The sequence below is a fragment of the Felis catus genome, chromosome D4 (genome assembly GCF_018350175.1).
Source record: "Felis catus isolate Fca126 chromosome D4, F.catus_Fca126_mat1.0, whole genome shotgun sequence".
NCBI classification, from domain to species: domain Eukaryota; kingdom Metazoa; phylum Chordata; class Mammalia; order Carnivora; family Felidae; genus Felis; species Felis catus.
This window is the reverse complement of record NC_058380.1, coordinates 64,769,124-64,881,753: the sequence shown is the minus strand read 5'-3', so window position 1 is coordinate 64,881,753 and position 112,630 is coordinate 64,769,124. Positions and strand designations below refer to the sequence as shown.

At 35.3% G+C, this 112,630-nt stretch overlaps 1 long non-coding RNA gene and 1 pseudogene across 1 annotated transcript; both read right to left on the bottom strand.

The window, feature by feature from the left end:
* Positions 1 to 2,292: 2,292 nt before the first annotated feature.
* LOC101098997 lies at positions 2,293 to 3,676 on the bottom strand (annotated as a pseudogene).
* Positions 3,677 to 18,357: 14,681 nt separating this feature from the next.
* Positions 18,358 to 107,880, bottom strand: LOC123381784. The gene is made up of 3 exons (XR_006589219.1): positions 107,643 to 107,880; positions 88,229 to 88,271; positions 18,358 to 19,889 (listed from the first exon to the last, which is right to left on the bottom strand). It is a non-coding gene; the product is annotated as an uncharacterized LOC123381784 (long non-coding RNA).
* Positions 107,881 to 112,630: the final 4,750 nt, after the last annotated feature.

Genomic DNA, 112,630 nt, shown 5'->3' with positions numbered 1-112,630 from the left:
AAATAGAGTCATGGTTGAATAGTAAAGAAGTATTATCTATCCTTTAATGAACTTTGTAACCAGAAATAGCCCTAGCTAAAAAGCAGAAAAAACCCAGAGAGTATAAGACTGCCCTGAGATAAGTCAGAGTGTATTCTTGTCTTATAGCAAACAAGGCCCAGTAAAGGGGTTAACATTTCTCCACATAAAACTTAAGACAGTAATTATGGTCTTTATTGATGTTTCAGTATAATGAGATGCACAGAAATATTATTTATAATTTTACATTTCAGTCTATAACTTAGATATAAAAAGCAGTTTCCTGGTACATTTTCCCATGAAGCTTGACTATTGTCCTTCTATGAAGGGGCAAATAATGCCTGTTATATTTTAACAGTGAACATCCTGAGGTTTTTTTTTTTTTTTTTTAGTCTCAAAATGAGAAATATTTGAAAAAAGAGAAAATTAGATTTTATCTCAAATTTATAGAAGATGAGATATTAGAATGAAACCAGAATAACAGAAAAAAACCCTGACATATTAAGAAATATTAGAGTTTAATATCATATTTCACCTTAGCAATATATAACTAGTATTTACAAAAAAATCAACTATTGGTTTATTTAAAAAGTGGCACTATTTACTTTTCTACATACAAGATTGTGGTATCATATAGTTCATTTCCTATTTGAGATAAGACTGACTAAGCTGAGAAAAAGAGAAACATCCTGCAATTTAAACAGAATATATTTCTGTTCTACTTAAGGATATTATAGATGTAACATAATAGCATAAAGAGAATCTCCTTTGAGAGAACAGCAGTTATAAATAGTGAAAATAGTTAATGGTTACAGTTATATATTACAGAGGGTGCAGATTAAGTAGACAAGGCTCTGGGCTGGGCTTTGAAGGATGGAATCCTATTTGTATGTCAGAAATTATTTTATTTTGTGACCTTGAACAAGCTGCTTAAATTCACTGCCTCATAATTTTCCATAAGCATAATGAGTTTAGTAGTTCTTGTTCTTCCATTCTAAAGATTGATTGGAATGCTCTTTCAGAAGAGTGATTGTATATTAATCTCATTAGTGTTATTTTTAGTATTTCATGTCTTCTCCATAGTATACTTGTATGAAAATACTTCAACAAGACTTTCTAGGAAAGATCTAACACTAATAGTCTGTGGTATCATAAATGATAAGAGTTGATGTTCACCTTAATACTTGTAGAACTAATAATAGAATCAGCCATGAATGATTTAAACAGTAATTCTGCTCATTAAATTAAACAGTTCATTTCCCAAATTTTATGCTTCATAGAAATTGTTTTTCTGCCTAATCAATCCTGTCATCAACTGAGCAATTAACTTGCCCATGGATATTCTGGGTGTTGATCTGTCATGAGCATTAGGTTTCCTTCCAAAAGATTAAATATTATAGTTAAAAAAATCTATATCTCTGCAATTATGTTTCCTCACAAGGAATCAATAACAGCAATGACTTGACCACTTATTTGGAGAGATTTCCATAAAGTATCTCATTTAATGTTATTTTCTTGTATAAAAGAATAAAACATTGCCTCATTAATAATAGGTATAGGTCTTAGAATATTCTTTTTTTAATAATGTTATAGCCCATATTCTTTTTAAACATTTTTTAAAATATTTATTTATTCTTGAGACAGAGACAGAGCACGAGTGGGGGAGGGCAGAGAGAGAGGGATACACAGAATCTGAAACAGGCTCCACACTCTGAGCTGTCAGCACAGAACCTGATGCGGGGCTCAAACCCACGAACCGTGAGATCATGACCTGAGCTGAAGTTGGATGCCCAGCCGACTCAGCCACCCAGGCGCCCCTAGGTCTTAGAATATTCTTAACACAAACTTAAATATTTTGAAAGATGTATGTATCACCGAAAAATAGTGTGAGGCTGAAAGATAGCAACCCTGAAGCTCAGTTGGCTATGGGTTCAGTTCCAATCATATTCCTATTGCTTAAATTTGAGACATCAATAGAAACATTTTAGACTAATAATGCTTATTTCTCAGGACTCTACAATATTTATATGTAAACTGTCCAATATGTTCTAAGTAGAGGAAAATGTTTTCTTTACAATTCTAATTTCAAAATTTGAAGATTTGATAGAGTCTAAAATGAAATTCAGGTCCATGTTTTAAAATTTTTTAATGTTTATTATTTTTGAGAGAGGCAGAGATAGAATGCTAGTGGGTTAGGGGCAGAGAGAGAGACACACACAGAATCAGAAACAGGCTCCAGGCTCTGACTTGTCAGCACACAGCCCGATGCGGGGCTCGAACTCATGAGCTGTGAGATCATGACCTGAGCCGAAGTCGGACTCTCAACCCACTGAGCCACCCAGTCACCCCCATTTTTTTTTTAACAAACAGTTTATTTTCCATCAACCTTCTTTCCATTTTGTATGCCTTTGTGGAAGAGCAGCTTAAGACCACTCAGTGGTTGTTCCTGCCCATTCAGTGGCTAGTGGCTAGTGGCTAGAGGAGTGGGAGTTGCAGACCACCCATCAGTGGCAGGCTGAGCACTCCCGTCTTCAGTAGGGAACTGCTGAATAGGCACAGAGGGCACCTGGATGCCTTCAGACCAGTCTGGGACTTAAGGTTGAGTGGCCGTGAACTCAGGAGCTGGAGCAGTACATTCATCCTGAAATTCCTCTTTGATCACAGCCTTTCCAGCAGTGGCCTGCTCTTCCTTTTCAATCTCTTCAGGATGTCTGTAGAAGTAGAGATCAGGCATGGCCTCCCTTGGGTGTTCACGGGCAATAGTGCCACGCATGCACTGAACTTCCCAGGCTAGCATCCACATCAGACAGACCCACTAAGTGAGCTCTCTTGCTGTTGCAAGTGATGGCAATGTCCACACAGTACAGATGAGAGTCTGTGTTACACAGAGCGATGGTAGGCAGGTTAACATAAGACACCTCTGTGAGAGGCTGGTGGTCAGCCTTGGGATCAGTAACCACCAGAAGTCTCAGCTTCCAGAAAGCTGCCTGGATATGGTTAGTGTAGGTTCCAGAAATGAAGCAGCCAGCAATCGGAGTGGCTCCAGTAGTAGCAGCAAACTTCAGCACAGCTTGCTGGCCAGTATTCCTGGATAATATGACACTGACATCAGGCAGGTTTTCATTAGTAATAGTGGCATGAGCTACCAACAGAAGCCTTTCCCAGGTTCTCTTCAGATTTATGACTCAGGCACCATCACTTTTCCTTTTGTAGATGCGCTGTTCCATTTGGAAGTCAAGGTTGTTGCCACCTAAGTGGGTTCCTGCTACAAGTAATTTACGGACATCCTCCTCCTTCATTGTGAAAGTTTCCCCTTGAGTTAACCAGGGGATGAAGAACAATGCCGTATGGACACCTCCTTGGGTAGCACAGAAAGGTTAGGTATATTCTCAACTTCTGTACATTGTTAATGGTATTTAATCACATTCGTTTTACTTTTTTTGAAGGGGACTATTAGTTTATTTCTCTAATGTGTAGCACACAATGTGAGAATAGATAACTAAGAACTCTGAGTGGAGAATGAATAGATAGATGTGTTTCCAGGTTTGCTTACAACAGATATGTTCTAGAGTCACAAAGAACCATCTTTCTTTCTTTACAATTTATTTCATATTACTTTCATATTTTAAAATCCCTGGGGTGCCTGGGTGGCTCAGTCGGTTAAGCATCTGACTTTGGCTCAGGTCATGATCTCATGGTTTGTGAGTTTGATCCCCACATGGGGCTCTCTGCTGTCGGTGCAGAGTCCACTTCAGATCCTCTCTCTCCCTCTCTCTCTGCCCTTCCCCCATCTCAAAATTAAATTAACATTAAAAAGTAAAATAAAATAAAATTCCTAACATGGCTGGCTCCCAATGGCATGTTATCATAAAGAAGATGAGTCACAATCTTTAAAAAATTTTTTAGATAAGAGAATTCTCAATTTCCATCCCTCTCCCAATTCCAGGTACTCCTCCTATTTCATGAGCACTAACTATATCCCAGATATTTTATAAAAGTCATTTCATTTAATCCTCAAAGCAACTGAATATACTGTACAAAAGCATTTTGTGTGTGTATGTGAGAAGAGAGAGGGAATTTGGCCAAACCATAAATCACATGACAGGCAAGTGGCATAGACCAAATTAAACTTCACATTTTATTATGAACTATGTAAAGCTATCTTCATTTTCCTTAACTGTCTTTCTTTTTCTTCCCTCTATTTTTAGGATTGTGAAATAACCTCCAACTTTGGGTTGGTAATCCCTGCTAATTTGCTAAATTATCTGTCTTTTAAAATCAGTAGAAAGACAAAAAAGAGAAATTAAGACTTCAAATAAATATGGATAGACCTAAATTGGATTATAGTAAGTTTGCACATCAATCTTAGCACATTGACAAAGGACATGGCTCCTTGTCATTATTCAGGTCTCTGGTTAAATGTCACCTTCCCTAGAGTCTTTTCTGGATTATTCTAATCTATTCTGGATTATTCTAGGTCTTGGTATTTGTTCCTTTTGTTCACCACTGTCTCTCCAGTGCCTTGGACAATATTTGATAGAATTACGTTGAACCAGTAATATCTGTTGACTTAATCATTAAATGAATGATTACTTACTTTCAGAAACAATCTATGTGTTTTAGGGAAGCTGCATAATGTTTGTAAGGTGGTTTTTCCATTTATTAAAAAAATAGCAACTACTTCACAGTGAGTTATAGGCATCACATAAAATTAAATGAAGTAATGTGAATTACAATATTTATCCCTTACAAGACCCTCAAAAAGTGTTGCTATGGGGCGCCTGGGTGGCTCAGTTGGTTAAGTGTCCGACTTCGGCACGGGTCGGATCTCACAGTCCGTGGGTTCGAGCCCCACGTCAGGCTCTGTGCTGACAGCCCAGAGCCTGGAGCCTGCTTCGGGTTCTGTGTCTCCCTCTCTCTCTGCCCTTCCCCTGCTCATGCTCTGTCTCTCTCTATCTCAAAAAGAAATAAAAACATTAAAAAAATTTTTTAAAGTGTTGCTATGGTCACATAAAGTATTTATTTGATAAAACAATTCAGTGAAGTAGATGATTTATTTGTGAAATACACCCACATTTAGACACAAATGTAAAAAATGGAGAAATTAAGGCTAAAAGAAGGCAAGCTAATTGTTGACAATTATATGGTCAAAAAAGTGATTGCATCTCAATTTTGACCCATATTTCTAACTTGAATCTCTCAACTTGCTGTTGAGGCACAGGGGTGACTAGAGACTCTATATACAAACTTTTTGTAAAAGGTAGTAGATAATACAAATGACTATGGGACTCTGCTAAACTCACCAGTTCATTTCACTTTAAACAGCCAATAGTCATTAAGCAGAATGGATTTAAAGCAATGACCTAGAAATCAAAGGCAGTGTATAACCTATTACAAATCTCTTGAGCCATCCAGCCTGCCAACAATTTTTAAACACTCTTTTGGTTTTGAAGTTATGTCATAAAATAACATTTTGAAAATTGCAGAGGAAAATAATGTAGAGTATATATATATATATATATATATATGCTCTGAAACTTTAAATTTCACTATGTCACTGTAATTACCAAGGAGGCAGTGGTAACTTAGTAAAATCCAATTACATTTTTTTTTTTTCAGCCAGGGGATCAGAAAGTTGTAGAGAGAAAAATGGCTTATGTTTTCCCTGAAACTAAAATTTTGCTCTTTCCATGTCCTATTCAGATCCTTCTCTTTCCCTATTTTTCAGTGCTATGTATATCATCACAGTTGATTACCAATTAACAGGTGAGTAATTGTATGATGGTGATAATGATACTGTGGCTTTCCCTTTCTTTTCTCAGTCAGCCCTGCAGATAAATTATAAGCTATCGATTCCTGCTGAAGTGAATAGATGGCCTAGTTTTGCTGCAATATTCAAGTTTTTCCCCCACAGTCAATTCCCAGTGTCCTAGTGATTTATCTACCTTTGCTAAATTTCGTGTTCATGTTCTTTTTACCAGTGGCATGGAATTTTAATTGGCTTTTGATAAAATGTATAAGAATACTTTCTAAACTAGAAATGGAGAAAAATTGCATTTTTTCTACCTCTACATGTCAAGATTTCTGCAAGCTAGTAGAAGCTAAAAGGCATTAATAGTTTGTGCATTTTTAACTAACGATGTATAGGGCTCAATGTGTGACAGTCTCTTGGTTGTATCCTGAGAAATCCTAAGTTCTGTTAGGTTTCTCAGTGTAATACAATGTATTCGGGAACAATTGAATGTCTGTTTATCATTTCTACCATTTTATTGTAAGATAATTTTAAACTGAGAGAACATTACAAAAATTATACAAAATAACAATTTTTGCAGGGTTATTAATTTTAACACTTTCCCACATTTGCTTTATCTTCTCTATATGAAATCATATAATAGTTTTATAAACCCATGATACTTCAGCATGCATTTCCTAAGACCAAAATTATTTAATCACATATCTATAATCCATAATACAAAAATCAAATTCAAGAAATGTAACATCAATATAACTTTTATATACTTTACATTGAATATTCCAGTTTCATCACTTGTCACAGTGATATGCTTTATTGTTTTTTATTTTCTAGTATAAGATTTGGTCTTCAGTCAGAAATTGTATTTAGCTGTCATGTCTATTTAGTTTCCTTCAACCTAGACCAGTTTCTTGTATTTTCTTTCTTTCATGCCATTAAAGAATATAACCAGTAATTTTATAGAATATTCCTCAATTTAGGATTTGCTGATGTCTCCACAGGAATAGCTTCAAGTATGCGTTATAGACTAGGACACTACATAAGCAATGTACCTTTTTCAGAGTACCACATCCAGTAGCATATATTCCAGTAGGATTATAATTCCTATTTATCTCATTTTAATAATGTTAATTTTGACAGCTTGGTGTCTTAATTATCTACTGTTGCCTAGCTGTGGGGCCACAAAATTAGCAGCTTAAAGAATACACAACTTTATTGTATGGCAGTTTCACTAGGTCAGAAAAGTGGTGTGGCTCAACTGGCTTCAGAATCATATGTTGCTATAATCAGTGTCAGTTGAGCTGTGGTCTTTCAAGGCTCAACTGCAAAAGGATCTACTTTAAATCACACATGGTTATAGGCAGAATTCAAACCCTTGCATGCCATAGGACTGAAGCCCTTAGTTTCTTGCTGGCTATTGGTCTGAAGCTTCCCTGAATTCCATGAGCCTCTCAACAGGACAGCTCAGAATATAGCAGCTTGCTTCATCAAAAGCATCAAGGGAGAGAGTCTACTTGCAACATGGGTTACAAACTTATGTAGTGTTGTCTTGTAAGTGGCATCTCATTATCTTTGCTGTATTATTGATTTAAGTAGCAGGTCCTGCCCATATTCAATGAAATGAGTTTATAATAGTCATGGCTACCAGGAAGAGAGTATAATTGGGAGCCATCTAAAAGTCTGCCCACCACACTGTAAGACCTGCTATGGTATTTTCTTATTCCTTCACCACTTAGCTACCATTTTTCATTTTGTCATTACTACATTTATAAGGGGGCTATTTGAGATTATGTAGTATACCATTCCACAATACTCCCTCCACTCCACGGTTTTATTCCCCATCAATAGTTCTTACCAGAATGTAATTTACTACATTAATTTTAAAATAGTAACTTTCTAAGTCATAATCCATTCTAAAGTAATTAGAATTCTATTATCAGGAAAGGATTTATTCTATAACACATTTATCTGTTTGTCTATTTATCTGTAATCAATGTGTCATTTTTCTTTGACTGCCTTTAATATTTTCCCTTTATGTGATTTTCATTTATTTAATTATGATGTCTCTTTAAATGATTTTCTTTATTCTAAATTTTTTGTGGTCTCTTAAACTGCTTGAATTTTCCCATGTATAATTTTCTTCAAATTTGGAACACTCTGGCTATCATTTTTCTTCAATGCTTTTTCAGTCCCTCACCTCCAGCTTCAGTGGCTCTAATTAAATTTATGTTAGGCTATTTGAATACAAGGATATAAAATATAACAGTATATGCCCAAAACATGGGAAGGAGAGGAGTAATAAATGGGTTCAAACTTAAATGACCATCAACTTAATGTAGACTGCTATATGCAGAAGAGAGGTATATACAAACCTAATGGTAACCATATATCAAAAACCAGTAATAAATATGCAAAGAATAAAGACACATATATCACTAAAGAAAATCAGCAAACCAAAAAAAAAAAAAAGAAAGAGAAGAAAGGGTCAGAAAAAAATCTTCAGAAACAACCCACAAATAATAAAATTACAATAAATACATATATATCAATAATTACTTTGAATGTAAATGGAACAAATGTTCCAATAAAAAGACATAGATTGATAGAAAAACAAGACCCTTCTACATGCTGGCTTAAGAGACTCACTTTAGACCCAAAGACACCTGCAGATTGAAAGTGAGAGGATGGAGAAACATCTATCATGCAAATGAACATCAAAGATAAGCCGGAGTAGCAATACTTCTATCAGACAAAGTAGATTTTAAAATAAAAACTTTAAGAAAATAATAAAAAAAATAAAGAAGTAAAGACTGTAACAGGAGACAAAGAATCATACAATATAATCATAAAGGGAACAATCCAATAAGAAGATATAGCAATTGTAAATATATATATGTACTCAACATGAAAGCGCCAAAATGCATTAAACAGTTAATAACAAACATACAAGATCTAATTAATAATAATACAATAATAATAGGGTACTTCTATACCCTACTTACATCAATGGACAGAAACAGAAAATCAACGGGGAAACAAAACCTTTGAATGACACACTGTAACAGACAGACTTAACAGATTTGTTCAGAATGTTCCATCTTAAAACACCAGAATATACATTCTTTTCAAGTGCACACAGAACATTCTCCAGAGTAGATCACATATTAGTCTATAAAACAAGCCTCAACAAATTCAAGAAGATCATAATCATTCTATGCATATTTTCTGACCACAGCACTATGAAATTACAAGTCAACTAGAAGAAAAAAACCTGGAAAGACCACAAATACATGGAGTTTAAATAACATGCTACTAAATAATGAATGGGTCAACCAGAAAATAAAAGAAGAAAATAAAAAGTACATGGAAACAAATGAAAATGAAAACAAAACGGTCCAAAACCGCTGGGATGCAGCAAAAGTGGTACTAAGAGGGAAGTTTTCAGTAATACCTTAAGAAGCAGGAAAAAAAAACAAGAAACAATCTAACCTTATATCTGAAGTAGTTACAAAAAGAACAACAAACAAAACCTAAAACCAGCAGAAGGAAGGAAATTATAATAAAGATTAGATCATAAATAAGTTATACAGAAACTAAAACAACAACAACAACAACAACAACAACAACAACAAACAAACAACAGAACAGATCGATGAAACTAGAAGCTGATTCTTTGAAAAAAATTAATAAAATTGATACGCCTCTAGCCAGGCTTATAAAAAAAATAGAGGACTCAAATAAATAAAATCACAAGTGAGAGAGGAGAAATAACCAACACCACAGAAATACAATTATAAGAGATTATGAAAAACTATATGCCAACAACTTGAACACCCTAGAAAAAATGGATAAAATACTACAAACATATAAACTACCAAAAGTGAAACAAAAAGAAACAAAAAAGTTGAACAAATAACCAGCAAATAAACTGAATTAGTAATCAAAAAACTCCCAACAAACAAAAGTCCAGGACTAGATGGCTTCACAGGTGAACTCTACCAAACATTTAGAGGGGTTAATACTTACTCTTCTCAAGCTATTCCAAATAATATAAAAGGAGGGAAAACTTCCAACTCATTCTATGAGGCCAACATTACCCTGTACCAAAACCAGATAGAGCCTCTATTAAAAAAGGAACTATAGGCCAATATCCCTGAACATGGACTCAAAAATTCCCAATTAAATATTAGCAAACCGAATCCAACAATACATTAAAAAATAATTTACTACAATCAAGTGTGATTTATTTTTTTTTTAATTTTTTTTCAACTTTTTTTTTTAATTTATTTTGGGACAGAGAGAGACAGAGCATGAACGGGGGAGGGGCAGAGAGAGAGGGAGACACAGAATCGGAAACAGGCTCCAGGCTCGGAGCCATCAGCCCAGAGCCTGACTCGGGGCTTGAACTCACGGACCGCGAGATCGTGACCTGGCTGAAGTCGGATGCTTAACCAACTGCGCCACCCAGTCGCCCCAAGTGTGATTTATTTTTGAGATGCTAACTATCAAACAGTGATGAAAGAAACTGAAGAAAGCACAAAGAAATGGAAAGATATTCCATGCTCATGGTTTGGAAAAACAAATATTGTTAAAATATTTTTACTATCCAAAGCAATCTACACATTTCATACAATCCTTATCAAAATACCAACAATATTTTTCACAAAACTAGAACAAACATTACTAAAATCTGTAAGCAACCACAAAAGACACTGAATAGCCGAAGTAATCTTGAAAAAGAAAAACAAAGCTGAAGGCATCACATTTCTGGACTTCAAGTTAAATTACAAAGCTGTAGTCATCAAAACAGTATTGTACTGGCACAAAAATGGACACATAGATCAATAGAACAGAATAGAGAGCCCAGAAATAAAGTTACATTTATGTGGTTAACTAATCAACAAAGCAGGAAAGAATATCTACTTGGTGCCTGGGCGGTTCAGTTGGTTAAGCATCCAACTCTTGATTTCAGCTCAGGTCATGATCTCATGGTGAGATTGAGCCCTGTGTTGGGCTCTGTACTGACAGTGGTGAGTCTGCTTTGGATTCTCTCTCTCTCCTACTCTCTCCACCCCTACCCAACTTGTGGGTGCTCTCTCTCTCAAAATAAATAAATAAACACTTTTTTAAAATATATAGTTTCTTCAACAAATGGTGTTGGGAAAACTGGGCAGCAACATGCAAAAAACAAATGAAACTGGGCAACTTTCTTACATCATACACAAATATAAATTCAAAATGGATTTAAAACCTAAATGTGGGACCATACAAACTCGAGAAGAGAACACAGATAGTAACTTCTGTGACATCAGCCATAACAACTTTTTTCTAGATATGTCTCACAGGTGAGGAAAACAAAAGCAAAATTAAACTATTGAGAGTACACCAAAGTAAAATCTTCCGCACAGTGAAGGAAACCATCAACAAAACTAAAAGGCAATCTATGGAATGGGAGAAGATATTTGCAAATGACATATCTGATAAAGGGCTAGTATCCAAAATATATAAAACATGTCTAAAACTCAACATCCCAAAATGAATAATACAATTAAAAATGGGCATATTGGGGCGCCTGGGTTGCGCAGTCAGTTGAGCGTCCGACTTCAGCCAGGTCACGATCTCGCGGTCCGTGAGTTCGAGCCCTGCATCAGGCTCTGGGCTGATGGCTCGGAGCCTGGAGCCTGTTTCCGATTCTGTGTCTCCCTCTCTCTCTGCCCCTCCCCCGTTCATGCTCTGTCTCTCTCTGTCCCAAAAATAAATAAAAACGTTGAAAAAAAATGGGCATATTGACATGAGTAAACATTTTTCCAAAGAAGACATACAGATAGCCAATAGACACATAAAAAGATGCTGAACATCATTTATCATCAGGGAAATACAAATCAAAACTACAATGAGCTGTCACTTCGCCTGTTAGAATGGCCAAAATCAACAACACAAGAAACTAAAATCATTGGCGAGGATGTGGAGAAAAAGGAACACTTGTGAACTATTGGTAGAAATGCAAATTGGTACAGCCACTGTGGAAAACAGTATGGAGTTTTCTCAAAAGATAAAAATAGAACTACCTTGTGATCCAGCAATCACACTACTGGGTGTTTACCCAAAATATACAAAAACACTAATTCAAAGGGATACATACACTCCTGTTTATAATAGCACTATTTACAATAGCCAAACTATGGAAACAGCCCAAATACCCATCAACTGATGAATGGATAAAGAAGAAGTGGTATATGTATACAATGGAATATTACTCAGCCATAGAAAAGAATGAAATCTTGCTATTTGCAATGACATGGATGGAGAGAGAGAATATAATGCTAAGTGAAATAAGACAGAGAAAGACAAATACCATATTATTTCATTCAAACATGGAATTTAAGAAACAAAACAAATGATCATAGGAGGAAAAAAGAGAGGCAAACCAAGAAACAGATTCTTAACTATAAAAAACAAACTAATGGTTACCAGAGGGGAGGTGAGCAGGGGGATGGGTTAAATTGGTGATGGAGATTAAGGAGGGCATTTGGGATGAGCACAGTGTGATGTGTGGAAGTTTTAAGTCACTGTATTGTACACTGAAACTATCACACTGTATGTTAACTAATTGGAATTAAAATGAAAAAAAAAATGTTAGGCTGTTTGGTATTGATCTACAGCTTACTGAATCTTTGTCTATTATTTTTAATTCTTTTTTTGTCTTATTGCATTTTGTATATTTTTGAAGTATACTGATATTTTCTTCTGCTGTTTCAAATATACTGCTTATCCTATCCAGTATGTTTGTGTTTTCTTTTTCATTTTTGATCTCCAGGATTCCATTTGAGGTTTTGATATATTTTTTCTTGTTATATTTAATGTGTTACTGTTTTTCTCAAACAAGGAAAATATATTTAGAGTAGATCTGAAGACTCTACTCCATTACTCATGCACTATGAAGTTTTTTCATTCTGACAGGTGGAAACACAAACTAATCTCTGTGAATAATGTATGTCAATATATTGCCCTCAAGTGATTATTTCCTTTTTCTCACATAATTTCCTCTCCCACATATGCAGATTAGTTTTCAGTCAAAAAGTTAAGGCGAATCTTTTTAGATCTCCCAAATTCTCCATGAAAATATCTCTCATAAGAGAGACTCCTTCTCAAATTCTAGCTACCATGGCTTTTCCAACAATAATCTTTATCATGTATATCAGTAAGATTCTTGGTTCTCTTTGGATTACCACTCCCTGCCCTGAACCTGAAAACTCTTCAAGTAGTATGCTAGGACATTCATGATACTCAGATAATTTTTCTTCTCTTGGTTATCACAGTGCTATTGTCTAAGACCAGAAGAAAGTGAGTACATATCTTCTGACAAAATCATACCCATATGTATAAATCCTGGTATAATCTCTGTGTATATGTGTGTGTTATACTCACCTAATGTTTTAATTTATTCAATAATAATGATCAATATTTTTTGAGCCAAGCACTTTTCTGACACTTCATACATAGAAACACTTTTGGTCCTTCCAATATCCCCAAGAAATAAACACTATTTTTCTTTCTTTCTCTTCCTTCCTTCTTTTTTTCTTTCTATTGAGACACAATTGACATATAACATTATTTTATTATTTTTTTGAATTTTTTTATTTTTATTTTTATTTTTGAGAGAGAGACACAGAGCATGAGTGGGGGAGGGGCAGAGAGAGAGAGGGAGACACAGAATCCAAAGCAGGCTCCAGGCTCCGAGCTGTAAGCATAGAGCCCTATTTGGGGCTCAAACTCACGGACTGTGAGATCATGACCTGAGCCAAAGTTGGACACTTAACCGACTGAGCCACCCATATAGCATTATTATAGCACCCATTATAGCGCCCCGACATATAGCATTATTTTAGTATCATCTCATGGTAACATCTCTTAATGTGATTCATCTGCAATATTTTTATTTTGGGAATATTACATCAACACTCATAATACCAATCTGTTGTTCTTGTACTATTTGTCAGGTATTCATCAATTTAATACTTGATTCATTAAATGAATTAGGAGATTTTTGTTCAGTTTTTTAATGCTCTGAAGTTATGTAGAATTAATGCCCTCTATTTTCCAAATATTTGTTGAATTTCCTTGTACAGCTGTTAACCAGTGCATTTTAAATGGGATGTTCTCTTGATAACTTCCTGTATATCCATATATGTAAATTGGTCTCTTTAATCCTTTAATCTTCACTGGGATTCATTTTGGTAAACTGTATTTGGCTAAGAAATGATCTGGTTCATTTGTTTTTCATATTTATGTGTATAGAGATGTACCAAGTAATAACTTCAGATTTTTAAAAAAATTTCTTATGTGTAGATATTTATTTCCCATTTGTCATTTCTTGTTTTCTACGCTGGTGCTGCCTCCCTTTTTAATTAATCAAATTTGTCAACTGATTTTTCAACTCTGTTCAAAAATCAAGATTTCATTTATTAATATGATCTATTTTTTCTGTTATCTACTATGTATTATTTTTTCATTGTGCTTTTTCTGGATCACACTGTTGAGCTTTTTCTTGTATTTTTAGTCAGGGACTAATGATCACTGCTTAAAATAACATGCCATGGATTTGATATGTTTTGTTTTCATCATCATTTTTTTAAAGTTTATTTTTATTTATTTTGAGAGACAGAGAAAGAGAGAGAGAGCAAGTGGGGGAGGGGCAGAGAGAGAGGAGAGACAGAATCCCAAGTAGGCTTGGTGCTGTCATTGCAGAGCCTGATATGGGGCTCAAACTCACTAACTGTGAGATCATGACCTGAGCCAAAATCAAGAGTCAGTGCTTAACCAACTGAGCCACCCAGGTGCCCCTTATCATCATTATTTTTCAGAAATTCTTCATTTATTGTTGTATCTCCACTCAGTGCTGTTTAATAAAAGGTTTTGTTTATATATTTTATAATTAACTTAGATATTGGTAACTTACATAATTTAGATAAAAATAATTTTATTTTTAAATTTAAGTTTATCCCATTATGATCAGAGTATGTTGTTTGCAATTGTTATATTTTATGGAATTTGTTCTTTTTTTTTTTTTGGCAACCTAATATATGATCAGTATTTTATAACTGTGACAGGTCCTTGAGAAGAACACATATATTTGCTATTATCACGATATACTATGTAATATGTAGCCATAAGATCTTCCTTAGATCTTATTCTTACTGACTTTTTATTTTTATTTTTTATATTTATTCATTTAATGTTTATTTACTATTTTGAGAAAGAAAGACATACAGAGAGAGAGAGAGAGAGAGAGAGAGAGAGAGAGAGAGAGAGAGAGCGAGAGCAAGAGAGAGAGAGGCAGAGAGAGAATCCCAAGCAGGCTTTTTGCTGTCAGTGCAGAGCCTGATGTGGGGCTCAATCCCATGAACTGTGATCATGACCTGAGCCAAAATCAAGAGCTGGACACTCAACCAACTGAGCACCCAGGCACCCCGTTACTGACTTTTTAATCTCTTGACATATCTTGCACTAAAAATGTTACATCACAGTATTCAATCATCAGAGTATTTCTTTTTCTTCTTTCACCCTCTGTAGTTTCTGCTTCAATATGTGGTTGCTGGGCACAGCAAAATTTAAAATGTTATATCTATATTGTGAATTTTGGCTCGACAATTTTACTAAATTATGTGTCATAGTGGATTTTTCTGTGTCAATTTTCCCAAGTTCATTGTGAGTTTTTTTTTGAAAAAAGAACATTTTTCTTGTATGATAATTTTAAACATTTCTGGTTTTTTATTTTATTTTTCTTCTTCATATTTTCAAATTATATATACAGTGTGTTTAATAGGTTACTTGTTTGTTTTTTGGTTGGTTGGTTAGTTTTTTGCCTGTCTTCCATTTCAGTCACTTCTAATCTGATCCTTTTTAGAATGTAATTTTTATTCTCTTGACTATTTTTCCTATCATTATTCAAAGGCCCTTACTAGATTATTTCAATCTATATTCTCTTGGGTATTTTGTAATTATTTTTCATTTTAATAGTGAGATTGACTGTATTAAAATCAATTTTTTTAAGTTAAATCAACTCTCATTATATTTCATGCCACAATTTTTAAAATAAAATTCATTCTAAATTCATTCTTAATTTTTGAATTTCATATTACACTCTAGTTTAATATTTATTCATTCTTGACTGAGGATTTTCAGTGTTTTAGCACAATTGCCTTTCATTTTGAAGTTCTTTTGTTGTGAGAAATTTTAATCAGCTGATTTAAATTCTCTGTTTAATATAGTAGCTTCATAGACAGTTGGTCTCACTTTCTCCTATTTCTGGATATCCCATCATGTCTTCTATCCCATTCTTGACATTTCTCTAAGAAGGACCGTTTGTCTCTATATATCTGCTTTCTTCCTAGGAAAAAAAAATGCTTCTTTGAGGTTGCCACTTCTGGTCCATTTCTCCCTGAACCCCTTTTATGGTAGGTTTTATGGTAGGTTTTAACTTGTGACCCGTTAAGTCCTAGATGTGTGATGAGTATTTCAAATTTAGTGTTAGCCTTTCTCTTCCTGTAGGTGATTTTATTTGTGCTTTGTATAAGACCTCCCACTCCCTTCTCTTTTTCAGAGTCTTTTACTTCTCCTCTCCCTCATTCCTTTCATGTACAGTATGCACTAGTGAAATTTGGTGTATGTTTCTCTATAAATAGTTTCACCTGTGAAAATCTCTGCCTCCTAGTATTGCTAAGTTGTGAAGCATGTGCTTTTATTTCATATTTCTTTGTTGTATTTTGTTTGTTCATTTTATGCTTATCTGGGACGATGTGTTGAGAAATTTAGATGTAGGCAGCTGCTATTATCCTAGAGCAACCCTATTTATTCTTCAAGTAATTCAGCAGTGCTAAATGGTGGGATAATAGTGCAATCATAAAATAACATAACCTAACATGATTGATGATATACTTTGTTCAAAATAATGTTATAAGACTTTCCATGTTTTTTTACGCTTAATTCCTGCGATACTCTAAGATAAACATCATTTATCTTTTCATTTTAAAGATAAGAAAACTAAGGTTTCATTGGTAATTGGCAGAGCTAATATTTCAACTAAGCTCTATTTTCCTACAACAGCTATGCTCTTTTCACAACATATCCAATGTATAGATTTTGCTCTCAGTTCTGCTATGCATATATCTTAAGCAAACTTCTTAAATTATCTCAATCTCTCAGCTTTCTGAAAGTAATAGTTAAATCATAAATAATAAATTCTACTTCATTGGGTTGTTGAGAAGATTAAATTTATATAAATCACCTAGTTTGTTGCCTGGTAAACCATAAGCACTTAAAGAATAGCAGCTTCCTATTAACTCAGCCATTGCATGTAACTTAGAATGCAGTGACTTGTGCCATACACTGAGCACTGAGATGAAGTGCCCACTGAGTATGGTGGTTCAGCTAAAGGCTTTGGAAAAAGCTTAGAGTCAAAGACAAAGAAAGGCAGATTGTTAAAACAAATAACTTAACTGAAAACCAAACAAGAATAAGGATCACAAGCAGAAGACAGAAACTGGGGCTAGTTGCTTCTGCCTTTATGGGACATGTGAGCACATGACAAAGGCTAGGAGGTCAATTTTCATGAGACATACCTGGTTCCAATATTGAAGAATGGCTAAAAATTATTCCTCCTTTATTGTATTTTTTGACTGAACCTGATGGAATTGTTTCAGTTAAGGGACCTCATACATTTCTGAAATTCCATTTAATACATTCACAATTATAATAACTCAATGGCTAGTGCACATAACATATTAAAAATCTGTGGGTAACTTTTGGGCCAATGTAATTTGTATTCTCTTTAGATTACTTGGTCTAAATCGTAGCTTATAATTTTTAAAGATAGAAGGTTATTTTTGACAATTCAATTTTAAAACTACATTATGTCCATCTTTCACAATAAACACTACATTAGAATAGGGTACACAGTTTACATTTGTAGAAATTGTTTTATAATCAAGTCTCTAATAAAAAAAACTTCTAAGAAATTTGTAAGAAATTAAGATTTTAAAAAACAATTTAATGGACTGTCTATTCAATCTCACATTAATAAACCTAGTGTGTTTTCAAATACACATTATCTATGTTCCTGCACATACCCATTTTGATCATTCTAATTAAATATAATTAAACTGAATTATGTGTATAGCTAGGCACCATCTGCCAATTCCTGATGTTGAGTCACAAATTATTAACAATTCTTGAATAAAATCCAGAGGCAGCTTTATTAGAAAGAGTACTGAAGTCAGCAAAACTAGAATCAGATCCTGACATTGCACTTTCTTCCTAAATGAAAAAGCACAACTGATTAAATCTTTCTGAGTTTTACCTTCTTATTTGAAAATAGTAATAATAATATGAACCCATGCTATTGATGTGAGAAATAAAGTATCTATCATGAAATCTGGATAAGGCATAGTTTAGATCATTTTTATATGAATATATTATTTCATCAAGATATTTGCAAAAAAAAAAAAAACCTAACTACATGTGTTAGACTTTTATTTATGTCTTTAAAAATTTTTAAATATCGGTTATGGGCTGAATTGTATCCCTCCTAAATTCTATGTTGAAGTCCCAGCTCTCAGTATCCTAGAATGTAACCACATTTAGATATAGGACCTTTAAAGAGGTGACTGAATTAAAATGAGACCATTAGAGTGGGGCACTAATCCAATATGGCTGGTGTCCTTAGAAGCAGAGGAAGAGACACTGAGGACAAAAGTGCAAAGCAGGAGGACGATGCGAAAATGTTGCAAGAGGAAGGCCATGTACAAGCTATAGAGAGAAGCCTCAGGAGAAACCAAACTTGTTGGCAATTTGATCTCGGATTTCTAGCTTCCACAATTGTGAAAAACAAACACACTACAGCACAGTTTGTAGTGTTTTGTCATGGCAGCCCTGGAAAACTAAATACAATATCCCTTTTTCCCCCATTTATTTCCATACACTGAAACAAAACAGCAGAGAACAGACATTATGGAACAGAGACATAGTTTTAAGACTATAATACTTGTTAATGTATTTTTAGTTACATAAAAGTGTTATTCCACTGATAAAGCTTCACTTACCAATATTCCCCAAGTCCCTTTGCTCTGTCTTTCCCAGAAAAATCCCTGTGAGTAATTGCTCATTAAGAATGGTGCAAAGGGCAAATCAAGGCATCATTATTACAAGAAGCTCTTGCTTTAGCTGAGCAATGACCTGATGTAAAGTTCAGATGTGCATCTTAGAAAGAATTAATGGGGAGAAAAAAGCTGACAAAAGCAAGCAAACGACTGTATTTTTCTGTTACTCCCACTTGTTTAGAATTACGTGGATGCTTGCAACATACAACAAAGAGTAAAGGGCAGTGCCCTCTTTTGAAATATGTTTGTTCACTGCAATGCTTTTGCAGCATCTGCCTCCACTGTGGCTTTCCTGGGTTTGTTACTTCTTATATCAACTTCTGCTATCTTAGAGTTGCTAGACCTCAAGTTCTAACAGGTTAAAATCATGACTAGGCAAAATCAACCATTGTCTTTCTTACTCCATTCTGCTCTTCCATCAAGTGTAGTGTTTTTCATATGGCCCCATACCACTCATTTTATAATCACTTCAAGGTACCTATTTTGATACATGAGAATAATTTCATTCCATTTTTATTTTAAATTATTCATAGGATCATAAATTTCAGATAATAACACAAAACTATTTCTCTAAAATTCAAAGCTCAAGATCTAAGTTGTTGGCATGAAGTAAATTCTATATTAAGCTTATATACACTCTCAGTTTCTCTTTAACAAATTACAAAGGCTCAAATTCAAGAATGAATCAAGCAATAAGTTTCTTATTCCATATTCCATATCACAAACACACACACGCACACACACATTGCCATTACCACATGAACCTGTTTATTATCATCTTTTAGGGCTTCATTCTCAAATTCTAACACCTCCTTATCTTCCCATGTTACTTTGCTTTAGGTCCCATACAATATGCTTACCGGATGCATCATCATTTATTGTATCTCTGATTCTATATGTTCCAAGCCTGTCAGCTGAATGGTGAACAACTTTTTCCTTCAAATTTGATAATTCTTTAATGCCTAGAACATAACAACAATAGATGGCTTATTTTTCCTAAAAGAAATTTTGCTTATGTGAAAAAAGGGCAATTATTATTAACAAAAATTGATAACTTGAGCTTGTATAAGTATTGCATTCTTCTCTGTGTTAACCTGGCTAAGCTACTGTGAACCTGGCTGAAATGATACTACTTATTATGGTTCCATTGTGATTGTTTAAACTTGGCTCAGCTGAAACTAAATTTTCTGAGAATACCTCCTCTGTTTGATTCTAGGTTAACATTAGTCAAAAAAAAAAAGAAAGAAAAGAAAAGAAAACCAAGAAAGTCATGAGCTTTGGGATGTGTTAAGTGAAACAGCAGGCATTCTACACAGAATGTGTCATTGCTGGAGGCAGAGTGAGATATTCCAGCAGTTTCCAGCTTATCCTTGTTTGTATGTACTACTATGTATTTTTCCCAGTTTTTGGTCACGATGGATGATAGCAACCCAAAGTCCAAATATGTGGCGATGAAATTACAGAAGCTTTCACTATGGCAAGGCAACAATCACCAATAAAAACCAAGTATTGGGTGAACACAAAATTGCTGCAAGAGTGAAAATAATGTCATAATTGAACATAAATAATATAATGAGTTTAATCTGTTACTTTTAATTGCGTTGAATAACTTGGAGAAATAAAATAATAAGCTTAGGCTTTTAATTCTCTACTCAGGTTTTGGCAATGATCCACACTTTGATAACTGCCCTAAAAGAAGCCATTTTCTCCTATAACTACAGGACTTTCTCAAAAATAAACACAAACTCTAATCCTACAGGTCACTGCATTACTCCACAAAATATAGTTACAATTTTGCAGAATCTAATGTTAAACTTAAGGCTTTATTACAAAGAAACCCCTTAAACTTGATATGCATTCATACGGGCAATTTCCAGGAGAGCCAAGGATTTTGAAGACCTGCATCAACTGATCCTCCTTTGACAGTACAAGCAACCCTCTTTCCACATTGGAGGGGGTGAATCTCTCCCTGAATAAAGAACCTGTGATGACATCCACTCTGCATGGGTTGCTGATCCCCCTCATATGTACTACCCCTATCACTTTTCATCGCTTCTAAGCTGGGGAAAAAAGTGACTAGTCTTATGTGGTGATGAAAAGTTAAGCCACCAATGATACTTAAGCAAATTGGAAAATGAATAATATACCTAATGGAATTCAGTATTTGGGTAAGAAGATTTCTGGGCAGAAGCTTGAAAGTGCCAACTGGTTTTAGTAAGGCTATCTATTTATCTGTCTGCCATCTGATATAGAGAAATGAACAAATAAGAAATATAAATTTCTAATAGAATCTAGAGAATACATTTCCATTTAAGGAACTGCTGGGTTTGAAACTTCGTTTTCACATAGGTTTCAAAATAAGAAATAACCTGAAAGAAAAGATCAAATACAGGGCTCTGTCAGTAAAAGATGGTCTGGGGGTTAATATCCCAAGGGTGTGGCTGTAATACTTTATTGTACAACCTCCGGAAGGTCTCACCACTTATGATGGTGCCTCATAAATGCTCTCAGCTAGACACAAAGATTTCTATGAGCATTCTTCTTAGAGCCTCTCTTCTAGAGGGTCTGTAAAAGCCTGTTAAAGTTTTCTCACTTAGCATCTTTACTCTCAGCCCAAGGGAGAGAGAAGCTTGTCTCAAGATTTGTAGGTATGGCTTCTATGTAATGGAGTGGACTGTAACTTGATACACAGAAAGTCTGCAAAGATTTCAAAGACGTTATACAGTTTGAAAAGAAAAGTACAAACATAGTTCAAAATGCAAAGTGATCTTTGAGTCTCCAGTTTCTTGCATGAGGAACCAGGGTAGGAAAGCTAAGGCAATATAAAAAATGGACCATTTTTCATGGTAAATGGAAAAGTTAAGACCCCAGTAGGCAGAACTCAGTTGAGTAAAATGAGGGAATAGAAATAGAGCCTAATCAGTGGAGCAAGAGAAACTGTCAACCCACACCTGGCTGGATTTTAGCACTGCTATGGCCAGGGGCTGTTATGTGCCTCCCATCTTGACATTCGCCTTCTTTTGTTGTTGTTGTTGTTATTTGTGCAGTTCTCCTGAACCTGTTTCACAATTTTATGCTGTGTAAGTGGAGTACAGATAATTTGTCATTTTAATTCATAAGTTTTCAGAATAAGAGAAACTCAAGAAACCACATCTATTTGGTTAAATGATCTCATTTAAAGGAAGATTTATTAAGCCTTAAGATTGAGCCTGGTGCCACAGTAGGGTAAGGCTTTTAGGAGTCTTGGATTTCAGTGTAGTTTTATGTAATAAGAGTATTACTCTTTAGGGGCCACAAGGTCAACCGTGGTTGCCACTTTTCAAAGAAAGTTGGTAGCTTGCAATAACCAATAGAATATGTTAGAACTGGAATTGTGTAATTTCCAATCCTTGTCTTTAAGAGGACTGAGAGCTTCTGTTTCTTCTCCCTTGGAACTCTTGCTTTTGGAAACCCCAATCTTTCATGTAGAAAGTATAACTACTCTGCTGGATAGAAAATTTGTAGAGACCTATGTAAAAAGCTATGTGGAAAGGAGAGGCACTGTGATTACATGATAATGAAAAGAAACTCAACCATTCCAGCATTTCAGTTGAGACTCAAGAAAACTCCAGCACCAGCTGGGGCCTTCATTCAACCTCACAAAAGATGTCAAGTAAAAGAACTGCCAAGGTGAACCCATCAACCAACAGAGCAGATAATAAAATGAATGATGTCTTAATTCACTCAGTTTAAGACCAGTTTATTAATACAACAATATATAACATGTCTTTTTATTTGCTGAGATAATAAACAGAAGCTTCTGTGTTTATATTTTATTTCTGAGGATGCATGAACACTCTTCCCTGACCCTAACTTATCCTACATAAGAGATAACATTTCCCTCATGGTGGTCAAAATTTTCACTATTAAAGTGAAATTCATACATGAATAGTGCCTCTTATCCCCACTTGGTATTCTGAGCCTTTGAGATTCATGAGCCTGGATAAGCTAGTTCATTAGGCTAGAGATTTGCTCGGAGAGCATCACCCTTGGATATTAACGTGTAAAAGGGTAATGCTAGGGTTGTGTGGCTTCTTGAAAATAAAGAGCTTTTATATATTTTTTTCTCCATAAAATCCTATTTTTTTAGCATAAGTTTTATAAGTGTGAAATATTTGGAACATTTCAAAGCTTTTAATTATTCTAGCTTCAAAATTTCCTCCAAATTGTTTGTCACTGCTGCTAAACACTAAAACAGGGATGGCAAATATGTATCATTTTTGTTTCTTTTTTACCTCTATATATAACAGACATTGTTACCTAACCAGGGTATTACTTTCCATTGAGCTCAGACATGACTTTGGAAACTTTCACAATGTAGTTCTCAAAGCAACTACTATTAGTAGATTGGATTCAGCATTATAATATAAAACAAATTTGCCATACTTACAATAAAGGTATTTCCAATGATATCAGAAAAATGAAAATTATGTATATTTCAACAGTATTATATCATACTGCTCTTGAAATTACAGCATATGCAACAGAGTAAAAATTATTAAGAAATAAGAAAAAGAGAATGCTATAGAATCAATACTTAGAGATAATATGATTGTATACTTTGTGCTCCAATATGTTAATTGAGAAAGAATGAAAATAGAAGGCACTATGCAAATAAATCTTTAGATATATAATCATTGAATATCAATAGTTTCCTACATTCCTTTTTTTTTTTTCAACGTTTATTTATTTTTGGGACAGAGAGAGACAGAGCATGAACGGGGGAAGGGCAGAGAGAGAGGGAGACACAGAATCGGAACAGGCTCCAGGCTCTGAGCCATCAGCCCAGAGCCTGACGCGGGGCTCGAACTCACGGACCGCGAGATCGTGACCTGGCTGAAGTCGGATGCTTAACCGACTGCGCCACCCAGGTGCCCCTCCTACATCCCTTTAATAAAAAGAACTATACTAAAATTATTTCAATATCTAAAAACATTAGCAGGAAATGGATAAGAATGAAAGACAAAAAATTTTAAATTTCTTTCTGATACACAGAAGAATAGAAAGAAGTAAAAGCATACAAAATAGCTAGATGGAAAGATATCACAAAAAATAATACTTTCAAATCAATTTGTTAGATGAATGTGATTATAATAAAATAATAATGATAATTATTTTAGGTACCTAAAACATAACCCAAATTATATTCCGGGATAATCAAGAATTCAGAGTATTTTAACAAGGTACATAAATTAAGATAGAGTAATGCAGTCATAATAATGGTCAGGCAGAGAAAAGAGCAGAATAGAAAACCTAAAAAGAAACCCAAGGAAAATGAATATGTCAATTCATATTTGTAGGGAAAGTTTGGATTATTTAATAGATGGTACGGGGATAACCAGTTAAGTTTAAAAAAATAAAGTTATGTTCATACTTGCATTACATATGAAAACAGTGTCACTTGAAATATATGTAAAACAAACAAAGCCCTGTGAAAAGTAGAAAAAAAAAAACATCTTAAAGTGATATCAACATTTTATAAGTAAAAGCAGGGAAAAAAGATTTAGATCTTTTACTTCTGGAGTAAGCACATTTTGTTAAGTCTACTCAGCTCTCAACAACTCTCTTTTCTCTTGGAAGTACCTTTCTGTGCTGGGCTCACAGAGATGGGAACCTAAACACCATATTTAATCATGATATCTTTTATTGTTGTTTTTGTCAGTTTCTAGAATAGTACTTGGCAAATAGGTACGTGATAAATATTTGTTAATTAATGCCTGACTAAGCAGGACCGTGCTTATTATCCCTGTCAGGAATCTGGAAATCCAACTTCGAATATGTAAAGAAAATGATGAAAACACAAGAGGCACTTCAACCTCAGAGGTAAAGACAATGCAGAGAGAAAACTTAGAGCCTAGAGGTTTAATATCCAAAAGTGAAGAAATTACAAAAAATGTAGTGAGTTCATAAAATATTTAACTGTGCATTCAATAAATAACACATTCTCGAACATACTTAAGAAAACAGTGGAAAAACGCATTATATAAAAGCTAAGGACAAAAGAATACAGTAACACTTATTTTTTTAATGCAAATAAAACTTTTTATTTTTTCATTATTTTACTTCATTTTATTTTTTTGAGGTGGGGAGAGGGGCAGAGGAAGAGAGAGAAAGAGAAAAATCCCAAAAATCCCATGCCCGGCCTGGAGCCTGATGCAGGCCCCAATCCCACAACCCTAGGATCATGACCTGGGCCAAAATCAAGAGTCAGATGCTTAACCAAATGAACCACCCCAGGTGCCCCTAAAATCTTTTCTTTTTACATCATTATTAATCTACTAGATAACAGTTCAAAATAGCAATAGTAACTATGTACTTCTGATTATAGAATAAGTGAAATGGGTGACAGCAATTTTATAAATGAGAGGAGGCAGTAATGGGAATAACTGCACTATCAGTGAAATAATAGTGTGAATTGAAAATGGATTTTTAATGGGTCAATTAGTAACTCCAAATTTTAGGTTTATCATCCTGAAACAATACATGGCTCTACCTCACAGTTTTCATAAAACTTCATGTAAGAATGTAATATTTTAAACTGTAAAGTGTGTTGTCAATTTAAATTCTTCTTATTAATTGACATAGTAATACACATAGTTGACTTCCAGATTCATTTTTTAAAAAATTTAATACCTCCTTCACCCATTCTCTGCACGCACCCCCCAACACACACACCCTAATCCTTAATTCTGGAAGTATCAGTCTTTTCTCTGTTCTCTATGAGCTTGTATTTTTTTAAGAGTCCAATATAAGAGAGATCATATGGTATTTATCTTTCTCTGATCTATTTCACTTCTCATAATGACCTTGAGGTCTATCCATGGTATTTCAAATGGCAAGATTTCATTCTTTTTCAGAACTAAATAATATTCCATTTTATACACATGCCAGTTTTCTTTATCCATTTATCTATCAATGGACACTTAGGTTGCTTCCATATCTTGGCTATTATAAATAGCACTGTAATGAACATATGGGTACATATATCTTTTCAAGTTAGTGTTTTCATTTTCTTTAGATAAATACCCAGAAGTGGAATTGATGGAACATATGGTAGTTCTATTTTTAATTTTTTGAGGAATCTCCATACAGTTTTCCATGGTGGCTGAACAAATTTACACTCCCACTAACAGTGCATGAGGATTCCCTTTTCTCCACACCATCACTGACACTTATTGTGTGTCTTTTTGATAATAGCCATCCAAACAGGAGTGAAGTGATATCTCATTGGGGTTTTGATTTTTGATGATTAATGATGTTAAGGATCTTTTCGTGTACCCGCTGGCTATGTATTTTATTTTGAAAAATGTCTATTCGGGTTTTCTTCCCATTTTAAAATCAGATTGGTTTGTTTGCTATTGAGTATTATGAGTTCTTTATATATTTTTGATATTAACCCCTTATGAGATATATGATTTGCAAATATTTTCTCTTATTCAGTATTTGCCTTTTCATTTTGTTGATGGTTTCCAACTGTTTATTTTTATGATTGATAATATATGGGAGGACAGTAAAAATCACTGGGATATTATTCATTCAGAAACAGTCTTTGGTTGATAACTGAAAAAATCACTTATAAATATAAACTTTAATTTTATACACACATAGACACAGATAGACATATATAAGCATATAACTTTAAATTAATTCATTGATTAGGATATATCATTTTTAACATACCAAACCTTTGCATAGAAAAAAAAAATAATGGTCATCATTTAATGTAGGGCTAAGTTCTTTTCTTTAAGACTGATGATTAGAGGTCCATAACTGAAATTATAATACATCACCAATGGCACAGAATTTGGTATCCCTTTATAATATTCTTGTTTTAAGAAGTGTGATAAAAAATAACAGCCACTCTGTAATGCAACTTAACTAATTTTTGTATTCTTTTGTAACTCAGCTGGTCTAAAGGAAGCATTTTGGTTAGTGAAGAGTGGCCCACTAGCCATGAGCGCTCAGTGTTTAGCATAGCAGAAAAGAAGCCCTCCTGTAGTAACTGATAGAATTAGTTAACCTTTTTCCCAGTTAAGTGTGGATCTTTGAGGAGAACTACACACTGTGAAGCTATTTTCTGTTTATGGCCTATCCAATGTACAGGAATGCAGAGTTTTAAATATGTGTAACACTAAATTACTGAATGAATAAACTCAGTAGAGTACAAACAAGAAGCTGCTTTATTACCATTTATTTTAAAATTTTATATTGCAAAAATAATGCGTGCACAAAAAAGGCACAAAACATAATTGCACAATTTCACAAATATTATAAAGTGAAACCCATATAACCGTCACCTGGGTCAAGAAACTGTTAGCACATCTTACCAATCATAATGTCTTCCTTCCCACAAAGGTAACCACTGCCTTGAGTTTCATGATAATCATCTGTTTTCTTTACTTTTACTTTTTTCCAACGTTTTATGACTAGTTTTCTTTTATAAGTTTACTTTTGCTTGTTTTAAACATTTATAAACATGGAATCTGTCCTCCATTTTTTCTTTAACTACATATATGTAAGATATATCCAGATGGTTGCAGATAGTGATACAGTCCTATCTTTTCTTGGTGTTCTCTCTAGAACATACATATACTTAGTATTATCATCCTCATATTGGGGACTATTGTCAAAAAATGAAATCCCCTCCAATATTTGGTTTCATTTGTCTCTTTAAGTGTATTCAAATACATGTAATGAGGCATATTGGTTAAATAAAATAAACTTTAAGATTCTGTGAGTGTGCCAGACATCAAAATCCAGGAACCACAGAGGATTCCCATTAGATTCAACAAAAACTGACTATCAACAAAGCATATCATAGTCAAATTCACAAAATGCTCAGGCAAGGAAAGAATCATGAAAGCAGAAAGGGAAAAAGTCCTTAACCTACAAGGGAAGACAGATCAGGTTTGCAGCAGACCTATCCATAGAAACGTGGCAGGCCAGAAAGGAGTGGCAGGATATATTCAATGTGCTAAATTGGAAAAATATACAGCCAAGAATTCTTTATCCAGCAAGGCTGTCATTCAAAATAGAAGGAGAGATTAAAAGTTTACCAGACAAACAAAAATTAAAGGAGTTTGTGGTCACTGCAACAGCTCTGCAAGAAATTTGAAGGGGGACTCTCTGAGGAGAGAAAAGACAAAAACAAAAAACAAAAAACAAAAAACAAAAAACAAAAGCAACAAAGACTAGAAAGGACCAGAGAATACCGGAACACTAGAAACTCCAACTCTACAAGCAACATAATGGCAATAAATTAATATCTTTCAGTACTCACTCTAAATATCAATGGACTAAATGCTCCAATCAAAAGACATAGGGTAACAGAATTGATAAGAAAACAAGATTCATCTAATATGCTGATTACAAGAGATCAACTTTAGACCTAAAGACAGCTTCAGATTGAAAGTAAGGGGATGGAGAACCATCTATCATGCTAATGGTTGATAAAAGAAAGCCGGAGTAGCCATACTTATATCAGCCAATCTAGACTTTAAAATAATTTAGACTGTGATTTTTGCAGTCCAGAAGTATCCTGGGAAGAAGGCGGCGCTGGAGGACTCTGGGCTCACCGCGCATCCTGCTGATCACTTAGATTCCACCTACACCTGCCTAAATAACCCAGAAAACTGCCAGAAGACTAGCAGAATGGAGTCTCTGATGCCAAGCGCAGACGAGAGGCCCACAGAAGAGGGTAGGAAGGGCGGAGAGGTGGTGAGCGCTACACGGACTGGTGGGAGGGAGCGGGGGCTGAGGGGCAGCCTGCTGGCCAAGCAGAGCCCCCGAGTCTGGCTTGCAAAAGCGGAGGGGCCAGACGGAGTGTGTTCCGACAGCAAGCGGGACTTAACAGCTGGAAGGTTATAAGCTAACAGCTCTGCTCAGAGAACTGGAGGGCTAGAGGACAATGGGAGGGAGAGTTGTTGAGCCCCAGATGACAGAGCTCAGCTTGGCGGGGAACAAAGGCACTCCCCAGCACCATCTCCTTGACCATTCCCCAGCCAAAATCCCAAAGGGAACCAGTTCCTGCCAGGGAACTTGCTTGCACCATACAAACACCCAACGCTGTGCTTCTGCGGATCCATCCCTCCTGCGGGTCTGACTCCCTCCTGGTGCCGCAAGGCCCCTCCTGAAGCGGATCTCCGAAAGAAAAGTAAACTGAGCCTACCCCTCCCGCCCCTGTGCACCTTGCCGATCCACCCCAGTTAATACGCCAGATCCTCAGCACCACAAGCCTGGCGGTGTGCAAGTGGCCCAGACGGGCCACACCACCCCGGAGTGAATCCTGCTCCTAGGAGAGGGGAAGAGAAGGCACACACCAGTCTGACCGTGGCCCCGGCGGTGGGCTGGGGGCAGACATCAAGTCTGACTGCGGCCCTGCCCACCAACTCCAGTTATTAAAGACAGCACAGGGGAAGTGCCCCGCAGTCCCACACCATGTCAGGGACTATCTAAAATGACGAAATGGAAGAATTCCCCTCAGAAAAACGACCAGGAAATAACAACAACTAACAAACTGATAAAAAATGACTTAAACAATATAACAGAAAGTAAATTTAGAATAATAGTCATAAAATTAACTGCTGGGCTTGAAAACAGTATAAAGGACAGCAGAGAATCTCTTGCTACAGAGATCAAGGGACTAAGGAACAGCCAGGAGGAGGTAAAAAATGCTATCAATAATCTGCAAAATAAAATGGAGACAACTACGGCTCGGACTGAAGAGGCAGAAGAGAGAATAGGTGAACTAGAAGATAAAATTATGGAAAAAGAAGAAGCTGAGAAAAACAGAGATAAAAAAAATCCAGGATTATGAGGGGAAAATTAGAGAACTAAGTGATGCACTAAAGAGAAATAATCTACGCACAATTGGTATTCCAGAGGAGGAAGAGAGAGGGAAAGGTGCTGAAGGTGTACTTGAAGAAATCATAGCTGAGAACTTCCCTGAACTGGGGAAGGAAAAAGGCATTGAAATCCAAGAGGCACAGAGAACTCCCTTCAGACGTAACTTGAATTGATCTTCTGCACGACATATCATAGTGAAACTGGCAAAATACAAGGATAAAGAGAAAATTCTGAAAGCAGCTAGGGATAAACGTGCTCTAACATATAAGGGGAGACCTATAAGACTCATGGTTGATCTCTCTACTGAAACGTGGCAGGCCAGAAAGGAATGGCAGGAGATCTTCAATGTGATCAACAGAAAAAATATGCAGCCGAGAATCCTTTATCCAGCAAGTCTGTCATTTAGAATAGAAGGAGAGATAAAGGTCTTCCCAAACAAACAAAAACTGAAGGAATTCGTCATCACTAAACCAGCCCTACAAGAGATCCTAAGGGGGATCCTGTAAAGCAAAGTACCAGAGACATCGCTACAAGCATGAAACCTACAGACATCACAATGACTCTAAACCTGTATCTTTCTATCATAACACTGAATGTAAATGGACTAAATGCACCAACCAAAAGATATAGGGTATCAGAATGGATAAAAAAACAAGACCCATCTATTTGCTGTCTACAAGAGACTCATTTTAGATCTGAGGACACCTTCAGATTGACAGTGAGGAGATGCAGAACTATTTTTCATGGCACTGGAAGTCAAAAGAAAGCTGGAGTAGCCATACTTATATCAGACAAACTAGACTTTAAATTAAAGGCTGTAACAAGAGATGAAGAAGGGCATTATATAATAATCACAGGGTCTATCCATCAGGAAGAGCTAACAATTATAAATGTCTATGCGCCGAATACCAGAGCCCCCAAATATATAAAACAAGTACTCACAAACATAAGCAACCTTACTGATAACAATGTGGTAATTGCAGGGGACTTTAATACCCCACTTACAGAAATGGATAGATCATCTAGACACACAGTCAATAAAGAAACAAGGGCCCTGAATGAGACACTGGATCAGATGGACTTGACAGATATATTTAGAACTCTGCATCCCAAAGCAACAGAATATACTTTCTTCTCGCGTGCACATGGAACATTCTCCAAGATAGATCATATACTGGGTCACAAAACAGCCCTTCATAAGTATACAAGAACTGAAATCATACCATGCATACTTTCAGACCACAATGCTATGAAGCTTGGAATCAGCCACAGAAAAAAGTCTGGAAAACCTCCAAAAGCATGGAGGTTAAAGAACACCCTACTAACGAATGAGTGGGTCAACCGGGCAATTAGAGAAGAAATTAAAAAAATATATGGAAACAAACGAAAATGAAAATACAACAATCCAAACGCTTTGGGACTCAGCGAAGGCAGTCCTGAGAGGAAAATACTTTGCAATCCAGGCCTATCTCAAGAAACAAGAAAAATCCCAAATACAAAATCTAACAGCACACCTAAAGGAACTAGAAGCAGAACAACAATGGCAGCCTAAACCCAGCAGAAGAAGAGAAATACTAAAGATCAGAGCCGAAATAAACAATATAGAATCTAAAAAAACTGTAGAGCAGATCAACAAAACCAAGAGTTGTTTTTTTGAAAAAATAAACAAAATTGACAAACCTCTAGCCAGGCTTCTCAAAAAGAAAAGGGAGATGACCCAAATAGATAAAATCATGAATGAAAATGGAATTATGACAACCAATCCCTCAGAGATACAAGCAATTATCAGGGAATACTATGAAAAATTATATGCCAACAAACTGGGCAACCTGGAAGAAATGGACAAATTCCTAAACACCTACACGCTTCCAAAACTCAATCAGGAGGAAATAGAAAGCTTGAACAGACCCATAACCAGCGAAGAAATTGAATCGGTTATCAAAACTCTCCCAACAAATAAGAGTCCAGGACCAGATGGCTTCCCAGGTGAGTTCTACCAGACGTTTAAAGCAGAGATAATACCTATCCTTCTCAAGCTATTCCAAGAAATAGAAAGGGAAGGAAAACTTCCAGACTCATTCTAGGAAGCCAGTATTACTTTGATTTCTAAACCAGACAGAGACCCAGTAAAAAAAGAGAACTACAGGCCAATATCCCTGATGAATATGGATGCAAAAATTCTCAATAAGATACTAGCAAATCGAATTCAACGGCATATAAAAAGAATTATTCACCATGATCAAGTGGGATTCATTCCTGGGATGCAGGGCTGGTTCAACATTCAATCAATCAATGTGATACATCACATTAATAAAAGAAAAGATAAGAACCATATGATCCTGTCAATCGATGCAGAAAAGGCCTTTGACAAAATCCAGCAACTTTCTTAATAAAAACCCTCGAGAAAGTTGGGATAGAAGGACCATACTTAAACATCATAAAAGCCATTTATGAAAAGCTCACAGCTAACATCATCCTCAATGGTGAAAAACTGAGAGCTTTTTCCCTGAAATCAGGAACACGACAGGGATGTCTACTCTCACTGCTGTTATTTAACATAGTGTTGGAAGTTCTAGCATCAGCAATCAGACAACAAAAGGAAATCAAAGGCATCAAAATTGGCAAAGATGAAGTCAAGCTTTCGCTTTTTGCAGATGACATCATAGTATACATGGAAAATCCGATAGACTACACCAGAAGTCTACCAGAACTGATACAGGAATTTAGCAAAGTTGCAGGATACAAAATCAATGTACAGAAATCAGTTGCATTCTTATACACTAATAATGAAGCAACAGAAAGACAAATAAAGAAACTGATCCCATTCACAATTGCACCAAGAAGCATAAAGTACCTAGTAATAAATCTAACCAAAGTGTACAAGATCTCTATGCTGAAAACTATAGAAAGCTTATGAAGGAAATTGAAGAAGATATAAAGATATGGAAAAACATTCCATGCTCATGGGTTGGAAGAATAATAATTGTCAAAATGTCAATACTACCCAAAGCTATCTACACATTCAATGCAATCCCAATCAAAATTGCACCAGCATTCTTCTGGAAGCTAGAACAAGCAATCCTAAAATTCATATGGAACCACAAAAGGCCCCGAATAGCCAAAGGAATTTTGAAGAAGAAGACCAAAGCAGGAGGCATCACAATCCCAGACTTTAGCCTCTACTACAAAGCTGTCATCATCAAGACAGAATGGTATTGGCACAAAAACAGACACATAGACCAATGGAATAGAATAGAAACCCCAGAACTAGACCCACAAACGTATGGCCAACTCATCTTTGACAAAGCAGGAAAGAACATCCAATGGAAAAAAGACAGCCTCTTTAACAAATGGTGCTGGGAGAACTGGACAGCAACATGCAGAAGGTTGAAACTAGACCACTTTCTCACACCATTCACAAAAATAAACTCAAAATGGATAAAGGACCTGAATGTGAGACAGGAAACCATCAAAACCCTAGAGGAGAAAGCAGGAAAAGACCTCTCTGACCTCAGCTGTAGCAATTTCTTACTCGACACATCCCCAAAGGCAAGGGAATTAAAAGCAAAAGTGAATTACTGGCACCTTATGAAGATAAAAAGCTTCTGCACAGCAAAGGAAACAACCAACAAAACTAAAAGGCAACCAACGGAATGGGAAAAGATATTTGCAAATGACATATCGGACAAAGGGCTCGTATCCAAAATCTATAAAGAGCTCACCAAACTCCACACCCGAAAAACAAATAACCCAGTGAAGAAATGGGCAGAAAACATGAATAGACACTTCTCTAAAGAAGACATCCGGATGGCCAACAGGCACATGAAAAGATGTTCAGCGTCGCTCCTTATCAGGGAAATACAAATCAAAACCACACTCAGGTATCACCTCACACCAGTCAGAGTGGCCAAAATGAACAAATCAGGAGACTATAGATGCTGGTGAGGATGTGGAGAAACGGGAACCCTCTTGCATCGTTGGTGGGAATGCAAATTGGTGCAGCCGCTCTGGAAAGTAGTGTGGAGGTTCCTCAGAAAATTAAAAATAGACCTACCCTATGACCCAGCAATAGCACTGCTAGGAATTTATCCAAGGGATACAGGAGTACTGATGCATAGGGGCACTTGTACCCCAATGTTCATAGCAGCACTCTCAACAATAGCCAAATTATGGAAAGAGCCTAAATGTCCATCAACTGATGAATGGATAAAGAAATTGTGGTTTATATACACAATGGAGTACTACATGGCAATGAGAAAGAATGAAATATGGCCCTTTGTAGCAACGTGGATGGAACTGGAGAGTGTGATGCTAAGTGAAATAAGCCATACAGAGAAAGACAGATACCATATGGTTTCACTCTTATGTGGATCCTGAGAAACTTAACAGAAAACCATGGGGGAGGTGAAGGAAAAAAAAAAGAGGTTAGAATGTAAGAGAGCCAAAGCATAAGAGACTGTTAAAAACTGAGAACAAACTGAGGGTTGATGGCGGGTGGGGGGGAGGGGAGGGTGGGTGATGGGTATTGAGGAGGACACCTTTTCGGATGAGCACTGGGTGTTGTATGGAAACCAATTTGACAATAAACTTCATATATTGAAATAGAAACATAAAGGAAAAGAAATAAAAAGAAAAAAATAAAAAAAAATAAAGACTGTAAGAAGAGATGAATAAGGCCATTATATCATAATTAAGGTGTCTATCTACCAAGAACGTCTAATAATTGTAAAAATTTATGCTCCAAATGTGGAACACCCAAATGTATAAATCAATTAATCACAAACATAAAGAAACTCATTGATAATAATACCATAATAGGAGGAGACTTCAATACCCATTCACAGCAATGGACAGATAATCTAAACAGGAAATCAAGAAGGAAGCTAGACTTTCAATGACACACTGGACCAGATGGACTTAACAGATATACTCAGAACATTTCATCCTAAAGCAGTGGAATATACATTCTTCTCCAGTGCACATGGAACATTCTCCAGAATAGATCATATACTGGGACAAATCAGCTCTCAACAAGTACAAAAAGATCGAGATCATATGGTGCATATTTTCAGACCACAACGCTATGAAACTCGAAATCAACCACAAGAAAAAATTTGGAAAGATAACAAATACTTGGAGACTAAAGAACATGTTACTAAAGAATGAATGGGCTAACCAAGAAGTTAAAGAGGAAATTAAAAAGCACATGGAAGCCATTGAAAATGATAACACCACAGCCCCAAACCTCTTGCACGCAGCAAAAGCAGTCATAAGAGAAAAGTATATAGCAATCCAGGCCTTCCTAAAGAAGGAAGAAAGGTCTCAGATACACAACCTAACCTTACACTTTAAAGAGATGGGAAAAAAAAACATCAAATAAAATCCCAAACCAGCAAAAGACAGGAAATAATAAAGATTAGAGCAGAAATAAATGGTATTGAATTAAAAAAAAAACAAAACAGTAAAATAGATCAATGAAACCAGAAGCTGGTTCTTTGAAAGAATTAACAAAATTGATAAACCACTAGCCACTTTGATCAAAAGGAAAGAGGAAAGGACCCAAACAAATAAAATCAATAGTGAAAGCAGAGAGATCACAACCAACACAGCAGTAATAAAAACAACAATAAGAGAATATTATGAACAATTATATGCCAATAAAGTGGGCAATCTGGAAGAAATGGACAAATTCCTAGAAACATATGAACTAGCAAAACTGAAGCAGGAAGAAATAGAAAATTTGAACAGACCCATAATCATTAAGGAAATTGAATTAGTAATCAGAAGTCTCCCAAAAAATAAGAATCCAGGTCGAGATGGCTTTCCAGGGGAATTCTACCAAACATTTAAGGAAGAGTTAACCCCTATTCTCTTGAAGCTATTCCAAAAAAATAGAAATGGAAGGAAAACTTCCAAACTCTTTATATGAAGCCAGTATTACCTTCATTCCAAAACCAGACAAAAACCCCACTGAAAAGGAGAACTATAGACCAATTTCCCTGATGAACATGGATGCAAAAATCCTAAACAAGATATTAGTCAACCGGGTCCAACACTACATTAAAAAAGTTATTCACCACGACAAAGTGGGATTTATACCTGGGGTGCAGGGCTGCTTCAATATCTGCAAAATAATCAATGTGATTCATCACATCAATAAAAGGAAGGACAAGAACCACATAATCCTCTCAATAGATTCAGAGAAAGCATTTGACAAATTACAGCATCCTTTCTTGATAAAAACCCTCAAGAAAGTAGGGACAGAAGAATCATATCCTGAGATCATAAAGGCCATATATGAAAGACCCAATGCTACTATCATCCTCAAGGGGGAAAAACTGAGAGCTTTCCCCCTAAGGTCAGGAACAAGACAGGGATGTTCACTCTCACCACTGTTATTCAACATAGTATTGGAAGTCTTAGCTTCAGCAATCGGACAACACAAAGAAATAAAAGGTGTACAAATAGGCCAGGAGGAGGTCAAACTTACAATCTTCACAGATGACATGGTACTGTATATGGAAAACTCAAAAGATTCTACCAAAAAACTGCTGGAACTGATCCATGAATTCAGCAAACTTGCAAGATATAAAATCAATGCACAGAAATCGGTTGCATTCCTAGACACCAATAATGAAGCAACAGAAAGAGAAATCAAGGAATGAATTCCATTTATAATTACACCAAAACCCATAAAATACCTAGGAATAAATCTAACCAAAGAGGTGAAAAATCTATACACTGAAAACTATAGAAAGCTTATGAAAGAAATTGAAGAAGACACAGAAAAATGGAAAAATATTCCATGCTCCTGGGTAAGAACAACAAATATTGTTAAGAATGTCAATGCTGCCTAAAGCAATCTACATATTAAATGCAATTCCTATCAAAATAACACCAGCATTCTTCACTGAGCTAGAACAAACAATCCTAAAATTTGTATGGAACCAGAAAAGACCCCGAATAGCCAAAGCAATCTTGAAATAGAAAACTGAAGCAGGAGGCATCACAATCCTGGACTTCAAGCAGTATTACAAAGCTTTAATCATCAAGACAGTATGGTACTGGCACAAAAACAGACACTCAGGTCAGTGGAAGGGAATAGAGAACCCAGAAATGGACCCACAAACGTATAGCCAACTAATCTTTGAGAAAGCAGGAAAGAATATCTGATGGAATAAAGACAGTCTCTTCAGCAAGTGGTGCTGGAAAAACTGGACAGTGACATGCAGAAGAATGAACCTGGACCACTTTCTTACACCATACACAAAAATAAACTCAAAATGGATGAAAGACCCCAATGTAAGACAGGAAGCCATCAAAATCCTCGAGGAGAAAGCAGACAAAAACCTCTTTGACCTTGGCTGCAGCAACTTCTTACTCAGCATGTCTCTGGAGGCAAGGGAAACAAAAGCAAAAATGGACTATTGGGACCTCATCAAAATAAAAAGCTTCTGCACAGTGAAAGAAACAATCAGCAAAACTAAAAGGCAACTTACAGAATGGTAAAATATATTTGCAAATGACATATCAGATAAAGGGTTAGTATCCAAAATCTACAAAGAACTTATCAAACTCAACACCCAAAAATACAAATAATCCAGTGAAGAAATGGGCAAAAGACATGAATAGACACTTCTCCAAAGAAGACATCCAGATGGCCAAGCAACACATGAAAAAATTCTCCACATCACTCATCAGGGAAATACAAATCAAAACCACAATGAGATACCACCTCATACCTGTCAGAATGGCTAACATTAACAACTCAGGCAACAACAGATGTTGGTGGGGATGCAGAGAAAGAGGATCTCTTTTGCACTGCTGGTGGGAATGCAAACTGATGCAGCCACTTGGAAGACAGTATGGAAGTTCCTCAAAAAATTAAAAATAGAACTATCGTATGACCCAGCAATTGCACCATTAGATGTTTATCCAAGGGATATAGGTATGTTGTTTTGAAGGGGCACAGGTACCCCAGTGTTTATAGCAGCACTATAAACAATAGTCAAAGTGTGGAAAGAGCCAAAATTCCCATCGATGGATGAATAGATAAAGAAGATGTGGTATATATATATACAATGGAGTATTACTCGGCAATTAAAAAGAATGAAATCTTGCCATTTGCAAATATGTGGATGGAACTATAGGGTATTATGCTAAGTGAAGTTAGTCAGTCAGAGAAAGACAATATATGACTTCACTCACCTGAGGACTTTAAGATACAAAACAGATAAATATAAGGGAAGGGAAGCAAAAATATAAAAACAGGGACGGGGAAAACATAAGAGACTCTTAAATATGGAGAACAAACAGAGGGTTACTGGAGGGGTTGTGGGAGGGGGGATGGGCTAAATGGGAAATCATTGCTGTATGCTAAGTTGGATATAAATTTAAAAACATAAATAAAAAGAAGATTCTGTGAGTGTGCTTACCTTCTCATATCAATTGTTTTTTTTTATTTTATATATGAAATTTATTGTCAAATTGGTTTCCATACAACACCCAGTGCTCATCCCAAAAGGTGCCCTCTTCAATACCCATCACCCACCCTCTCCTCCCTCCCACCCCCCATCAACCCTCAGTTTTTTCTTAGTTTTTAACAGCTCTTATGCTTTGGCTCTCTCCCACTCTAACCTCTTTTTTTTTTTCTTCCCCTCCCCCATGGGTTCCTGTTAAGTTTCTCAGGATCCACATAAGAGTGAAACCATATGGTATCTGTCTTTCTCTGTATGGCTTATTTCACTTAGCATCACACTCTCCAGGTCCATCCACGTTGCTACAAAGGGCCATATTTCGTTCTTTCTCATTGCCATGTAGTACTCCATTGTGTATATAAACCACAATTTCTTTATCCATTCATCAGTTGATGGACATTTAGGCTCTTTCCATAATTTGGCTATTGTTGAGAGTGCTGCTATGAACATTGGGGTACAAGTGCCCCTATGAATCAGTACTCCTGTATCCCTTGGATAAATTCCTAGCAGTGCTATTGCTGGGTCATAGGGTAGGTCTATTTTTAATTTTCTGAGGAACCTCCACACTACTTTCCAGAGCGGCTGCACCAATTTGCATTCCCACCAACGATGCAAGAGGGTTCCCGTTTCTCCACATCCTCACCAGCATCTATAGTCTCCTGATTTGTTCATTTTGGCCACTCTGACTGGCGTGAGGTGATACCTGAGTGTGGTTTTGATTTGTATTTCCCTGATAAGGAGCGACGCTGAACATCTTTTCATGTGTCTGTTGGCCATCCGGATGTCTTCTTTAGAGAAGTGTCTATTCATGTTTTCTGCCCATTTCTTCACTGGGTTATTTGTTTTTCGGGTGTGGAGTTTGGTGAGCTCTTTATAGATTTTGGATACGAGCCCTTTGTCTGATATGTCATTTGCAAATATCTTTTCCCATTCCGTTGGTTGTCTTTTAGTTTTGTTGGTTGTTTCCTTTGCTGTGCAGAAGCTTTTTAACTTCATAAGGTGCCAGTAATTCACTTTTGCTTTTAATTCCCTTGCCTTTGGGGATGTGTCGAGTAAGAGATTGCTACGGCTGAGGTCAGAGAGGTCTTTTCCTGCTTTCTCCTCTAAGGTTTTGAGGGTTTCCTGTCTCACATTCAGGTCCTTTATCCATTTTCAGTTTATTTTTGTGAATGGTGTGAGAAAGTGGTCTAGTTTCAACCTTCTGCATGTTGCTGTCCAGTTCTCCCAGCACCATTTGTTAAAGAGGCTGTCTTTTTTCCATTGGATGTTCTTTCCTGCTTTGTCAAAGATGAGTTGGCCATACGTTTGTGGGTCTAGTTCTGGGGTTTCTATTCTATTCCATTGGTCTGTGTGTCTGTTTTTGTGCCAATACCATGCTGTCTTGATGATGACAGCTTTGTAGTAGAGGCTAAAGTCTGGGATTGTGATGCCTCCTGCTTTGGTCTTCTTCTTCAAAATTCCTTTGGCTATTCGGGGCCTTTTGTGGTTCCATATGAATTTTAGGATTGCTTGTTCTAGTTTCGAGAAGAATGCTGGTGCAATTTTGATTGGGATTGCATTGAATGTGTAGATAGCTTTGGGTAGTATTGACATTTTGACAATTATTATTCTTCCAATCCATAAGCAGGGAATGTCTTTCCATATCTTTAAATCTTCAATTACCTTCATAAGCTTTCTATAGTTTTCAGCATACAGATCCTTTACATCTTTGGTTAGATTTATTCCTAGGTATTTTATGCTTCTTGGTGCAATTGTGAATGGGATCAGTTTCTTTGTCTTTCTGTTGCTTCATTGTTAGTGTATAAGAATGCAACAGATTTCTGTACATTGATTTCATATCCTGCAACTTTGCTGAATTCCTGTATCAGTTCTAGCAGACTTTTGGTGGAGTCTATCGGATTTTCCATGTATACTATGATGTCATCTGCAAAAAGCGAAAGCTTGACTTCATCTTTGCCAATTTTGATGCCTTTGATTTCCTTTTGTTGTCTGATTGCTGATGCTAGCACTTCCAGCACTATGTTAAACAGCAGCGGTGACAGTGGGCATCCCTGTCGTGTTCCTGATCTCAGGGAAAAAGCTCTCAGTTTTTCCCCGTTGAGGATGATGTTAGCTGTGGGCTTTTCATAAATGGCTTTTATGATGTTTAAGTATGTTCCTTCTATCCCGACTTTCTCAAGGGTTTTTATTAAGAAAGGGTGCTGGATTTTGTCAAAGGCCTTTTCTGCATCCATTGACAGTATCATATGGTTCTTCTCTTTTTTTTGTTAATGTGATGTATCACGTTGATTGATTTGCGAATGTTGAACCAGCCCTGCATCCCAGGAATGAATCCCACTTGATCATGGTGAATAATTCTTTTTATATGCCGTTGAATTCGATTTGCTAGTATCTTATTGAGAATTTTTGTATCCATATTCATCAGGGATATTGGCCTGTAGTTCTCTTTTTTTACTGGGTCTCTGTCTGGTTTAGAAATCAAAGTAATACTGGCTTCCTAGAATGAGTCTGGAAGTTTTCCTTCCCTTTCTATTTCTTTGAATAGCTTGAGAAGAATAGGTATTATCTCCGCTTTAAATGTCTGGTAGAACTCCCCTGGGAAGCCATCTGGTCCTGGACTCTTATTTGTTGGGAGAGTTTTGATAACCGATTCAATTTCTTCGCTGGTTATGGGTCTGTTCAAGCTTTCTATTTCCTCCTGATTGAGTTTTGGAAGAGTGTGGGTGTTCAGGAATTTGTCCATTTCTTCCAGGTTGTCCAATGTGTTGGCATATAATTTTTCATAGTATTCCCTGATAATTGTTTGTATCTCTGAGGGATTGGTTGTCATAATTCCATTTTCATTCATGATTTTATCTATTTGGGTCATCTCCCTTTTCTTTTTGAGAAGCCTGGCTAGAGGTTTGTCAATTTTGTTTATTTTTTCAAAAAAAACAACTCTTGGTTTTGTTGATCTGCTCTACAGTTTTTTTAGATTCTATATTGTTTATTTCTGCTCTGATCTTTAGTATTTCTCTTCTTCTGCTGGGTTTAGGCTGCCTTTGCTGTTCTGCTTCTAGTTCCTTTAGGTGTGCTGTTAGATTTTGTATTTGGGATTTTTCTTGTTTCTTGAGATAGGCCTGGATTGCAAAGTATTTTCCTCTCAGGACTGCCTTCGCTGAGTCCCAAAGCGTTTGGATTGTTGTATTTTCATTTTCGTTTGTTTCCATATATTTTTTTAATTTCTTCTCTAATTGCCCGGTTGACCCACTCATTCGTTAGTAGGGTGTTCTTTAACCTCCATGCTTTTGGAGGTTTTCCAGACTTTTTTCTGTGGTTGATTCCAAGCTTCATAGCATTGTGGTCTGAAAGTATGCATGGTATAATTTCAATTCTTGTAAACTTATGAAGGGCTGTTTTGTGACACAGTATATGATCTATCTTGGAGAATGTTCCATGTGCACTCGAGAAGAAAGTATATTCTGTTGCTTTGGGATGCAGAGTTCTAAATATATCTGTCAAGTCCATCTGATCCAATGTCTCATTCAGGGCCCTTGTTTCTCTATTGATCCTCTGTCTAGATGATCTATCCATTTCTGTAAGTGGGGTGTTAAAGTCCCCTGCAATTACCACATTCTTATCAATAAAGTTGCTTATGTTTATGAGTAATTGTTTTATATATTTGGGGGCTCCGGTATTCGGAGCATAGACATTTATAATTGTTATCTCTTCCTGATGGATAGACCCTGTAACTATTATATAATATCCTTCTTCATGTCTTGTTACAGTCTTTAATTTAAAGTCTAGTTTGTCTGATATAAGTATGGCTACTCCAGCTTTCTTTTGGCTTCCAGTAGCATGATAAATAGTTCTCCATCCCCTCACTCTCAATCTAAAGGTGTCCTCAGGTCTAAAATGAGTCTCTTGTAGACAGAAAATAGATGGGTCTTGTTTTTCTATCCATTCTGATACCCTATGTCTTTTGGTTGGCGCATTTAAGCCATTTACATTCATTGTTATTATAGAAAGATACGGGTTTAGAGTCATTGTGATGTCTGTATGTTTTATGCTTGTAGTGATGTCTCTGGGACTTTGTCTCACAGGGTCCCCCTTAGGATCTCTTGTAGGGCTGGTTTAGTGGTGACAAATTCCTTCAGTTTTTGCTTGTTTGGGAAGACCTTTATCTCTCCTTCTATTCTAAATGACAGACTTGCTGGATAAAGGATTCTCGGCTGCATATTTTTTCTGTCTAGCACCCTGAAAATCTCGTGCCAATTCTTTCTGGCCTGCCAAGTTTCAAAAGAGAGATCAGTCACAAGTCTTATAGGTCTCCCTTTATATGTGAGGGCACGTTTACCTCTTGCTGCTTTCAGAATTTTCTCTTTATCCTTGTATTTTGCCAGTTTCACTATGATATGTTGTGCAGAAGATTGATTCAAGTTACGTCTGAAGGGAGTTCTCTGTGCCTCTTGGATTTCAATGCCTTTTTCCTTCCCCAGTTCAGGGAAGTTCTCAGCTATGATTTCTTCAAGTACCCCTTCAGCACCTTTCCCTCTCTCTTCCTCCTCTGGGGTACCAATTATGCGTATATTATTTCTTTTTAGTGTATCACTTAGTTCTCTAATTTTCCCCTCATCCTCCTGGATTTTTTATCTCTCTTTTTCTCAGCTTCCTCTTTTTCCAATACTTTATCTTCCAGTTCACCTATTCTCTCCTCTGCCTCTTCAATCCGAGCCGTGGTGGTTTCCATTTTGTTATGCATTTCGTTTAAAGTGTTTTTCAGCCCCTCGTAACTGCTCCTTAGTCCCTTGATCTCTGTAGCAAGAGATTCTCTGCTGTCCTGTATACTGTTTTCAAGCCCAGCGATTAATTTTATGACTATTATTCTAAATTCACTTTCTGTTATATTATTTAAATCCTTTTTGATCAGCTCATTAGCTGTTGTTATTTCCTGGAGATTCTTCTGAGGGGAATTCTTCCGCTTGGTCATTTTGGATAGTCCCTGGCGTGGTGAGGACCTGCAGGGCACTTCCTCTGTGCTGTGGTGTATAACCTGAGTTGGTGGGCGGAGTCGCAGTCAGAACTGATGTCTGCCCCCAGCCCACCGCTGGGGCCACATTCAGACTGGTGTGTGTCTTCTCTTCCCCTCTCATAGGGGCGGGATTCACTGTGGGGTGGCATGGCCTGTCTGGGCTACTTGCACACTGCCAGGCTTGTGATGCTGGGGATCTGGCGTATTAGCTGGGGTGGGTAGGCAAGGTGCACGGGGGCAGGAGGGGCAGGCTTAACTCACTTCTCCTTAGGTGATCCACTTCAGGAGGGGCCCTGTGGCAGCGGGAGGGAGTCAGATCCGCTGCCGGAGGTTTGGCTCCCCAGAAGGGCAGAGTTGGGTGCTTGTGTGGAGCGAGCAAGTTCCCTGGCAGGAACTGGTTCTCTTTGGGATTTTGGCTGGGGGATGGGCGGGGGAGATGGCGCTGGCGAGCGCCTTTGTTCCCTACCAAACTGAGCTCTGTTGTCCGGGTGCTCAGCAGCTCTCCCTCCCTTTGTCCTCCAGCCTTCCCGCTTTCCGAGCAGAGCTGTTAACTTATGACCTCCCAGAGGCTAAGTCGCACTTGCTGTGGGAACACAGTCAGTCAGGCCCCTCCGCTTTTGCCAGCCAGACTCGGGGGCTCTGCTTGGCCGGCGAGCCGCCCCTCCACCCCGGCTCCCTCCCGCCAGTCCGTGGAGCGCGCACCGCCTCGCTGCCCTTCCTACCCTCTTCCGTGGGCCTCTCGTCTAGGCTTGGCTCCGGTGACTCCGTTCTGCTAATCCTCTGGCGGTTTTCTGGGTTATTTAGGCAGGTGTAGGTGGAATCTAAGTGATCAGCAGGACGCGCGGTGAGCCCAGCATCCTCCTAAGCCGCCATCTTCCCTCCTCCTCTCAATTATTTGTAATTAAACTTTTGAAATTTAACTAAAGTTATTTTTTGGTTTTCATAGCAACATATTAATTCAATAATAAGTACTTGAAGAATAACATTATTTGGCTAACAGACAACTATACAATTATTTAAATAAGCAATGTAAGGTCTAGAAGGAAAAAGTACAAGCATTAATATAACCACAGTATTAATTTTATCTATCTTGGCCTTTGCAGCTCAGGTATGCTCCTATATCCAACCATTTTGAAGATTTTGCTTTCTCACTATTTAAAAATCAATACGCTAAAAGAAAACATTTACTTTTTATTTTTAACCTTAAGGATAAACTATAGATAAAATTATAATCATAAATAATAGTGGTAATTTCAAAAATGTTTATAAACGTTTCTGATTTTTAATTTTTTCACATATTAGAAGCTCTTTTTAAAAGTGCACCATTATTGAGAGTTACTTAATAAGGTTATTTGCCTAAAGATTTTATAAGCCAAGCTCAAATTCAACCTTTACTTAATTATAAAATATTTAAATGCACTATCTTTATTGTTATGACAAGCATATAAGATTCTGAGTTTAAAGTGCATCAAATTTCAACATAGATTGCTGACTCTTTAAACTATGTCAGAAAAGAAATTAATATTAATACAAACAACTGAAGATTTTTGTTATAAATGTACTCCTATCAATATTTATTAATTACCTAAATAGAAGGATTATTTCATTAATTGACTATCTCTGTAGCATAAAGCATCACGTTTCATCTGTTGACTCAAATTGTCCAAACAGAAAAAAAATATGTCTTAAGGTCTGCCTCTAAACATCTCTACACTCTAAGTATTTCTCGATAACTAATTATATATTTGTTTTGATGAAATGAGAAGGTCTTGAGATTGGAGCTGGAGCAATTTAACACATTCTGCCTGAATGCCACAATCAAAAATTGATATGAACCTAGAAAGTTAATTTAAAACATGCATTATAATTATTCTCCAAGTGCTTAAAAAGCAGGTTTAGAGAATGCAAAAAAAGCAGGTTTAGAGAACCTTTAATTTCAAAACATAAAGTACTTCAGAACTGCAGAATCACTTCACTTTCAGCTCACTTTGGCTCTCATTTTCAAAAATGGTTTAATAAGGCAGCCCCTGTATTTCTCATGAAGATGAAATAGTGCCTAATCGGTTATTTGAAAAAAGTGATTATAATTCCTTCAGAATAAAATGCCTCCCCAGGAAGTAAATTTTGCAATGACTGCAACTGAACACATTTTAAATTATGATTTTTACTAAATCGAAGAAATAGAACTTCTTTGGCATGGGTAAGTCATATAGAACTACTAGATCTAAGATTCAGGATTTCCAAATTAGAGTTTAATTTATCATTCTACAAAGCTAGATAAGGGGATTATGGTTACTTATTGATGCATAAAAATAAAAATAAAGTGGGAAATAATTACACCCAAGATTAACATGAGTCAGACTTTCAGTCTTTTTTGGTATTGTTCAATTTTACAGCAGATAATATTCTCACTACTTGGTTGTAACTTATTTTTCTAAATATTTTTTTAAATGTTTATTTATATTTTTTGAGAGAGAGTGCTAGTGTGTGTGAGTGGGGGAGGGACAGAGAGAGAGGGAGAGAGAGAATCCCAGGCAGGCTCTGCATTGTGCACAGAGCCGGACTCAGAGCTCAAGAGCACCAACCACGAGATCATGACATGAACCAAAATCAAGAGTCAGATGCCTAATCACTGAGCCACCCAGGTGCCCCGTTACAATTTATTTTTTTACATTTGTCAACACCCTCATCTCACATTCTATAAAATTTACAATGAATTTATGTACACATATATATTACCCACCATTCCTCAACACCATGTTTCTTCATCACTTTATACATTCTCACACACTGTATATTACAGTACTGTTTAAGATGGCAAAAAAGTGAAGTGATTGAAGTGACCCTACAATCTAATAGCCATAAGAGTATCAAACACTGACATTAATTCTATTCGGTACTAAAATAGAAACATGTTCATGATGTTTTGCTAATTTAAAAATAGTGGTTAACGTAGCCCAAGGAATGTGCTATTATCTTAATTGGGAAATATGTTAGTTATGTTAGGGTATACATAGAAATTCATCAAAATATACAGACACTACAAGATTAATAATAAGTATTTTTGGAATAAAATTTTATTTTTTGTTTATGATTTTCTGTACTGTTGACTTGTTAATAACATGTTTTAGTTTGAAAATAAAAAACTAATCTAACTTTAAAATTTCTTGGATAGGTATTTTTAATTATTTTGCTAGTATATTGATCGAAACACTGTAAGCCCTGTCACAAAAAAGTTCTTTGTATATAAATGAAAATAATATATAACATGTTTTATAAAAACTTTAATTCCATTTGCTTTTAGACTTTATTAAGAAACAAAAATATTTTAAATTTTGTATCTATATTTGTATATCTTATGTGAAATCTCTTAATTTTCATTTATTTGCCTTTTTATACTGAATTAATTTCATTTTTTCCCTTCATATAACTGATTGATTTCACTGTTCTATTTTTTCTCTCATAGATAAGAGGCAAATTTCCTGCATTCGATTTTAAAAATAATTTTGCTCTAATTTCCCTTTATTTTTTTCTGGCATAAATCTTAGAGATGGATTCACTAACTCTGAAATGTGCTATACATTATTTAAATAAGTTACATTAATTATAATAAAATCAGGAAAGCCATACTTACTGAGTCAAAATTAAAGTTAATAATTATGTGTAAATTGTATAACAAATATACATTAAGTAAACATAATTTCTGACAGCAAACATATAAAAAATCACAGCAAGGATAGCCTTGAAGTAAGCAGTTATAGTTCATAGGAAATAATAGAAAACCATTATAGTTAAATAAAATTCTAAGACACCTTTTGACAAACATACTGTCAGAAAATTCAATTTCATGGTGAAAGTTGCAGATTATACACCTCTCTAAACAGAACTGTACTTCATCTGGATATTGTTTTTATAAGCATTTATAAATAATTGCTTGCCTTCTATATTTTTGGCCCAGTATTTTTGTTTGTTGCAAATGCTTTTTTTCTGAAAAAGCATTTGTGAAAAACATCTCTTGATACAAATTCTCAATAAATTCTGTTGAAATGTATGACCTGTAGTTTGAACTACAATTTTGGCAGAGGCTTATGATTTGTGATCTTTTATATCTGCCTTTATAAGTATGGATTTTAATTTTATTGGTACATTCTTAGGTATTTTACAATTCTTTCTTATATAATTTCCTTCATCTTTCCTCCTCTTCCTGTTATTTTTACATTTATCTTGTCATCTCATTCTGTTCTCTTCTCTGAGCTTTCTGCTTCTATTTGATGGAAGTCATATCTTTTTGCATTCTATTGAGGATGGAAACAGTTTCATGGGCTCTTCTACTTGATGCTACAGTGGGTAAGTTTTAAAAGTATGCTTTTTCATTAAGACTAAGATATTTTTCATTTCCCACTGTTGCCATTTTTAACAGCTTGTTTTTATTTTCTATTTGCTTTTTTTTCCTTACTTGGTAAAATTCACTCATAGACAGTACATGACAGCAGGCAGGGGTGTGGTTTGACTTCAAGACCCCTGTGAAGCACTAAAATTTCTTTATAGGTGTAGAATTAAGGGCATACTGATGAAACTGCTGACTTTTCAATTTCTACTTTGTAATGGGCTTTTATCAAAGGCAGTTACGTTATTTCCTATTAGCAAGTTCAGAATTTCTATGTTCTGGAGTGATTATTGAAAATTCTCAAATTCTGGTATTCCCTTAGGGTGTTTTATGTCTCTTCCACTACTTAGAAAAAGTAATATATTTCATATAATGCAATTAACTATTAATATTCCAGTTTTGTTTTTGGATAGCTGCATTGCCTAAGTGAATGTGGGATAAAAGATAGTAATGACAAAAAGTACCAGGAAAGGTTGAAGGCAAACATTAGGGTAGGTGGGATGGGGGAGCAGATCTGGTAGAATAAAATAAACACTTTTTTATCAAGGCAGTCTTCTTTTGGGAGGTTCCAAGATTGAGGGCTTTCTATTTGGATATATCAGTACCTTTTTACTAACTGGTGCAGAATTACGGAAATGAGATTGCCAGATTTTACAACTTGGTGAATCAGAAACTCTATTAGGGACTACTAACTAGTCTTATTTATTATTTATATAAGTTTTTTTTTAATGTTTATTTACTTTTGAGAGAAACACAGAACAAGCCAGGGAGGGGCAGAGGCAGAGGGAGACACAGAATCCCAAGCAGGCTCCAGGCTTCCAGCTCTTAGCACAGAGCCCAAGTTTGTCGGGGTTCGAACCGACAAACTGTGAGATCATGACCTGAGCTGAAGTCAGATGCCTAACTTACTAAGCCACCCAGGCACACTGTAACTAGTTTTAAATAAGCATTTTGGAAGTTTTAGAATTATTGTAGAGAGCACAGAGATTTCCTGTATAACCCATGCACCATAGTCCTATTAGTTACATCTTTCATTAGGATGGTACCTTTGTTACGATTAATTAACCAAAAATTAATACTTTATTATTATCAAAAGTTCATATTTTATTCAGATTTCCTCAGATTTTCATTAATGTTATTTTTATGTTCTAGAATCCCATCCAGAAAATCATAGAAGAGCCAGGCTCTTCCTGGCTATGGCAATTTCTCATATTTTCTTTGTTTTTGATTACCTTGACAGTTTTAAGGAGTACCAGTCAGGTAATTTGTAAAATGTCTTGCTATTGAGCTTTGTCTGATATTCATCTCATGATTATACTGGAGTCATATTTTGGGGAAGAAGAACACAGAGGTCAAGTGCTATTCTCATCATATGTCAAGAATAGGTATATCAATATGACTTACCATTGTTGATAATAACCTTGATCACCTGGCTAGTAATCACATTTCTCACTTGTCAGATTTAAAGCTAATTCCCGCGCCCACCCCACCCCCCATGTTGTATTCTTTGGAATAAGTCATTATGGTCAGTTCCCACTTAAAGAGTGGGGAATTACATTCCACCTCCTTAAGAATGGAATATCTACGTGAGTTATTTGGAAAGTCTCCATGGGAGATTAGTCTAGTCTTCCCCATTTATCTACTTATATCAGAAGGGACTCATGGATATTTATTTTCTATTTGGGGCTGTAATCCAATACTATTTTCCTTATTTAGTTGTTTGGATTGTTCCCGCTTTGACCTTTGGGAGCTCTTTCAGTTGGCTCCTGGATCCCTCTGACACACTCTCATGATTATTACTGTTATTTTTAGCACATTCTTACTTTCTGTCAATACCTGATGCTGCAAGCTCATCTTGTGTAATCCTGCTCCAGTATCAGTTGTAGGATCATTGATTCTCTAAGGGGCCCTGTTTGCTTTCATTGGAGAATAGTATTTGAATCCAAGATCTAGATGTGGCATATGCTCATTGTTACTGGGTCCTCTCAGCTGACAAAACAAGGACATAGATTTCTGTAGACTAACCCATGTGCAAACATACTAAGCTCCCAGCCTCCACACATATATTTTTATATTTAATCATATATATCTACAGTAAGTTAAATGTGAGTCCATATTGATGTCTCCAACTCTAATCCATTACCACATGAAACATTCTAGCCTACTCCCCTCTCCTATCTGTATCTTCTCACTCCACCAATGAGACACCTGGCTCCCATCACTTGCATCCATTTACTTAATTGTTCAATTCTAATATACATGAACAGTGATTTCTGAACTATTAATCCACACCCACACAAGAAACAACTTTATCAACAATACTACAATGATTATATAGAATTCCTTTGTCTTTAGTCTTAGAGACGCCACTCATTTCAAAATTTACTTAAGTCAGCACTTTATTTCCCTGTTCCTTTCGGTGATGCTTTATACATTGTACTATATTTAGACTGTTTTGTAACTTCCCAATTCCATCCTGAGATTCCCCGACCAATTTGTTGATTTTTTAAATGTGCACACATCAAGGTTTAAAGTTGTAAAGTTCTGGGTGATGTAAAGTTCTATGGTTTTTGACAAATGCCTAATGTCTTGTATTCACCACAGAGTATCATATAGTATGGTTTCACTGTTTAAAAATCCCTGTGCTTTACCTCTTAAGCCTCCCCACCATCCCTAACTCCCTGGAAACCATTGATTTGTTTACAATCTTTATTGTTTTGTCTTTTCCAGAATGCCATATAATCGGGATGACAGAGTATGTAGCTTCTTTAGGCAGGTCTCTTTTACTTAGTAATTTGCATTTATAATTCATCCATGTCTTTTTGTGCTTGATGTTTTTTTTCAAATCGCTAATACTATATTGTGTGGATATCCAACAGTATATCCATTTACCTATTGAAAGATATCTTGGTTGCTTCCAGTTTTTGGCAATTATGAATAAAGGTGCTATAAATATGTGTGTGTAGGTTTTTGGATGAACACACATTTTCAAGTCAGTTGAATTAAACACCTAAGAATGCAACTGCCAGAGTATATGGTACAATTGTACTATATTGTTATAAGAAACTTTCAAACTGTCTTTCAAAATGACTGTAGCATTTTGCATTCCCACCAGCAATAATGAGAGTTTCTATTGCTCCATGGTCTTTGCCAATAGTTGGTATTGTCAATTTGTGGGGATGTTACCTATTCTAAAGGTATGTAGTGGTATCTTGTTTCAATTTGCAATTCCATAATGACAAATGCTACTTAGTATCTTTTTGTATGCTTATGTGTCATTTGAAATCTTTGGATAAATGTTTGTTGAGCTCCTTTGTCCTTTTAAAACTATATGTGCATGTGTGTGTATGTGCATGCAACAAATTTTGGTTAAAACCTAAACCCAAATTTCACCAAAACTTCTTTATTGGTTTTTTGATTCTTGATTTTAATTTCTTCTCCAATATTTATTATACTCTCCCTTCTGCTTGCTCTAGGTTTAATTTACTCTTCTTCTTTAGTCTTCTGTTAATTTTATTTTTTAAAAATTTTATTTATATTTGAGAGAGAGAGAGAGAGAGAGAAGGGGAGGGGCAGAGACAGATGGAGACAGAATCCAAAGTAGGCTCCAGGCTCTGAGCTGTCAGCACAGAGCCTGATGTGGGGCTTGAACTCACAGATCCTGAGATCATGACCTGAGACAAAGTATGATGCTCAACCAACTGAGTCAGCCAGGAACCTCTTTTTTAGAGTCTTAAAATGGAAGGTGAGGTTATTGATTTGAGACTTTTATTTTTTAATTATAAGCATTTACAGCTTTAAATCGCTAAGCACTGCATTAGCTACATCTCATAAATTTTTGCATGCTGTGCCTTCATTTTCATTCATCCCAAGGTATTTAAATTTGCTTTTGATCCACTGGTTACTTAGGACTGTGTTTTTTATTTTTTTTTATTTTTCACAAATCCTTGAGTTTTCCAAATTTCATTTTGCTATTGATTTCTAATTTCATCCCATTGCATTCAATGATCAATTTTTTTTTTATTATTTCCATTTTGTAAAAATTGTGTTTTTTTTTACGGCCTAACACTGCAGTTTTTGAAGAATGCTCCATGTGCATTTGAGAAGAATGAATAGTCCACTGTCATGGGGGAAGTGGTCTATAGATGTCTGTTAGGTCTAATTGGTTTATAGTTAAAGTCTTCTATTTCATTGTTGATTTTCTACCTTGTTCTATCAATTATTGAAAGTAGGGTTGGGGCACCTAGGTGGCTCAGTCAGTTGAGCGACTTTTGATTTCTGCTCAGGTCATGATCTCGAGGTTTATGGGACTGAGCCCCACAGTGGGCTGTGTGCTGGCAGCACAGTCTGCTTGGGATTCTCTTCCTGTCTCTCTGCCCCTCCCCTGCTCACACTTTCTCTCCAGATAAATAAATAAACTTAAAAAAATAGGATACTGAAGTCTCCATTTGTTATTGTTGAACTGTTTATTTCTTTTTTCATTTCTGCCAGTTTTTGCTTCATCATATTTTGGGGCTCTGTTGTTAGGCGAATATGTATTTATAATTGTTATATCATTCTATTGGATTTACCCTTATATCATTATAAACTGTATTCCTAGTGACTTTTTAATTTTTGGTTTAAAGTCTAGGTTTTCTCATATTAATATAGCCATTTCACCTTTCTTATGGGTGATGGTTGGATGATTTATCTTCTCTCAGTCTTTTGAGGTTTTCTTTAGTTTTCATCTGTTTTTACATTTGAATGTTAATTATTTCTTCAATAACCAGTATATAGCTGGACCTTATTTTTAATCTAGCCTGACAGTTGCTGCCTTTTGGCTGGATTGTTTAATCCATTCACATTTAGTGTTATTGCTGATATAGATGTGTTTACATCTGTAATTTTACATTTTTAATATGTCTCATGTCTCTTTTATTCATCTGTTTCTTCCTAACTGATTTATTTTGTACTAAATTTGTATATTCTATGTAGCATTATAAATTTGCAGTGATTTTTCACTGTATCTTTTTTTTAATGTTTATTTATTTTTGAGAGAAAGAGAGAGAGAGAGAGAGAGAGAATAAGCAGTGAGGGGCAGAGAGAGAGGGAGAAACAGAATCTGGAGCAGGCTCCAGACTGAGCTGTCAGCACAGAGTCCAACATGGGGCTCAAACCCACAGACCACAGATCATAACCTGAGCTAAAGTCAGATGCCCAACTGACTGAGCCACCCAGGCGTCCCTGTATCTTTTCAGTTATTTCCTTATTGATTGCTATAGGGTTTATCACATATATCTTAACTGATCAGAATCAGGTTCAGTTCTATACAGATATGCTATTCATTTAGTCAGTTGTGGCAGTTTTATCTTTGTAGGAATTTTATCTAAGTTATCTAATTTGTTGGCATACAAATCTTTTTTTTTTTTAATTTTAGTAAGGCCTGCAGTGATATTCTCACATTCCTTGTTTGTAACTATGATTGAAGACAAGTTTGAGTTAATATTATTTTTCTGGAACGTCTTAAAGATAAAACTAGAACTATTGAATGATGGGGAGAAAAAGCATTGTACTTGTTCAAAGTTGAGGGGCAAGCAATAGTTGCCTGGACCAGGTTTTAAAAATGCTTTTTTTTTTTTTAAAGAGGTTAGAGTGGAAGAGAGCCAAAGCATAAGAGACTCCTAAAAACTGAGAACAAACTGAGGGTTGATGGGGGGTGGGAGGGAGGGGAGCGTGGGTGATGGGTATTGAGGAGGGCACCTTTTGGGATGAGCCCTGGGTGTTGTATGGAAACCAATTTGACAATAAACTTCATATATTGAAAAAAATTGCTTTTTTTTAAATGAATTGATACGAAAGACCTCTATTTTGCTATAAAATTAGAGGCAGGTAAAGCAACATTGCTTCATCTCTAAGGCAAATATTGAGACAGATTATTGATACCTAGATAGTGAATTTTTAATAAAACGGCAATAATTGCTTTCTAATGAATTAAACCATTTAAAAACGATTATATCTATGACTTCTCTTGTAATGGATTAAAATGAATTACATCAAAATGTCCAAGTTAGAGATATACACATAAGAAAATGCACACTTCTTCAAAGCTACAAGGAAAATTTCAAGTTTTGTGAGGAAGTATATAGGCCTCCTCTAAAAGTACTACCTGCATATACACACACATATACACCCCCTAACTAAGTAGTCTTCTGGGTGGAGGAGCTGGTAGAAGTGGTTGTGACGTGTTATATTTATCTGTGTCTCTCTCTGATTTGCTTGTCTTAGGGTTGCAAAATGGCCTAGAGTGGAATATTAAACAAGTACGTCAAAAAGCACAATGAAGTTAAAGGTGGTGGCACAGATAGAGTGAATATGTTATATTAAATGTACAAAACAGGATAACATTAGATTATCAGGATTCCTTTTAAAGCTACCAATTTTATTAGAGACACAAAGAATATTTTTGGAAGATAAAGGTTGTAATGAATATTATGGCCTTCTTACCCATTCCTTAACTGCAATCAGAAACAGTTGGAAATATTATTTAAACTGAAAGTTAATTTAGCTTATATAAGCAATTTTGATACTGTAGAGAATGAACAAAGAGGACATCAATGTCATTGCAAGGTAAGATTTGTTTTAAATCATGTACCAATTGCTTCTATACACAAAAATAAAAAAAAACAATGGTAATATTCCAACCACCAGAGATTCTATCACATAGTATTTAAAATAGTATGTTTAATTGGTCTGAATACGGGAGTAACTAAAAACTTACGTTAAGTCCCAAAAAGCTAAGTAAATCACCTACGATTATACAGTTAGTAAGAAGTAAAGGCAAAATATGAACCCAGGCAGATTGGCACCAAAGAACCTACTTCTAGCTTCTCTTAAGGGGCACAGGATAGAGAATGCTTTACAATAGTCATCACCCTAAAATATAAACTTAAAATATGGTAGTTATATGCATTGTTATGTTCCATATATGACACAAAAAAATGAAATTTGTGAAATGGGTGAAATTAATCCAATCATACATTTAAACATCTGAAAGAGCCAATTATATCCTCTATGTGTGGTGCAGCAAGCATATTGGCAGCCTAAATCATACTGTTATTTTTTATTTTTTAGCAGAGCTGGTATATGTCATTGAGAGAATGCACAGTATTACCCCATCCCCACCTGTTGCCTTGAAAAAATATATATAGGTATTTAAAATGTATTTAATAATTTTATAGTATTATATTATTCACATTATTATTATATTATTCAGAGTTTTGCCAAAGTCTTTGGGTATTATGAAATGGAAGTACTATGGGATGACTTTCTAAAAGAGATGTTCAGCTGATTTCGATTACCACCAATTATTATATTTAGTGTAAACTCGTTCTTTTTTTATGTTATCTTGGCAGCTCCATGATACAATTAAAATGCCCTTGGGGCGCCTGGGTGGCGCAGTAGGTAAGCGCCCGACTTCAGCCAGGTCACGATCTCGCGGTCCGTGAGTTCGAGCCCCGCGTAGGGCTCTGGGCTGATGGCTCAGAGCCTGGAGCCTGTTTCCGATTCTGTGTCTCCCTCTCTCTCTGACCCTCCCCCGTTCATGCTCTGTCTCTCTCTGTCCCAAAAATAAATAAACGTTGAAAAAAAAATGCCCTTAAAGAAACAGAAATTATTTCATTAATAAAATGTAGACCACTTGATATCCTGCTTTAGGACAAAAACTACAATGATATTAGTTGCCATACATGGAGCTCCTGTGGTATGTCAGTCATATTACTGTGTATTTGACAGACTGTTCAGTCTATGTCCTCCTCTTCGTGTGAATATGAAAACTATTTGGGGCTTATGGTCTCCAGCACTACTTTCTAACCTGTCTCTATTGCTGCCACTTGATGTCCTACAATTTGCTCTCATTTCTGGCTCTCAGTTTACCTTTGACATTAATTATTTTTATGTGTCTTCAATGACCTCAAGGTTAGCCTATCCATACCTGAATCTCTGGCTTCCTTTCTCTCAAGTCTATTGAACTTCACCTCCAATCCACTTCAGTCATCTACACTTATAGCTTCCTTGGTGATTCATCACTACCTGGAAGTGTTCTATGTATTAATTCTTGAATTTTTCCATAAAATATCCCACTATCTTACATCTTAACCTTTCAACTTGATTTCTGTTATTCCCTTCACTGCCAATGATTCCTCAAATCTGTTGAGAAACTGCTCATTTTTTTTTCTACTACAGTAATTTTTAAACATGATTTCTACTTACTGAATCTTAACTAACACATTTTCTGGATTTTACGACGGACAATTTTTTAAGAGCTCCAGGCACTTTGTTGTTTTTTGTTCTAAAATCTACTCTTCTTTAAATAAACAGAGCTTTTTATGACTTTGATATCTTCCCAAAAGCAAGAGAAATGAGATTCTTTGCCAACATCCAGTGCACCTGGTTACCATCAGACCCTACCCAATGTACGTTAGATTAAATGCTTAGTTGATATAAACGTACGTTACTATCTCAGCATTGTACCACTTCCAACAGAGTTGGAGCCATAGGCAGTCTCAGCACAAGATGTTTGACAAGAGTTATATGTGTGATGAAGGTTTTGTGTACACTCTGTAAGGAGCCAATTTTGCACATCCTGGAAGTTTTGGCCCAGGCATTACATCTGTTACAAATTGTGTCTATGCCTAGCTTTGTTTCCATTGTTATAGGATAGTGGTACTGCCAAATTAAAGATAATCTCATTACTGCTGTTTGCCTTAGATTAGCTGTTGCTGTATTACTTTTAGCTTCCTAAGAAAAACTGTTTTCAAATGCTGGTGATCCAAGCAGGTAAACAAAGAGCTCCTATTGGCTTACTTTCTCCTTTAGTCCTTTCTCCTTACAATCTGGGGACATTAATGATGTGTTGTATATGTGCCATTTTCCTTCCTTTGTCTTCAGGAGAAGTAACTACAAATCAACACATTTCCTACTTTTATTATCTATAAGCAAAAGATTCTGGCATATGGATGAATAGTTTTTCAAGTTTCAAAGCTATCTGTGATCCTCCTTGAATCTTGTATTTCTGATATTAATGTCAACAGTGATCAGGATATGGGAGGAGTGAATTAGTTTCCTATCAATATTGTATGCAGATGTCTCTTAAATATTTTGATAAAGATAATTTTATAATTATTTATAATTTCTATAATTATCTTTGCTTCTGATTCTACAAAAGGAGACAAATCCTTAAATAATCTACTATTTATCAAGTTTAATTAAATGAAAACATTTATTATGATAATATATAGATTAAAAAGAAAATTAAAGTGCTTGTTCAATAAATAGTGTTTTTAATTTTTCAAAGTGTCATTCATTCAAGTAGTATTGTTCTAATAGCCTTTCATCTCTAAAATTTTCATGCTGAATTTAGTCTGATAGTAAATAAAAATTGACAGGAAAGCCCTGTAGCAATAAATTTTAAGAATCTAAATAAAACTTGTTCTAATTTGAAAAAATAACACTCATCTAAACTATAATTTTCCTATAAAGATTTATATATATATATATATATATATATATATATATATATATATGATGTTATACACATGGTTGATCTTTTTTTTTTTTTTAACGTTTATTTATTTTTGGGACAGAGAGAGACAGAGCATGAACGGGGGAGGGGAAGAGAGAGGGGGAGACACAGAATCGGAAACAGGCTCCAGGCTCTGAGCCATCAGCCCAGAGCCTGATGCGGGGCTCGAACTCACGGACCGCGAGATCGTGACCTGGCCGAAGTCGGACGCTTAACCGACTGCGCCACCCAGGCGCCCCATGGTTGATCTTTTATATCATCTATTTAATATCATTTTTGACCTAAGTACTAAACTTCCAAGATGATTTCCCTTGAAAATTAAGAAAATATTCTTATTTCTATAACTAAATTCATAACTTATAAATTATAAATTTATAAGTTATAAATTCACAAATTTATAAATGCCTATTTTTATATATTTGAAGACAGATAACCTGAAAACACAGAGCTTTAGGGTTATGAATCATATCTTTATTGGATCTGGAATAGTTTACACTTGTTCTCTCTATTAAACTCATTTGTAAATGTCACTTATGAAACTGAATGGCACTGCTTTCACAGTTATTTATATCTAGGTATATTTTCTGTTCTTAGCAGCCAACATTATTGATTTCTCACATAATCCATGCTAGGATTATATGTTTCTGTATCTTTTATAGATTGTCAGCCATCCAATGAGGAATTTAAATAAATGAATGACACTAGGATTCTAAAAGTAAAAAAAAAAAACAAAAAAACAAAAAAAAAACTACCATAGCTTTAACAGTTCTACTTATGTATGCTTTAAAATAGATTGATTATAAATATGTTGACTATTTTACCAAATTAATGTCAAATTAGATGTATTAGATTAACGTTGATTATCACATGTATCCACCACAATATGAATGTCAGAATAGGATTGAATAATTTGCAGAGTATAATAAAACATTTCTGTATGGTGTAGAGAAATCACAGGGATATTGCAGCAATTTGGGTTAGCAGTAGTGAGGCTATGTATCCTCCCAGGCATAAAAAGACATGGGATAGAGTGGAAGGTGAGACAGCCCTAACTGGAATGCAGCCAATCCTAGATGACCTGCAGAACAAGTGCCAGAGGCACATGAACTGTGATCTTATCCCCTTCTCCTTACTGACAATTTTTAACGGTGCTCCCATTTGCCTGAAGCCAATAGGAAGCCAGAAGGCAAAAGAACCAGCCAATTTAATCAATCAAGGTCAGTTTTCTGGGGCAATCCGATGAGATGAAGAATGAATCTTAAAAGGCAAATGAAAGGCTGCATAGCATGTTTGGTATTTAAGAAAATAGCAACATCCTACTCTTTAGAGTTCTATAGCCATTTGATAATGACCATTTTAAACTTATGTGCTATAATTACAGCAAAACAAAACAAAACAAAAACTGTACTAACCAGGTTGGACAAATCCAATTGCACTAAGCTTGTGGTACCTACTCTCCCTATCTTTCCCCTCCTCTTCATCACAACAATAAAAATAATGCAATCATAGTATATGGTTGAGGTTCATTCAGTATGCTAAAGAACATTCCCAATTCATTGATTCAGTGAACCTTTGCTAAGTACCTTCTATGTGCCTGGAATTATGTCAGGTATTGAAATACAAAGATGAATAATCCTAGGTCTCTGAGTCTACATATCTCCACCATCACAGCATTTCTCATTCTTTCAGTTTCTGTATCTTCCCGTTCCCATGACAGTCAATCTATTTTTATAAGGATACAAGTTTACACCCTTGATCCTTATATTGCACTTGTAATCTCCTCCCTTTTTAAAAAGTTTATTTATTTATTTTGAGAGAGAGAGAATGAGTGGGGGAGTGGCAGAGAGAGGGAGAGAGAGAGGATCCCAAGCAGGTTCCACTGATAGCACAGAGCCTGAAATGGGGCTTAATCTCATGGACTGTGAGATCATGACCTGAGCTGAAATCAAGAGTTGGACACTTAACTGAGCCACCCAGGTGCCCTAATAAATTCTTTTTCTAAAGAACATTTGTATTGCGTACCCTCCTCATGGCTATTTCCGAGAATTAGATTGAGTGACAGTGGAACAGGTAGAAACAAATTCATGTGGTAGACCAGTGAATTCCAGGTAAACCTGAGTATATTGTCTTTGGAGTCTAAAATTACGTTTTCACTCTTATGTGGATCCTGAGAAACTTAACAGAAACCCATGGGGAAGGGGAAGGGGAAAAAAAAGAGGTTAGAGTGGGAGAGAGCCAAAGCATAAGAGACTCTTAAAAACTGAGAACAAACTGAGGGTTGATGGGGGGTGGGAGGGAGAGGAGGGTGGGTGATGGGTATTGGAATCTTTTGGGATGAGCACTGGGTGTTGTATGGAAACCAATTTGTCAATAAATTTCATACACTGGAAAAAAAATAAAATAAAGAGGGAAGTAAAAGTCTAGGATCTTATTGATTTTGTTAATATAAGCTTCCCTCTGTCCTCCCTTCTTCCACTTCTTTAAATTTTTCCTTCTCAGACTGTGGTCATTGCTTATGGTCACTCTGTTAGCATCCCCCTTACTCTATGTTTGTCCTTGTTATTTCTGTTATTTTGATGTAATTTTGTTAGTTTTAAAGTCCATTACTCCTGCATGTGGCATTTGTTCAAGTACCCACATATAGTGATCCTCAGAAAAAACAGCATGGACTGATGGAAATAGTTTCTAGAGACCAGCAATTAGGTGGGGGTGTTGGCATCTAGTAGTATTACTTCCTATGAACCTGTCTGTTGTGTGCAGGGATACATAAACTGTTTTAATGGCAATGTCAGCAGGATAGTTTCAGATGACAGAGTTGATCATTCTGCTACTTGTAAAGCCTAGGACATGAATTGAGAAGATGGACGCTAAACTTCAGCTTCTGTGGTAATTTACCAGTCTATTTATTATGCCTGCTATCTTCACCACCCACTGGCTATAGCGATCTAACTCAAATTCCAAATAAACACATTATACTTCTGCATAATGATATCCCCATCTTCTTCAGGATAAAATCCAGATTGGCCACAGGCAATCCTACTCATTCTTTGTTTGTCCCCAAACTTATGCATCAGGATATACAAAATTAACCGTAAGATCCTAAGATTTCTATCCCTGTTCATAATCTTATGACTTTTCACATGTCCTCTGCCTTAGCTAGAGTATCTTCTCTAATACCAATTGCCTGAAACCAACATAAATTTCAAGAACGAGTTAAGCCTTCCCTCTTAAGCATTCCTTCTATTTTCTAAACATGTCACAATGGCTCTTCCTCTTTTTGGTGTCCTCACTGTAATCTGTGCATTTATCTTCTTGCATCACTTCAACTTTTTGCATGAACATTGTATCCCTTATACCACCCTCTATAGTATAATTTGTACAACCTTCTTCTTTTAGCTTGGTATCATTTTTTCCCCTTTAGATGGGGAATATCTTTTTATCTTTCTGGCTCTCATAGGACCTTGAAATTACTAGGCACTAAATAAACATTTGCTGAATGATTATATTTGCTAGGAAGTTTCTGGAACATCCAGAAAAATGGTGTTGCTAAAAAATATAATAACTCTGCCTTCCAATCACTATTCACAGGGAAATTATGTGCATAGTTTATATATTCCAGTTATTTTATTGAAAAATTAGCTGAGGTAGAAAAAGCATGAATAATTTAGATTCAATTATTCTAGTATATTATGACTTTTCAAGAAAGGAAATGAAAGAGAATGTAACAGAAAACAAAGCAAACCTCATTGGGAATTTTTTATTGATTCTTCTTTTTGTGTAAGATTATTAACATGACTATTTCATGGAGTTTATCTAAAACTAAATCTGCTCATAGAAAAAATAATAACTTAAGCACAAAGTTTCACACTCTTTTTCTAATTGTAAAAGCATAATGAAACTCATAAATCAGTAGTTTGCCAGCTATGAGATAGATATGCCCTTATTTCCCCCGTTAATACTTTTTAAACATTTTCTGCCTCTTGCTTAAATTAATAACACCTGCTTTCAAAGCTCACAGAACTTCCATTTCAGAGATATCTCCAGTTTACTCTTAGGAGATATAGTGAATGGAAAAATGGATGTATAGCCATCATATCAAGGAGCACAGTTCTGGAAGTAAAGTAAAAGAGGCTATTTTTTATGAATAATTTTCCTGCTGTTGATTCTTAGAGAAATCACATACTGTTGAGCTAAAATAGATAAAGATGGAAAGAAATGATATACAACTTTCTATGTTGGTTGGATTATCTATATAATTGTGGAATTATAAAAAATGTTACAAGTCATATTATCTACTCCCCACTATTGAAAGCTGAATAATGCACTAATTCAATAAAATATGAACAGTGTATATAAAATATTAAGGAATGAAATAAAAATAAATTATTTTTTACACTATGTTGGTAATGGAAACATGAAAAGGCAAGTGACAGAGTGCGAGAGAATATCTGAAAATTCTTATTTATAATATAGAAATAACAAGTATAAATCAATAAGAAAAGATGAAATTGACATGAAATTTTATAATTGGTTAAAAAAACCTGATTTGATACTTCACAGATGAGAACATTCCCATGGACAATAAGTATATATAAAAATGCTTAAAGTAATTATGCATAAGAGAAATATAATTTAAAAACATAATGACATAAAACTACATGCCCGCACACTGGTTTATATATCTAATCTTCAGTATATGTATATAATCATGACTATATACATTAGTAAAATTAATTCAGGTATATCTTTAAAATATGGGCATTTTAATAGTTAAAATTATACCTCAATATAAAAAAGGCAAAAGAATTCAAATCAGAAGGATCTGGATCATCAGACAAATAATTGCATACTATGGATTTGGGACTCATTCTTGAAGGTTGTTTTTAATAATTCATAGAGGGGGCAAGCCATATGTATTAAAATTCACCTTATTCATATGCCTTTCAATGCTTCCCTTGTATTTTTCAGTTTTTTTTTCTTTTTTTTTTCAACGTTTATTTTTATTTTTGGGACAGAGAGAGACAGAGCATGAACGGGGGAGGGTCAGAGAGAGAGGGAGACACAGAATTGGAAACAGGCTCCAGGCTCTGAGCTATCAGCCCAGAGCCTGACGCGGGGCTCGAACTCACGGACCGCGAGATCGTGACCTGGCTGAAGTCGGACGCTTAACCGACTGCACCACCCAGGCGCCCCTGTATTTTTCAGTTTTAAACAAAAGTCTTCCTTTTGATGTCCAGGAAATGTGCTTGGGTACAGGTTGGGCATGGAATTAAAGGAAACAGAATGACAGTTTAGCAGATTTCCTTGAACAAAGCAGGAAGAAGGCAAGTAGGAAGGGAGGAAGGGAGGAAGGGACAAGGAGGAAACGGAGAGAAAGAGAGATGGAAAAGAAAACAGAAAAGATTAATTTATGAATTCTTTCTACTTTGACAATTTGTGTTAATGAGTGCTTTGAGTTGGGAATTATCTGTAATACATAGTTTGGATGCAAAATCAAATTTAGTTATTATTTGTTTGGAACCATGGAATATTCTAAATAATTTATTCTCTATTTAAATACTAATATATCAATTGTATAGTGTCCATGTTAACTGTAAGATCTGTTCATTAATGTAAGATTTGGGGCTAAGAAAATTATCCATATTTCATTAAAGAAAATAGAGCAAACTGTTTTAATGTCTAAAGACTTTGTATTTCATGTTTAGATATATATTTAACAACAAAGTGAATGTATTTTAATAATTTTTATACAAATAAAAATAAAAAGCAATTTTGGAAAGTAAAAATATTACCAAAATACCATATTCTACATTTTTATTCCTGTCCTTTCTGATAATTCATTATTCAGACACTAAAATAAGGATTAAAAACACATTGGGCCACAAAAGAACACACACTTACACCATGTTTAGTTTCTGTGGTGACTGTGTTGTTTAATAATTACAACAACAAAAACCAGAAATCAAGAGCCAAAATATACACATGAAAACCAGCATTATGGTACAAAAATAAGCACATGCTTTTGAACTACTAAAAGTTCTCTGTGACTATGCAAAATATCATCAGTATTATCCATAGTCAGTATCACCAGTAACTTCATCCACTGTATTATCAATTAAAAAAATAAGATTTAGAGGGCACCTAGGTGGTTCAGTCAGTTAAGTGTCTGACTTCAGCTCAGGTCACGATCTCAGGGTTTGTGTTTTCGAGTCCTGTGTCGGGATCTGTGCTGACAGCTCAGAGTCTGAAGCCTGCTTCAGATTCTGTGTCTCCCTCTCTGTCCCCTTTCCCACTGAGTCCTGTCTCTCTCTCTCATTCAAAAGTAAATGGACTAAGATTTAGATGTGTTAACTGTTTCATTAGATTATGGATGCAAATATTGAGATTGCCTTCCTTTCAAAGTGTTCTAATCATCCTCAATCTTTTATTAACATTATACCATCTGCTCCAAGTGCCTAGCTTTTATTTTCCTTTATCTTCTTGCTCTAACACTAATGAGAAAGCAGTCTTCCCTGGGTTTTCATAATATATTGCAATCCTCTGGTGTGAGCCCTTATCCTTCCAGACACCATTCTCATAAACTGGTGGCATCTTATGCTGTTTGTTATGGGAAGAGGGCTGTTTAGAGATTTTTGAGAACATCCAAAATTCTCCTTTTAACTATACCCCACCCACTTGTTTTCACATTCGGATCAGTTATGGTTGCAGCCAAAATCACTGTTTAAAGCCTCTCTCGTCTCTTGGGAGCTGTCATCTTTCAAGTCTTTGGATCTCTTCCTGAAACTACCGACCTCAGCTCTTTTCAGGTGACTCATTTGACCCAGGCTCCTCCTGCATCATAAGCACAAAGCTGATTTGTCAATTTCTCTGAGGATTCCTGTCATTTCTGTTTAACCTATCTTGATTTCAATTAAGACACAAGGTATGAACACCTCTCCTGGGTTCCTGTATCATCTGGGAAAGATCTTTATGTTAACAAATGTTTTCAGCCAGTTTTTTTTTTCTTCCCCATATCTGGGCAATATATTCCAATTTATACACTACTCACACTAATTTTCCAACGCAGGATTCCCTTTCCTTTATTCTTCTACTTCATTTGTAACACTCAGCCTCTACTAGCATCTCATCAAAATTACTATTGAAATGTTCCTACTAGTTTATGGCTCTAATGATTTCTGTTCCAGATAAACAGATCTTGGTTCCCATCTCTATAAATGCATATGGGCATCCAGATCTCAGGGCACAGTTTTCTATGAACCTTAAGTCTCTGATGAGTCCAAGAGAGCTCTGTGATTTCAGTTTGTTCAGCTTTGTCTTGTAAAAATGGGAGTGACATTTTCTAAGCTCTTTACATTTCAATTTAAACCAGAGATCTTTGCTTTGATTTTTAATCTGCCTGGTGAACTTTGAAACCTTCCATATCTCATTTATGTATGCAGTCACTCTTTTGCTTACACATTTAACACAGTTAATTTTTATGTGAATATTTGGATTACTTGGTGTCTAAATATGTTTTTGTGGTATTTAATTTTTGAGAATTAAGTACAGAGTTATGCTAGATTTGCTTTCCTCTGGAGGCAATCTGAGTTTGATTCTGCTGGGTTTCATTAGGTAATACTAATCTGTAGCCACTGTCATTTAATATCTTGGCTTGAGGTTTCTCTGACCTTAAGGTTACTAAATACCCTATCCTCAGGACCACTGAGAGAAGACTATCATTACTTATTCTCAGATAGGGCTTTTATTTCCATTTTCTAGTTAGAGGAAACCAGACATGTTCCTTCTTTTGTTTTCTCTTCTTTTCTCTACTTTTTTTTTTCTCACTTTCACTGCAGTTGTAGCCACTGCAAGGGACCGCATTCAGGTCCAGCTGTTAATTAAGACTGTCCATCCCTAAAGATCTATGTTCCGAGGACTGGTATTTTTCCCAGGACACTCTTGGTGTCTGAATTTGCTTTATATTTTTGTTTCTGAAATTGTTTTTTTTTAAATGAGTCCTTTTGTGATTTCCCTCAGTTTTCTTAGTTCAGCAATACATTTTAAATGTTTAACAAAATTTTTTTGGTAAAAATCTATGTAGTTTGCATCATGAGGGCTTTTCTTGATATCTAATCTTGATAACTCTGCTGGAAGCTAAATAACACATTCACTCTTCAACCCTCTCTAATTGCCTTCTATTTTCTCAATTACAATGAAAATGTCCTCTCAAGGTCACCAGTGATCTCTATGATGACAATTCCTCTGGCTACTTGACTTTTCTTTCTATGATTATATCATCCTCTCAAAGCATTCTGCACAGTTGACTTTGCTTCTCCTTTTGAAATGCTCACATTTTGGTTTCCTGGCTAATAATTATCCACTTATTCTAGGCAAACTTCCTGTCAGTATGCCATTTCTTAAAAAGGAAAGAAACAAAAAAAAAGATGAAGAAGGAAGGGGTGCCTAGGTGGCTCAGTCAGTTAAGAGTCTGACTCTTGATTTCAGTTCAGATCATGATCTCATGGTTCTCTGTGCTGGCAGTGTGGAGCCTGCTTGGGATTCTCTCTTTCCCTCTGTCTCTGTCCTTCATCTGCTTGTGCCTACATGTAGTCTCTCTCTCTCTCTCTCTCTCTCTCTCTCTCTCTCTCTCTCTCTCTCTCTCAAATTAAATTAAAAAGCTTTAAAAAAAAAAAGAAGGAAAGAAGGAAGAAAAAAAGGGAGGCAGGAAGGCAGGAAGGCAGGAGAGAGAAAAAGACATTGCTGAAAATTTAGGAAATGTTATCTGCCTTTTCTCCTTTATCTAAAGCCATTTTCTAACCTTCCTCCTTTGTAAAATACTCTATAACTTTCCCATTCCAAACTATGTCAGTTCTCTCAACTTTTATTGTACATTTTAACAGTCCCATGTAGTTTAACACTAAATTATTGCTCAAATTTTCATATGTATTATTCTTGAATCAAACACATTGTAAAGGCTCTAAAAGCAGGAATTACTGGCTCATAAGTAATCTATCTCTCAACTATAAAACTTAGCACAGTGCACAGTCATGAAGACATCATACTTGTATTCTAAGTTAATGGTTCAGTGCCTGGACATGATTGTCAGACTGCACAGTGGCTTCCTGTCTTGTTCTGACATTCTTAAAAAGTACCACAAGATCCCTGCCCCCGTTCCCTTAATCTCTCTGACGTCATCCATTGATTTCCTCACTCTACACCAGCTACTTTGGCCACACTGCTGTTCCTTGAACATGCTAGGCAAACTTGCACTCAGAGATTTTTGCAGTTGCTGATTTCTTTACCTTCTAATTTTTCTTCACATATTAAAATGGCCTTCTCCTCTATCATCTCCTCTATCACCTTTTTTCCAATGTTAACTTACTTCTCAATAACTATACTTTTTTAAACTGCATCTTTACCAAAAAAACCCCAAAAACCAAAAAACAAAACAAAAAACAAACGAACAAAAAAACCCCTGCACTCAAGAATACTCTATCCAGCAAGGCTATCAATGAGAATAAAAGAAGTGATAAAGAGTTCCTCAGACAAACAAAAGTTAAAGGAATTCATGACCACTAAACCAGCTCTACAAGAGATGTTAAAGAGGACTTTTTGGGTGGAAAGAAAAGACCATAAGCAGGAATAAGAAAAGTAGGAAGCACAAAAATGGTAAAATGAAGTATATCTATAAAAATCAGTGAAGGGATTTACAAAATAAAAGGATGTAAAGTATGACACCATATACCTAAAATGTGGAGGGGAGAAAAATAATGGATTCAAATTTAAGCAACTATCAACGTAATATAGACTGCTATATGCATAAGATGTAATATAAACCTAATGGTAACCACAAATCAAAAACCAGTAACAGATAAGCAAAAACTAAAGAATAAGGAATCCAAATATATCTCAAAAGAAAGCCATGAGAGAAGAGAGCGAGAGTAGCAAGGAACAGAAAAGACCTATAAAAACAACCATAAAACAAGTAACAGGATAGCAATAAGTACATACCTATTAATAATTACTTGAATGTAAATGGACTAAACACTTGAATCAAAAGACACAGGGTGACAGAGTAGATAAAAAAGCAAGACCTACCTATATGCTGCCTACAAGAGATTCATTTCAGACCAAAAGACACATGCAAATTGAAAGTGAAGGAATGGAGGGGCACCTGGGTAGCTCAGTTGGTGAAGCATCTGACCAGCTCAGATCATGATCTCACGGTTCATGGGTTCGAGCCCCACATCAGGCTCTGAGCTGACAGCTTGGAGCCTGGAGCCTCTTCCTTCAGATTCTGTGTCTCCCCGCCTCTCTCTCTGCCCCTCCCTTGTTTGTGCTCTCTCTCTTAAAAATACATAAACATTAAAATTAAAAAAAAAAAGTGAAGGAATGGAGAACTATTCATCATGCAAATGGAAGTGAAAAGAAAATCAGGGTAGCAATACTTATATCAGACAAAATACACTTTAAAACAAAGACTGTAACAAGAGATAAATAAGGACACTATGTAATCATAAAGGGAACAATCCAGCAAGAAGATATAACAATTATAAATATTTATGCACCCAATATCAGAACACTCAAATACATAAAGCAGCTGTTAGCAAACATATAGGAAGTAATCAATACTAGTATAATAATGGCAGGGGACTTTAACACCCCACTTACATCAATGGAAAACTTACCCAAATGGAAAGTCTATAAGGACACAGTTTCTACAAGGAAATCAGGAGAAATCACAAAGTACATGGAGACAAACAAAAATGAAAATGCAATGGTCCCAAATCTTTGAAATGCAGCAAGAGCTGTTCTAAGGGGGAAGTTTATAGCAAAACAGGCCAATATCAAGAAGCAAGAAAAATCTCATATAAACAACCAAACCTTACACCTAAAGGAGCTAGAAAAAGAACAAACAAAACTCAAAACCAGTAGAAGGAAGAAAATACTAAAGATTAGAGAAGTTATGAATGAAATACAAACTAAAAAAAAGAAAAAAACACAATAGAATAGATCAATGAAAATAGGAATTGGTTCTTTGGAGTTTTTTGTGTTGTTGTTTTTGTTTCATTTTTTGTTACTTTTATTAATGTTTTATTTACAGAGTGTGAGCTGGGGAGGACCAGAAAGAGAAGGAGACACAGTATCCGAAGCAGGCTCCAGGCTCTGATCTGTCAGCACAGAGCCTGATACGGGGCTCAAACCCACAAACCATGAGAACATGACCTGAGCCGAAGTCAGATGCTTAAGTGATTGAGACACTCAGGTGCCCCAGGAACTGGTTCTTTGAAAAGGTCAACAAAATTGATAAACCTTTAGCCAGGCTCATCAATCAATAAATAAACAGAGAGATAGAAAGGACTCAGTGTTTATAAACATTTATTAATAAATAAAATCAAAAATGAAAGAGGAGAAATGACAACTGACACTAGAGATATACAAGGGAGTATAAAGAGAATACAAGAAAAGTATATGCCGAGAAACTAGAAGAAATAGACAAATTCCTAGAAACATATAACCTCCCAAAACTGAATCAGGAAAAAATAGAAAATTTGAGTAGACTGATTACGAGCAAGGAAATGAAAGCATTAATTTAAAAACTCCCAACAAACAAAAGTCCTGGATCAGATGGCTTCATAGGAGTATTCTATCAAACATTTAAAGAAGGATTAACACCCGTACTTCTCAAACTATCCAAAAAATAAAAGAGGAAGAAAAACTTCCAAATTCATTCTATGAGGCCAGAATTACCCCAATGCAAAAATCAGATAAGGACACCACAAAAAAAGAGAACTATAGGCCAATATTCTGATGAACACAGATGCAAAAATCCTCAACCAAATATTAGCAAATCAAATGGCTCAGTATTCACAAATCAATGTAATACATCACATCAACAAGAGAAAAAATAAAAACCTTATGATCATTTCAATAGAAGCAGAAAAAGCATTTGACAAAGCACAACACCCATTCATGATAAAAATCCTCAACAAAGTAGGTTTAGAGGGAACATACCTCAAAGTAATAAAAGCCATATATGAAAAACCTACAGGTATCGTTATACTCATTGGTGAAAATATAAGAGCTTTTCCCTTAGATCAGGAACAAGACAAGGAAGTCCACTCTTACCACTTTTATTCAACATAGTACTGGAAATCCTAGCCCAGAGTTTACATTAGGGTATACACATGGTGTTTATATTTTATGGGTTTGGCAGATATATAATGACATGTATCCCCCATTACAGTATCATACAAAGTAATTTCACTGCCCCAAAATTCTATGTTCTGTCTAATCATTCCATTCATTACATTTAACTTTTAACTTTTTCTCTTGACTCACAATGTTATAACTGTTTTGCAGTACTGAGCTGAAGATGTAAAACAAGGTTCAAATTCAGCCTCTACTCCCCTACCTTACTTGAGCACCCTGGCACCAGCCTATATCTATGAAGAGAATACCTTTCTCATGATTGAAAGAGTATTTTCCTGATAAACTTGAGTTCTCAGGAAGGGGTAATTTTACGAAAAGCACTCACAATGCGCTTTACCATAAAAGGATAAACCTGTGTCACAGGAGAGCAGAATTACCTAAAATGCAATATTGTTGAATTTGTGTTGCAAAATTTCCTTCCTCATCAAATAATTGGAGTATATTTGATATGGAACATTTAATTCTACCTTTATCAGCAAAGAAAGAATTATGAAAACTTATCAGTTATATTTTGACACAATAATACTTAATTAAAAAAACATGAAACTTCTGTGGTACACAATTTGTATATATATACTCCTCATGTATGTGGAGACCTAGACTGGGCTAATTCAAACTGGCCCTGCAACATGTGTCTCTCCTCCTTCCTCTGGGGCTAGAAAAAATCTAGGTGTTTTCTTTTTAATTTTTTTTAATGTTTATTTTTTTATTTTTGAGAAAGAGAGAGAGAGAGGGAGGGAGAGTGCCAAAGTGTAAGCAGGGGAGGGGCAGAGAGAGGGAGACACAGAATCCGAAACAGTCTCCAGGCTCTGAGCTATCCGGACAGAGCCCAACATGGGGCTCAAACTCAGGAACCAGGAGGTTATGACCTGAACCAAATCGAAGGCTTAACCTAGTGAGCCACCCAGGCACCTCTGTAGGTATTTTCTTATTAAAGAGATTGCAAAGGTGTAAAAAGGCATATAAGAATAGCCTAGTGATCTTCATATTGTATTGTATTACATCTATATTGTATTACATCTAACAGAACCCCCTTGGCCAAAGCAAGTCATGACAAAGCCCAATGGGAGGGCATTGCAAAGTTGCATGACAATTGGCACAGGTATGGGAAGAGGTGAGGGACTGAGGACAATAACATGTACTAGTATGAATCTGGCATACATGATACCTGCATACTTAAATGACATAAGTATATGTCAAAAGATTTAAGTAGTGTATCTAAGTGTTTGAAGAATTCAGCCTATAGATGCATTTACAAGGCTTTTAACTAAAGATAGCCTATAGAAATGCTTTTCCCGGTACTGGGAAGTTTGTCTAATTGTCTGCTTCATTTCCTTCTTGTTGAGGGACAATCTGACCAAAAAAAAAAAAAAAAAAAAAAAAAAAAAATCAAAAGTAGCCATAATGGTAACAAAAAGACATTGATTTTTTTTTAAATTTTTAATGTTTATTTTTGACAGAGACAGAGAGAGAGCATGAGCAGGGGAGGAGCAGAGAGAGGGAGACACAGAATCCGAAAACAGTCCTCAGGCTCTGAGCTGTCAGCACAGAGCCTGAGGCAGGGCTCGAACTCACAGACTGGGAGATCATGATCTAAGCCAAAGTCAGATACTTAACTGACTGAACCACCCAGGCACCCCTGATTTTTTTTTAATGTTTATTTATTTTTCAGAGAGACAGAGTGTGAGCAGGGGAGGGACAGAAAGAGAGGGAGACACAGAATTCGAAGCAGGCTTCAGGCTCCGAGCTGTCAGCTCAGAGCCCGAGGCAGGGCTTGAACCCCTGGACCATGAGATCATGACCTGAGCCGAAGTCGGCCACCCAACCTACTGAGCCATCCAGGGGCCCCCAAAAAGACGGATTTTAAGGCATAATTTTATTCCCTTGAATAAAGTAGGCCAAGCCATGCAAAAACTAATCTTTTTCTGAAAGTGAGTTTTCATTTTCTCTCAAACAAAAGAAAACAGAACACCCATTCTAAATCCAATCAAGTATTTAAAGATGTAGTTTCTGGAAAGAAAGAAAGAATTTGTTTAGTAGAGGACAAGTGTATATTCTCTTTTCATTTCTTTAAAAAACTTCTTTAAAATGCCTAGGCTCTGATGGTAATGATTTTCATTTCAATAAATAAGATGGTTTGAGGATCTCTAAGCCAACACTTGCCAATATCAAAGCATAAAATTTATAGAAACATCTGTGCTTATTTCTGTATAAAAACAGCAAAATCACATGCATTGAAGAGCATCCCTGGGGCTACATCTGTGGTCAGAGAACCAAGATTTTCATTCCAGGCTGTTTTTCTAGGAAAGGATATATTTACCTCTTTAAAGAGGCACTGCCCATTAACATTTCACAAGTGGTTCAACAGTTAGGAAATCTACTTTGCTGGTATCAGCAAGAGTATACAGCAGTTGAAAATCAGCTGCTGTCTGAACTGAAAACTAACAGTAAAATTATTCAATTGCATGGTAAAAGTAAAGGACAGTCATACACTTTTTTTTCTCTCTTTTCCCATAGGTTGCTTCAAATTACGGAATATAAAGCAGATTTGGTATAGGGTTGATAGAATCATTGTTAAAAGAATCTGTTTCAACATTCTTCCACTGCTTCAAGTCATAAAACAGCTCCGTCATTCCCAGAAAACTTGTCTCATAAATATGGCACCAAATGTGTCTGATTTCTTTGGCTTGGCAATACAATTCTAAACTTTCAAGCAGCTATGGAGGCAATGCTTTTAGATTTATGTTTTTGCTTGATCAGTTTCATATGATTCCAGCCTTTTACATTTCAGTATTCTTCATGCTAAAACACTCAGCAGGGGAAGAAAAGGATAAAGATGGACACACTTAAGGTAGTTCTATAGTCTTGTTAGCTTCTTGCTTTCATTAGCAAGAGATCTGAGCTCACAAACTCAAAACTGTGAGTTCTGTGACACAGTAACATTGGTAATAAAAATAAAACCAAATTTTTGTAAATTACAGTGTTCATAGATTTTCTTAGATGCTTTCCACTAAAGTTAGGCCTGTTGTAAAAGTAAATAAAGACATTCATAGTCTTCATAGCAAGGCACAGTCCCTTTGATTTCATTTAAAGGAAGTTCATAGGATTCATACATGGCACTGATAATGGTGATTTGTTACTTGAGAACATGATCATAAATCGTTACTTGATTTATGATACAAATCATCCATCATTTTATTTAGAGTGAAACTATGGCATATTCATGTGCCTTTATAAAAATTGATGATATTTTTCTAGAATGAAAGAAAATTACAGATCTAAAAATCTTGTGTATTCACTTGCTTTGGGCTGTGGGAGACTAGAAGCCTTAACCTAATAGTTATCTACTTCTCCAACCTTATTTCTGACCTCATGTTATGAGTCTGATTTGAATCCTGGCTCATCAACTTACTGAGTGGGACATCTTTAGGCTATTAGTTAACTTCTTGGAAAATCAATTTTCTCATGTTTAAAATGGGAGTAAATTCTATATTACTATTTGTTACATGAATTAAATGATATGATATATGTTTCACATATAATATATATATAAATCTTAAGCATTTGTTACATTAAACAGCATGATATATATACATAGTGTGTATAACATATATATTATGTTCTATAGTATGTAATATATACATATAGTATATATACTATTTAAAGTCACATATAAACATAAGCACACACACACTGCTTTAAATGGTATCAGATACCTAGAAAAGATGCAATAAGTTATATCTAGCTTCTACATCAAGGGTGTTACATATTAAAGACATTCTAGAAAGATTTTTGTATGAATTAATACTATTATCATTATCATTGTTTTATTATGTCTTTCAGCGATACAAATCTACTTTCAATTTTATGAGCACATGGTGCTCATTTTGGTTTCCGACAGTTTCCATAGCTTTTTCTTTTCTTTTCCTTTTTCTTTTTGGAATGTCTCCTATTTTTTTTCTACCTAGCAATTACCTCTTTCATTGCTATAACTCATATCTAGTGTCATCTAATCTTTAACTTTCCTTGACTAAAACCCTGATATCTGAGTTGTTTCTAAAATACTGACTTTATTTTTAATGGAAAGTGTTTGACCACTAATATAAGGTGCTTTAAATGTTGTCTACTGTTGATATCCCTCACTAGAATATTATCTCCCTGAAGGAAAGGGTTATGCATTGTTCATCCATTTTTCTCAAAGAAATAGCATGCTGTATTAAGATGAAAAATGGCTAGTTTCATTACTTCTTTTTGCAAATCTAAACTATTTTCTCTAACGCATTCAATATTCTCTGTCCAGTATCTAGTATTTATCTTGAAGCCATACTGGAATTAATGAGATGCAGAGACAGGAGAGAATGGTCTCTGACCCTACATTTCAAGCTTCATTTCACAGTATCTATGATATTTAATGGTAGATGAGGAACTAATTTGACTGAATATCACTGCAGTAGCAATTCAAGCTATTGTTCATTGTATGTTTCTCTGAAAGGAAAAGACACATTATATTCCATTTAGGACAATTAGGATGATTGTCTCTCTTTGGAGAGATTATAAATGTTCTGTCATACATATAATTTGAATAGCTTAAAATGCAATTTGTTTTCAGGCTGGGATTTAGTACTATGGTGATCCTTAGAAAACCAACTGATGTTCCTGAACAATTTTCGGTTGTAAAGCACACATTTCTATTAAATTGCTAATTATATGCCTACTGTACATTTTCAGAGCCAATATACAGATAAATTCCTTTTCATCCTGAATAAGATTCTTGAAAACAAATCACTTAACTGACGAGTTTGGTCAAAATTTGAATAATCTGGAGAGACAAATATTCATTCTATTTTCAAAGATCTCCTATTTTTTGCTTTGCTCTCTCATTGCTCAATGTAGCTAACTGTATCTCATATAAGCCCATGAAATTATAATTCTTCATGTCCCTCATACTGAGGCCAGGATTTTTCAGGTCATCTTCACTCATCTTCTACTACTAAATCTATTCTTCCACCTGTGGGTCATGAGAGTCTTCACACTGGTTTCACAATACCTTTGTACAAAGATGGATTGCAAAAACCCCAAAGATCCTAATTGTCTTAAAGACATATATTGATTTGTTTGAACTTGTTCTTCCATATTCAAGGCGAATCATTGGATATAACTTCTGAGCTTGATTTTACCCTAAGCTGTATGGAGAAATCAGTATTGGAATTTTTAGTAAGTGAAGAATTTTCTGAAATGTACCCCCCCAGTTGTCATATTCTTTCTTGTAATGTGACTGATTAAGATCCACAATGGAAAGATACACATTGTTAGCTTTTCTTATGTGTTTCTAAGTTGTATTTAATTTTTTAGTTACGTTAAAATACTACATAAAATGTACCATTGCAACCATTTCTAAGTGAAAGATTTAGGGACGTGAAATTCAACATTGTTGAACAACCATCACCATCATCCATCTCCAGAACTTTTTTCATCTTGCAGAAGTGAAGCCCTATGATCAGGAAGCAATAATTGCCATTTATCCCTCCCTACAGCCCCTGGTAATCACCATTCTGTTTTCTGCCTCTATAAATTTGACTATTCTTGCTGCCTCATGTGAGTGGGATCATATAGTCTTTGTTCTTTGTCACTGGCTCCTTTCACTTAGCATAATGTCCTTAAGGTTCATCCATGTTATAGCACGTGTGATTCTGATTATAGATATATTCTATATTTGCACTAATATGATAGTCATTGGTCACATGTGACTATTGAACACGTGAAATATGGCTAGTGTGACTTAGGACTTGAAATTTAAATGTAGTTTTTAAAAATTAAGTTTGAATTGCCACATAAACTAATGGCTAGTCTATTAGATGGCACAGCTGCATTTAATCTGCACCAATTATTTTCCTGGTTCATCAATTTTAGATATGATTTTTATCGCTATATTATGGTTTAGCTCATATATATCCATCCATTCAACTACTAAAACTTTAAAAAAATTAAGTTTATTTAATTATTTTGAAAGAGAGAGTGTGTGTTTGAGCCGGGAGGGGCAGAAAGAGTGAGAGAGAGAGAATCCCAAGCAGTCTCGAACCCATGGACCATGAGATCATGACCTGAGCCAAAACCAAGAGTCAGGCGTTTAACTGGCTGAGCCACCCAGACATCTCCAAACCCTATCACTTTTTAAAATAATTTTTTCTCTCAGTTATCTTTGTAACTTTTAAATAATGCATCAATGCTTTATGTCCTTCTTTTAACAATTATAAACAAACCTGTGAAATGGTATCACCACTCTCCCTTTTCTTATAGCTTTCTGCACTTTTTTTTTCCAACGTTTATTTATTTTTGGGACAGAGAGAGACAGAGCATGAACGGGGGAGGGGCAGAGAGAGAGGGAGACACAGAATCAGAAACAGGCTCCAGGCTCTGAGCCATCAGCCCAGAGCCTGACGCGGGGCTCGAACTCCCGGACCGCAAGATCGTGACCTGGCTGAAGTCGGACGCTTAACCGACTGCGCCACCCAGGTGCCCCTAGCTTTCTGCACTTTTAATGTCATCAAAGTTTATGACAATTATGCTTTCTTCTGTAACCATAATTTGTACTTCATTGTTTTGAGCTACCAAATATTATTTACTGTAAATCCTAATGATCATTTTGTCTCTTTTGTCTTGTACTTTTTCTAAATCAATATTTTTTTTCTGGCACTAGGTAAACTTATTATTATTTTTTTTCCAACTTCATTTAATCAAATATCCTATAGGGTTTTTGTTTCAGAGACCTTCAGGCAATAGCTTCCATTTAGACTTACTGGTCTTTAGATATGCTAGAACAGTATTGAACTAGCCTTTCCATTCTCCGCTTTCCAGAATTCTTTACATTGGTTTCTACATCCCGAGTTTCTACTTTTTTTCTTTTTAATTTTTAAGTGGTTTATCAAGTAACTTTCCAATAAAGAATGGGTATGCCATAGGTAAACTTGCTAAGTTACTGTCTATTTTAATATGTCTCCTTTTTATGCTAAAACACATATGATTGGTTGCAAAGTTGCCTTCACATAGAATTCTGGGCTGAAATAGTTTTCCCACAGAACACTGAAGCCGTTGACTGCTGGGAGTCTTGTCTATCACTTTTGAGAAGCTATGTGCCATGTGTGTACTCTCTTTTTAGGTGACCATCAGTTTTTCCTGAAAGATTTTAGTATCTACTTTTTTATACTTGGTGTTGTTCTGAATGATGGTATACTTCATATTAGAAACTCATCATACCTTGGTATATATATTTGGGAAGAAATGAAAACTTATTTGGGATATATATTTCTTGTTTTTGTTTGGGAGGCTTTGTTCTATTTTTTTTAATCCCTTTCATACTCAACTAGAGGCCTCATTTCTTCTTATAAGCTATGCTACACCAAAAACATCTGTTAAGAAGCTATGGTACTTTTTGGGCATTTCATGCAGATTAGGGTAGATCTCACTATGTGATGTATTTATTTCTGAAAAGTTCAACCCCTTTAAAACTCTGCTTCCAATAATGAAATGATGATATTTTGAGATAATTTCACTAAATATGCATACTAAATAAAGTTAAGTTGAATCCAACATTACTGTATACTTTAACCACCTTGTTAATTACATAGTCCACACTCGTAATTTTTTTCCTGAGAAGTAGCACCCCTTGGGGTATGGCAATGTCTCATATTCAAAAAGGAGTATAGAAATGAAAATTATTTAAATTTTGGATGGTAGAATAATGGAATTTAGGACTTACAGGCCATACCAAGCCCCAAGCAATATTTCTCCTATACATTAAAATGAAATTCCCATCAGTTACTGAAAATATTTTATGGAAATCCCCAGAGGGATATTCGGATTAGTTATCTTGACTACTTTATGGTAACCAATAGCTCCCTTCTCCCATGCTTCAGCTCAGTGAGGGGCTATCTCCTGTTAATACCGACTCTTAATGTGGCAATGCACTGTTAATATTAATCTGTGATTATTTGAAAGATATATACAGTTATTTAATTAACTCTTTTCTTAAATCACAATGTCCTCACCTTTGGACACAGGCATATTTTCTTGAGGTGAGGCTTGTAAGAATCCATGATTAATAAATATCTTTATGATTAGAATAACCTCAGAGAATAACCTAATTATCCTACTTAGTATTTTACTAAATAATTAGAAAACCTGCCCAAAGAATAGAATCTAGGGCTAAAAAGTCCCAAATTTTATTTTCCTCCCTTTACTAAAATGTCCTATAACAAAGATAGGTTCTTTCATAAACTAAATGAGCAAAGGACACTAGAGAGATAAGGAAACTGAGGTATTTTTCTTATATTAAAAGATTAATCAAGTCTCAGCTTAGAAAAGGAAGGTCAATAAAGAGCAACCACATCATCATTCTCCCTAAGGTATAATGTCAAAATCTTAAAACAGTGAGTTTAAAGTTTCTTGGGTAATTTCAAACTTCTAATGTAATATTTTTCTTCACTTATGGTAATTTATTCCAGTTATTTCTATCTCATCTCATCAGCAGCTCAAACTGATTCAAAACTGAAAAGCTCTTCTAGATGTGTCTCTTTTGATTTTAGTGTCTGTCAGTAGAATTTTCATAAGGCAAAAATCCTGATGAGAAGGGAAGCACACACGACAATAACCTGATAATCCGGCTAAATTTGAAGTTGCTCAAAACAAAATTGGTGTCAACTAATTCTTCACTTGTACCTGGAGGATTCTAACAATTTATTTTTCCCTTGGGTCCAGGTTTTACTAAGGTTCCACATATCAAATATCACCTAAAGTTTCTTTAATTTTTATCTTGAAATTTCTCATATATGGCATAAAATTAGTTACTCATCAGAAAAGCTGTATTTTCCTGAAACTCTTGGTTTCAAGTTCCCATTGAAAGGACAGATTTTTAAAAATTGAAAAGCCTAACTTGTATTTGAGAATGTGTTCTGAATTTTTTAAGCGTGTAGCCTAACAACTTCCTTCCCGTCCACCCATATGTCACTAAAAATCACCATGTTTTTCTTCTTTATATTGATTAGGTTTCTTTCTGTTTCATTCTGATGGCAAATAGGGCCTGAGTTTTTCATCCTTTCATTATTTTTTTCAGCACTTATTCCCTTGTGATTAATTAGCTCTGAATTATGTTTGAACCTCTCTCCATGTGCATCAGACTGATGGAATTTCTTTCCTGTAGGAAGCTTCTGTTGGGAAACAAGAACTGAGCTCAGAATAAAACTTCAAAATTAATTAAAGTGTATGGCTTGTCTCGGGGGCAATAGCAGCATGGTATACCCAAGAAGATTTCCCTATTATATTTTCTACTTTTCTTTTTTAGACTGCTGGTGGTCAAAAGGATTAAGGAAGATACAAATAACTCTGCCAGTTTTTAAGATACTAAAATATATTTATTGTCATTATAAAAAGAAATAAAGAATGCCATGTTTTCCCACTTGTTTTGGAAGATAAGATTTTGCTATCCATTTAGCTGTTGTCACTTTTGTTTCTAAAACTAAGGAAACACATCATGATAAAAGTTAGCTGATGACAAACAGTTAACTAACAAGTATCTCCAGAGAACTATCAAAAAAGTGAATATTTCTCACTGGTTCTTGGAAAGCAAAGCCAATGCTATCTGTGAATGTGCAGATGTGTGAGTGCAAATGCATGTCTGTCCATGTACTTAAAGGGCAAAACTTAACCCCATGTGTATCCTAATCATTCACTGCCACTCAACATATGCTGCTTTCCAGAGTAGAACGATCAAGTCTCTGCTGTAGTGATTTATGGATGGAAGTGTGTCGGGTGTATTGTGGATGTGGTTCATGTGTGTTGTGGCAGCAAGAATGTTGGGAAATACCCTTCAAGTGGATGAACAGCTTTTAAGCATTGGGCAACAGCGATAGGGGAGAAAACAATCCTCAAAAGTGCTGAGGCATCAAGGTGATTTTCCTGAATTAAGACTATCAGAATATCAACTCATAGGATAGGTCCATAATCGCTGAAAAGGTGAAGCCTGAGAAATCTATTGTCTGAACAACAGAGATGTGTTAATTATTGGGATTTAAAGAATATCCCTGGATTCTTGTGCAGAGATTATGGTGCTACTGAAAAATTACATAAGCAGGATTTCTCTATCCATAGGCACTAACTGCATTTCTATTCCTTTTGGAATAAATCTGAATGACTTTCTCTCTCTCCTTTTTCTACTGACCAGGGGAAGCTCCATGAGTTAAACTCTGTAATATACTCTAGGCCCTAATCAAATTGGCCCATTACATATCAAGAACCTGAAAAATGTGTCTCCTCATTGTTGCTTTTTCCCCCCAAATCACCAATACAAAATGTCTCTGAGCCCAACTATATGACTTTTTATAAAATATATTTTCTTTTTGTTTAAAGAAATCAACTCAGGGGCGCCTGGGTGGCGCAGTCGGTTAAGCGTCCGATTTCAGCCAGGTCACGATCTTGCGGTCCGTGAGTTCGAGCCCCGCGTCGGGCTCTGGGCTGATGGCTCAGAGCCTGGAGCCTGTTTCTGATTCTGTGTCTCCCTCTCTCTCTGTCCCTCCCCCATTCGTGCTCTGTCTCTCTCTGTCTCAAAAATAAATAAACGTTGAAAAAAAAATTAAAAAAAAAATCAACTCAAAGCTATGTATACCGCAAAACAAACAAAAAAACAAATGCACATACACAATAAAATGAAGGTCAAAATAGAACAATTCTACTTCATTTAACATTATGTAAAAAGCTATATGGTGAAGTCTTGAGGCATATATGTTGGGAATGCTTTGTGAATAACAAGAGGGTATTTGTCAGCCCACTAACCCCCTACATTCTGGTTATGTGACTTGGAGACATTTACTGAGCATGTGCTTGTGCTTTACCATCACTGATAATACTGAGTCCTACACCAGACAAAGGAAGAAGGCAATTCGCATTTCTGTTTGATGTTTTTCTCAAAATGTAAATGTTATGTGAGCCTCAGAGACACTGAGATAAGTGTAGTGGAATGTGATTTAAACGTCCCTCATTAAGGCTACCATTTACAAAATAAGAGTAAATTGAAAAGTAAAAGTTAAAAATTGCATAGAAAAAAATTGGAAATGTAGCACAGTGAAATGTTAAGTGACGTGTTTAGATAGTGACACTCTTGCTTACTACTTTTGGTTCCATTTTAAAATTTTATTAATACCCATGTGCCATTTTGAATATAAAAATTATTTTTAAAGCAATATTCCTTGTTGATAATCACAGAAAATATGTATTTTTTTTTCCAAAGACAACACATCAAGGAAGGTGCAGCCTCAGAGGAAAAATATTCCATGTTTCAGAGTTTTGAAGTGTTGAATTCTTTTTATAATAGGTTTCATTCATTTACTTGTCAAAAGTCAGTTGGAGCTAAGTTCTGAAAGGAACATGATACTGCATGGAGTCATTCTTTTAGAGATAGCTATTAAATATTTAACAGCATATAAAAATTGCCTTTGCAATAGGATTCTCACAGCAAGATTAATCTGAGGGTTAGAGTACAATATGCCTGAGCACAGTTCTTCAATAATGAAAAATTTTTTTTCATATTCTGGTCAGAAAATCCTCCTGCTTAGTTAAATTTGCAATGCAGGAGCTAATAGGTTGTTTTGTTGTTTAGCTAAACTGCAAATGCTTTCTCTTTGAAAGTAACTTTTCTGAATTTTTGAAACTCACTATGTCAAAATCCTGAGTTCTGTTTAAGAATACATTCTCATGTAGCATGAGTCCTAGGGACCTAAAATTATAGAATTTAAGAGATTTTATTGACTTTGTCTTGTTCCTAATAACCAATGATATTATGAATTTTTTCAAGTTCACTCCTGACTTAGTGATTCTATAGGCCAGTCTTCACTTCTCTAGTTCTCTATCATACTCCCCTGACCAAATACAAGTTATAAGGCTTGGGAGGTGAATAACAAGATGAGGGTACACGGAGAGAATGTTACCAGCAAAGGAAAAATAAATCAACCACTAAAATTCTACCTTTTGTTCTGAGAATGATCCCTTGAAAGTCTCCTTAAAATTCTAGGCATTTTTTTTTATCACTTTTGACACCCACTTACAAATCCTTAAATGACTAAACGTTATTATATATCTTATACCTTGCAAACTTTATCTTTGCTCAGTATTATTAGTTCAGAAAGCAAATACGGAATTGTATAAGTCAAACACATGGCCTGTGGACATTGATAAATCAGAGGTTTTTCCAAGCAGTTCAGTTCTCTTGGTAAGGAAATGCAAGGTGAAGACTGCACATTCCCTAACTCTGTATCATGTATGACTTCCATTCCCAATTTACATGAGAAACCCTAAATATTTTCCCAAATCCAACAAATCTATGTAAAATCTCTCCTCTTATAAAAACTTGCACGGAGATGCCTTAAACAAATCCCAATCAACTCTAAATTTACCATTTCCCTGTTTAAGGCAGAATACCCAGGATTTTAGGGGAAGAAGAAAAAAAAGGATAAAAATTGAGGACGGCAAGTGCTGGTTATTTTCATTTACCTCTTTCCCAGGAATACATTACTCACTTTCTCTTCTCTGATTTGTGAAATGAAGACTAAGCCCTATGGAATATTATTTCACTCAGACTTCTCTTACCATGAGTGTCTGAATCCACCCTGATGGATCTGTGATGTTCACTCTTGAAATAAACTTCCCCCTTACTATTTATAAAGTTGCATCTGTTCAATAAACTAACATGCTGTCTTGTTTTCTGAGTTTTCAGTATTATGAATTGTCCTAGCTTTCTGTACCTTCGTGGGTACTTGTATTATTGAAGTTGTTTTAGGAGATGTTGGCCAGGTGCCAATTTTAATCTTATGTATTTAATTTGAAAAGAGTCTTTTTTCCCAAAATGTAAAACCAGTGTCTGAAATATAATTATGCCCACATCATTCCTCTACTTAAGATATTTAAATGGCCATGGGATAAAGTTGAATTTCCTTTACAACTTTGGTTTTCAAAGTATGGTCCACAGACTTTTGGATATCTCAAAGATCCTTTCAAGGGATCTGAGGAATTAAAACTATTTTCATAATAATGCAAAAATAGTATTCACCTTTTCACTACCCCAATATTTACACTGAAGGTTCAACAACATGGATGCAGAAACTGCTGCTGCCTTCTCATGAGTCACAGCAGTTGTGACAGACTGAAGTAAGTTGTCACTGTATTCTTCACTACATGAACTTGCCAAAAAAAAAAAGAGCAAATTTCATTTAACAATGTATTTATGGAGTAGTAAAAATTATTAACTTTATTAAATCTCATCCCTCGAGTGTGTATCATTTTTCTGTGTGAAGACATGGGAAGTATATATAAAGCAGGTCTGCTACATATGTTAAGTGTGATGGTTGTTCAAGAAAAGAAAATCACCTGTGTAACTGTATAGGTTATATAGTCAGCTAATGACTCTTTTATGGAACACTATTTTTATGTGACTTTTTAATGGAACACTATTTTATTTGGATGAAAGAACAGCAGAAAAACTATCATTATTCAATCCTGAGTAGGTTTCTCAAAAATGGCAGACATATTCTCAAAAAAGAAGGAAAGGAAAACAAGTGACAATCTATGTTTCCAATGATAAAATTTGAGCTTTCAAGAAAAAAAAAAAGAATTTTGCAAAACTTGCATCCACTATAAACTCCACACTCTTCCTAATAATAAAGGCTTTTCTGATGAGATTATATTCCTATTAATATCATATTTTTGATACTGTCTAGTAAAATGTGTCACCATTTGAAAGATCTGCATAATGACTCAGTGAATGACTATTTTCCAAATAATCAACGCATAATGTTATGAAATCATGCATGGGTGAAAGGTTCACTCAAGATGCAAGACAGACAAATGTATTTTAATGTAGCTGCAAAATTTACATCGTATTATATTTGACATTTCAACTAAACTTTATAAAACTACTTGTCAAATTTTGTTGTCTTATCAAAGAATATCCACAATTATGTGAAATGTCTCTTAAAATATTCCTCTCCTTCCCAACTACAAATTTGTGTGAGATCAAATTTTCTTCAAGTACTTCAACCAAAAATTGTTGCAACAAAATGCAGAAGCTAATGTAGTTATTTTCTATTAAGTCAGTAATTTTAAAGAGATTTTTAAAAGGTAAAACAATGTCATTCCTTACATTGAGTTATAGCTCTGGGAAACACAGCCACTTTTTCATAAATATATATTATTTATGCTAACTTTACTTACTATGTAAAAGTTACATATAGTAATTAGCCCATTTAAAAATAATAAACAAATTTTATATATTATATATTATTTAAATATATATTTAAAATATATATTATTTAAATATATTATAATAATAAATATAATAATAAACATTATTTTTAAATGAACTAATTACTATATGTAACTTTTGTTTTTATTTCTAGCATGGTAATACTTAAAGATATAATCCACATAATCAAAAGTTGTTGGGATTCTCAATGATTTTTAAAATCGTAAGATCCTAGAATTAACAAGTTTGAGAATTAAAAAAAAAAACAGTTAAGATTTCATCCAGGTCTATTTCTCCAGCCTCTTCTGCCACCCATACCAACCTCTCTAACTTCCAAAGTATCAGTTTTCATAACGCCTGAACATGCAAAGTTTCCCTTCACTGCAACTGCTTTAACAGATCTTCTTCCCTTTAAGTGAAATGTGGGGCTGAGTATGCCAAGATTAATGTCCCTGTCCGTTGCTGAATTTGGTTGTTAATTTGTTACAGTATAATTTTAATAGGCATATTTATGTAAAATCTATGAAGACTGCAGATATCTACTTCTCTTATTTCCTCTTAAGTAAAAATTATGGGTTTGGGGTGGGGGAGGGTGCTGGAAAGGAATAGATGGCTTAATTTTAAAAATTCAAGTGTGATTTGATTTATCTACACAAGAACTTACTTATATGACATAAGGTAAGTAAGGCTTATCCACAGGAAATGGAGAAAGGATGGAAGATAGCAACGGTAAACCAGGAAAAAATCCATCTGTATGAAAATTTACAAAGCTGACAAAGGAAAATGATGAAAAATTTCAGGGTGAGAATAAATTAGAGAGACATAGATAATGGTATTTCAGTAGAGAATTTGGAATATTGGAAAATTCTGTTTTTAAAATTTTATTTTGGAGTGAGCGTCAGCAGGGGAGGGGCAGAGGGAGGAAGAGAGGGAGGGAGAGACAGAGAGAGAGAGGGAGAGTATCTTAGGCAGGCTCCACACTCAGACATGGAGTTTGATTCCACAACTCTGGGATCATGACCTGAGCCAAAATCAAGAGTGGGACACTCAACTGAGCCTGTGCCACCCAGGTGCCCCTGTTGATAAAGTCTTAAAAGGGGTAAATAAGCTAAGAGAGACCCAACAGGGTAATGTTATTTAATCATAATAACTTTGAAACAACAACTTTGAATACACCAAAAGTTTGTAAAAAACAAATGAAAAAGCATTTATAAATAGATCCACCATAATGCAATTAGAATGTCACATGATATAGTCCCTTCTGTATGTCTCCTGTTCTCAATTACAAGACAGGTTTTTACAAGCTACTTAATATCACTTTCCTCAGTTTGTCCATATGTAAAATGGAGATGATAATAGTATCCTATTACAAAGAGTTGCTATGAGGATTAGATGAACTAATATATGATATATATAATATATATATAATATAATATATATAATATATATTATATATTATATACGTATATATACGTATATATATATTATATACGACATCCTTAGACCAACACTTGGTTCTGTGCAAGTACTCTACAAATAGAAGATGTTATCATTGGCATTAGTGTTGGTTTAAGTGCTTAAAAAGAGACTGGTAGGGATTGAATGTTTGTGTCCCACCACCTCAATTCATATATCGAAGCCCTAATCCTCAATGTAATGGTATTTAGTAGTGGGGCCTTTGGGAAGTAATTTGATTTAGATGAGCTCATGAAGGAGGTGACCCTATGATGAGATTAATGCCCTTATAAGAAGTGACTAAAGAGCCCTCACTCTAAATCATGTAAAAATATAGCAAGCAAAAGGGTGGCTTGTCTGCAAACCAGGAAGAGTATTCTACTGGACACAGAATGCTAGCACCTTGATCTTGGATTTTCCAGCTTCCAGAATTATGAGAAATTAATGTGTGCTGCTTTAAAGATAAAATAAAATAAAATAAAATAAAATAAAATAAAATAAAATAAAATAAAATAAAATAAAATAAAATAAAATAAAATAAAATAAAATAAAAATAAAATAAAATAGAATAAAATATAAATAAAAAATAATAAACAAACAAATAACTACATAAATAAAAAGAGGCTTTCAAGCCAACTGGCCAGGTCTCTTCAATAGTCCACTATTGAATAGTCCATATAAAGGACATTGCAAGAGTAAAAAAAAAAAATCAAGCACCATAACAATTAATATAATGTATGCTAGATAGGATAAAGATACTACTAGATTGGTTACACCCAATGTTTTCCAATGGAAATGAGGACATGAGGGTGGTGAGTGCAGCATTAGTTTGCTCATAATACTTTGTATTTTGATTTTTGCCCATTTATATATCTTTATAATTTAACTGATACAAATTAATATTTGAAAGTATAGAAAGTATAAATACGTAAAGAAAATTTCTTCAATTCTAACATCTATTACAAAATAACTAACATAAAACATTTACCCGGAGTCTTCTTTATATGTTTTTAAGCTTACTAAACTATCATATATTCATTTGGGTTATTATTTTGACATAAGTTTACACATAAAGAAGAGTTTCAAAAATACTACAGAGAATTTCTGTATATATTTCATTCAGACTCCCTTAATGTTGACATCTTACATAAGTATGATACAATGATCAAAACCGTGAAATTAATGCTGTTATTATGCTATTAAGTAAACTACAGACTATTCAGAAGTCATTAGTTTTTCCACTAATGTCTTATTTTGGTTCTGGGAAAATAAGATACACTGTATTTAGTTGTTATTTCTCCTTACTCTTCTGCAGTTTGTAACAGGCTTCAGTTCTGTCTTTTATGATCCTGACACATTTGAAAATGATTGACAAATATTTTGATGAATGGCCCTCTATTTGTTTTTTATCTGATATTTTGTCATAATTATATTGAGGCTATTAATTATTAAGAGCACTATCACAGATATAGTTAACATTATTAAAGTATTCCCTTTAAACAATGGGAAACTATTTTCTCAAGATACTATGTCATACATTTTCCCACAAATCAATGACAATTTTTGTGGGCATTATTTTTTCATCTGAGATAATTAAAGGGAAGTATTAAATAGATTATATATACACTAATAATAAACTAGTACAACAATATGGTGTGATGTATATTGTTTTCATCTAATTTTAATAGGCAATGCAGGCAAATTTTTCATAAAACTATATACACACATTTATTTGTTTTTTCTTATTTATTATTCTCCCATGCTGTCATCCATTTGTCTAGTTCCCTCTCATGCCTATCCATAAATAACCCATTATTAATTTCTTCTTTATCTTTCCAGCATTTCTTTATATACATATATGCATATGTGCATATTGTATATATAAACAAATACATTTTTATTTAACACAAATGGAGTCTGGTATTTATACTGTTCTATAAATAGCTTTTTTCATAAAAATCAAATATTGGAGACCTTTTCACGTAGAGTTTATTATTTTTACAACTAAATAGCAATCTATTGTACTGCATGCTGAATTTAGTGTATATTGACCCATGGAAAAACAGTTTCTGATTACATCTGTTAGGAAAGGGCTCAGATAACTATTACGGTTTGTGTTCATCTAAGTGAATGTTCAGTGGCACAATGAAAACTTGGTGGAACATGAGCCCATTTTTCACTTACAGGAATGTTCTGTCTTTTGCATCTGTCTGACTGACATCCTTGGCCTCTGATCACAAAATATCATTAATGCACCACAACCACTGTGACAAATAACATGTCCTCTACAGATTTACAAAATAATTCTATAGGAAGTTGTTATCCTGGTTGAGAACCATTCTATTATAAGATAGCTACTGTTGAGATTTCTATCTCATAAACACTTGACAACAGTTGACAACTGTATCTACTTTTTGATGGCTAGTCTTGTCCACCAGTGAATGGCCTTTTGCCAAGGCCATAGTCCATGGAGACAATGCTAGAGAAGAATGTTGTGGGTCAGCTAGAACTCTTCGAGATAGCACTTTTGTAGTAGAAGCAGTGTTTAAGGCTAGATGAAAAATGTGCCATCTGGATTACATTCTGAGATTGATTTAGATGAGTCAAAAGTTATAGTAGATGACCTACTGACACTCCTATGATATTTCCTAAATCTCTGTAAAAAATCCTGGCTATGACTGAAAAAAAAAATTCCAATTACAATGTACTTCCCATGCTGCTATTTCAAGTAATCATTCGCTTTTATACATACATTTTTGTGGGAACTAAAAGGCTTGAAGATGTGGGGTGTCATTCTTTCACTCACATTCTACTACTGATTTTAGGAAATAAAAAGATGTGTTATTTTAACTTTACTTGTGTTGAGTGATGTAGTTTCTTAACTAAGCACAGCCCAATTAAATCATGTGTTCAGTGCTAAAATGTGACATTAAATCAAACATTAGACATTTTAATTCATGTTTTAGTACTTTCAGGTGGTTGTATAAAAACATTAGTCATTGTAACTGTTCACTGTGCTCAATAATATAAGATCACATGTCATTGTACTTACCTCTGGAATAACATTCATTCTGCCTATTGCTCTCAGTACAGTTCTGAAAAACAAATACAGGATCATAAGTTAATTTCACAGCACCTCCTCATCTCCTAAAATATATCTTCTTTTAAGATACAGATATATAAGTAAATGCATTCTCTTTATGAAATCAGGAATTTTAAAAAGTTCAATGAACTTTAATTAAAATTTAATATAAAGTTTAATGAAGTTTCAATAATCATTCAGTTATTTTATAAGCTAGTTATCCTTTAATTATGAATATATACATGTATTACAAACCATACTTTTAAAGGATATTGGTATTTTATATTGGATTCATTTGCCAGCTCCCTGATGTACATGTTAATTCATTATATGTTATAAACCTTAAAATGTTTAACTTTGAAAGAAAAATATTTGGGAAATATTCTGTCTCTGCTAATTATTATTATTATTTTTTTATTTTTTGAGAGAGAGAGAGAGAAAGAGAGAGAGAGGGCATGCATGCAAGCGGAGGAGGGGCAGAGAGCGAGGGAGAGAGTGAATACCAAGCAGGGTTTACACTGACAGCAGGGCTGGATTTCACGAACCATGAGATCATGACCTGAGCCAAAATCGAGTTGGACACTTAACTGACTGAGCCACCCAGGTGCAGTCTGTGCTAATTGTTAACTGAGGAAGTTTGTTCACATTAATTTTTTTGTACTTCTATTTCCTCATCTGTGAGGTAAAAATATCAGCATCTTTTGTTCATGGCTAGTGAGAGGAATCATGATACATGTATTTTTCTTTTTGGCACATATAAGCCGTTGATAAATGATATCTCTTATAATCAACCACTTTTCTTCTAGAAGATAGTATTTTTAAAAAGTTTTATTTAATTTTGAGAGAGGGAGAGAGATCACAAGCAGGGGAGGGGCAGAGAGAATGGGAGATAGAAGATCCGAAGTAGGGCGCTGTGATAGATACAGCAGAGAGCCTGATGTGGGGCTCAAACCGACAAACTGTGAGATCATGACTTGAGCCAAAGTCAGACACTTAACTGACTGGGCCACCCAGGTGCCCCAAGAAGGTATTTTTCTTTTTAATACCAGCCATAATGCTTCCTCTCTTCTCACTTTATCCAGTGATTGTCAGTTGATGTTTTCTACCTTCAGGCAGAAAATGAAATTATTAAAATAAAATTCATGGATCAGGGGTCTGAATGCAGCATACTGTAATTAGGTACTTTAGTCCAAATTTCTGAATTGTTTCATGTAGGACCACTACTTTTATCAGTAAATACTGAGAAGAAAAAATAGTAAATATTCTATATACTTAAAATATCAGAGAGACTTACATATCCTGAGGAGATGATGAAAATCTTCTAGATACCTAAGGTCTGTGACATGAACTCTAACCTGGCCACCATTTGAGAAGAAAATCTAAAACAGACATGTGAATAAACACTGGAGAATATGAAAAATCAAAAAGAACTGTTTGAATGAAAATGCTGAATCCACTTAGATACTTCTTTGTTGAATGGCCAGTAATGAGAAGAAAACAGTGTTACCTGAAGTGGATAAAATAATATTTCAGATGAAGTAAAGAGATCTTTAACCTTGAAGATTCAAAGAAAGAATCCATGTCCCAAAACTAGAGGATGCATAAGAATATAGGAATGTTTGGCATAATAAATACTGCAATATTAATATATTATAGTTTTCATACTATTTCCTCAGTCACATCATAAGGAAGACTGTGTGCAGGGATGGGAAAATTGCTGCAGCCCTTTTTTCAAACAGACTACCATAACGGAATACCACACATATCCAGCAAATTCTCCACTAAAATGGAAAAAAAAAAAAAAGGAAAATGCCAAGTATTGGTAAGGATGAAGGACAATAGGAACTCTTACATACTACTAGTGAGACTATAAGTGGGCACAACTATTTTGGTAAAATGACATTATGTACTAAACCTGGATGCATACATACTCCATTATCTAAAATCCCATTTCCAAGTATATATCCAATATAAGTTGTACATAGAAATAATTTTATCTTAAAGAAAGTAATTAAAATATTCATAGCGGCATCATTCACAGTATAAAAAAACTGAAAACATCACACGTTTTTATTAATAGATTTTTTTTAAATTGTAGTATGTTCACACAGTGAAATACTGTATGTACAGTGAGGGCCAGTGTCCCATGAGTGCTGTGTGGGAAGCCATTCAGAGCCCTTTAGTCAAAGGGGCCCTGCGCTTACTTGGTTTAATATTCTGCCGTCATGATCTAAAATTCTTAATAATTTTTCAACGAGGGTCTCTGTAAGTTATGTAGCTATTTGTATGGCAATGACAATAAATAATAATTAGCAAGTGTAGGAAAAGATATGCATGAATATCCCTAGCAAAATATGACACAAAAGGGTATATATTTTATTATTTCAATCCTGTCAAGTAAAACAGACAAAATGAATTAATTGTTAGAATTCAGAAGAGGGTTTAGTAGGTAGGGAGGGGCCCCTGGGTGGCTCAGTCAGTTAAGCATCCAACTCTTGATTTTGGCTCAGTCCATGAGCTCATGGTTTGTGAAACTGAGCCCTGCTGTCAGCACAGAGCTTGCTTGAGATTCTCTTCCTCTCTCTCTGCCCCTCACCTGCTTGCACTCTTGCTCTTTCTCTCTGTTTCTCTCTCTCTCTCAAAATAAACAAATACTAAAAGAAGAAGAAGAAGAAGAAGAAGAAGAAGAAGAAGAAGAAGAAGAAGAAGAAGAAGAAGAAGAAGAAGGAGAAGGAGGAGGAGGAGGAGGAGGAAGAGGAGGAGGAGGAGGAGGAAGAGGAGGAAGAGGAGGAGGAAGAGGAGGAGGAGGAGGAAGAGGAGGAGGAGGAAGAGGAGGAGGAGGAGGAGGAGGAGGAGGAGGAGGAGGAGGAGGAGGAGGAGAGGAGAAGGAGGAGGAGGAGGAGAGGGTTTAGTAGTTAGAAGTGGATCATAAAGGAGATCCTTGGGTACTGATTCCTGGGTAAATCACATTTCATAATGTGTGTCTCAGTTACACATGTGTGTTCCCTTTGTGCAAATGTATTGAGCCATACTCTTAACATTTGTTCACACTGTTTTATGTACATTATACTTCAACAGAAAAAATTAAGCAAACATCATTGAAATCTTGATGTGTGAAAATAAGTAAAATTGAAGGAGGAAAAGGAGAAGAAGGAAAAGAAATGAAAAATGATCTATAAAATTTAAATACAACATAATTATAAACCAGTCATTTTTTTTATATTCCTCTCTCATTAGGGTATAGCGCTCTCAGACTACAATCTGTGGTTTACCTCCCTTAGCTTACATCTCATAATGATACTCAGGATTGGGTCCTTATGACAACACAGCCCTCTTCATTGTTTTCTATTTTATAAATATTTAACCATAATTAACTTACATATAATAAAATTCACTCATTTTATTTGTAAAATTCAATAAGTTTTGAAAAATGTACACAACTGTGTAACCACTATCATAATCAGAGTATTGAACATGCCCACCAACCCCAAAGAATTCCTCCAAGCTCCTTTGAAGGCAATCCTCATCTACCACCATGAGCCCAAGACAACCACTAATCTGTTTTCTATTACCATATTTTTGCCTTTTGAGAACATACAATAAGTGAAACAATTGTGTGTGTTGCCTTCTGAGTCTAGCTTCTTCAACACAAAATAAAGCTTCTGGGATTCACCCATGCTGTTATGTGCATCAGGACTTTCTTTCCTCTTTTAACTGCTGAGCAGTATTTCATTTTAAGGATGTACCACAATTTGTTTATCTATTCACTAGTTTGTGGGTGTTCTGGTTGTTACCGCTTTTTGGAGATTATGAATAAAGCTGATATGGATATTAGTGTACAGATTGTGTGCGAATATGTATTTTCATTTCCTTTTGGTAACTATCTAGGAGTGTGATTTCTCAGTTACATAGTCAGCATACACTTAACTAAACTGCCTAAGTGTGATTCAAAGTGGTCATACCATTTTGTATTCACACAAGCAACAGGAGAATGACGTTGTTACACATTCTCTATTATATCTGTTATTGTCAATGTGTTTGATTTTAGCCAATTTAGCTGGTGTGTAGCAGTAGCTTATGATTTTAATTTGTGTTTATCTAATTATGGACACATATAGGCATCTTTTAATGTGTTTGTTATTTATATACCTTCATTGACAAAGTTTCTTTTCAAGATTTTTCCTATTTTTAAACATTCAGATGGTTTGTCTTCTCGTTTTTATGCGCAAGAATTCTTTATATACTCTGGATATGAGACCTCTATCAAATACATGTTTTGCAAATATTGTCTCCCTGTTTGTGGTTCACCTTTTCATTGCTTAAGCATCTTTCAAACGGGGGGGGGGAGTTTATACTATTGATGATGATTCATCACTTTCTTCTTTTATGACCTCATTTAAAAAAATTTTTAACATGTATTTATATTTTGAGAGAGAGAGACAGAGAGAGACAGAGCATGAGCAGGGGAGGGGCAGAGAAAGAGAGGGAGACATAGAATCTGAAGCAGGCTTGAGGCTCTGAGCTGTCAGCACAGAGACTGATGTGGGGCTCGAATTCACAGACTGCGAGATCATGACTTGAGCCGAAGTTGGACACTTAACCAACCGAGCAACTCAGGTGCCACTAACTTATTTTTTAAGAGTGTCTAAGAAATCCTTCTCTAACACAAGGACACACAGATTTTTTTCCTACATGTTCTTTGAAAAGTTTTATAGTTTTAAGTTCTTATATGAGGTCTATAATCCATGCCAAGTTTTTGTTTTTTGTTTTTGTATATTGGTGAGAGAAGTTTTGAGTTTCATTTATTTATTTTCAACTGAACATACAGGTATTTTAGCACCATTTCTCGGGAAGATGATCACCGGCATGTTTGAGGAAGATCAGTTTACCATCCAGCCTCTGGCCCTGGCCCTTTCACCCCATACAATCCCATGTCTCCTGCATTCTTCCATCATGGACCTAGACATGTCAAGAGCTCCCTCTTCTTCAGTACTCTGCCCCACAAATTCTTACTACCCCTGCCTTCTTAAATCCCAGTCTCTGTCTTCTCAAATTAATGTGACTGACATACTCTTTTTGGATTCTTCCTCCCTGCTTTATTGCCTCTAGCCAGTAACCCGGAGATGATCATCAGACCCGCCTCATCTGTTTCCCTTTTTTTCTGAGATCACAATCTTGTGCTACCTGTTTTCCAGGGTCTGAAAAAATGTGGTCTCATATATTTTTCCATTTTTCCTGTTGTTTAAAGTGGAATGGCAATTATCACTGTGGTTAATTTATAGGTAAAACTACAAGTCCAACAATCCTGTCTTTTAAAAGAAGAAATGAATTTACAACTTATTTTATATATTTTCAATTGGTCTATATATACTAAATATAGTCTATATATTTTCAAGGTCTAGAGGACCTTGAGTCCTTCATATTAGAGATTAGTATGCTTTGTTTTAAATTAAAATAAATTGTTTCAGTGTATTTTTTGCTTTTAATTATGGTTGCAGGTGTCTAAGTGGCACTAGTCAATCTTTAAACCAGGTCTCTAAAATATGAGTAGTTAGTTGATAGCATGTATCTGAGGTAGGAAGTATTGCACACTGTTGAATGAATTCTGAGGAACAGAATCTTAATGAGAGGGATAAAACAATGTACTATTTCTTGTTTTTACTGATTTGCATAAATTTTAGGCCCAATATGGTTCCATTTCCCTTCAATTCAAGAAAGATAATTTAATACCCAGTTAATATGTTTCCTGTATAATGAGGTCTCTTATAAATCAAAGGATACATGTATGGAATGAAGTGATTTCTCTTCGTAGCTCTGTGAGTCTTAATTGTAACAATCAGTTCCACCATTTGTCACTGACAAGCTTCTTTTATTAAAGGGAGTAAAATGTTCCCTCTTTCAGAAAATATTCAATGTACATGGTCTCGAAATTTCATACATTCTAGGGGTGCCTGGGTGGCTCAGTCGGTTAAGCGTCCAACTTCGATTCAGGTCATGACCTCACGGCTTGTGAATTTGAGCCCCACGTCAACAGTCTGTGGTGACATCTCAGAGTCTGAAACCCACTTTGGATTCTGTGTCTCCCTCTCTCTCTTCCCCTCCCCCACTCACACTCTCTCTTTCCTTCAAAAATAAATAAACACTAAAAAATTTATTAAAAAGAATTTTCATACACTCTAAATAAGTCTGAAAGGCTGTTTTGTCATGGCTCTCCTTGTTTCCCCTTCAAAATGTATCATTCATGAGTACTGGGTAGACTCATTTTATTTAAGACTTAAAAGTGTTAGGCTTACCTGAACATTTAAACAACAGATTAGAAACACAGGTAACTGTGTATGATGCATGTATAAAGACATAATCTGAAAGCAGTATTTATACATATATAAATAAATTCTAGTCAGTAATTAAATGTGCGAAGGTATAAGACACAGATAACTGATTTAGGAGTAACTCCAAAAAGACTCATTTGATTAACTCCAGTTCTTCTCCCTCCAAATCTTGCAAGTACTATCCCTGGATCCCCCCTGCCTCCTTTTGTTTTTTGAGAGAGAGAGAGGGAGAGAGCATGAGTGCAAGCAGGGCGGGGGGGGGGCAGAGAGAATGGGGACTGAGAGAGAGAATCTCAATCAGACTCCACGCTCAGCACAGAGCCCGATGTGGGGCTCCTGTGGGGGTTGATCCCACGACCCCACAACCATGGGATCATGACCTGAGCTGAAATCAAGAGTCAGATGCTCAACCCACTAAGCCAATCAGGCACCTCAACCCCGCTGCTCCTTTTGAAACATTATGGAGGTCTTCTGCTATTATTTGTCCCTTCCTAAGCACACTAATAAAACTTAGTTTGTTTGACTACAACTATGTTGCCCGTTATCTCTGGCTAACAGGATTTAGAAATAACTTACTCCAAGGTAGTCCGTAAGTTTGTTTCAGAGCACAAAAGTCCTATTTTGATATACATATTTTGATATATAAATTGTACTCACATTTAGTTTCTAAGCAATGCAAGTTCTGAGGTATAAAATAGTACATGGTATCTCCTGACATCTGAAGTTTTCTATAATGACTTCAAAATTAATAATTCAACTTGGAATATTCTCCATCAGCTAAAATGTCTGTTATGCACTAAATATTTTGCCCCCCCCCAATTCATATTTTGAAGCCCTAATGCAGTGTGATGGTAATCAAAGTGAGACCATGAAGGGTGGTTAGGGTTAGATAAGGTCATTAGGGTAGACCCTCATGATGGAATTAGTTCTCTTATAAGAAGAGATACCTGAGAGCTTGCCCTCTCTCTTGCTCACTCATGCTCTTTCTCCTTTCTCTCTCCCCTCCACACTGCTTGCTCCCTACCTTCTCTCTCCAGCATGTGTGGACACAGTGAGAAGATAGCCAACTGCAAGTCAGGAATAAAGCTCTCACCATAAGCTGACCATTATGACACTCTGATCTAGACTTAACAGTCTTTAGAACTGTGAGAAAATGAATTTCTGTTAAGTCACCCAGTCTATGGTATTTGTTATGGCAGCCCAAGCATACTAATACAATGTTCATAATATCATTTAAATAAAAAGAGCAATTTATAAGGCTATCTATACAGCATGATCACAATTTTATCTAATATATATATATATATATATATATATATATATATATATGTTTTTATATGAATTCATCTACATGAAAAATGTAGTGAGATTTATGTGTGGTTTTTATTTTTTATTTTTACTTTAACTATTGTTCATTGTCTACAATGCAGAACACTTTGCAAACATTTTGAAATAACTACTTTATCATCTACCTCATAAACCCTCTTCCTCTATGTTCTCTTGCTCACAAGTAAACAATAAACAGAGTCAGGGGCTTTCACTTCCTCTTTTACCGCCGAGGCATTCTCAAATCCATTTCATTCTTTCTATTCCAAATATTACGGCCTCCGACTAGTGCTCACTTTCATTTTCTTCTTCTCATGATTGGCCTCCTAACATGGTATCTTACACCTCCCATATTCATTCTCCACAAGGCAGCCATGGTGACTAACATCTCTAAAACATAAATCTGAGCTTTTTTATTATCTTGCTTCACTTTCCTTTAAAGTCTTCCCACTTGTCTACAAATTAAAAACCAAGAATTTAGTTAGTCACGGTATATATACTACATTCAAACAAATTTCTGAGGAGGAAGTGTCTGTTTGCTGTGATTTCTCCACTGGAATGACAGCAAGTTCATTCCTGTGACTTAGGGTTGAAGACATGGGTATGGGTGACTGTCAGCCTTAGGCAATGAGCTCATTGCAGAGTCCATTTGGGAATACTAATGATCTTTATCTCCTCCCCTAATTTCAAAGAAGTTAGAAAGTGTTTAATGACTGACTGATTATCTGTATAGGATAACTATGTAGGATTTGATCAATATATGCTCCAGGGCTCTTTAAGAATTTTAGCTGAAAAGCACAGACATAATGAATAGAAGATGGATATTTTAAGAAATAACCTAATATGATTTTTCTAAAATTTCTAAAAGTTTACCTTTTTTATTTAAAAATTATGTATTGAGTACTTTCTATTTATTAGGGACTCAGGTCATAGGGACAAGAATATTAGAAAAAGCACGAGGTAGACATTTTAATATGTATAGCTTTAAATAATTAACACCAATGTGTACAATAAACTGTTATGTGATAATACCAAGTTTAGCAAATGCAAATTATCTCAAGTTGCTGAGTTAGGAAAAAAGCTTCTCTGCACACCATTTATCATATTTGCCTACCTGGTCTATAAGTAAGCACTTTGCAACTTACTGTTCAGGTTGCAAATGCTCCTGATTTCACAGAGTGCAGTAGGGGAAATAATTGCTTCACCAATGATAATTGAAAAGATAGCACACAAGTAAACCTTGAAGGTGGGGTGGGGGTTGCACTCTGTAATTTTTTTATTCAGTAAGCTTTAGTTGTTTTCTAAGGAAGGAGGCTTTCCCCAGCTACCTTAGATGTTAACTAGGCTCTTGGGGGATTTCCAGGGGGAGTGTAAACACTGGGAAAGAGGGGGGAAAAAGATGGAAACAATAGTTTTGCAAAATCAACTTTGTCAAGAGGTTTTATATGCAATAAAGGATAGATGTCATATATAAACAGCATTGTCTAGGAAAATGAAATAAGCAGTTTAAAAAAAAAAACACTACCTCTTTATTATTTCAGGATCATATTAATAATACAAAGTGAACCTTTCTTGAAACATTGGCTAATTTTACATGTATTTGTCAAGACAGTTGCAAATGACTTATTTTAACTCATGCATCAATATTAACAAAAGGTTGAAATTATTTATTTTGAGATTAGTATGTGAAAGTTACTTAAGGATAAATTTTTTTAAGAACAAATTTTTAAGGTGTAATTTCATGCCTAATGTATTTGGACAATTTATTTTTTTATTTTTAATTAAATTCAACCTATACCCACTATGACTTGTACTTTGCCCATCAATAACAAAGGTGGTAAATAAATACAGGGTAAGATATCAACAGAGAAATATGCTGAATGCAAAACCACCCACATAATTTATTGAGTTTTCACCCTGTATTTATTTTTCAGGCTTATTATTTTGAGAGAGAGAGAAAGAGAGAGAGAGAGAGAGAAAGCATGAGCTGGGGAGGGGTAGAGATAGAGGGAGGAGACAAAACACCAAGCAGGCTCTGCACTGTCAGCACAGGACAAGATCATGACCTGAGTGGAAATCAAGAGTCACTTAACCAACTGAGCCACTAGGCGCCCCATGAGTCTTCTCCCTTCAGAAGAAGCATTACATGTAGAAAAGGAAAAGAACAGACAGATGAAACTGTTTAAATAGGATAAAACCACTAACCTGGGTTATATGTACAAGAGCATATTTCAACAGGACAAGAAAAATAAACCTTGCTATAAATGCCTGATCTTCATTTTCATTATTCTACAACTTTTCTATTTGATCTGATTATACAAAGGGAATTATAATTAATGCAGTAACATGCAGGCATTCATTACTAGTGATATGAGAAGAAAAAAAAAGACTATTTAGTAGCATCAATAATAATAGCTTACATTTAAAGAGTGCTTTGAAATTTACAAAGCACTTTTTACATACATTGTTTCTTTAGTTATCTAATTAACCTTTAATTAATGGTTTTCTTCAAAAAACTTTTCCAACTAATCACCCACCCCCTGTTCTCTCCTTGTAATATTATGAAAGTAACATGAAAAAAGAGAGCCTACTGCAGCTATTATTAAGACAATGAAAATAAAAAATAAATTAATTAAAATGTAAAAATTATATAAAAATAAAACCTGAAAACACTGAAATCTAATACATAAGAAAGGCATAATGTCTTTGGCATTCATTTAGGATATCCTTTTCCATATATACAATCAAAGGAAGAAATCTTTTAAAAATTATACACGATGTTAGTCATAGCTATATATAAAAAAGGAACTTTATGCCAGTTAACACGTCAAACAGAACTGAAGGCAAATAATGGACTAAGAGTACCTGTAACACATGTAAAGACAAAGAATACTGCTAAGTTTGCAATATTAACTTTCACTTGTATCAAGCTTTAATTTATGCCTGGTTTTCTGCCCAAAATAGGGGTGCAGTGCCTTAATGTATAAGTAACCTCAACAAAAAACTAAACTAATGTTCCAGGGAAGAAATGTATTGGAAATGAATAGGAAATATAATGAAAATAATAGAAATGGCTGATAATATATTTAAAAAACTGTCAAGTCACAGCAAAAATTAAATACATGCAAATAAACCATTAATGATACATATATTTCTATTATCATGATGGCAAAATACTTACTTAACATTATTTTTTAACAGCAAAGTATGGGAGAAATCAAAATGCCCTTACAATGCCATTATTAGTTTAAAAAATAAGGAAATAAATCAGGATTTGAAATGTTTAGTAACTTATGACATTCAAATGACAAAGTGGAAAATAGCATTAAATAAAATGTCATTCATATACATATTCATATGTATATGTAGTAATTTTAATAGGCAGTATCTCATACATATATATATCAAATATTAGAAAAAATAATAAATTTTGTGTTAAACTTAAAAGGCTACACTTGAAAATTTGGATAGCTTATTATGAAAATATTCATTTTTATAGTAAGTTTTGGATGGTTTCTATAACTACAGAGGCAAATAAAATTTATTAATTTTAATCACAAAAGTATAAAAATACTTTTAATAAGGATTTTATTAAGATAATTCTTTGAAACCTTTCATCTCTTATTTGTTGTTTAAAAAAAGAAAACAAGACTGGAACAAAAATGTCATGAGGTTAGCAATTATCCTTTCAAAACATGGGGCAGAACCTCAAATATGTGAGCAGCTTTTTCTCATGTTTTATGTTAATCTTCCAAAAGTGAAGGCAGGGAAAATGCTAAGTAGGCTGCTCTATAGAAAAATTGACAAGGTAAATAGAAGAACAGATTAGAGAATTTAATTTATACATCTGCAGGTGCTTTAACTGCTATCTGACAGATATCGCATTTAAATCTGTTGGAAAGAACTGGCTGATTATCCAAAAGAGAAATATATATACATAGATATTTGTACATATACACTTGTATATATATACATATATATATGTATATGTATATATGTACATATATATGTGTATATATATGCATATATATGTGTGTATATATACACACATATATATGTGTATATATATACACACATATATATATGTGTATATATATTTCTGATAAATGGAATAGCTATAGTGTATTTGTGGTTTAGAGCTGAAATGTTTAAATCCTCCATGCCATTATGTTACCTTCAAAGATATTCTTAGAAAACTATATTCATCCTTCTTGTACCAAGCTCCAACAGCAAAATGCTGCCACAATTCAAAGGGTGTATTTTAAATATAATTCCACAAATAAGCCCACGTGAGCTGCTCATAAAAAGTTTTTTCTTGGCTGCAGAGCTAAATCCACTGAGCTGAAGTCTTTTTCAAACACAATTTATCCACGCTGATTATTCAGAAATGGATTACCCAGTTTATGGGTTTTCCAGGTGTTTGACTTCCTTTCTTTTTACAGTTTTTGTTTGGTTGTTTGTTTTGTTTTGTTTTGCTTTTCAGGTTGGTCAACAAGACCTATGCTACTAAACAGCTCAAACCAAGCATAAATTCTGAGGTTCAAATAGATCTTATTGAAAATGTTAACTAGGTCACACGTTAGACTTGAAAACTTCAATGAATAATTTTGTGGAGTTTTATTTGTAACAGGGAAGTATCTAAGAGATAAAATATTATTATTTATTGAGTACTTGCTATGTGTTGGTCATTTCTGTAAGCATGCGACATTAATTAATTAGTCTTCACAACAAATTGCACTGCCCTCTTTTGAGAGAGAGACTGTCTTTTTCCAAAAGATACTCTTTCCTGCTTTGTTAAAGATTAGTCGGCCATACATTTTGGGTAAATTTCTGGGTTCTGTATTCTATTCCATTGATCTATGTGTCTGACTTAATGCCTGTCCCCTACTGTCTTGGTGATTAGTCTTGTAATATAGCCTAAAGTGAGGAAATTTAATGCCTCCAGCTTTGGTTTTCTGTTTTCAACATTATTTTGGCTATTTGGGGTCTTTTGTGGTTCCATACAAATTTTAGAATTGTTTGTTTTAGCTCTGTGATGAATGCTGGTGTTATTTTGATAGGGATTGCATTGAATGGGTTGATTGCTTTGGATAGCATCAACATTTTAACAATATTTGTTCTTCCAATCTATGAGCATGGAATGCTTTTCCATTTCTTTGTGGCTTCTTTCATAATTTTTTTACACTTTTCAGTGCACAGATCTTTTAATTTTGTTAGGTTTATTTTAGGTATTTTATGTTTTTTGGTGCAAGTGTAAATTGGATTAATGCAACCGATTTCTGTATGTTGATTTTATATCCTGTGACTTTGATGAATTCATGGATCACCTCTAGCAGTTTTTTTGGAATCTTTTAGGTTTTCCATGTAGAGCATCATGTTATCTGCAAAGACTGGAAATTTGACTTCTTCTTTGCCAATTTGGATGCCTTTTATTTTTTGGTTGTCTGTTGGTGAGGCCAAGACTTGCAGTACTATGTTGAATAACAGTGGTGAGAGTGTATATCCTTTCTGTTCCTGATCTTAGGGAGAAAGCTCTCAGTTTTACCTACTGAGGATGATATTCACTATGGGCTTTTCATATATGGCTTTTATGATGTTAAAGTTCCTTCTATCGCTACTTTCTTGAGGGTTTTTAATCAAGAAAGGATGTTGTATTTTGTCAAATGCTTTTTCTGCATCTATTGACAGGATCATATGGTTCTTACCCTTTCTTCTGTGGTGTATCATGTTGATTGATTTGTGAATACTGAACCAGCCCCGCAGCAGCCCAGGAATGAATCCCATTTGATCATGGTGAGTAATTCTTTTAATATACTGTTGAATTCGATTTGCTAGTATCTTGTTGAAAATTTTTGTATTTAGGTTCATCAGGGATACTGGCCTATGATTCTCCTTTTTAGTGGGGTCTTTGTCTGGCTTTGGAATCAAGGTAACGCTGGCTTCATAAAATGAGTTTGGAAGCTTTCCTTCCATTTCTATTTTTTTGGAACAATTTGAGAAGAATAGGTACCACCTCTGCTTTACATGTCTGGTAGAATTCCCTAGGGAAGTCTTCTGGTCTAGGACTCTTATTTGTTGGGAGATTGTTGATAACTGATTCCATTTCTTTGCTGGTTATGGGTCTGTTCAAATTTTCAATTTCTTCCTGTTTGAGTTTTGGTGGTAAATAAGTGTCTAGGAATTTGTCCATTTCTTCCAGATGGCCCAGTTTTCTTCTTCACTCAAAGAGTCCCCCTTCAAATTTCTTGCATGGCTGGTTTAGTTGTCACAAGCTCCTTAGTTTTTGTTTGTCTGGGAAACTCTTTATCTCTCCTTCTATTCTGAATGATAGCCTTGCTGGATAAAGAATTCTTGTCTGCATATTTTTCCCATTCTGTATGTTGAATATATCCTGCCACTCCTTCCTGGCCTTCCAGGCTTCTGTGAAAAGATCTGCTGTGATCCCGTCTTCCCTTTTAGATTAAGAATTTTTTTTTTCTCTTGCTGCTTTCATGATTCTTTCCTTGCTTGAGTATTTTGTGAATTTGACTATGCTATGCCTTGGTGATGATTGGTTTCTGTTGAATCTAATGGGAGTTCTCTGTGATTCTTGGATTTTGATATCTGTGTCCATCCCCAGATTAGGGAAGATTTCAGCTATAATTTACTATCATCAACTTTCTGCCACTTTTTCTTTATCATCATCTTCTGGGACTGTTATTATACAAATGTTATTCCTCTTTAATAGATCGTTGACTTCTCTAAATCTTGTATCTTATGCCTTTCTTTCCCTCATTTTTTCTGTTTTATTTTCCATAATTTTATCTTCTATATCACTGATTTTCTGCTCTGCTTAGTCCATCCTTGTGATCATGGGATCCCTTTGAAACTGCATCTCAGTTACAGCATTTTTAAATTTCAGCCGGATTATATTTTAGTTCTTTTATCTCTGCAGAAAGGGATTCCATGGTGTCTTTGATATTTTTTTTAACTCCAGCTAGTATTCTTATAATCGTGGTTTTATATTTTAATTATTTTTAATGTTTATTTATTTTTTGAGAGAGAGAGAGTGAGAGATAGCGCTTGATTAGGGGAAGGGCAGAGAGAGAGGGAGACACAGAATCTGAAATAGGCTCCAGGCTCTGAGCTGTCAGCACAGAGCCCAATGAAGCACTTGAACTCACGGACTGCAAGGTCATAACCTTAACCAAAGTTGGACGCTTAACCAACTGAGCCACCCAGGTGCCCCATAATCATGGTTTTAAATTCTAGTTCAGACATCTTACTTATACCTGTGTTGATTAAATCCCTGGCCATCATTTCTTCCTGCTCTTTCTTTTATGGTGAATTCTTCTGTCTTGTAATTTTGGAGAAATAAAGTAAATTAATAAAATAAAATAAAATAAATAAAAACAAAACAATCAAGAAAACTAGATCCTAGGTGTATTTTACCGTGCTTGTTGAGAGAAGCTAGACAGAAAAGGAAAAACAGAGAAAGGAAAAAAATGTTAAAAGTTAAAAGTTAAAAAAATAACAGAATAAAATAAAAGAGAATTTTAAAATGTTCATTCTGTATCCAAGAAACAAGAAAAAGGAAAACATAAGCAAAAACAAAAGCAAAGAAAACAAACAAATGAACAAAGAGAATGAAACGAAGTTAGATCCAGTTTCCCCTAGAACTGAAACTCTGCAATACACTATGGTCAATAGACTAAGCAAGTGGAAGGGATTTGGGCTAATCTTCTGGGGGATATGCCTGGAGTGCCCAGATGGGCCGGGCATGGTGTAACGGTTCCACTCTCCACTTGGTGGCACTATTTTGTTCACTGGGGGCCGGCCCTTGCACATGAACCATAGGTGAAAATGGCTTCACCCTGCTATTCTCTGGCATGGGAAATTTGTGCACTCACAGTGAGCAGCATGGTCAGTCACCCCTACTTTGTTTTAGGCCTCCATCCACTCTCGTCTCTCCCCTGTCTATGTCCAAGCTGTCTGCCTGCCAGGCGGAACCTCTCTCCAAAGTTTTATCTCAGATGAGGCTGTGTTTCAAAACCCCATACTTCAGAGACCCCATGGCCTGGATCCATGCTGATTTTCTGGGGGAGGGTCTGCCAAGCAATAGCCAGGTACTGACTTGTCCTAGAAAACACTCATGTGATCATGCATCAGCAGAGGCTCAGAGTTTATGGTAAAGCACAACACACAGCCTATATCAGGTTTTGCTGTACTCAGCTGGCGTCTTTGTCCCAATACTGGTAAACAGGGCAGCTGTCCCAGTTCCGCTAGGACTTTTGCCTGCAGGGAGGCTATACGACCTCTACCAAATGCTCTCCAAGCAGGGAAACTGCTTCTCCCTATGTAGCACAGGGACTCAGCTTCTGCTGCCTGTTCCTGGGGATTCACACTACTTTCTCATTGGAGCTCTACACAGGCAATGATTTCTGAATCTTCAGAGTCTGCATTCCATTCTTCATAGAAAACTGGTGATATTGAAACCCTCTTCTTTTTCCCTGTTAATGTTTTTTGGGGAACAAATTTCTTGTCCAGTCCCCTACAAGTGTTTTCACTGTTTCTCTCTTTCTCTCCACCTACTTTTAGGAGGAGTGTTTTTCTTGCATAATCCTGACAGGCTGCAATTTCTCCTTTTTCTTTGTCTTCTCTCCGCGAAAAGGGCTCCTTACCCTCCGTGGTTCTGTGGCTTTTCTCTCCTCCAGTACACTTCATCCCACCACATACCTGTCAAGTTCTCTGGCTTAAATTATGCACATTGCTGCGTTAATCCTCAGATCAGTTTCTTAGGTGTTCAAAATGGTTTGATGCTGATCTAGCTGTGTTTCAGGGGTGAAACAAGCACAGTTTCTCCATATCACTCTGCCATCTTAATTCTCCCCAACATGAATGTGTCTTGACAATATGCTAATTAAAATAAACCAGATGCAAAAAGACAAATGTTGTATGGTTGTACAATACACAAATTTACAGAGATAGGTAGTAGAGTTGAGATTACCAGAGGCTGGTCAGGGGGATGGGAATTATTGTTTAATGATTATAAAACTTTTGTTTTGGGCACCTGGGTGGCTCAGTTGGTTAAGCCTCTGACTTCAGCTCAGGTCATGATCTCACAGTTGGCAAGTTCGAGCCCTGCATCAGGCCCTGTGCTGACAGCTCAGAGCCTGGAGCCTGTTTCGGATTCTGTGTCTCCCTCTCTCTCTCTCTGCCCCTTCCCTGCTCGCTCGCTCTCTCTCTCTCTCTCTCTCTCTCTCTCTCTCAAAAATAAACATTAAAAAAAATTAAAAGAAAACTTTTGTTTGATGATGAAAAAGTTCTGAAAATGGACAGTGGTCATAATTCCACAACATTGGGAATGTACTTACTGGTAATGGATTATACACTTAAAAATAGTTAAAATGGTAAATTTTATGTCTATCTTACCACAATAAAACATAGCCCCCTGAAAATTATAATTTTCAAAATAGATCTAAAAACATCACTTCTCTCTGTCTCATCATTTGCTGTTATACATCAAGCCAATATCATCTTTAATCTAGATTTTTGCATTTGCCTCTAATTGATCTATTTCTGTCCCTGGCCATTTCATTCTATTTCCACACAGTATCCAGATCCAGCCTTTAAAATACAAGACAGATCAAGTTACTCTTTTTATTCAAATCCTCCAGTGACTATTTAATGCAGATTAACCACCAAAGTCCTTTAAATAATTTTAAGGACTTATATGATCTGATTTCCCCATTAACTTTTGATCTCACATTCATCAGGGTCATACCAAAGTAAATGTGATGGACGTGGTCTGCGCTGGGGGAGAGGAAAGTGTTATCACTGACATTGTGTATCACCAGGTACATGGTAACAATTAAAAGCAATACTACTTTTGGTTAGTTTTATCATAATTTATATATTTTCTACAGAAAATACATCTCTTTCTGCTTTTGGCTGGGATTGGACATCTGCCATGAACTCCTTGACTCCACTCTTCCTTTCTTCATTCCACTCTCTCCATTTTGATCTCCTGTTAATTAAATTCACTAAGCAAATGTATGACTCAGGGCCTTTGCATTTACTATTCTCTCAGGCTGAAACACCAGGTATCTATCTGAGTGGTCAGCTCCCTCATCTACATCAGTCATTAATTCATAAATCACTTTCTCTATGTGGCCTTCCTTGACTTCCCTATTGCAAGGTAGAATTACACTGTTACCACCATATACCACACTCCTTCCATCTTCATTTCTTGGCACTTTTTACTATCTAACATGTATTTTTCACTAATTTATTACATTTATCGTTCATTTCTTCCACAGGAGTAAAAGCTTCCTGACTTCAAAGATTTTTAATCCAATAGTTTAATGTTGCAAATCCAGCAGAAAGCACTGCCTGGTTCACAGTAAACATTTAATAAATTCTTGTCCAATGAATGTATGAATGAATGGAAAAAATCATTGGTGCTTAACTATATACTCAGTAGGTGCAAATGCCACTATCTGCCTAGCCAGAACACATATAAAAATGTTTAACATCACTAGTAATTGGAACAAAGCAAAGTTAAATATGCCTCCATTTTATCAATTATCAAATAGAGAAACATTCAGGTGGTCCTTGAACAATATGGAGGCTAGAGAGGTTGACTCCTGCACAGTTGAAAATCCACATGTAACTTTTGACTCTCCCAAAACTGAACTACAAAAGCACTACAGTTGACTGGAAGCCTTACCAAAACATTAAGTTGATTAACACATATTTTGTGTGTTACATGTATCATATACCATATTCTTACAATAAAGTAAGCCAGAGAAAATAAAATGTTATTAAGATAATCATAAGGAAGAGAAAATACATTTAGAGTACTGTACTGTAAAAATTCCACATAGGTAGAACCACACAGTTCAAGGGCCAACTGTATATTATTGCAAAAAGTTTAGAAAAGGAAAATGAAACAGGTCTCTTTATACTATTTGTGACAATGATAAATGATAAATTTTGAGGAAGAGTAAAAACAGTTTTAATATGGTTAAAATTATGACTCAACACTTAATAATACTTCTTTTAAAATTAAAAACCCATGAACACTATACATATTTATTAACAGATTTGTATATACATATATATTTGTGTGTATGTGTGTGTGCCTGTGGGCTATGAAGATATATCCTTTTTAAGAGACCCTCCAGAAGTACTCTTTTCATCTTTTAATATATTTCTGTGCACTAATTATGGAGGTCACCACTAGTTCCTATGAAAAATAGATGCTGTATTCAAGAGTAATTTGATTATCTACAAAGGACTCTATGTCTGACTAAATTAGACCTCTAAGGAACCAACTATTTGGTTGATTTGCAAAAGGAATCTATGAATAATGACATCAAGAGACACTGGAAATTTGGATTTTGCAGTATATTATTTACCTAATGCAATACCCTAGCCACCACCAAGGCCTGATTTATCCATACCTTAGAATCAAACTGTGTGAGAGGTGCACATCATACTGAAATGTTTCCCCATATTATTAATGTATGCAAAATTTTTAGACACTTGATAGTGCTTTCTAAAAGCACTGCTATTGTTTGCCTGAGAAATTATTGAAATATTTTAAGCAAGGAGTAAACATCTGAATTCAAATAAGATATATGAATGAACTTTGGGACTAGAAAGCTTATATAAAAATGAGAATCATCATTCAAGAAATAAGAGCAAAAATTCAAAGTGTCAACCACAGAATTAAGTAAAATACTTACTACATTTGTATTAATTCCAGTGAAAGACCTCCTTCCAATTAAATACCCTCAGCGTAATAGTTTTTGGCAGCAGTAGAGGTCACTGATCTATGATTTCATCTGCACATACTAAGCCTGAGTCTAACTCAGTAAGGCACCATACAGAAGAGGAATATCCTACAAATAAGCACAAAAATACTCTGATTTATAACTACCAGTATATACCAACAGTAACTACATAATTCTAAATGATGCCCACATACCATTATAAGGACCAAAGGATGAGATCAGGCCCTTTAAGTTTTCAAATAATTTTTAGATGGTCTTTTGTGGCTTTTTAAAACTTACAATACTGACAGGTCACTAAGTGTGACTTAATTTTGCAAAACTTCTACTGAGAAGCAAATGGTGGACTCAAGCTGAATAAGTGAACTGTTGAATGAATGAATTAACTCATTAATATTCAAATAACACATGTTGTAGCCATTTGGGCTGCTATAACAAAAATATCATACATCAGGTGGTTTATAAACAACAGATTTTATTTCTCACTGTTTTGGATTAAGGAAGTCCAAGATCACATCACCAATATGGTCAGATGAGGGCCTTCTTTGGGGTTGCAGACTTATTATATCCTCAATTGGCAAAAAGGACAAGCCAGCAATCTGGGGTCTCTTTGATAATGGCACTAATCCCAATCATCAGGATCCCACACTCATGACCTAGTCACCTCCCAAAGGCCCCACCTCTTAACACTGTCACCTATGGGGGTTAGGATTTCAACATACGAATTTTGGGGAAATAGATTCAGACTATGGCAATACTTAACTTTTTTTTTTTAACAAAGTACTTTTTTTCTTGTTTCATAACATAAAATGTCACCAATACGCCTATTAGAAAAGATTGTTCCTCTTTCTCTGTTAAATAGAAGCTTAGAAATGCATCTCAGAAAAACTCCCAGATATTTAAAGGTCTTTTACTGTTTTTATTATTTAAAATTATTATGATTATATTTCATACTCTATCCTTGCCTCTATAATAATATTATTTATTCCACCACTTATATAACCTTTTCAATTGTTCAAAATTATTTCTAGTCTAGAATATCATCTTCCTAGGAAATACTGGTGCTGCCTCTCCAATTCCTACTAAATTATTTGAAAATGAGAAACAAATTAAAATAAATAACTCTGGAAGAGATGTCTGAAAACCAAGATAATGCTTGAATGTTAGTGAAATTATTAATAACTACAAGACAATGCCATTGAAGTTGGAATTCTTTTCAGTGATGAATGCAGGTTTTACTACCTAAGAAGAACAAGTTTGTTAGGCTAAAAGAAAAAAAGGGTACTGATTCATCTTTCTGCTTCTCCCTGATATCTGGTACAGGCACTCTGAGTCTGTATTAAAGAGATAACTGGGAAGTTAGCCATCAACTTTACAGCTATCAGTTCCTCTGGTAGCTAGAGTTTGTCCCTCCACTCTAACAAGTACTGATCTTTCTACATGGATTTATTGCCTGAAGTTCTTAAGGAAACAACTGTATAGAAGTGAATAAAAGGATCAAAAGGAGCAAAGTGGATCCTAAGTTCCTTATGTACAACAAAGTGTAGCTATTATTTTTTTTATGTCTATTTTTGAGAGAGAGACAGGGGGTACAAGCAAGGGAGGGGCTGAGATAGAGGGAGACACAGAATCTGAAACTGGCTCCAGGCTCTGGGCTGTCAGCACAGAGCCCAACGTGGGGCTCAAACCCATGAACAGTGAGATCATGACCTAAGCCCAAGTCAGATGGTTAACAGACTGAGCCACCTGGGTGCCAAATGATAGGTAATTCTAACAAGAATATCATTTAGGTAGAGTTGAAATTAGGAACATGCCTATAGCCCTGTGGGCATCTTAAAATTTTTCAAGCATCAGTCACACTTTCTGTAAAGAATATTTATTGTATTTTATTTTATTAAAAATTCTATACATTATTCAGTGTCCATCACTGTAAGTGTACCCTTAATCCTTTTTCTTATTTTACTCATCCGCCCACTCAACTCTCCTCTGGTAACCACCAGTTTGTTCTCTTATTTAAGAGTTAGTTTTTTTGTATTTGTCCTTTTTCTTTGTTCATTTGTTTTGTTTCCTGAATTCCACACATGAGTGAAATCATATGGTATTTGTCTTACTCTGTCTGCATTATTTCACTTAGCATAATACCCTCTAGTTTCAACAATGTTGTTGGAAATGACAAAATCTCCTTTTTTATGGCTAATTTTCCTTTGTATATATCTACCACATCTTCTTTATCCATTCATTTATGAACACGTGGGTTGCTTCCATATTTTGCCTACTGTAAATGTCACAATAAACATAGGGGTGCACATATCTTTTTAAATTAATTTTTCATTTTCTTTGGGTAAATACCCAGTAGAATTACTAGATCATATGGTAATTCTATTTTTAATTCTTTGTGAAACCTCCATACTGTTTTCCACTGTGGCTGCACCAGATTACATTCCCTCGAACAGGACACAAAGGTTCTTTTTTCTTCACACTCTCACCAACACTTGTTATTTCTTGTGTTTTTATTTTAGCCATTCGGGAAGGTATGAGGTGATATCTCACTTGTTTTGATTTGCATTTCTCTGATTAGTGATATTGAACATCTTTTCATGTATCTGTTGGCCCTCTATATCTCTTCTTCGGAAAAAATGTTTATTCAGGCCCTCTGCCTATTTTTAAATCTGATTTTTTTTGGTGTTGAGTTGTATAGATTCTTTATATATTTTGGATATTAACCCCTTATCAGATATATCATTTACAAATACTTCTCCAATTCAGGTTTTTTGTTTTGTTGATGGTCTCCTTCACTAAGAAGAAGCTTTTTATTTTGGTGTAGTCTCAATAGTTTAATTTTGTTTCCCTCGCCAAAGGAAACATATCTAGAAAAATGTTTTTATAGCTAATGTCAAAGAGATTATTGCCTATGTTTTCTTCTAGGAGTTTTATGGTTTCAGGTCTCACATTTAGGTCTTTCATACACTTTGAGTTTATTTTTGTATATGGTATAAGACAGTTTCATTCTTTTACATGTAGCTGACCAGTTTTCCCAACACCCTTTGTTGAAGAGATTGTCCTTTCCCATTGTATATTCTTACCTACTTTTTCATAGATTAATTGACCATAAGAGCATGGGTCTATTTCTGGACTCCCTGTTCCATTCCATTGATCTATTTCTGTGCCAGTAACATACTGTTTTGATTAGTACAGAATACATACTCTTTTCAGCTGTACATGGGGCATTCTTCAGAATTGATCACATAAGGCCACAAAACAAATCTCACCAAATTAAAAAATACTGAGATCATATCATGTGTCTTTTCCAATGACAATGGCATTAAACTAGAAATAAATCATAAGAAAAAATCCCAAAGAACATAAATACATGGAGCTTAAAAAAATTCTACTAAACAGTGAATGAGTCAACCAAGAAATCAAAGAGGAAATTAAAAAAAATACATGGATGTGAATGAAAATGAAAACACAATAGTACAAAATCTTTGGGATGCAGCAAAAGCTTTTCTAAGAGGGAAGTTTTTAGCAATACAGGCTTATCTCAAGAAGCGAGAAAAATGTCAAACAACCTAACCTTACACTTAAAGCAGCTAGAGAAAGAATAAACAAAACCTAAAACCAGTAGAAGGAAGTAAATAATAAAGATAAGAGCAGAAATAAATTAAACAGAGACAAAAAAATAAAAGCAAAACAAAAACAAAAACAAAACAATAAAAAAGATCAATGAAACCAGGAGCTGGTTCTTTGAAAAGATCAACAAATTGATAAACCTTAACCCAGACTCATTATGAAAAAAAAAAAGCTCAAAAATAAATCAGAAATGAAAGAAAATAACACCAGAGAAATACAGAGGATTATAAAATAATATTATGAAAATTATATGCCAACAAACTGGACAACCTAGAAGAAATGGATGAATTCCTAGAAACATAAAATCTTGCAACTCTGAGTCAGGAAATAATAGAAAATTTGAACAGACTAATTAACAGCAATAAAATTGAATCCATAATTCAAAACCTGTCAACAAACAAAAGTCCAGGACCAGATGGTTTCACAGGTAAATTGCACCAAACATTTAAAAGGAGTTAAAGATTTTTTTAAGGTTTTTATTTATATTCCAGTTAACATAGAGTGTAATATTAGTTTCAGGTGTACAATTTATTGATTCAACAATTACATAAAACACCAGGTGCTTCTTACAACAAGGGCACTCCCTAATCCCCATCACCTATTTAACCCATTATATCACCCACTGGTAACCATCAGTTTGTTATTAAGAGCCTGTTTCCTGGTTTGCCTCTCTCTTTTTTCCCCCTATGATCATTTGTTTTGTTTCTTAAATTCCACCTGAGTGAAATTATATGGTGTTTGTCTTTCTCTGACTTATTTCACTTAGCATTATACTCTCTAGCTCCATCCATTTCATTGCAAATGGTAAGATTTCATTCTTTTTGGTGACTAAGTAACATTCCATTATATAAATATCACTTCTTCTTTATCCATTTATCAGTCAATGAACATTTTGGCTCTTTCCATATTTTGGCTATTGCTGATAATGTTGTGCCAACATGGAAATGAGATGTATGTATCCCTTTGAATTAGTATTTTTGTATTCTCTGCATAAATACCTAGTAGCGCGATTGCTGGATCATATGGTAGTTCTGTTTTTAACTTTTGAGTAAGTCTACACTGTTTTCCAGAGCGACTACACCAGTTTGCATTCCTACCAACAGTGTAAGAGGGTTCCCCTTTCTCTGCATCCTCACCAACACATGTTGTTTCTTATGTTGTTAATTTTAGCTTATTCTGTGAGGTGATATCTCATTGCAGTTTTGCTTAGATTTTATAAAATAGTTTCTACACCCAATGTGGGGCTTGAACTTAAAACTCCAAGACCAAGAGTCGCATATAAGTGACATTATATTATATCTGTCTTTGTCAGG